This window comes from Acinonyx jubatus, chromosome B2 (genome assembly GCF_027475565.1).
Source record: "Acinonyx jubatus isolate Ajub_Pintada_27869175 chromosome B2, VMU_Ajub_asm_v1.0, whole genome shotgun sequence".
NCBI lineage: Eukaryota > Metazoa > Chordata > Mammalia > Carnivora > Felidae > Acinonyx > Acinonyx jubatus.
Window position 1 is genome coordinate 56,643,575 of NC_069385.1, and position 122,251 is coordinate 56,765,825.

At 35.5% G+C, this 122,251-nt stretch overlaps 1 protein-coding gene across 1 annotated transcript; it reads right to left on the reverse strand.

Moving 5' to 3' along the window:
- Positions 1-3,394: 3,394 nt before the first annotated feature.
- On the reverse strand, positions 3,395-118,642 carry LIN28B (lin-28 homolog B). The gene is made up of 4 exons (XM_027057182.2): positions 118,188-118,642; positions 117,167-117,354; positions 64,714-64,898; positions 3,395-8,317 (listed from the first exon to the last, which is right to left on the reverse strand). Exons 1-4 carry the CDS (start codon positions 118,195-118,197, stop codon positions 7,948-7,950), a joined length of 753 nt encoding a protein of 250 aa, XP_026912983.1. The 5' UTR covers positions 118,198-118,642; the 3' UTR covers positions 3,395-7,947.
- Positions 118,643-122,251: the final 3,609 nt, after the last annotated feature.

Sequence of the window (122,251 nt, forward strand, 5' to 3'; positions counted from 1 at the left end):
CCTTCAAATGTGCACTTGGTATCCTTAAGGGTAAATGACAGATCATGAGAAGATGCTATTAAGGTATGAAGGCAAAGAGCTGCTTTTCCTTGGTATTAGAATCAGTCTATCTTGTCTTTCCGCCTCTGTTTTATTATCAGATTCACTAGGTTTCAAACCCACAATGAGGTGTGAAAGATATCCACCTTCAAGGATAAAAACAAAGAGCAGAAGTCCAACAGGGCCTCTAGCTACCATTTTAGGGAGAAAGTTGGGAGGCAAGGCTGTGTAACATTGTAATAATTTTGTTAAGGAAACAACTTTGTAATAATTTTGTCAACACCTGTAGATTTTCCACATTCATTATTTCTGCTATATTGCCAATTTCCCCATTATAAAATAAGACAATAAACAAAAAAAGCCTATTTTTTAATCTTGAAAAATTCTTTGTTAGATATTTGTTTTTATTTTTGAGAAAGAGAGCACAGGCAGGGGAGGGGCAGAGAGAGAGGAGGCACAGAGGATCTGAAGCGGGCTCCATACTGACAGCAGAGAGCCCAATGTGGGGCTCCAACTCATGAACCACGAGATCACGACCTCAGCCAAAGTGGGACACTCAACCAACCAAGCCACCCAGGCAGGCGCCCCATCTTGAAAAATTCTTAATTTTTACCTTTCCTAGTTGCTGCATTGCATTTATTGTCCTCTTCATTTCCATTTAAAAGAAATGGTATCAACTGTGTTGCTATTTTTTTTAAAGAACACTGTAATTGGGTTTCACCTATATTGCCCCATTACAATTTCTCTGTTCATAAATCTGGATACATTCTATTGACTTGTCTTCAATCGTTTGTCTTGTTGCTTTCAACTTGTTGTTACACCCATCTGTTGAATTCTTATTTTCAGTTACTATAATTTTTGGTTCTAAAATCTGTTTGACTTTTTATCTTCTCTATTTACCAGTTATTTTTAAAGTCCCTGTATATTTGCAGTCGCTGAATTACCTGTGTGTTTTGATGTCTGTTGTTTTCCTGTTTCTAGCCAAATGGTCCTGTTTATTTGCATGCTTCATACTTTTTAATTGAAAGTTAGACTTTCTAGATGAAAATCTGTAGAGGCTCTGGATGCTATCTTCTTCCAACGAGGGTTGTTTTCTTTTGGTAGGTAGGTAATGTACCAACCGTCACCTTGGTGCATGCAGGGTTAATTTTAGGCTTTGTTAGGGCTGGTCTACTTCAATTTTGCCCTTTCCCTAGTGTAGGAACTGTACTCTTAGGACATGACCATTATTCCTAGGGGTTAGCCCTTCTGAAATCCGGACACCAAGTCTAGGTGTTTACCAAAGCCCATTTAACTCTGAGGCTTGAAATTCAATCTCTTTTTCTCTAGCCCTAGTTGGTGAGAACACCTTTAACTTCATTAGCCTCCCAGCCAGGGGCTGGACTAGGGTGAGACAAGGGAGGTGCTTGGGGCTAGGTGCCACTCTATCATAAGCACCTCTTTAAATTTTACTCTGGGCGCCTCTTGCCTCCTCCTAGTTGTGGCCTTGATCTCAGCTGTGGTTTTCTGTGGAGTCTTTTTTACTCAATGACTTGAAAAGACTATAGAAAGATCACTTCTTTGTGATCCCTCCTCTCTGGGATTTGTCTCTCAACGTTCTGTTTTGACAGTCCTGAATTTGTTTCCTCAGCTCAGAAAGACGGCCACTTCCTTTTGGGTTTTTATCATTCTGTGGCACCTCAGGTAGCTGGAGGGGCCCTGGGGGGAAAAGCTGAGGGTAAATGGGGTACTCACCTCCTGTGCTTTTCCTTTCTTTCAAAGTTGGATGTCTGAAAGGTTCCTGGGTGCTTTGGTTGACCTCTAATGCATTCATAAAATTGTTTTGGTTTTTTTGCTTGTTTCTTTTTTTAATAATTTGTCCCACCACATTCATCTCTTTACTGGTTGATTGAACATGAACTGCTTCGTCTTGACTCCAGTCTTCTGTTTATGCTGTTTCTTCTGTGTTGGACTCTCTTCCTTCACCACCCAAACCAGGCCCCTCCTTCTTGCTCCCCCTGGATCTCACTCCCTCAAACTACACATGCAATTAATGATCAGAAGAAGCATTGTTTTAGAACAATTTTTGATATAACACATGTAACGATGTTCATGTGTAAAGTTACACATTAATGATGTAAACGTGTAAAGTTCCTCATCATTTATTTCCTAATTTTATTTTAAAAACCTCTGTATTTTTTATTGGAAAGAAATCAGAAGAAAATTAAGAAAAAATATTCATGGTTATTTCCAGGTGATGGGATTATGTACTATTTTAATTATCTTTCAAGGCTCTCCATATTCTTTATGGTAAAGTACAACTCTACTTTTGTAGCAAAGATTCACTTGTAAATAAGAATTACCCATGAAAGTAAATAATTACCAACGACACATTTATACAATCACTCTCTCATGAACATTCATGATAGAGACCCTCACATCCTGAAATCACTGCTGCACCAACAAGGTGAAATAACACTGCTGAACTGGATATTTAAAAATGGTTAAGATGGGGGGCGCCTGGGTGGCTCAGTCGGTTTAGCGTCTGACTTTGACTCTGGGTAATGATCTCATGGTTTGTGGGTTCAAACCCCGCATCGGGCTCTATGCTGACAGCTCAGAGTCTGGAGCCTGCTTCGGATTCTGTGTCTCCCCCTCTCTCTGCCCCTCTCATGATCCTGCTCTGTCTCTCTCTGTCTCTTGATAATAAATGTTAAAAAAAATGATTAAGATGGTAAATTATGTGTTTTATTACCATAGGGGGCAAAAAAAGAGTCATAGTAGGACCCCCCCCACTTGCCCCCCCCCCCACACACACAAGAAAGAAAAAGTGAAGCATCCAGGTGTAGAACGGAAATGAAAATGAGTTTAATTGTCAGACGGGGTCAATTTATAGAACACAATAGTTTTATCAAATTGTTTTCATAATGTGCCAATACTATATACATAGTTTGATAATCTGCATTCACATTTTAGATACTTGGTCCTGGTATAACCTGGCTTTGATTGTCTTCTTTAAATACTTTAAACTTATTGAGGAAAAATTCTAAGATGGTTTCTCCAAGGGTTTGAGCATTTTTGTTGTTTGGACCACTTTTCACAACCACATGAAGTATGTATCTTGACTCACAAGCCTGCATCACCCATGTTCGCTAACACAGGAGGATTCCTTATGATGACAGGACCTACCTCTCTTCATTCGTTTAGACTGAATTTATTCACCACCTGTATTGTCATAAGTTCCATTTCTATAATCACCGATATCTGAAGATAAGTTAAAGCTATTTATGTTCAGGTTGGTGTAAACACTAGTTAACTGGCCTTTTATCCATTCTTTTAATTGAATGATCATACAAATCATGAAAAATCTCCCAAACTCATCATAAATGCCAATGTTATATGTTTTATTTTTTAATCAAGTAATTTTTAAACCTTAAAATATCCATAATTGACAGAATAAGACATCAGGCATGAAATGAGAATATAAAGTCCGTGGTCTGCAGAAAGGCAAACAGTATTCTAGTCCATCAAGATGATTACATGAGTGAAATGCCATTCCAAACATCTACTCCTTTTTTGTCCTTTAAACACACATAGTTCAAGTGTTTGTTATTTTCACTTGTAAACAACATGAGCCAAAATGGACAATGAGGTAATCTAAATACTACACATGATAAGTTAAAAACACTAGGTAAAACACCATATTAAAGACATACAGAAATCAGTGTTCACTTTGGTCTCTAGGATGGTTAGAGTTGTTAATACCAAAAAGCAACACATACTAATTAAAGCCAGCTTGGTGGTGGGTGCCAGTGGTTGACAGACACTAAGTAATTCAAGAGGTAGTCAACACCATCATTTTCAAGCTGGTGACACTCACAAGTGTTAAGCCACAGATGTATTAAATAGCGTAATAGTTTCTCACAGTACAGTACTTTACCATAACTTCGCAGCTTTGTTCCAAATATAAAATTCAAAAACGATTCATAGGTCAACCTCTCACACTCTAACTGAACATCTATGACACAGATCACACAACCACCACATCTTAAAAGAGGCTGCTGACAGCTAGGTTAAGACAGAACTTGACGCTCTTCACGAGTTGTTCTTTTCTAAAACAAATAAATCTCATTAGGACATCTAGGAAATTAAAGTCAGTTGCACTTGTACATACTTTCCCAAACTGTATAACCAAAGGGGAAATACACATATATATTTTATGATAAACATTTCTTAGAGAAAACAGATAAATTAATTTAAATTAACTTTAAGACTTAATGAGATTTCCCATGTCCTGTATAATTCATCTTACAGTGAATGTTACAAAGTCTATTAACACTTATGGGCTTCTATTCACAAACTAAATACAACTAGCAGTAACTTGGGGCCACACTGGTGCAAAACAAAACTGAGCCAGAATATTTCAAAATATTGGCATTAAAAATCCTATGTTTGTAGATGGAACGATGTTAAATACTTTGATGTTTCTTGATCTTTTTCCCTACATTGCACGCCAGACTTCCAAGTTATAAGCAGGTAAAAATCTTTTAAAATTTTTCAGTTGTAAAAATACATCCAAAGTCTTCCAGTAAAGACTAGAAATGCAAGTATAAAAAGGTTTCTACTATAATCTGCCATGTAGCAATGAATAGCTCCCAGGGCTAAGAGACTGGTAAGTGCATCTTTCTTAGGAATTACAATTGTGTTGACATGGGGGTGAGGTCAAGGGGCAACTAAGTTACAGTCCTCCTGCTCAACCTACTAGTAACCCCTGTAAACTGATGCTTCACACAGACCCTTCTCCTCAGTAGCTAGAAATGGCATTGCACGTTTACTCTATGTTCACTCCTTGGCAAGCCAGTGCTAGTTTGTTATGTGCCTAGGGCAGTAATGCTGAAATAAGCTTCGCCTTAGGGCAGCACAGACACAAAAACGGAGATTGGCATCCTTTACACTTTTGCCCAGCATGAATACACTCATACACCAACCTCTCCTCCTGCTATCCCTTCCCACCCTGACCTCTGGGCAAAACAGCTATGTCCAAGATTGCTTCTATGTTTTCTGTATTTTTGCTTAAGTGGAAGGGTGCCCATAAGTCTTTAAATTAAATACATGATAACTTCAAGGAAATGCCCAGAGACGTTGCTAATAACTAAATGAGATGCTTCATTATTCACAAGTGTTTGTCAGAAACATGTAGTTGTGAATTCTATCTATAACACAGATTAAAAGGTTCTGTACCAGAGAATTATCAGCCACTGTAAGGCTGGAGCAGCATAAAGGTGTGCTATGCATCAACTATGAGGTAGCCTTTTGCTGTAAACAGAGTATTTCACCCATGTGAATGGACACTGTGCTCACATCAGTGATATTCACATATGCAAGGAGTTTGGAATTCTGCTTTAGAGCATGGGAAATAAAAATAGGAAAGCTGATATCTGATATTTGAAAACTTTGATCTATGTCAAACTCAGAGGTAGTTATTACTAGCATCAGTACATAATAATACTTATATAAAGGTCTAAGTTATTTGGTTTGTTTTGAGTAAGCAGGACTGTAGACCATTCTGTAAAGAAACAACAACAACATTATATGGTATGTTCCCTGAGCAAAGTTCTTTGTCCTGAGTATGTTATGTAATAGTGATAATATTTTTATATAAAAAATAAACCCCAGCTTTTAACCATAAGATAGGTTTGGTATGTGCTCTTAGTTCAGTCTGGTAAGATGCTTAAAATGACTTTAAATTGCACCCATAAGGTCCAGTTATAAAATGCTTTTTTTTTCAATCTTGATCTCAGCTCTGAACTTTTTATATGTAAACAGGGAATGTCCAATTCTCAAGTCCATAATTTCCTATTTCTATAAGGTCAAGGAACTTTGGTTTGAATTTTCAAAGTGACTTATCATGTTTTGCATTCTTCCTGTTAACCTGCTTATTATGCCTGCTAAAAATTAAGCAATGCCACTTTGATTTGTCTACATAATTTAAATAAGCTTACAATCCTCACATAAGGCAAGGAAGTACTTCTCTACAGCTATATACCACATTCAATATCGTCAAAGGTAAGCTTTGCATCACAGCACACGGACATATAAACCACGGAGAATCTCACAAACACTGTCATGGAATTCAAGCTGAGCTATAAAGGACCATCAACCCAGCCTGTGGCATTTTCTCCTGATGCTGGCTTGCTGAAGCAGCAGGAAATGCCTACGTCCCCCAGGCCAGGATAGGTTGGGGAGGGGGCAGAGCTGCTCAGCAAAACAGGTCTCAATGGACTCATGCTATTCTCTTTTTTTGATTATCTGAGCTTACACCAACAGGCTCACACAAAACGTTGTTTATTGCCCATGTTAAAGCATTATAATGAATTGGTACCTTCTTGTAGATGTTTCAGAAAGTTAGCCATAACATATAGAACCAGAAGGACACCAACATTTTTTTTTTAATGACTGAAACCTAAAGGGACTGATACTAGGACTGGTCCCCAGCCAGTTTATTAATAACCTAACTGGGGAACAACCTGAGAAGCATCTCTATCCCCATTCCTGAATGTCCGCCCTGAACTCGCCGTGCAGGTGACTCCAGCATGAGCAATGGAGGGAACCTCCGTAAAATCAATGCCACCGTGTGAAAATCCTTGCAGCTCTCCCTAGGAGAGGCTCCGCACTCCGCCCCAGGAACGCCACTCTAGTTGCCTGCCCCCCCACGCTGCTGTAGGGCAACCGTAGTGGGCAATTGTGAACATCCACTTACTTTTCGTTCTCAACCCCAGGATTATATGCTTACCTGTGCTGTCTGGTTTTAGAGACAAGTTAGATAACCTCTCTAGGGGGAATAAAAAAAGCCACCAAAAAAAAAAAAAAAAAAAAAAAAAAAACAAACAAAAAAAAAACACACCAACACCGCACGACTGGAGTTTTCCTCCAAGGTCTTCAGTAGTAAACGAGGAGGCCCCCCTGTTCGACGCGATGGTTCGGACTGACTCTGTCAAGGGAAGCTGCTGTTGCCACAATCCCTTAAAAACTTCACAACATGTGAAAGATGATAATGAGCTGGTATCAAAACATCATGGAAAACAATCAAGTCACTACATTTGTACATTGCCCTCCCCCTTCATTTTTCTTAGTAGGCATCTAATTTACAGTCAAAACACGTGAATTAAAAACATCGCAATATCGGCACAGTCATTACACATTCATTGTCTTTTCTGGAGTTATGGATCCCAGATTCAAAAGAGCTTATGGCAGTCGGAGGCATATGGAGTTAAGGTCCTGCCTTCAAAGGGCGTTGGGGTAGGGGAGACCCTCTATAGACATCAGGAAAGAGAGGCAATCCCATACTTGGGAGAACTGATGACTTAAAACCTTTAGTACCATATGATTGGCAGCTCTGAGATCTGAAGTAGCCTTTGGTTCACACAAAAGGTAACAGTCATGTGTTTATTTTCATGTAATATAAAGGGAGTGGTATTTGAAGAAAAATCTCCAGGGATTATCTCTGAAACCATCTAAAATGCTTCATATGGGTTTGCAATTCTTGGGGATGTCCAATTCTGTGAGGGAGGGTGTGTGCTTGTATCTCTATACACACATATATAAAGACGAACCCGCTTTATATATATATGTCTACATTCCTACAGAAAATCCTCCTACACACACACACATACGGACTCAGGCTCTCTCCCTCTCACACATGCACATATAGATATACATAGTATTTCATTCTCTGAGTCACATAAAACATGACACCCTGCTCAAATGTAATTTGCTTAGAGTGATTTGTCTGTTTAAAAAAATTCACAGTTCCTCAACAGTAGTTAAAAATCCCAAATCAGCTGCTGCTGTGAAATACTGTTCCCCTGTACTTGCATGAGGTAGACTTCCCAACTGGGGAAAGAAATCGGTAACATTTCAGAAGGAGGGTTATGTCTTTTTTCTTTTTTGAACGGAAGGCCCCTTTTTGCTTGGTTCTTCCGGCACTGCAGAGGACTTCGCCAGGGAAGTTTCTTGAGATGACCTGCCTGGCCATTCTGCTATCTCGAACCTCGCCTCCTGAGGAAACGGCGGTGACATGCAGCCATGCCCTCCCCCCAGCTCTCGAGGAAAAGTCGAAGTGCATGGCTGTGATTCTGCTTCCTGTCTTCCCTGAGAACTGGCAGGCGGCTGCGCAACAGTTTTATGTGGGCAGTTGGCCACCATGTGCGCGATGCTCTGACAGTAATGGCACTTCTTTGGCTGAGGAGGTAGACTACATTCCTTAGCATGATGATCAAGGCCGCCACAGTTGTAGCATCTGCAACAAGAACAAGGAAAACGTCTTAGAAGCAGGGAGCACGGGTCATAAAACACATTGTACAGTTTTTAAAAATGCCAAAATACACTATCAATGAGATCAGCCTCTTTTAACATGTCCTTGTTAATGAGTATGGAATGGCTATTTTTAATGCCAGTTGCTTTCAAGACTGTCTTTGGCAAAATGCTCTAACAAAGTTATAAAGCTAATTGTGCTAAGCATAATAGTCAATGAAAAACAAGAGTACTAAAACATGAAAGACTAGTCACACTTCCATACAGAAATGACTTTTTTTTTTTTTTTAGGTTTGAGAGGTCATTTTAAAAGAACAGTTGTAGTCCACTAGAGGGCAGCCAATGGTCAACAAAAAATGACTAGCTAGCTTTAAAAAGAAGTCCATTAAAAAATAAAGCTGTTAACATAATAATATGCACTGCAATGCACTCAGCAATTGAGAAAATTATAGACCAAATTAAATTTTGTTAGTTTAACATTTCTTTGGGTGTTAATTATGTTGACTGTGGAAACCAGCTGAACTGGAAGAATTTTTTCCTTTGTACATATTAAGTAATGTGGTGAAATCTGATATATAAGAAGTCAGATGTCTATGGTGAGTGATATCTAGCAAAGTATGAAGTGATATTAGAGCAATATAGTAAGTATCTGAATCAGAAGAAGCTATAGAAGAAAGCTTCTAAACACTTAGATTGTCTCTCTCTCAAAAATAAATAAACATTAAAAAAAACTAAAAGCTGAACAAGTCAATTATTTGAGAGATATATATTTGCTCAGCTTTCGTCAGATTTTCTTTGAATATTTTACATTCAAAAAATATAAAGAACATAATATTGTACATTTAAAAAGGTTTTTAATCCACTTGTTGAGTATAGAATTTGCTTGTTTTGTCTCCAAATGAAATGTTTTAAGAGCTTTCTATTTTAAATTTATTTTTAAATACATTTATGACCCCATAATTCTTAATATGAAGCACAAACAATAGGTCACAAAATTTTTTAAAGATAGCAAATAAGTGGTAACTGTGAGCATCAACTTAAGACTATACTGACAATAAAATAATTATAATTGATTACATTGTGGGGGGGGAACAAAAGGAAAGCAAGCTTAACAACTTATACTACCATATATTTCAAAGACAAACTAAGCTACTACTAACCTACTGAGCACTAGTATTCTATTTTCTGAGACAAGTCACAGAGGGTGTTTTTTGTTTGGTTAGTTTTTTACCTGGCAAATACTAGGATAACTATGGACTGTTTCTTCAGTTACCAATATTACCTTTCAGATTTTAGAATAATGGATTCACAAGATGGGCTTTTATTCTTTGCAATAATTAACAAGTATTTATCCCAGGGAAAAGGAGTGCATCATATTTTCAAAAATTTAAGGGAAGAACCAAGAAACCACTTTTTCTGATTATTTCTTGTGCAATTATACACCTTAATATAATAAATTAATAAAACAAATATTATGATCCAGATGCAAATTGTTTTAGCCATGTGTTCTAAGAGATAATGGAAAAATTAAAGAATAATAATAATATTACCAATGAATGACTGAAGTTCAGGTCCCCCAAATAACACACTAAAAATGGTATCTTTGAAATATATAACCAGATCACTTATAATAATGTTTTCCCACAGAGTTCTCTTTTCTACAGATAAGTGAATTCTTAAATTAAATTAAATCTGCCCTTCTATTAAATATCGTCTTTTGAATTAAATGCACTTCCTTGAGAATAACATCCACTCAGGAACTCATTGTGGAGAAGGAGAAAATAGGTTAAAGCCTTCAGTAATAGAACATGCTTTCCTGCGGACACATCAATTTCATCAGTCACTGTGGTATGCACTGTGTTATCCAATTCAGGGAACCATTCTGCCCATGCATTTACCAAGAGCTAATGTCAGGATTCCACTTTTACAAATGGGGTCTTCCATCATATTCTGTATGTGCATTGACCATTACCTTCAGGTTTTAAAAGTTATTTTTAAGGATACTATATAATTTGGGTTTCCGTGCATTTTGATCTGCTCAGTTAATTCACTCTCCTAGCTTTTCAGTATGTGCTATCATTAGGCCAGACTGTCTTCTACACTGAAAAGATTTGCATTCAGTGTATATGTGCTTAGTCTTAAAAGGGGAGGAGTGGTATTTATTCTCCTCTTCTATTTAATCATTCAATGTCAATCACTCTTACTAAGAGGGCAGATCACACCCCATTATGAAACCCCGTCCTTCCCAAGGGACTGACACCAAAATGGAAATGTTCAGCTACCTTTTAGCACACAAATGATACCACACCACACTCCCCATACAAGCTCTACATGGTACTTGTCTCCTTTGTTCACTGTCCACACCTCTCCAAATCAGCTTGCTTTTGTTAGTTTGAATGAATTTTACATTTGACGTGAGAATGAAAATGGCATGTGTGCCCTTGTATGGCTACATGCTTAATATAAAGATCTAGATCCACAAGTAAAAGACTATATATGAAGAAAACTATAATCACATTTCATTATACATTCTGATAGCCAACCATAAAAAGTAAAATCATTCATGGTTAAGTATTTTATAAAACTATGAACCAATGGCACACTGGGCATTTTCTCACATATTAAACATAAAGTAAAATAAAAATGTTCAGATTAGTCTTAAAACTTTATCAAGTTCTTATTATAAATACTTTAATTCTACTGAGCTAGCACATTCTACAAATATTACCTCTTACTTAAGATGCTTTTTAAGATGGAAAATAACAATCAAATTGAAGCCAATTTTTTAAAAGACTATCAAAATCAGATTAAAATTTTTAAATGAAACGAGAATGCCAACAATAGATATAGTAGGATAGAAGCACCTACAATGGCAAAATAAATAAAAGGAAATCCTTTAGGGCTTTACAAATATTTTATTACATTATGAAATAAGTAATTAGGTGGATCTTAATAAATTAAGCTCAAAAAACTACATTAGTTAATAAGTTAATCAAAACATATGCAAAGTAGTGAGGATTTCAAAATAAAAATTAGAACTCTGATTCTGAAATCAGAATTTATTTTTTTTAAATGTTTTGCTTATTTTTGAGAGAGTATAAGTGGGGGAGGGGCAGAGAGAGAGGGAGACACAGAATCTGAAGCAGGCTCCAGGCTCTGAGCCGTCAGCACAGAGCCCGATGTGGGGCTTGAACTCATGAACCGCATGATCATGACCTGAGCCGAAGTCAGACATTTAACCAACTGAGCCACCCAGGCGCCCCTGAAATCAGAATTTAGATCTGCTATGACCCTTAGAAAAATTCTCATTTTTGAGATCTAACCACAGAATAAGTTAATTATATTTTCAAATGATAATGGTAACAATGGTTATAGAACAGAATCCGACTGAAAACTAGTAGATTAGAATATAGACATTAATTTTTAAATGATACCTCAATGACTTAGATGAAATAATTCACCAATCGTATGTTCCCCCTGGATCCCAAAAGTGATAAAAAGTTGGGCAGAGGGGTGACACCACACACAGAGAGCCAGCTTTGCCTAAAAGTGTAATTTGAAAAATATAACTTAGGCACTTCTAAGTATTTCAAAGTGCTAATTTAATAAGACTTTATATGGAGGGGTGCCTGGGTGGTTCAGTCGGTTAAGTGTCTGACTCTTGATTTTGGCGCAGGTCATGATCTCATGGTTTGAGATCAAGACCCATCAGGCTCTGTGCTGACAGTGCAAAGCCTGCTTGGGATTCTTGCTCTCCCTCTCTCTCTGCCCCTTCCCTGCTCTCTCCTCCTAAATAAACTAACTAACTAACTAACAGAATTTATATGGAAAAATAAATCTACATTTTGGGGGGTTGGAAGGGGCATTAAAGATAAGGATACAGTGATCTGTAAGCTTCTCAGGAACAAATACTGAACAACAGTAAGTACAGTGGTATCAAGGAGAGAGAATAGAGTGGAAAAAAAAGTGCAAGGTATGGGGCAGGAAGAAGGGTTGAACGCAGAAAAGAGGATATACAAATCCCTGGAAAAGAATTATGTGGAAAACGATCAAAACAATTTCCAAATGGGAGACCAGAGAAGTCACAGGTTAGAAAGAATTCCAGAAACTAACTTGGAGAAAGGATAATTGACTCTTTGAAGAGATTGCTTGTCACTGTTTATCCTGATACAGTCCAACTAAAATCCGAAAATGGTACCAATGACATTCAAATCTACCGTTTTCTATATTAATACGACTGAATACTTGATAGCTAATCCAACTGTGTGCTGACCAACCCAAACACCTGGGATTGCTCAATACCAGTCTGACAGTAGGAGGGAGGTGGATAGGAGAAATGCCATCAAAGAACTCAAGAGAGCTAAAGAAAAGGCATGTAGCTTTTGTTGGAAGCAATCTGCCCACCCTGAGGGGAAGAGACACAGATTTCTTCCAGAAGGCCCAATTTGTTTCGATACAGGCGTCCACACATTCTTAACTTATACTGGGTATAGTTTATTCACTTCACAGGAGCTGCCCCAACATACCAAGAGGAGAGTTAGAAAACTTTGATGAATCACAGAGTCAGAAAGGCCTTTCTATAGAGCACACATTTTCTGACCTCTATTAAAGCGTCTGTTCTTTACATGAATCTCTTTCTTTGTATTTCATTCTTATATCTAGACTGTTAAGACTATAAGCCAATTAAGCAATAAAACATTTTAGTAAGGTTAATTTTTATATATTTTTCTTGAGTACAGTGGGTAAAAACATTGAGATTATAAAAAGTAGTGGTTAGTGGTGATTTGTGATTTTTAAAAAGATTCTTCTGGAACAAATACATATTTAACACCAGAAAAAAAATTATTTGTATCTTCTGAAATACAGAAGCCAGTATCCCCCTAAATTACCTTAATTCATGCTAAAAATAAGCATTTGGTTTTTTTAAAATTTTTAAATCTTTATTTATTTTTGAGAAAGAGAGACAGAGTGCAAGTAAGGGACGGGCAGAGAGAGAGACACACACACAGAATCCGAAGCAGGCTTCAGGCTCCGAGCTGTCAGCACAGAGCCGGATGCGGAGCCCGAACTCACAAACTGTGAGATCATGATCTGAGCCGAAGTCTGGCACTTAACCGACTGAGCCACCCAGGTACCTCTAACTCATGCTAAAAATAAAATGATCTATACAGAGTAGGATTGAACATACTGTTAACAGAATTAAAATAACAATAGAAATAAGAATGAGGTTCAATTCACTAAAATCTTACTATGTTCCAGAGACACTGTGCAACAGGTTTCAAATGTATTATGTAATTTAATCCTCCCCCAAACCCTATGAGGTACTACAACATCTACATTGTATAGATGTGCGCGCGCACACACACACACACACACACAGATTTGAAGTAGATTATTTCTTGAGATTTAGGTTACTGCTCTATCTCTATGATGGGGGGGATATGAACATCCTTCTTTGAATGGTCCCAGGTGGGACATTGAAGGTTGGAGCTAATCCAGTCCAGACTCTTCAATGCCAAGTCAGAACTTCAGGATGACCTGTTATAATCAGAGCTATCAAACCAACTCAATAAAATTCCAGTCAAAATAAAGACCCGACATTTTAGTTATCCCATCAAGTCATATTAAACGTGAATGATTTGTTTAGGCCTTGAAATAAATACTGGAATGAGATTCTATTGGTTGCAGTGAATGTAAATTGAGAGGGCCTCTTTTGGAGAGCAATCTGACTGACAGTACATTTCAAATGTTAATGCGCATACCCTCTCACCCAACAGTGCTAACTCTTTAAAAATTTGCTTACAGAAATATTTTACTGTATTGGAAATATATTGTAGGGTCATCTGGGGGGCTCAGTCTGTTGAGTGTCCAACTTCGGCTCAGGTCATGATCTTGCAGTTCGTGAGTTCGAGTCCCACATTGGGTTTGCTGCTGTCAGCCTGCCAGTGCACAGCCTGCTTTGGATCCTCTGTCCTCCTTTCTTGGCCCCTCCCCCACTTGTGCTGTCTCAAAAATAAATAAACATTACAGAAAAAGAAATGTATTCTAATATAGTGCTGCCCATATAGGTAAAAAATAGAAAAGTTAAATGATAAGAATACTAACAACAATAATAAATGCTTATAGTCAAAACCAGGTAGTCTGCTATGGTCAATGCTCTCTACCACTGAGCTGTAAATATGTGAAAATAAAAAGAAATTAGAAGCCACATACACTGAGAAACACCACAGTTATTAAAAGAAATGAAGTAAAACAATATTATTTTTAACTGAGGTAGATCTGTATGTATTCACATGGAAATATCTCAAGATAAATTAAGTAAAAATAGCACCGCAAGATAACACACAAATATAGTATAATCCTACTTATGCTTCAAAAACACTGTACATGGTTATAAGTAATTGTATGCATTTTTTTAAATGCATGGAAAAACTACTAGAAGGATAAACCATAAATTAACAGGGGTTACATCTGAGGAGAAGACAGGTAATGTGAAGGGGGACTTTCATTTTTATATTAATTTTCATACAGTTTCTTTTTTTTTAAATTTTTTTAAACGTTTATTTATTTTTGAGACAGAGAGAGACAGAGCATGAACAGGGGAGGGGCAGAGAGAGAGGGAGACACAGAATCTGAAACAGGCTCCAGGCTCTGAGCTGTCAGCACAGAGCCCGATGCGGGGCTAGAACTCACGGACTGTGAGATCATGACCTGAGCCGAAGTCAACGCTTAACTGACCAAGCCACCCAGGTGCCCCATACAGTTTCTTTTTTAAACAATAAGAAAGAATTTATATATTATTTGTGTAATTAGAAAAAGAGCAATTATAAACTTCCATCTCCATTTTGTAATTTGACCTTCATTATTAATGCTCATCATCCAACAGTGAACTTGTATGCCAGCAGTCCTAGAACCATCTCAGAAGCTTTTAAAAAATATTTATGCCCAGGCACTACTCCAGACCGATTAAATTATAATATCTGAGGGTGGAGGCCCTGGCCTTGGTACTTTTTGAAATCTTCTCAGGTGATAGACGGCTGAAAGAAAACTGGCTAGTTACACCACCCTAAGGGTCGGTTTTCAGTACTATTTTTAAAAAGCAAAATTTAGTCAGTGTAATTGCCATTCAGTTCTTTCTGGTGCACAGTAAATGGCAGGTGTCTGGATGGCTCTATGTTGCCTGCTTCTAGTGAGAGTAAGTGCGTCTGCTGTGGCACAGAACTAATGGGAATTCAAAACTCTAAAACTTCTGCCAGTGGAGGGGTGCCAGGCTGGCTCAGTTGGAAGAGCATGTCTCCTGATCTCAGGGTTGAGTTTAAGCCCACGTTGGGTGTACAGATTACTACAAAAAATAAACTAAAATAAAAAAACTGCTGGCGGTAGAAATAAATACTCTAGGCATCCTCGGAACCTCAGTTTCCAGAACATTTAACTAAACTGATCTGGGGTCTGCACTGAGTTCAGAGGGTAGTTTTTACTTACCAACGACTGTTCTATCCTCTTTTATCACCTGGTTCTATGATGGGAAATTATCTAGATACCTTGCCTATTTAGTGAGTTCAACTGTTTGTGATACCTATGTAATCATTTTCATAAATTGAAATGAAAAACAAAGAAAGCACTTAAGACTATCTGTTATGTGTAGGAGACAAATATCAGAAAAATAATATTAAAAAGGAAATCCAGACTAAAGAATAGAAGTTTCCAGAATGAAAAGGAGACAAATTTCCCAGGGCAACAAATTAAAAAAATTTCAATTATATCTCAGAGAACTAGGGATAAGATTATGACAATGCTTTATTAAAGAAAATTTCATCAACAGTAATGAAAATTGGATGATCTTTAGTCTCAAGACTAACACTGGAAGCAAGAAGAAAATAAAAACATACCTTCATCATTTGGGAGGCAATCACTTCCAACATAGAAAAAAAAGCAGCACAACTCTGTACTAGATAGTAGTGAAGTGTATGTAAATAGCTGAATGGTAAGATTTATATATTTACATATTTTATGCTGTTTGATGTCTTCCGACTGCTTTTCAGACTGGCTGCCATGTTTGTTAGTTTTGGGACACTCACTCTGATTAATGCCATGGTCTGTTGTCTATATCATAATGCCAGCCAAAAATGCACCAAAGTACCTTGAAAACCAGCTAAAATATAGTAATAGCTCTATTTGCCAACCTTTCATCATCTTATGAAAACGACAAGATGGAAAATGTGGGGGGCAGGTATGTGATGAATGGGTTTCAAGCAAAGTAGGGACAGAACATGTAGCAGTTTTAAGAGAGAGAAGGACATGGAAGGGGAAGGAAATCATAGGAGAAATAGGCACAAAGGAAGCCTTTTTCATGTAAGGGCACTTCAATCAGGTATAATTATAAGCCAGACATTTTGGTATTTCATTCCATTATGTGCAGAAGTACTTGGTAGATTTTGTGGCAATCCCACAGAACAATAATCATTTGTTCAGAGTCTGCTACTTTGTACCATAGCTTGAGAAGGAGCATAATAATGAATTCCAGGTCATATGTTAAATCTGTATTTGAAATACAAACGCTATCTCTCTTGTGGGTAACAAACAACATTTCAGACAGGTAATCTGTTCTGGCTAATGGAAAAGTTGAAAAAACAAGGAGAAAGATGTACTTAAACACAGATAACTTAATGCTTTCCAATTTCTTGGGAGTAAAAGAAGTCTGTTATGAAATAGGACCCAATCCTCACATGCAGTGGACATTCTGCCAACACTGCTTTTATGATCCAACCCAAATAAGGAGAGTGTCCTGCTCAGGACCTCTCTCTATCTCTCTGTCTCTCACAATCTTTCTCTCTCTCGCTCTCTCACACACACACTCACACACTCAGTGCACATGCCACAAGCAGTTCTATAGTGGCAGCGTTGCTAACTCTCCAAACGGCAGGTTAAATTCATCCTTGTTAGAACCAAGGTCAGTTTATCTACCATATTTGGTCACAGTAACCTTTAGGTATGGAGCATGTTTAGGTTACTGCTGGCATCATATATAAAGGAAAAGAAAGACATTCAATATTTAACCAGAAATGGTCAAAACTGGGTGTCTGCTTAGATGGGAGAATCAGGTTATAACATGCAATCTGAAAATGTTGGTTCATTTATCTATTACAGCAGTCTTCCTGAAAAGTTAAAACCCCAGGGCTGCTTGCTTTTCACTAGACCATTTCACATCACTAGCATCAGAGCTGTGACATGTGCTGTAAATAAGCATGGGTTCAGCCTGGACAAATACAATTCCACTACTGTTTTTGTGTCAACTTTTATAAATGTTTTTTTCTTGCACATAGCATGATTTCTTTCTTTGGCTCTGTAAACCAGCCTTATTTTTATGCTGATGTTATTTTACAAGTCATTCTGAAGTGATACCTTTCTCTTTATGTGTATGTTGAATTTTTTTTTTTTTTACTATTAAACATGTTGCCAGAAGTACAAGCAATTCTAAGAGTAGTTTCATCATGATTACTTGATATGGGAAGCAGTAATTTGTTATCTAGACAAATGGATGTAAACGTCAAAACAATACACAAAAGAATTCAAATACACGATAAAAATACCTTAAGGTATATAAACAAAGACTACAAAATAAAAGTGACTAGCTCATGTTTTGTCAAAGTTCTCTCTGTTAAAATATAGAAGGAAGAGACAGCATGAGAAATTTCAAAGGAAAGAGAGATGTACAGAGGTCAAGAATCAATTTCAGTGACATGAGTGATGAACTACACAGGAGAAGGTTAGATAACAGTTTCAGATTTATGCTGGGTGTTTGCAAGCTGGAGGCAATAAGAGGGCTAGATTAGAAAATGCTTAGTTTTAGTCAAGTGAGTTTTTATTATGTAGCCAAATGGGTTATTGAAAGCTTTGAAGTTTCTGAGACTGAGTTACCTTTGGTGCAAGTATCGATGTTTATTTGTTTGTTTGTTTTCGTGCAAGTATCTATGTATTTGAGTTTCTAGGAACATAAGAGAGTTTAAACACTTTCCAATTGTTGTATTAATAAATTAACATTAACAATGAGTTACTGCTATATTACTGAATTAGTAAGAACTACATGTAAACTTCCCATTTTGACAATGTTTATATGGGTACCATTAAACGTACTTATAGAGGGCCTGTTGTTCTAGAGCACGTTGCTTGGTGTGATCTGTCCAAAATGTATCCTCAGGATTAATTCCTGTGCAGGAGGCAAAAGTAGACTGTGCTAAACCATGTCCATCTCTATAACTACTTGGGAATCAAGAGTTAAAACTATTCTGCTGAAATCACCAATGAAAGGCTTCTAATGATCAGTAAGTTTGATCTCCTGTTCCAGCACCAGCTACTGCTGAGGAAAATGATGAGGTACAGATGCAAAGTAGATGCTCTCTGTCCACTTCCCCTCCAGCCCACTTGGTTTTCCTGTGACTATCTACCTTTTATTGCCTTTTGCAAAGAACCAGCAGTTCTTCAAGTGTTCACCATGTAGGTAGGTAGGTGAAAACTGAATAAGGAAAATTGCTACTGTTTAGATAACCTCCAAAAACGGTGATATTACATCCTCTCTGTAGAAGTCTCATCCTGAAAATTAAAACTTAATGTAAAGCCATGTAAGGTATTCTTGGCCTCATGGCGACTTCTTTTTTCCTCCTTACTGGTTGCAGCATTCTTCATGTTACCCAGCTGTTTACATGACTAAAGCTTGATGGTCAAGCTGCTAGGGCATCTATAAGATCTTTTCTCTGGTCACTGATCCCTTAAGGAATCTTGTTTCCCTACGGAACATTTAGAGTCTGTGACCCTGTGAACACATAGCCATGGTTATAAAAAAAATGGCTGTCGGGGTGCCTGGGTGGCTCATTGGGTTAAGCATCTGACTTTGGCTCAGGTCATGATCTCTCAGGTCATGATCTCGAGCCCCGCGCAAAGGGTTGCCTGTTTTCCTCATTTAATTGAATTAAACAAAATCTTTAACCCTTGTTCATTTTATATCTGTATCAGAGTCGTGATATTACCATTTTTGAAAATTATCCTTTAATTCTTATACAGTAAACACACAACCACAGAAGCCACTGGTTGAGATGCAAAGATCATTACGACATCATTTTGACTTTACTCATTAAGCACCTAAGACCTAGAAAAGAGAGAAAATAAATGCACAACTAACTTTAGTCCTCAGGGTTACTGAGTCCATATTAGTTGTTGTGTTTATTTTCATTGATCTTATTTTTCCTATACCTTGAAACATTTTGCTCTTTCATAATTCCAGGAATTTCAACTTCGCTAAAAAGAAGCTTAAAGTAATACAAAAATTTAAATTTTCCCAAAGAATACATATAAATGGGAAACAGGTACCTGAAAAGGTGCTCCACATTGCTAATTATCAGGGAAATCCAAATCAAAACAACAATGAGTTATCACCTCACACCTGTTAGAATGGCTGTACCAAAAAGATAAAGGATAAAGCAAGTATTAGCAAGAATGTGGAGGAAAGGAAATCCTTGTGCACTGCTGGGGGGCGGGGATGTAAACTGGTGCAGCCACTGTGGAGCACGGCATGGATATTCCTCAAAAAAATAAAAAACAGAACTACCGTATGATCCAGTAATTCCACTTCTGGGTATATACCCAATGGAAATGAAATCACTATCTCAAAGAGACATCTGCACCCCCATGTTCACTGAAGATTATTCACAATAGCCAAGACATAGGAATGAACTAAATGTTCACTGGTGGATGGATAAACAAAATGTGGTGTGTGTGTATACACACACACACACACACACACACACACACACACAGAAAGACAAATATTGTATCATCTCACTTATGTGGAATTAAAAAAAAAAGTCAAACTCCTAGAAACAGAGAATAGGAAAGTGGTTGCTGAGGCTGGGGGCAGGGAGAAGTGGGGAAAATGTGGTAAAAGTGTACAAACTTTCAGCTATAAGATGAATAGGGTCCGAGGACCTCATGGATAATATGGTGACTATAGTTGATAACACTGTATTGTATAACTGAAATTTCCTAAGAGAGTAGAACTTAAATGTCCTTGCCAAAAAAAGAAAAAGCAAGATAAATATGTGAGGTGATGAAATGTGGTAGTTAACTGAACAGGTAGAACCCTTCCACAATGCATACGTATATCAAATCATCATGATTTGTAAATATTTTATAATTTTATCTGTTAATTAGACCACAGTAAAGCTGGCAGGTGGGGAGAAAAAATATTTCCCATACAGGCCTTCATGCCACCTTAATGCTTTTTCTCTTATCTCATATTTTATATAATTTTCCCCTCAGCTTGCTGACTTTTCAACTCACTATGGTGGAAAACACTGAAACAAAGGTCAGGAATCTTTGGCTCTTCTTCTTAGCTCTAATTCTAACTAACTTTCTATCTCCCTTGCAAGATGGTGTTAGTATTTGAATTCTCTTGATTCTCTCCCAATTTGAACAAAGATCTTGGAATCTCTCTACCCTATAATGAGCAACTCAGCCTGGTTTTATAACTTTCACCAAGGAATATTCACCAGCCCGGTAGTGAGCAGGCAATGGGAGTCTGAAGAGACCCAAATTTATCTAGAGTTGCTATTGGTAAGGTGGATGCTGGTAAAAGATAGGAGGAGGATGGGGTAACTTAACTTTGCTCATAAAAACATCATTGAAATGAGCTGGTCCAAGCTGGGAGGAGAGGCAACTGAGACCAGAAGGAACTCAGATAATGGGGGGAAAAAAGGGGGGGACAGAGGACTTCTGAAATCCAGACTCAATAGCCCCAATCTTCTCTAATTTCATAAACCTAGTATCAATTAAGCGACATGTTCATCTGGAATCAAGATTATATATATCACCACTTCACTGCCTCAAAACTGTTTGCACAGAACTTAATCAGTTTAACTGATTCTGCACTGCCTCCATAATATTCTATTAATTATGCAACTTAACAATTATCTGATAACTGGGAAATGACCATTTTGAATGTAAGGCTTTCACTGAAAAAATTCTTTAAATAATGTATATAATACATCCAGAAGGATGATAAAATATTGAAATAAATCATCAGTATTTCATCATCTTTCAGCTTTCTTACTGCATTGCCCAAACTCAGAAGACAGAATTTTTGTCGTCTTTTTCTTTTTAACCTTTCACTGAACACCGTTGAGAATTCAGAATTTTTCATCTTCTGTCCATAATAGCAAAGAGAAGAAAATGACAAAAGATGTTTTACAACTGTTAGATGAGTAAGAACACAAATACAAAAAAAAAAAAAAAAAAAACCACCAAAAACCAGACAGCAGTACTCCAGACGAATAATAAAGGTGAAATTAACTATATAAACTAAACCTCAGATTATGAGCTATTATACAAGCTAATACCCTACGTATATTTTCTCAAATTGAAGAAGAGCTGAGTGAACAGTATATTTCCATGGACAACAATAAAATTTGTTGTTCAGTTAGTCATTCTACAGGGAGGAGGGCGTCATCCTGCAAAATTTTTTTGACCAGAAATTTCTGTTAAAAGTATTCTTTCACCTCTTATCAAGTCTGTACTAGGAAATTTACTTGCTATGGTTCATAAGTGGGCAAATGCTGAAGGCACTGACTGAAAGGAGATAAATAGCATAGAAATGAAAAAAGATTGATCATTCTAATCAATATCTAAAATGAAGATGTTTTGCTATTACAGTCTGAAGAAAACGACCATCCTCTCTTCAACAAAACTAGGAGCCAGGAAAGTTTTCAAAGCATTGCATTTTGAGGATATAAGTGCAAGAACCAGAGGTAATATAAAGCTGGAATCTCTTAGAAATACATTTGAAGTCTGGATCAATATTTATAAGATGAGTGTGTTCCAGGCTTATCCATTAGCAATTACTTGTATTAAAAGGAAACTGCCTATTTTGGATATGTATATCTTCACACCAAAAAAAATATGAAATAAAGGATTTTCCTGTAATTTTTAATACTGCTGTTTTTCACAACATCCCTTTACTTTTGTATCTGTAAATTATTTGTAAAATGACTTCAAAATGTGTTTTTAAAAGGGCTTCTTGGACTCAGATGGTAAATGGTAATGACTATTCTTCCTGGTGTGCTGATGTCTAATAACATGTAGAATTTGATAAATGGTGTAAGAGAAAGTGTTATATCTTTTCAAGAGAAGGTATAATCACAGTCTTTGAGAATAGGAATGGTTTTATAAAGAAGATGGCCTGGCTAAACAAGCTAGGTAAAATTTATTGAAAATGAGTAAGGTTTATACAGATGAAAGAAAAACATGCCAGAATATATGTGGCATGAGTAAGAAGACAGAAGTGGATAACTAGAAGATACGTTTAGGAAAGCAAGTTGGGTAACTTGGAAAATAAAATGGAAACCAAGATTATTGAGAATATTAAATATATTTTATAATTTACTATTTTAAAACCCTGTCATCTTATAGGTGAAAAAATTGAGTTTTGAAGTTGATACATACATTGCTCATGACCACAAACCTAATAATGGAGAGCCCAAGATTTCAGCCTACAACTGCAGTGATCCATGATAAATCACTTAATCTCTCTGAGTTTCCTCATCCGTAAATAAGTTTCATCATCCAGGAATCCTTTTTAAAGATGATAATAATTCCCACTTACTTCATGTGATTGCCTCTGGTCTTGAATGAGATAAATATTTTAAGATACTCTGCAAACTACAAAGCTCTATATAAATAGTAGGTACAATCTCTTTCCCTAATCTTGGATATTCTATATCCAAAGCACTTCCACCCCACTCATGGTAAGATAATTAATGGTAAAAGAGCTGAAGTTCTCATGAATGAGGGGGCGGAGGAGGAAGAGCAAAAATAAGTAACAGGAAAAGCTTAAAGTACTTTCTGCTTTCCAAAACGGTAAAGAGAATAAAGTAAACAGCCTAGTAATGGTATTTTGCATATTTATACATGCTCTATAATTAAGTTATATTTAACACTCCTTGTTTCACTGGGATTTTCTTTACCATCTCCTACTCTTGCATTTTGATGAAATACTCGTAAATTCATTTACTTTGTTGCAGATGCCACACATGTTTTCCTGTATGTAGGTCACTTAAAAATGTTCAGTATTTTTCTGCATTATATTTTGGAATCCTTAAAAATCATATCTCAGAATAGCTTTGTTTTAATAATCTCTTATCAGAAAACTTTATAAAAAAAGAAAATTATATAAATATGTTAATCTGTGTATCATACAGTTTCATGTATGGGGAATTTGCTCACTATTCCTATATTTTATAAACTATTCTTTCATCTGGCTTTCAGGATACTCTATTTTGTTGTTTTACCCCCTAGTTTTTTGACATTATTTTCCTATCTTATTCGCAGTAACTTCCTGGATTCACCAAGCTTGTCTACCCTCTTCCCTTTGAAAATCTGATCCATTTCCCTTAACAAATTATTTTCTGAATGCTGATCACTCACAAATTATTCCCACTTGTTGTCTTCCTGTAATCTAAAACTCAACTCATCTCCTCAAGGCCATTTCGACCCTACTTTCTGGTCTCTTCCAATATTGATGGATTTTCCTATAAGTTCGATCATTCATCACTGCATTTATAGTGATTACTATTACATTATTTCACTGGTTCAAAAAAGGGAAAAGGTAGCTCAGTCGGCTCAGTCAGTTAAGCATCAGACTTCAGCTCAGGTCATGATCTCATGGTCCGTGGGTTTGAGCCCCACATCAGGCTCTGTGCTGACTGCCTGAAGCCTGCTTAGAATTCTCTGTCGCCCCCTCTCTGCCCCTCACCGGGGTGTGTGCACGAATGCTCTTTCTCAAAAATAAATAAATAAACAAACATTTTTTAAGGGAAATTATTAAAATCTTCAATGTCTTGGAGTGCCTGGGTGGCTCAGTCAGTTTAGTGGTCAACTCTTGATTTCAGCTCAGGTCATGTTCTCACAGTTGATGGGATGGAGCACCCACATCAGGCTCTGCCCCGACAGCATGGAGCCTGCTTGGGATCCTTTCTCTCCCTCTCGCTCAGCCCCTTCCCTGCTCACACGCGCTCGTGCATACTCTCTCAAAATAAATAAACAAATAAAAATAAATAAAATCTTCACTGTCTTTTTGTCCTTTAAAAGTAAAATGGAAACATAAAGCTTACTCTCTTAAACCCTATGAACAGTTTCCTCAACTTCTTATCCATTTGGAGATAGGCCCCAGGTCTTCGTCTTTATGCCACAACAAACATTGGTCATGCTGATACCTCAGGTATATCCATCAGTGCACTTGGCCTACTCAATCACCAACCAGTGATAACCATATTAGTGTTACCTCAATTAATATAAATGAAAAAAAATTTATAAAATCAGTCACCCTGTATAATTTTTTTAATATTTTTAGAGAGAGGGTGTGCCAGCAGGGGAAAGGGGCAGAGAGAGAGAGGGAGAAAGAATCTTAAGCAGGCTCCACGTTCAGGGCAGAGACCGACACAGGGCTCAAACCCACGGCTCTGTGATCATGACCCGAGCCGAAATCAAGAGTCAGATGCTCAACTGACTGAGCCACCCAGGTGCCCCACGCTGTATTATTATTTTTTTAAATGTGTAATAGAAGAATAAAAGTAGTGAAAAGGGAAACTATTATAGGCTGTTGGAGCCCAAGGGTGAAAAGTAGAGTATTTAGTACCAAAAGGCCAGTATCATTAAAGTGAGAGGTGTTTTGTGATTAATGTAAGAAATAAAAGCATGAATTCTCACGTAACATATTTTTTGTACTGAATATTATTGTCATGGACTCTAGGCAATATTACAGAGTAACAGGCACTCACTGAGCTATCACATAACCCTATGGCAGAAGCCACATCTACTGGGCAAAAATCACCAAAATCAACTCAATTTTCCTTTATCTAGTCATCTTCTGAAAGGTCTTTTTTTACTTTCTGGCTAAGTGTGAGTAATCACTATTTAGGGAGTTTTCAAAGAAGTAGTTAATGGAGAAAACTAAAAGTTAACTATTCTCTGATGTGCATCTTTGGAGACACTAGTCTGGAACTTGGAAGGCACAGATCTGAAAGGCATGACTGAAAGGACAGTTGTTAAAGCCAGGGGCTGAAGGTCAGCCAACACACCGTGAAGAGTGACAGAGGAATGCAGACAAAGTTTTCAGAAATACTTCTACTTAATAACATTCAGGTGGAAGAAACAGTTAGGCATCTAAGAAGGAATGGTCAGAGAGGTAGTAGGAAAGCAAGAAAAGAGGCATTGCCCTAGTTAAAAAAGAAGATGCGGGGCACCTGGGTGGCTCAGTTGGTTGAGCTTCCAGCTCTTGATTTTGTCTCAGATCATGATCTCACAGTTATGACTTTGAGCCCTGTGTTGGCTCTGTACTGACAGTGTGGAGCCTGCTTGGGATTTTCTCTTCCTTTCTCTGCCCCTCCCATGCTCATGTGCTCGCTCTCTCTCTCTCTCTCTCAAGAATACATTTTTTTTGAAAACTTAAAAAAAAAAGATGATGCATTTTGCAGTTTGGTATTGGAGAAAGTGTCTGACAGTGATTAAATAAGATGTATTAAAATAGGTTGATGGATTTAGCAAGCCGGAGGTATTAAGAAGCCTCAGGTAAAACATACATTGCATACAAAAGAATTAAGGAATGTAACTGAACTGCAGTGTCAGTATCAAACTTAACTTCCTCAAAGTCCAACATGCATATCTTAGGAAATAGGTCTTCTGAGGAGTTTCACTTCCTCAGAAAGCCCTTTCCAAAGCTGTACATGTCATATTCTTTTGAAAATCACCAGAGTCCAATAGAAAAGCACTCAAAAGACACAAACAGGAAATTCACAAATATAGAAAGAAAACTGACAAACATTTTCCAATACTCAAAATTAGCAAAAACAAAAAATAAAAATTCAATCATACAAAAGAAAAAAATCAATGAGTTATATGCCTTTCAAAGTAGCATATAAAAATACTCTGACCATACCACTGAAAACAACTAAAAATACTAGATAAAGTATTTTTAAAACATCTTTTGAAATGCATTACTGATCAGGCAACAAAGTAAGGAATGCTTAGAAATAAAAAATGGAGTGAAAGCAGGAAACTAGGGCAGTAAGTGGAGCACTGAAACAGACTCTCACCCTGGAGGCACCAGAGAACACTGTCAACCTTAAGCTTTGACCCTGTAAGGAGGTGGTCAAAGGGAGCACAGGGGTCAGGAAACAAAGTCCAGGACCTGTCTGGACACTGGGAGTCTTATTGGAGGATCTTGTCCCACAGAGCTGGTAACCCCCCCAAATTGCACTCACAGTGTAAAGATAAATGAAAATAAACTTGCCCAGAAGACAGGTATGGCATGGAAACTTTTCTACCCCCAACATGGTGCTGAGAGGAAGAGAAAACAAATCTCCCTTGAGAACTGATAACTATAACCCAGACTGTATATAGTGTCACAGTTCAAGTGGGCATATAGCATACACTGAGAATTTATTATAAAATGGTTCCCAGTTGTAACAGTGCCTCCAGGAACATGAGAAAGCAAACAAAAAAATCTCTAGAAAAAATGCAACTTTTAAGCCAGGAGCAAAAGAATTCTTACATATAAAAGTCCATGAGGGGCGCCTGGGTGGCTCAGTTAATTGAACGACCGACTTCGGCTCAGGTCATGATGTCAGTTTGTGAGTTCGAGCCCCACGTCGGGCTCTGTGCTGACGTCTCGGAGCCTGGAGCCTGCTTCGGATTCTGTGTCTCCCCCTCTCTCTGCCCCTCCCCTGCTCATGCTCTGTCTGTCTGTCTGTCTCTCTCTTTCTCTCTCTCCATAATAAATAAACATTAAAAAAATTTTTAAAAAAGTCCATGAAATATGACTGGTTAAAAAAATTGTAAAAGACAAAAGAGGGGCGCCTGGGTGGCTCAGTCAGTTGAGCATCCAGCTTTGGCACAGGTCATGATCTTGCAGTTTGTGTCTTTGAAACCAGTGTCAGGCTCTGTGCTGACAGCTTGGACTCTGGAGCCTGCTTCAGATTCTGTGTCTCCCTCGCTCTCTGCCCCTCTCCTGCTTGCGCTCTGTCTCTCAAAAATAAGTAAACATTAAAGAAAAAAATTTAAAAAAAAAAAAGACAAAAGAAAATAGGGCACCATGAACTACAGACAGTAGAGTCAGACCCAAAGACTTCAGAAATTGGGTTGATCAGATTCAGACTGTAAAATAAATAAGTTTGATATGTTTAAAGCAATGGTTCTTAACATTCAGGCCACGTCTACATTTTATAATAAATATTTTTAATGTCTTACTTGTATGCTGAAAGAAATTTAAAATAATATAATCTACATATACACACATGAATGCATATATAATATATATTCTTTATAATATATAAAAAAGTAATTTATAGTAAAATAATATTTTATCATATTAATAAATATTTATTATAATATTTATCACTACCATCTACTTGTAATAATATAATACATATTATAATGTATCTAATACATAACATAATAAATATTAATAATTTATTAATATTTTATATCTATTAAAATAACATATTTTAACAAAAAATTCAGAAACCAAACCACACTGGAAGACACTGCTTGCAAATGTCTATAGTAAATAAATTTGGATGTAAGAAAAGCCATTCCATACAAATACATAGAAATAAAAAAGAAGAGGTACAAGGAAATACTAGAATAAAAATTAGTGTGAGTATACCAATATACACTAAGAAAAAGGAAAGGCACCTTAATTAAAGTAGTATAACACGTCAAAACATAAACACTGACCATGTAAAAATGAGAAAATACAACATTCTTCAAATGATCCAGACCTCACTTATAAGTGTAGTGTCTTATTAATTCCCCATGTTGTAACATAGTAGATGGTAGTGATGAAGTACAGTAGAAAACATACCATGTACCTTTTATTTTTACCACAGGCTGAAATATAAATGGAATTATCAAGCATATAAAAAAAGACCATGGAGGGACACCTGGGTGGCTCAGTCAGTTGAGCGTCAACTCTTGGTTTCAGCTCAGGTCATGATTTCACAGCTCATGAGATTGAGCCCCTGTATGCACTGACAGCAAGGAACCTGCTTGGGATTCTCTCTCTGTCCCTCAGTTGCTCATACTCTCTCTCAAAATAAATACATACATACATACATACAAAAAACCTTTGGAGACCATATCTTTTAATAGGTGATGAGAAAAATAGCTGATGAGATTGGAAAACAAAATATAAAAAAGACATTATGAAGCAATCGTTTCTGGAAACAGTATCACAGTAAGGCTGAAAAAACAACTTGTAACCCACAAATAAATAATTTCTACCTGCAAATTTTGTTTTTTTAACAATATTTATTCATTTATTTTCAGAGAGAGCATGAGTGAGGGAGGGGCGGGAGGGGGGGAATCCTAAGCAGGCTCCATGCTCAGCACGGAGCCTCACATGGGGCTCAATCTCATGACTGTGAGAACATGACCTGAGCCAAAATCAAGAGTCAGATGCTTAACTGACTGAGCTACCCAGGTGCCCCTGTGATTTTTCAATGTAGATATTTCACCTCCATATTATATAAAAAAATTAAGAATACATAGGTTTAGTATGCTTCTGACCATGACAGACTTATCATTACTAGACTTGCTCTTCAGTAAGCAACTATTAAACTGGAAAAGATATATGAGGCAATAGGCAGTGGATGGGACAACAGTCAGTGGAAAACTGTGATGTTTTACAGAAGGAAAACATTTAAAGTAAGTGCCATGTCTGACCCACTTTCGGCCTGTGTAGGCTTTCAGGACAAAGGGTCAAGGAGATGGAACCTAAGCACAGCATGGTGGTGTCGGTGAGCCCAAGAGATATAGATCTGAGCTCATGGTTTATGCAGCAGTTGGAATTCATGGCACAGACTTCTAGGCAGAAGAGGGGTATGTAAAAAAGCACCTCCTACTGCTATACACAGAGTGAGACCACAAAGCATAGCAGACAGAGGCTGTTTGTTGTCTACCCAAGGTCACATGGTACTGACAGTTACAGAGTTCTACCCACTAGAGTGGAGAGGCCATGCTGGACTCTAAACCCAGCACCTTGGGCATTCAGTTGAGAACCCAATAAGCTCATGCCCTAGAAATTAAGGACCATGCCCTAGAGGAAGGGCTGAACCTTAAATCAAAATGGATTTACACTAACCTAGAGTAAAAACAAGGCTGGAAGAATAAATATCTACCAGTAATTCAACTGCCTGCCAGATAACACTCAACGCATTGTAAAGTAGATAATAACCCAGACTCCCTACAACTTATCAGCCCCAATACTCTGCATACAGTACAAAAACTTATTACACATGTAAAAAAACAGGAAAACACAACCCACGTTCAAGGAAAAAAGCAGTCTTCAACAGAAAAAACCCTGAAAAGATCCAAATGTTAGAAATAGAAGAGTTCAAAACAGCTATGATAAATATGTTCAACTACATAAAAGAGAAGGACATGATGAATGAAAAATGGGGAATCTTGGCAGGAAAAACTAAACACTATAAAAATAAGCCAACTGAAAATTCTAGAACAGAAAGCTATATCTAAAATGAAAATTGCACTGATTAGATAACAGCATCATGGAAACTGCAGAACAAGAGTCCATAAATTTAAAGACAGATTACAAAAAACATAATTCAAACTGATTACAGACAAAATAAAGGAAAAAATATGAACACAGCCTCTGTGACGGTGGGGTGATAGGAAATGGTGTGTTAAAAATGAATTAGAGTCTCAGAAGGAGAAGAGACGATGGGGTAAAAATATACAACATGGAGCAAAGAAATTAATGACATTTAATGTCTTCTCAGAAATAATGGAGGCCAGGTGATAAATGAACAACATCTTCAAAGTAGTAAAAACAAACAAACAAACAAACAAAAACTAAACAAAAAAAAAAACCCTTTCAATTGAAAATTCTGAACCTATCAAAAATATCCATCAAAAATGTGGGTAAGATAGCAGACTGGTGGTACAGTGGTGATCTCACAGCCGCCTTCCAAAAATGAGGGTGAAATAAAGATATCTGAGAGAACCCGTGGCCAGCAGCCTTCCACAAGAAGAAATGCTATAAAAACAAAATTTCTTCAGGCTCAAGGGAAATGTTACCACACAGAAACTTCCATCTACAAAAAGAAGTAAAGAGGGCTAGAGATGGGTGATATGTACGTCAACATGAAATGCTATTTTCCACTCTTAAATACTTGTAAGATACATATCAAGGTGAAGCAAAATTAATAACACTAACTCATGGGATCTGTAAGTTATGTTGAAATAAATGTACAATGCAATAGTGACAAAAGATGACCCTGGGGTAAATGAAATTATACTTCTGTTAGGTTCTTACATTTTATAGCACATGAAACATCATTAACCAATAAGAAGGCAGAAAACAAAGAATAGAGGGGGGGAAATGAGAAAAACAGAAAACAAATAGCAAAGTGGTAGGCTCTGTATCTAAATGTATCAATAATTAAATACAAATAGACTCAGTTCTCCAATTAAAAAGTAGAGATTGTCAGGTTTGATTAAAAAAAAAAAGATCTAATTATATCCTGACTATAGGAGACACACTATATATAGAGTCATAAATATGTTGGAATTACAAGGAAACATAAAGTATTCCCTGCACACGATAATCATAAGAAAGTTGGTGCTGCTATATTAGTATCAGACAAAAGATACCTCAAGATGAAATATGTATAGAAGAAGCGGGAAATTTGGTAAACATGGAGGGTCAATCCATCAGGAAGCATAATATTCCCACTGTGAATGCAACTTATCTGCTAACCAACAGAGTTTCAGAACAGGAAGCAAATACTGTCAGAACTCAAAGGAAAGAGAGAAACTCACAATTACAGTTGGATTTTAACATCCCTTTCTCAGTAATTGATACAACATGTAGACACACATATCAGTAAACCTATAGAAGATTTCAGCAACACTATTACTAAAAGACATTATAGATGAGTGCACTCAATAGATACAGAATATGCATTGTTTTCAAGTGCACAGTGAACGCTGTCCACAATAGCATAATGGACATAAAAGAAGTCTCCATGAATTTCAAATACTGAAATTCTATAAAATATGTTTTCTGGTTTCAATGTAATTAAATTTAGAAATAAATAAGACATACAGAAAATCCAAAATATTTTAGATATTATATGACACATTTTTAAATAACACAGATCAAAGAAGAAATCATAACAGGAACGAAATTGAAAACAAAATACGTTGAAATTTCTGCAATGCAGTTAAAGCAGCACCCAGAGGGAAGTTTAAGGCTTTAAATGTTTAAATTAGAAAAGTTTAAAAAGTCAATAATCTAAATTTTTACCTTAAGAAGCTTTCTAGAAAAAGAGCAAAATAAACCTAAAGTAAGTCATATGAATTAAATAACTGAGTAGATATCAATGACATAGAAAACAAACAATACAGAAACAACAAAGCCAAAAGTTAATTTAAAAAGATAAATAAAATTAATGAACTCCTAATAAGACTGATCAAGAAACAAATTATCAATATCAGGGATGAAAGAAGGAAAATTACTACGTGTCTTACAGATATTAAAAGGATATAAACTAATATTATAATAATTTTATGCAAAAAACATTTCACAACTTAGATAAAAAAGGACGATTCTTTGAAAAAACACAACATAAGAAAACAAAACCTGAATTGCCTTTTTATTTTTTTAAATGTTTATTTATTTTGAGAGCGAGAGATAGAGAGCAAGTGAGGGAGGGGCAGAGAGAGAGAGAGAGAGAGAGGAAGAGAGAGAATCAATCCCAAGCAGGCTCCTCACTGTCAGCACAGAGCCTCATGCAGGGCTTGAACCCACAAACTGTTAGATCATGACCTAAGCCAAAATCAAGAGTGGGATGCTTAACCGAGTGAGCTACCTAAGCACCCTTGAATTGCCTTCTAAGATGGTTAATGTTATGTGTCAACCTGGCTAGGACATGGTATCCAGTTCTTAGTCAAACAGCAGTCTAGATGTTTCTGTGAAGGCCATTTTTAGATGTGACTAACATTTAGTTCAAGAGACTTTGTGTAAAGCAGATTGCCCTTCATAATGTGGATGGGACTGATCCAATCAGTTGAAGGTCTTAAGGGAAAAAGACTGAGGTTCCTGAGGAAAAGAATTCTGCCTGTAGACTGCCTTTGGATTTAAGCTACAACATCAACTCTTCCCCAAGTCTCCAGCCTCCTGGCCTGTCCTGCAAATCTGAACTTGCCATCTCCACAACAGCACAAGCCAATTACATAATAATATATATAGCACATATGTAGTGTATACACTATAACATAATATACTATACTGTATACAATATGTGCTAGGGTGAGTAGGTGAGGGGCACAGAGAGAGAAAGAATTCTAAGCATGTTCCTTGATGTCTGTGCAGAGCCAGACTCGGGGCTCAATCTCACAAACCATGACATCATGACCTGAGCCAAAATAAAAAACGTAACTGATGAAGCCACCCACGCACCCTTAAATTTTAGTATAGATTACACTGGTTCTGTTTCCCTGGAGATGTCTATAATACCTTTCATCTATTAAAGAAACTGAATTTGTAAAAAAAAAAAAAAAAAAAAAAAAATCACAAAGAAAGCTTCAAGCCCAGTGCTTTCACTGGTAAAATCTATCCAACATTTAAAGAAAAAAAAAAGTTAAACAAATGATACAATCTTACAAAACCTTTGTCAGTATGAAGACAGAAATTATTAATAAGATCTAAATAATCTAATACCAAAACTTGACAAATATAAGAAAATAAAACTATGCACCAGTATCCTGCATGAACACGAACATGCAAATCATTAGTAAAATATTTGCAAAAAGATTCCAGCAATATAAAAAAAGAATTGTGTATTATTACCAACTGGTGTTTATCCCAGAAATACATAATGGTTGGTATTACCACCAGAAAAGTCAATTAATTCACCATATTAATAGAATAAAAGGAGATAAAATCATCTGGTCCTTTCAGTATCTCCAGAGAAAAGCATTTGACAAAATCCAACAGTCATTCATGATTATAAACTCTCAGAAATTAGAAATAGAAGAAAACTTCCTTAACCTGACAAAGGACTACCATCATGAAAATAGTGAAATACTGATTACCTTCCCCTAAAAGCTGTGGAGGCAAGGATATCCACTCTTACCATTTCTAAATAATATGTTACTGAGGTCCCTAGCCAGTGCAGCAGGCCAAAACAATAAAGAAAAGAAAGAAATAAAAGGCATAAAGATGGAAAAGGAGAAGGAAAACTATCTTTATTTTCAAACATGATTGTTAACATGTAAAGTCATAAAGGATCTACAGAAGATAATAGAATTAACAGGTAAATATAGTAGTCAAGAAATCAACTATATTTTATATACTAGCAGCAAACAATCAACAAAATTTTAAAAGATTATATACAGGGGCACCTGGGTGGCTCAGTGGGTTAAGCATCCAACTCTGGATTTCAGTTCAGGTCATGATCTCCCAGTCGTGAGATCGAGCCCTGCAGCCCTGAGATGGGCTTCATGTGAGCCTGCTTAAGATTCTCTCTCTCCCTCTCCATCTGCCCCTCTCCTTCTGCCCCCTTCCCTTGGCCCCTCTCCCACTCTCACATCCTCGGAGCATACTCTCTCTCAAGATCAAGAAAAAAAAAGATTATGTATTATAGCATCCAAATAAATACTCAAGGATACATTTTTAAAAGGTACGGAAGACTTTTTATACTAAAAATGACAAAATATTGCCGAGAAAAAGAAAAAACCTAAATAAATAGTTACATATCAGGTTAACAAATATGAAGACTCAAAATCGTTAAGAAGGAAATTCTCACCAAATTATTCTATAGGTTAAATGCAACCCCAATCAAATTCCCAGTTGACAAGTTCATTTATAATTTATATAAAAATGCAAAGGAACTTGAATATCCAAGGCAATTTTGAATCAGTTGGAGGACTGATATTACACGATTTCAAGACTTAATGTAAAGCTACAGTAGGGTTTTTCAATCTCTGCACTATGACATTTTAGGCTGGATAATTCTTGTAGAGGCTGCCACGTGCATTATAAGATTTTTAGCAATATCTCTAGTCTCTACTTGCTAGATGCTGGTAGCAATACCCCTCCGTCAGTTGTAACAACCAAAGATGTCTTCAGACATTGCCAAATACCCCTATAGTGCAATATCACCCCCAGCTGAGACACAATAAATAAGACAGTGTGGTACTGGTGTTATGAGAGACAAGGTATTTAAATATAAGAGAAAGAATCCATAAACATGCCACCTTATATGGCCAAATGACTTTCAACAAAGATGCCAAGGCAAATTAATGAAACAAAGAAAGACTTCATCAAAAAGGCATTGGAAAAATTAGATAAACTTATGGAGGAAAAATAAACCTCATCCTCTACTTAATACCACATACCAAAATAAATTAATTTATAAGCACAGTTGTAAACATAAAAAGTAAAACTACAGAACTTTTAAAAAATGATACGAGAATCTTCATAACCTTGAAGTAGGCAAACATTTCTTAGAATATACTAAGCACCATCAAAAATTGATAAATTAGACTATACTAAAATTAAAAAGCTTTTTGCTCATCAAAAGACTGGTATGAAGAGGAAAAAGATAAAGCTCAGAGAAAATATTCTCAGTAGGTTATCTGTCAATGAAATTGTATCTAGAATAAAGAATTCTCATAATTCAGTTATAAAACAGCTACTCAATGAAAAAAAAAGATGAAGTAGAAATTAAGATAGTCACAGATAAAAACTGAAAAAAAAGTACATGCATAAATACATATTGTTTGAACTGATTCTACCCAGCCCCTTTATTTCTGTCTTTATTATTTCTCTCTACTAAAGCCCTAATTTGAAAGTTGCCAAAAATAAATAAATAAAATTAAATTAAATTAAAATTAAATAAAATAAAAAATAAAACAGCTACTCAATTTAAAAAACAAACAGGCAAAAGAAGAAATACAAATGGCTTAAAGTGCATGAAAAAATGTTCATTCATTATTATGGGAATGAAAATTAAAACCAAAACGAGATACTACTTGCTATAAAAATAAGTAGGAAGACTAAAAACACTGAAATTTTAAATACTGAAAAGGATGTGGAACAAAATGTACTCATAAACATTTGTTTTAAAACAACTGGTTGTTTCTTACAAAATTTCAAAAACTACTCTAACATTCAGCAATTCCATTTTTATGTAATTACTCAAGAGAAATAAAAATACATGTCCATAAAGACTTTTATAAGAATGTTAATGGCCCCTTAACTCATAACAATACACAGTTAATGAGCCAAATGTCTATCAACAGGTAAAGGAATATATAAATTGTGGTAAATTCATATAAAAACTACATTCTAACTAAAATTAATATGACTTAATAATATACACTACATTAATCTCATAATCAAATGTTTTATAAAACAAGACATAAAACTATATTGCATTATTAATTCAATGTAGGTTAGGTTCAGGCAAAAGTAATCAATGGGGACAGAAATCAAGAGTAGTTACATATAGAAAGCATAGACTTACTGGAAAGAGGAACACAGTACTTCATGGAATGATAAAAATATTCTATATATTGATGGTTGTATTTGTTATATGGATGTATATTTTATCAAAACTCATAAAATTATACATTTCTGATGTGCGTTTCATTATGTAAAAATTACTTCAATTATAAAATAAAAACATGTGAAATGGCAATAATATGAAGTATTTTTAGTAATATGGAGTATTTTAAAACAGGTCTTGCTCATGGTATGTGCTAACTTGACAATATTTGCATGTAAATCTATTGAAAGAAGTCTCAAATCTGCTCTGCAACGTATTTACATATGCCAACTACAAATGCACACTGCTACTGATGTGCTATATTGGTCACTTAAATACTAACAGTGGCATAGCTATTAGTGACATGATTTTCTGAATGGTAAACAATTTTGGGGAAAAAATTTAGTATGTATATTAGAACAGACCAAAAAGTATTTGTACTTAAATGTAAAATAGAATGTAGTTTGATGCTCAGATATTTCTAAACAAGTTTCTCACCAATATGAGTGCTGCCATGAATATTCAAAAGTTAAAATGTAGACAGGACAATGTGTGAGTTTTGTGATACTCTGTCATACACTGAAATTATCTAGCATTCCTACACAACAGTAACTACCCTTTCCTAACACTGATCATCATTTGTAGGGGAGATGACCAAAATCTCCCCCACAAATTTCCAAACACCTTCTTTGTGATGGTACCGTGCTGGTTGAGAAACATTGATTTAAAGAAATAGCAACAAGGGCTTGAAAATATGGTCAGGAGACAAAGACTCTAAGACATCACCAAGCAGATTTTTTAAAAAAAATTAATAAAATACCTAGAATTAGAAGAAATAAATAATTGAAACTAAAAACTCAATAACTTAAAAAGCAGGCCAGAAGTAGCTGAAGAGAACATTAGGTAGGAACTTCTGCTTACAACAGTATGACCAATCAGGCACCTAAAGAACACCAGGTACCTAAAACATACATTTTCACGCATTGCTGGTTGCAAAAAATAAGGGCATTAGCCCCTCAAATAAACCTAGAGGCAAAATTAGAGGAAGGAGCAGTGAACAAGAAGAAACAGGAGAGGCAGGGGTGTCCCAATGGTGAATGACAATATTAGTACTGTAACAAGTGACTAGACTGCGTCATGGTGGCAGCAGCATCTAAACTCACTTCCACATCAAGTCAGAGATCCTTCATATTAGTTACAGGGATCCTTGATGTTAGTGCTATGGAAACCCCCAGTTCCAGGCAATTCCTTCAAAAGGAAAGTTTTCTCAATTTAGAACAGCACTATTTCCATAGCTTATAATCAAATATGTATAAGCTCATAATCAAAGATCACAAGACACTAAGAAATAAACTACCATGAGGTAAGGATCAGCAGAAACAACAAACTATGGATTCAGACTTCCAAAACCTTTATTTGATATTCAAAAAAAAACCATAAAACAGAGACAAAGGTTTTATAGAAATAAAAGATGAAGAAAAAAAATGAATAACCAACAAGAGACCAGCAAAATACTGAGGCACATTTGAAAATATGAAATTCCATATAACTATTAGATATTAAAATGATATTGTTGGGATTTAAAACTCAGTGGAATTACTAAATAGCAACTTAGATACAGCTAAAGGTAGGATTAGTAAACTGGAAAATAAATCTAAAGAAATTACATGAAATAGAATAGACTGATAAGATTAAAAACATGAAAGGTTAAAAAGGTTGCTGTATTACTATACAGCAAGAATGTCCAACATACATCATATACATATATGTATGTGTGGCTGTGAGAGACAGAGAGAGAGAGAGAGAGAGAGAGAGAACCAAAGAGAGACAGAGAAAGAGAGAAACAGAGAGAAAGAGACTAGAGAAAATAAAAGAGAGACATTATTTGAAGAGATGATAGCTGAAAATTTTCCAGAAGGCATAAAAAAACTTGAACATACATATAGAGAGGGGTTATTATATACACCAAGAAGGATAAATAAAAATGGACAAAAAGATTTTCACGGAGCTAGATAGAAAAAATCACTTGAAAAGAAAAAAAGAATTAAACTGATGGCAGACATATTAAACTGCAAACAAGGATCTTAAACTGGAAGCCAAGGATCATAATAATATCTTGAAATACTTAAGAGAAAATATCTGTTAACTAGAAATGCATATCCTATGAAACTAGCTTTTGGGAACAAGAGTAGAGTCAAGAGTTATTCAGATAAAGACAATAGAATTTGTCACAAACACATGTTTTTACAGAAAATTTGAGAAGATATATATTGGGGAAAAAGAAAATGATTGCAGAATGAAGATCAGAGATGGAAGAGTAGTGAATACACAGTCTGGTAAGCATGTAAGCAACAATGATGGATACTACTACTACTACTAATTTATAAAGTTAAGAAGCAAAAACTTTTTGAAGCATAGCCTACACATTTGCATGAGGTTCCTAGGCCTTCCAGTATTCTATGTATTATGGTTTGATGGAAAAGAATCAAAGGCAGAAGTAATACTAAAAATATTTAAGTTATTAATAAAAGGTTTAAAAAGGTTTTTTTTATAAAAGAACTGTACATTTTGGCAAACACATACTTATGCAAACACACATACAGATAGAAAACTACATATGAAAGTTTTCATGTTGGTACTCTGATAAGAGTATGATCTTTTCCCTTTTTCACCTTGTGTATATCTCTAGGTTTTATATAATGTTTATGTATTCCCTGGAAAAGTTTGTTTAAAAAACAAACTGAAAAAGAAGCAAGGGCAAAAGAGTATGTTATAGAATGCCATCCTTCATGTAAAAAGAATATACATTTGTAATCAGCTAGCTGCATACAAACTGGGGGTTAGAGAAAGGAATGTGTTTATAAATAGGAATACACGCTAAATAGGAATATATGCTAACTTAAGATGGCTGGGTATTGTGAGCATATAAAACAGAGCTACTATTTTTTATTTTTTTTAATTTTTTAATGTTTGTTTATTTTTGAGGGGGGGAGGAGAGGCAGAGAGAGAGGGAGACATAGAATCCAAAGCAGGCTTCAGGCTCTGGGATGTCAACAAAGAGCCTAATACAGGGCTTGAACTCACGAACCGTGAGATCATGACCTCAGCTGAAGTCAGAAGCCCAACTGACTGAACCATCCAGGTGCCCTGAGCTACTATTTTTTAAATGAAGTATTATGTATACTACATACATGATTTGAGAAAATTTAAATATTAACACCAAAAATATGAAAGATGAAGGATTTGGAAAAGTCATCTGATCCAGTGACCTTTTAAATGATAATACTTTGTTTTGATTTCAATCTCTCCTTTTCCCCTCAAATTAAGAATAAAAGACTGCATACAATATAAATAAAAATGAATATTAAAGTGACTTTTCTTGCTAAATAAGGAAGTAGTCATCTAATCTTTTTTTTGTTTGTTCAATTTTTTTTTTAATACTTAATTTATTTTTGAGACAGAGAGAGACAGAGCATGAATGGGGGAAGGTCACAGAGAGGGAGACACAGAGTCAGAAGCAGGCTCCAGGCTCCAAGCTGTCAGCACAGAGCCCGACGTGGGGCCTGAACTCAAGGACCGCGAGATCACGACCTGAGCCGAAGTCAGATGCTTAACTGACTGAGCCACCCAGGCGCCCCAGCAGTCATCTAATCTTACTCCCTCGCCTATAAGCACTAGAAACGCCCCTTTATTAAAGTCACCACTCCATCCTGCCAAACCAAATGGCTGCTTTTTTTTATCTGGTCTTCTCAGCAGTGTAGTTGACACAGTTAATCACTCTATCTTTCAGACAAGGCTTTCAAGGAATCACTCTCCTCATTTTCCTCCCTTCTACCCACCCTTTCCTTGCTGTACCTTTTAATCTTCTAAATTTTTCTGTCCTCAAAGTGCTCTCATCTATCCCCATGGCTTTTAATATTGTCAATACATTGATAGCTCCCAAATTTAGATTTCTAGTCCCTACCATTACTTTGAACTTCAAATATCCATTTGGGTACCCAAAAACAAATACGCATTTGACATCTCTGCTCTAGCGACAGCTCAAAAGCAGTATGTCCAAAACAGTGCTCCTGACTCTCCAACTTTGCCTACCCCCAACCTCACCTCAGTAAACTGTACCCAACTGCTCACACCAGAAATTGGGAGTCACCCTAATCCTTTTCCTTCCCTTGGGCTAGAAAGCCAGTCAAACAGAAGTTCTTGTTGGCCCATTCAAATTATGTCTGGAATCAACAACTTCTTCCGAAGTCCACCTCCCTGTCCCAGCCATTATCACCTCTCACCTGTCTGCATTATTGTAACAGCCTCCGAACTGGTCTTTCTGCTTCTGCTCTTTCCTCACCAAGGTGTGTTTTTCAAACTTCATAAAGAACATGGCCTCTATGGCTACATATAATCCAGCCCCTGACAATGTGTCAACCCTCATCTTGCACTTCTCCCATTAGTTGCTTAATTCCATACCTACCAGCCTACAGCCCCTCCAAACAAGCTAAATTCATTACCGCCTTAGAGTCTTTGCATACATAGGTCCATCCTTTTGAATAGAAATCACTTTCTCCAGAACTATACAAGGCTTGCTCTATCTCTTTATTCAGGTCTCTGCTCAGATGGCAACTCCACAGGCATTTCCTGACCACTTGACCTAAGTGGTCCTATAGTTAACCTCTGGCACCTCACCCTGCTATATTTTTCTTCACAGCAGTTACTACTACCTGACTTTACATTATGCATTTATTTGTGTATGTTTGTCTTTCTGCCTCACGCTCTGAAATGTTTGCTCCAGAATGGCAAAATCCTTATAGGTCTCATTTTCTGCTATATGCTCATTGCCTGGAACAGTGTTTGGCACACAGTGGGTAAGCAACAAAAGTTGGTGGAATTAATGATTGTACAGATGAGAAAACTGAGGCACAGGGAAAGATAATTGCCCAAGGTCACAGCTACTCCATTCAAGAAAAATTTACTGAGGACTTATGTACCACACTAGGTGTTTGGAGCTAGATATACAATGATAAATAAGGAAGACCAGATCCTGTCCTCATGGATTTCACATGTCAAGAAAAACCTCAGATCATAGGTCTCATGGCCTACTGTTTTGTTTTGTTTTGTTTTTTTAATACAAATACTTCTTTGAAACTTTAAAAAACTCCTTTGGGAAAACGGAACAGAGCTAGAACACAACATTCCTTAACAATTCAATTACCACTCGGTGTCCTCTGGATACCTATTTCTTTTATTTGTTAATAAATGCACTTTTCCTTTTTTTTAAATTGAGGTATAATTGACATATATAATATTAGCTTCAAGCATACAAAATAATGATTCAATATTTGTGTATATATTGCAAAATGATCACTACAGGTCTAGTTAACATTTGTCACCATACATAGTTACAGAGCTTTTTTCTTGTGCTAAGAACTTTTAAGATTTACTCTCTCAGCAACTTTCCAATACAACTATGCTTGATTTTCTCTTAGGTATATTTACTTAGCCTCAGTGAGCCTCATATACCTTTTACAGCATCATTTGTAAAATAGTCTTAAATATTTTATAGCATGCCTTTAATTTCCTAATAAAATAAAGTGCCAAAATCAACATTTCTTAGGTATTTTGGTGATGTGACTTAAACAAGAAAAAAATTAAGAAAATTAATGAGATCTATAACTGGTCTGACAATATAAAATATAAAGTAATTTTAAAACACTTCAGTTAATATCAATTAAAATTACTAACTATAAAAACGCCATTTCAGAAAACAGAAAAATATACATGTATACACACACATACACATATATATTTTAAAAGTGGCATTAGATTGTACATCATATATTGCTCATTTGACAAAAAAGACATGATCAGGTTTATAGTTCTGAGTTCTGGCCAGCTTTTGCTCAGCACTCCACCAACTGGACTTTCAAAAGCAGCCTGGCCATGCACTACAGAACATCAGACACTTCCTTCCTGAGCCCAAAAATGGGTAGTTTTTTAGCCTTGTCCAAGTGCATGCAGACATAACAGTTTTTTTAATTTTTAAAGAAAATATAATTTTTAAAAAGCACATTTAGAGTTTTTGAGAATTAAATAGGCCCACCGATATAAAATATACACAGAATAGACAAACAGTTCCTTCAGGTATTCCTATAATTCTCAGTCTGTGATGAGATTATTTATTTGCTTTTTCTATTACTACTCTTACGAGTCTAACTTTTAGACTATTCAAAATACATATACCTGTAGCATTATTTTTCCCTTCCTTGACAATACTTTTCTAATATATCATAGATCTAAATTTTGCTTATTACCTACTTATAAGATATTAAATACCAGAGATAAATTCTTTAATAAATAAGGATAGAAACTAAAAACTGTTGTTGTTAAAATAATTTGCAATGACTACATTAATTCAACTCTTAAGAGCATGAAAAAATAGATCATGCTGTATGAAGTAACAGCTTACAAATATGATTAGATTTATGGCTTCATAAATTTCTACCTATAGTACTGTACTCAGATTTATCAACTACATAACTGGGATTACTGTACCATAGGAATTCCATGAATAAAATAACTTGAATTTCTATCAAAATACCAATGAAATTCTTTTGATATTGAAGAGAAGACCTGACAAAGTGAGTTTTAAATTCATCCAGAAAAATAAGTGAGAGTAGCTACAAGAATATTTTAAAATGGTAGTAAAGGGAGATTTGCTTTCTAGGTACAAAAATGTATTACAAACATATAAAAATTAAAACAACTGGTGGAAGAAGAGACAGGACAAACTATGCAAAATTAGAGAGTCCTGAAACATACATACTAGCATTATTATATAGAAGAAATCACTATATAAGAAAAGAGACTTCACAAATCATTGGAAAGAGCTCAAATAAGAGACAGCATATGAGAAAATTCAGAATAAAGCTTCATGTTATAAAAAGTTATAAATTAAATTTCAGATGGATTTAGGAGTTAAAAGAAATAAGCCAGAAAAAAAACCCATATAGATCAATATTTATAAGATCACCAGAAGTGTAAGAAACAAAGGCAGAAACAAAATGAAAGAACTCACCAAATGAAAATAACAATAAAATTGGATATGCCTAAAATTATGATACATGAAGTAAAATTATTTGTAGGTGAAAATACTTTACACCTTGGAAACCATAAATGCATTAAAAATTAAAATTAACAAAAGAAGTTAGGAAGGTGGCTACTTAAAAAACTATATAAAATCAATCCTATTTAAAATAAGATTATAAAAGTAACAGAAATCCCATTTTCAAACACACACACAGATAACATACCTCAGAACAGACTTCCTACATGTATTTAGATTTACTTAACTTTTCTTTGATATCAACAATGTATAGTTTTCATTTTCTCCATTTAGGTAATGTATATCTCTTATTAAGCTTTATCCTTAAGTCCTTTCATTTTTTTGTTCCTTTGGTAAATGAAATGTATTCTTCAGTGAACAGAGGAAGATACAGAGAGATTCTTTCCTTGGCCATCCATCCCTCCATCCTCCTATCTCCCTTAGCAGAAGGGTCATGGTTTGATAAGTTCGTTTACTGCCAGCTCAGAAGAGCAGAAACTATACCTTCCACAGTTCAGAGATTTGCCTCTGCCCAAGAAACTAAAATCCAGGTCTGTATTCTTGCTAAGTGAAGAAAAACCATGATTGGAGAGAAACACACACACACACACCAGTAACTCATAAGGACAATGTAACTTAAGGAAGAAAGATGCACTTTTGGAAATTGTGGCTCCCACTGATACTCTCTGAAGAGAATTTTAACATAAACCAATTAGATTAGAACAGGAAACAAAAAAGCTCTCTGGAACTAAAAACAGGATTTCAAATTTTAAACCTGAATAGAAAAAACAGTGACGGGAGACAGTCACACCTGAGAACTCAATATTCTGGAAGTTCAAGAAGAACAATCTTACGGGGGAGATGGGAGCTGTTGATAGAGGAAACCAAGATCAATTTCGAAGCACACTTGAATAACAGGAGTTCCAGAAGGAGAAAAGGAGGCAAGTAAAGAAGAAACACATAGGGGCACCAGGGTGGCTCAGTCAGTTAAGCATCTGATTTCGGTTCTGGTCCTGATCTCACGGTTTGTGGATTTGAGCCCCATATTGGGCTCTCTGCTGTCAGCACAAAGTCTGTTTTGGATTCTCACTCTCTGTCCCTCCCCCATTCGTGCTCTCTCTCATTCTCTCAAAATAAATAAACTTAAAAAAAAAAGAACCATGTAAACAAGTAATGGAAGATAACGAAATGAATATTTAGTACAGGTGACATTGTGTTTGTAGCAAGACTTTCTCAGTGAAGGAACAAGTTGATTTACATTATGTCCCAAGTTCCTTATGTTGCTGGAAAACAGAGTTTGCATACTGGCTCTTTTGGTGTAGCACTGTTTTATGAACAAAAATGGTCTTTGCCTGACCTCATCCAATCTCTCTTTTTCATAGTAACACCTCGATTTTCTTTCAAAAGTATTCTTTCACCTATTTTTAACCTTTGTCATTTGGATAGGGTTCACCTCACCCCTCAGCTCAGGGGGTGGGCAAATGACTCAAGCCTAGCAAATCAGAGAGTTCCATTCTAGTTTAGATCAATAAAATCAATCCTAAACCTTTGTCAGAATTGCTCGCAATTCTATCCCCCTTGGCACTTGGATTGAGCACTAAAATCTAGATATGTCTGTAACTATTCTAATTCCTGGAATTATAAATTAGTGAGTCAGTAAATTTCCTTTTCTCCTCCTTAAGCCAGTGGTTCTCAAACTTCAGAGTCCAACAAAATTATCTGGTGGGTTTGTACAAAACAAAACAAAACAAAAAAACAAAATTGCTGGGATCCCTATCCTGGGATAAGTCTGGATGAGGCCTAAGAATTTGCATTCTGAACAAGATTCCCTGTGATGCTGACACTGCTCCAGGGACCACGCTGGAGAATAATTGCCTTAAGCCATTATGAGTTGGTTCATATTACTTACACCTGAAAGATTAGTAACCACTATTATCTCCAGTCAGATGAAAAACAATAACCCTTGAAGCAAAGTGAAAATTTAAACTGGAAGTTTAAATTATCTAGAAAAGAATGAAAATAATTAGAAATTTATACCAAAACCTGTGCAACAACACGGTTAAGTTTTTCTTAAAGGAAAAGGTCTAAAACCATTATTTATAAGAACAAAGACTGAAAATAGGCTAAATACTCAACTTTAGAAAACAGAAGCAAATTAACAAAGATAGAAGATTTTATACAGTAAGATCTGAAAGTATAAAAATAGAACAACAAAAGCAGCAGAAAACACAGATATAATAAAAGCTAATTATTTGAAAAGGCTAACCTATGAGAAACATAAATAGGAAGAAAGAGGAAATAAAAATGTAAAATGCTAGGGATTATTAAGGTTCACTTGCATATATGGAAGAAACTAAAAGAATATGAGAATCTTATTGCAACTTTATGGCAATAAATGAGAAACCTAATGAAGTAAGTAATTTCCCAGAAAAATATATCAAATATGACTCAACAGAAAGCAGAAAAACCTAATAGATAAGATAAGGCTCTGGAAATGTACAAAACGACAAGGGCTTAAATGGTCTGTAGCCTAGTTCCAGTATCACTTTGCAAAGCTGTGGGTTCCAAATTATTCTGACCATGCATACTTACCAGTAAAATATTTTTAAACCCTCAGCCTAATATGTTTATTTGCATTTATAAATTTGATGTGCACTAGTGTACATTATAAGACAAAAAGTATAAAGTAAATAAATATAAAAACAAGTTGTGATATTTTTTCCACGTATGAAGAAACTGATCTACTGTCTTATCTACCTTGGAGTCTACACTTTCCACTTTGGAGCTCATTATTTTAATTGTTGTCTTTATTAAATTACTCCACAACATAGAGACAGAAAACTCCCTAATACATAAAGCTAGAATAACCATGTTAATAAAACATGAAGAAGAAAACACATTAAAGAGTCTGGCCAATAAAGCTATGAAACTAGATACATTAGAGCATACCATGACTAAGAAGGGTTTTGCCCACCCCCAGCCATATGAGAATGGCTCAGCTTCATAACATCCACAGATGTAATTCATTTTATCAATAAAATAAAGTCAAAAATACAAGTTATGTCAATAGATGCTGAAAACTTTTGATACAGTCCAGCAGCCATTCGCAAGAAGCAATTAAACATGATGATTATTCACTGAAAAGCAATAGCAAACACACTGAATTTGAAATGTTAAAGTCATTTTCATTAAATTAGAAGACAGGATGCTTTCTGACACCAGCGCTATTCAACATTGTCTAGGAAATTCTAGTCCAATGTCTAAGAGAAGAAAATGAAATAATAGGTATAAATATTTTAGAAGAGTCAAAGCAGTCTATCCCCAATACCCATAACTTTTCTCTATACTAGCAAGAACTAATTAAAACTAGAGGAAAAAAATTCATTAGCACCAAAAATTATAATACTAAAGAATAAACATCAAAAGGAAGGTATGGAATCTTGCTGAAGGACAGAAAATAGCTTGAAAAAAAAAAAAAAAGGTTCAACACAGCTTACACGCTCCTCCAATCCTATTCTCTTCTCTGCCTCCCCAGAGTAAGCACTATTGTGAACAAGGGTTTATCATGTTTTTATATTTTTATCATACATAAAGATCCTTAGATAATATATAATATCACTTGATAGTTTTTAAAATTTTCTTTAACATTTATTCATTTTTGAGAGAAAGAGAAAGAGAGAAAGAGAGAGAGAGAGAGAGAGAGAATGAGCTGGGGGGGGGGGGGCGGGCGAGGGGCAGAGAGAGAGGGAGACACAGAATCCAAAGCAGGCTCCAGGCTTCGAGCTGTCAGCACAGAGCCTGACGCGGGACTCTAACTGATGAACGGTGAGATCATGATTAGACCCTGAAGTTAGACACTCAGCCAACTGAGCCACCTAGGTGCCCCTCACCTGATACTTTTTAAAAATCAGTAAAGATGAAATATTGCATAAATCACTCTGCAACTTGCTTTATTATTCAACAGTATAGTAGGCCTTTTAAAAAGAAAGTTATCCAGATTGATAAAGGTAATTCAAATTTTTTATTTTAACTCAGTACCATCTAATATGCTATAATTTAAACATTCTCTTGTTAATAGACATTTAGATTGTTTCCAGTTTTTTAGCTATTACAAATGATGCTCCAATAAACATTTTTGTAAAATTCTTTGTGTGCATGTGACCATGACCCACACTGAGAAAACATTCTGCATTATGACTCAATACTCACACAAACGTGCACAGTATGACCCAAAAGTTTATGAAACAACAATTACCTTTACTACATGCAATGCACTCTGATTTTTATTCTATAATATTTCATTAAAAATAATAATGCTGGTATAACCCACCAAATTAATAACAAAAACTACTAGTGGGCCCTAACCCACTAGTAAAAACTATTATAGTAATAGTAAAAAACACTATTCTCGGAAATCCACCTAGAAGTGGAATCAAAGGATATAAACAATTTTGATTCTACCAGATATTGCCAGTTTGCTCTCTAAACTGTTGTTATCAATTGGGGCACCTGGGTGGCTTAGTCGATTAAGTGTCTAACTTTGATTCGGGTCATGATCTCGCAGTCTGCAGGCTCAATCTTCACATCGGGCTCTGTGCTGACAGCTCAGAGCCTGGAGCCTGCTTTGGATTCTGTGTCTCCCTCTCTCTCTGCTCCTACCCTGCTCACACTCTTTCTCTAAAAAATAAACAAACATGGGACGCGTGGGTGGCTCAGTTGGTTAAGTGTCCGACTTTGGCTCAGGTCATGATCTCATGGTTTGTGAGTTGGGAGCCCTGCGTCAGGCCCTGTGCTGACAGCTCAGAGCCTGGAGCCTGCTTCGGATTCTGTGTCTCCTTCTCTCTTGGCCCCTCCCCAACTTGTGCTCTGTCTCTCAAAAATAAATGTAATAAAATAAGAATAAAATAAATAAATATTTAAAAAATTTAACGTGTTGTATCAAGTAAGAGTCCTGACCAGTACTGTATAACATTCTTCATAATGTCAGACTTTGAAATTTCTGCTAATTTAGCGGAAGCGAAGAGGTATCCCATTTAAATTAGTAATGCTAAGCATCTTATTGGTCTACTGAATATTTTAGTTTCATAAATTATTGTTTACTTGCTCATTTCCTATTGAGTTTTTACTTCTTTTTTATTTGTAGTCTTTTATATATTTTGGATATTAATTCTTTATCAACTACACGCATTGCAAGTATCTTTCCCCACTCTATATCCATTTTCTAACTTTGTTTATATTGTGGTGCTGGACTATTGTATGTCAATTTGGTCATGGCTCTTTCTCTAGATGGTTCTGGGTTAGAGTTAGCCAAAAAGAGAAACTTGTACAAAATGTGAAAGGCTGAAATGAAACAGAAGCCATTATTCTTGGAGGGTCACTGTGGTTAGACACGGTTAACAGACAGACATAGATCTGCCCAGTGGGTCCCAGCTCATTGTCTCTGGTGTTCTATGCCCAGCTTCTTTCCTGATGTTGGCCCTGTAGGGGCAAGCTGCCTGCCACCATCATCTGTAAACCCAGAGAGGTTCTAACTACAGAGGCAGCAGTTTCCATAGATCTCCTCAGAGGCTCCCTCTTCTCAGGTCCCCTGCAATACCAGATGTGCTTGGCTTTTTGGAATTCCCTACAAGGTCTGATTTGTCGGTCTACTCCAGGGTTTGTGAAGAGTGGTTAGTGACTATGACTATTTCTCTCATCGATGGACTCACTTTTCCCTTCCCTAGCAACTCCCATATTTGTTTAAGATCTAAATCCCCAATTTCCATAAGACTTAGAGTTCTATCTTCCTGAATGAAACCTTTGCCAGGTATAAGTTTTAAATTCTGAAATAGTTAATTTAATCTTCTCTTATGGTCTGTGCTTTCTGTACATTTTTTTTTTTCCAAACCCAAGGTCACAATGATATTCTCCTATATTTCCTTCTAATAAAGTTGTAAAGTTTTATTTTATACTTTTAGGTCTTTAAACATGGTATGAGGTAGGGGTCCATTTTTACTTTTTCTCTATGGACTGATACAATCCCAGCACCATTTCTAATACTTTTATTATTTTCTAAGATCTGAAATGCCATCTCTGCCATATATCAAAGGTCTCTTTGTCTTTCACCGGGCCACTGCTTCACTTAATTACCATATACTTACCTGGTTGTTATATAACAAACATTGATATCTGGTAGAAAGAGCCCTCACACTTTGGTTCTCATCTACAAAACTATGTGGTTATATTGGCCCTATCAACTTCCAAATCAGTTTTTGAATCAAGCTTATTGGAATTCTGAATGGAATTACATTGAATTTGTAGATTACTTTATGGTGAATTACCTTCTTTAAAATGTTGAGCCTTTCCATTCATTAACAAAATACCTTTCTCCATTTATTTGGGTCTGCTTTTACATCTCTCAGTATAAGTTTATCATTTTCTTCATAGAAGTCTGCCATATTGTGTTAGATTTATTCCTTAGTATAGTATAATATGGTTAATGTTCCAGTTGTAAAATAAACCTTTTTTGGAATTATAGGAACTTTCTGGGGTACAGAATTGTTTTTGCATTCTTGATATTCAGTTGTTCTTAGTTCAGTTTTCTTGTACTGAACTTGTAACTAGCAATACTGTCAAATTTGTTTATTCCAACTATTCATTTATTCCAACTATTCCACTAACTTATCTGTAGATAATTATGGATATAAAACCCTACTGTTATATATAACAAAGCATTTCATTTCTTCTTTTTCAATCCTTAGATTTTCAGTTTTGTTTCCTTTTCTTATTGCATTGGTAGTACCTCCAGTACTTTCAATAATAAACCCAAGAGGGGACTCTAAACGGGCTACTAAAACTGAGGGGACTAAAAGCAAATGCTCAAATCAGGGAATATAGTCCTGAGTCAGCCTAATAGGAAAAAGCAGGAAGTGACTTAATAGCAGTTTCATACAATGGTCCTGTTAAAAAACTGCTATCCATATAAGTTTTTATTTGTGACCATGTAGAATGGCTGATTAGGAGGCAGGCCCAGGTTCAAATTTAAAGAGACCAGGTTCAAATTTGGCATTCAGCAATTAGGCTCCTCTGTGACCATATCCTGCTTTCCCAATTCATGAGTAGAGCTAGGAAACAGTTGTCCTTAATATGTGATCCTTGAAAAACTGAGAGTTTTAAAAATAATTATAAAAATTATAAATAATATCTGTAGCCTTCATGGAAGGGCTAAATAAACTTTTTAGCATTTCTAGGGATTCTGAACATTTTCTATCACCTCTAAGAGTCAACAAATAACTCTTTCTTTCCCAAAAGGAAGTAAAACACTTGATTTTGTTCCTTATTAATTCATATGTAAAATAATCATACAATAGACAAGACTAAATTTAAAGAAAAATTTTAGAGGCCAAAATTCTGGGTTATTTGAATTGAGATTTTCTTTTAAGAGAAGATGATCACAAGAGCTTTTTACCTTTACAAAACATTTTCTAAATTTAATATTTATTCTCTGCTTATATCCAAAGGCCTTACACTTTAAAAATCGTCCTTCATCATGTGAAAATGTATCTATTAAAAGTATTACTTTATATAAAACCAATTATGAATCTGATTTTTCTAAATTAGAACCTGACTTACTAAATTACTACTTTTTACTGATAAGTGCAAGCAGATTAAAATGTACATATTATAAATTATTATATAAATAAGGTAATCTTATTTACACCAACAAAAGAAAATCTCATTGGAGTATAACAATTCAAGTTATAACTCTTGATCTGTTTATCTCAACCAAATTTCAAACAATTAAAATTCCAGTATAAATTTGAAAGAACCTTGCATAGGCTCTTCAAACTTAGCAGAACGAAATTTGACTTATACTTCCTTATGAATGGAGAATAAGGAAAAACTAGCTCAACGCTGCTAACAATTTTGTAATTACCTGGATTGTTACTTAGGCTTGAGGCTTAACACTAGTATTTCAAGTAGAGGGATTTAGCAAGTGTAAAGGATGGAAATTTTTTTGTTGATTAGTCTTCATCTTAATTAGTCCTTATCGGGTTCACACAGAAACAGAGTGGACATCATAGCAGATATAAACATGAGGACTTATGTTTTAAGTTTAAAAGTGTTATTCTGAACAATGTCATATGTTCATTAAAAATATACAGTTAGTAGTAAAGGCTAAATTAATTTCCTTTTTTGAAAAGACCTCCAAATTTTGAAATATTAGGCAATTCTTGTAACTCTTTGTATTGAAACCATACTATGAATATTTGATCTCACTTCACCAAGACCACAGTCTAAAGGAGCAAAGTTATATAAAGTTACTTGTTAAACCCACAATTCCTACTTGAAATATTGTTTAAGTTGCTTCTGGAATGAATACCCTTTTCTGCATCATTTACTGTTCATTTTGCTGAAAATAAAACAGCAATCAGAAAATCAACCTAAAATTGTGATTATCTGCCACTTAGATTCTGACCATTCTCATCAGACATCTTGGGAGACCTATGCAGCACCAAATGAAGCTCAGCCCCACACAATGTCTTGTGCAGGGTGATGAGAATGGCATATTGTCTGCCCAGTCTGAACAGAGGTCACAGCAGGGAGAGCATCTGCTAAGATAATGTGAATGAAGGAAACAACTATAATTGCCTCATTAAGAGATCTCTGGCAAAATGATCACAAGAAGAAAGGACTTGAGAAACCAACCTAAAATTAAGTTTACAATAAGAAAATTTGGGGTAGAATAAAAAATGCTAAAGAATTAAGGAAACTCAGGTATTCCATTGGTTTTACCAATGGCAACTTCGATGCAATAGTTCAGTTATTCAGCTCCAGCCCTTGCCAGTCATTAGTAGGAAGCAGAAGATACAAATCCACAGCTGTCCAGGATACAAAAAAATGTGAAATAAAGGATGATGGAGAATTTCTTACAAGGGACCAAAACATAGGAACTAAAATTTAAAGTCTACATTTTGAAATTACAGTGAAACACATACAATTAAAGAAACATTTAAGAGGGAAAAGTGAAATATAAAAGAGCAAAGTCTAAGAAAGACAAAGGAGAAACTGTTTCTGTGTAATCAATTTACTTTCTTCTATTTTCTACCTTTACCTTTTAAAAATAGATTTTTCTTAAAAGTCAATAGTATAAATCACAATTAAATCCTCAGTCACTTTGAAATTATTAGCCAACATAGGTGCACATGTATTTTATTCAACATTGGTGATAAACTAAAATTATTTCAGAGTAAAAACTAAAGTAGATGCTATTACAATTTGAATTTAATTAAGTATCCAAACTGGACAGACACAAGACTAAAATGTATTGAAACTGACAAATTATTTTTGTATTTTCGGATATTTTGAGGTAGGTAAAGCGTGAACTTAATTTGTACTATACAGTTAAATTTATTGTATAAATAGAATCTTCAATTATGGCTATTAAAATTTTCTGATTCCAACAAAAAACAGTAAAATTAGCTTGTTACGCCCATAAGCCAGGCTTAAAATAGCAAACTATTTGATGACTTTGATGTTTTGCACCCAAAATGTGCTGGCTAATTTTTCCATTCCATTTACCATTCCAGTCTTTAAACTGCCTTAATCTCCTGCCCTCAGATGTTGACCTTGTAAGAATAGGGGCCATAGGTCAGAATAGACAGACCTCAAAGGATCTGGACTATCAATTCATGCCTGAGAGATTTCTCTTCCACAATAGGAACCTACTAAACAGCAAATTCCTAAATCTAATCACACAAGTATCAGGGTGAAACAGTTATTTATTGGAATTTGTTGATTTATAGTTTTCAAACATCTCCAGCATCTAAAGGGCATTTTCCTTTTTCTTTTGGGAGCAAATTCTGGGATATAATAAGTATGAAAAAAATCACTGAAGAACTTTTAATGCAAAACAGATACCCTTAATAAAATGGCATCATAAACTTAAGCAGATTTATTATTTTCAGGGATGCTAGGTATGTAGATTTCCAAATGAATAAAAACACAGCACTATAATTCCTAACTATAAAGTACCTGAAAAACTTTAAGTTATACCACAAAGATAATGAGAGGAAGACATTATACTGCTGAGGTGGATGGGGGAAGGGTAGAAGAGGGTTAGTTTTGAGCTCACTTGCTCTAAAGGTGAATGAGGGCATTAAATATTTTTTCTTTTTAATAAACAAATGAAAATATACAGTCCTTCAATGAGAAAAGCCTCAGCAGAGTAAAAAAAAAATCTTATGGTTTCCAAAACCTTTTCTCAAATTTAAGGAATTTAAAACCAAAAAATTCTGGCCCTGTAAAAATAACTTTACTATCATACATTTTCACTTTTATTATTTTTTTAAAGCAAGTTAGCTCTTCCAAGCTGAGAATAAATTAGACATATGTGATGAGTTTCTGTTTATATTCACTTGGTCTTTCTGACCATAAATGGTAAATGCATCATAATGTGCCATTCTAATACTGGACTATAAAGAATGTCAAATTTCATAATCAGTTTTTAAGTCTACATGAAGAGCATCTTAAAAATGATAAGCTAACAAGTCTTTTTAATATGATCAAATGAAAGGAATTTCCCACACTTCCGTGCCAAAAGCAGTAATACTGAACATCATAACAATTAACCTGCTTTCTAAACAAAATATATTAAAACTTCAACTCATGTAGAAAATAAAAAAGCTTAATCAAGTGTCAATGCAGTGATGCATATAAAATATTGCTTGAAGTGGAATGAAAACAATAGAACATTGGCATTATTTTCTGTTATTTTAAAAATTTCAGGTCAACATTGTTGAAAAGAACTGCATTATTATGAACAGCAGTTCTTGGACTGTGTGGCTGGGTCAAAGATGTGGAAGGTTAAGGAGAACAAAGAAAATAGTCACTACCCTAGAAAAACTTAGAATGAAAAAGGAGGTAAAAACAGAAACCATAAACAATAAAAAAATGAAGCTATATGTATACATCCAATATATATATCTACCATGTATGTATAAGCTCTTCAAATGTTTTTAAAACTTAAATGTATTTTTATTCCTTAATTATATAAGTGACTAAGATCATTTCAACTTTATAAAAAGATTTCCAGACCATCTGTTTCAGTCCACATCATTTTTACTAATATTGTAATTTACTAATACACTAATCATTTGTTAATATAAACTGAAATTTTATCACATGAAATATTTAATTGCATATTATAGTTTGACCTGATTATTCCATATAAATACTAAAAACAAACAGTGGTAAATAAAATAATCCTTCTATTATCTTCCCCCACAATTTCATTCTGTTAGAAGTTACTTCTTTTACTTCAAAGTAAATTGTGGTCTTATAAAAAATAAAGAGTTACCAGATTTTGAGAAGAAAAATGGAGTTTTAAAATTTTATATTAACCACCTTCATTTCATTCTAAAGAGAGCTTTTTAGGGGTCATTAAATCTCTCCTCTTTTGATAATATACACTAAAAAATAAACAGCAAAAATAAATCAGAAATTATTTCATGTGAATTTTTTAAAAAACATTTAAATGTGGAGGAGTTAAAATAAGACAAGATAACACACTGCTACTGAACTGAACACTGGTAACTGTATGCTAAATTCAGCAGAATTTTAAGACAGAATGAAAAAAAAATCCCACTTTCTTTTATAAACAGTTTATGTAAAATTAAGACAAAATCCTTAAAATTATTTTATACTTCTTGCCACAAAGACATAAATCCTCACAAATATGGTTCTATCATATATATATATATATATATATATATATATATATATATATATATGTATATGTATAAATTGAACAAATACTTTCTTTTGAGTGATGGAACCCAATTTTGAATTTGTTAAATATATTAAATCCATGTAATAAAAACTTTATATATAGAGTTGTAATTTTTCAACCTGAAAGGACAGAAATTAGATTAAACTTTGTAATTTAATTTAAAAACATTCCAGGAGAAAAAAGACATTTTTCTGAACAGATGGTGTTTGAACAATTCATATTATTCATACACAAAAAATGAGCCTGGGTCTAAACCTCAACCCCATACAAAAATTAATTCTACATAGATTGATATGTAAATATAAAACATTAAACTATATAAAACTACAAGAAAAAAACATGGAGAAAAAAATCTTTGTGACCTAGGATTATGCAATAATTTCTTAAACATAACATCAAATAAACATGACATAAAATAAAAAATTATAACTGTTATTATCAAAATGTAAAACTTTAGCTCTGTGACAGATATTTAAGACATTGGAAAAATAAGCCAAAAACTCAGAAAAAAAAATCTGTGAGTTATATATCTGACAAAGGACTAGTATCCACAATTTATACAAAGAGCTCTCAAAATGCAACAAGAAAAGAATCCAGTAAAAATGGGCAAAAGGTATGAACAGTCACTTCACCAAAGAAGATATAAAGAGACACAAAAATATTTAAAAATGTCAGTATCAGTAGTATTTAGGGAAATGAAAGTTAAAACCATGATAAGATGTTGCTATGCATCTTTTAGAATGGTTAAATTTTTTAATTCTGACAATACTAAATGCTGACAAAGATGTAGAGTAGTTGGAACTCCTATTATTCATATTATCGTTGGTGGGAATTCCAAAGAGTACAACCACTCTGAAAAAAAAAAAATTGGGCAGTTTCTTAGATCAGAGTGTAAATAAATGAAATAGAAACCAAAAAGACAACAGAAAGATCAGTGAAACCAGGAGCCAGTTCTTTGGAAAGATAAAACAGAAAAACCTTTAGCTAGACTTACTATGGAAAAAAGAGAGGGCTCAAATAAACGAAATTACAAATTAAAGAGGAGACATTATAACTGATACTGCAGAAATACAAAGGCTCAAAAAAGACTACTATGAACAATTATACACCAACATATTGGACAACCTAGAAGAAATGGATGAATTCCTAGAAACACACAACCTACCAAGACTGAATTATGAAGAAACAGAAAATCTGAGTACACGAATTACTACTAAAGAGTAACACAAAATCTCCTAACAAATAAAAGTTGAGGACTACATAGTTTCACTGGTAATTGTACCAAACAATTAAAGAAGACTTAATACCAATCCATCTCAAACACTTAAAATACAGAAGAGAAGGAAATACTTCTAAACTCATTTTATCAGGCCAGCATTACCCTGATACTGAAACTAGACAAGAATCCTGTAAGAAAATTATAGGTCAATATCCTTGAGGAACATAAATGCAAAGTCCTCAACAAAATATTAAAAAACTGAATTCAACAATACATTAAAAGGATCATATTCACTTCAACTGGGATTTATTCCAGAATTACAAGGATGTTCAAATCCACAAATCAATAAATATATCACATTAACAAAATGGAGGACAAACATCATATGACCATCTGAATAGATGCAGAAGAAACATGTGACACAATTCAACATCCATTCATAATGTGAACTTTCAATAAAGTGGGTATAGAGGAAACACACCAATATAATAAGGGCCACAAATGACAAACCCACAGCTTAGCATTAATTATAGAATGGTGAAAAGCTGGAAGTTTTTCCTCTGAGATCAGAAATAATACAAGGATGCCCACTCTTGCCACTTTTATTCAACATAGTAATAGAAGCCCTAACCAAAGCAGTTACACAAGAAAAAAAATAACTAAAAGGCTTTCAAATTGGAAAGGAAGAAGTATCTCCATTTGTAGATGACATGATACGCACACACACACACACATACAATTCAGCCTAAAAAGATCCTACCAAAACATAGTTACCACTAATAAATGAATTCAGTAGAGTTGCAAAATACAAAATCAATATACAAATATCAGTTGGGTTCTTATACACTAACAGTAAACTATCAGAAAGAGAAATTAAGAAAACAGTCTCATTTACATTGCATCAAAAAGAATAAAATATTTAGGAGGTGATAATGAAATACCTTAACCAGGAAGGTGAAGGATCTATACACTGAAACTACAAGAAATTAATGGAAAAATGTGAGGAAACACAAATAAATGAAAAGCTTTCTGTGCTCACGGACCAGAAGAACTAATATTGTTAAAACGTTCATACCACTCAAAGTGATCTACAGATTCAGTGGAATCCCTATCAAATTCCAATGGCATTTTTCACTGGCATAGTACATACTAACCTAAAATTTGAATGGAACCACAAAAGACACTGAAGAGCCAAAGCAAAGTGAAGGAATAACAAAGCTGATGGCATCACACTCTCTGATTTCAAACTGTATTAACAAAGAGTAGTAATCAAACAATATGGTACTGGCATCAAAACAGACCCATAGGTCAATGAAACAGAACAGAAAGATCAGAAATCAACCCACATGTACATGGAAAATTATGACAAAGGAGCCAAGAATATATACAATGAGAAAGGACAGTCTCTTCAGTAAATGGTGTTGGGAAAACTGGGCAGTTACATGCAAAAAAAACAAAACTGGACCACTATCTTACACCATATATAAAAACTAACTCAAAATAGATTCAACACTTGAATGGGAGACCTGAAAGCACAAAACTCTTCAAAGAAAACATAAGGTGTGAGCTTCCTGACAGTCTTGGCAATGATTTTTTGGGTTTGACCAAAAGAGCAAAACAAACAAATGAAACTAAATCAAAATAAAACACTTCTACACAGCAAAAGAAACCATTAACAAAATGAAAAGGCAACCTATAGAATGGGAGAAAATATTTGCAAATCATGTATCTGATGAAGGGTTAATATTCAAAGTATATAAAGAACTCATACAACTCATTAGCAAACAAATAGTCTGATTAAAAATAGGCAGAGGAACTGAATAGATATTTTTCCAAAGAAAACTATATGATGGACAACAGGTACATGAAAAGGTGCTCAACATCACTAAACATCAGGGAAATTCAAATCAAAAGCACAGTAAGATATCACTTCACATCTGTTAGAATGGCTATTATAAAAAGACAAGAAATAACACGCATTGGTGAAGATGTAGAGAAAAGGGAATGCTTGTGCACTGTTGACAGAAGGGAAGGGAGACCACATCTACAGCAGACCCTTATCACTGCTGCTCCTTATTTTCACTTGCATTGTGCTGTCCTATATTTATCACAGTTCCTTTTGAACAGCTTTTCAAGTATTTGGGCAGTTTACATTGCTATCTTCTTCCTCCTGGTTCTCTGCACCCAACTGTCCCACTGTTGGTGGGAATGTAAATCATTTCAGGCAAAATGGAAAACAATATGGAGATTTCTCAAAAATTTAAAAATAGAATTACCATATGATCCAGCAATTCTACATCTGGGTATATATCCAAAGGAAATTAAATCATTATCTTGAAGAGATATCTATCCCCCACCATGTACTCTGCAGCATTATTTACAATAAATAGCTGAGACACAGAAACAACCTAAGAATCTACTGACGAATAGATAATGAAACTGTGAGATACACACACACAAATATTAATCAGCCATAAAAAGATGGAAATCCAGTCATTTGGGACAACTTGAATGGATCCTGAAAGCATTTGCTAGGTGAAATAAGTCAGCTAGAGAAAGATAAATACCATATCATCTTACTTATCTTAGAATCTAAAGAAACCAAACATACAGAAACAGAGAGATTGGTGGTTGCCAGAGGTAGGGGTTGGGAGCTGGGGGGAATAAGTTAAAGTGATCAAAAGGTACAGACTTCTAGTTGTAAGACAAATAAGTTCTAAGGTTTCATGTACAGCACATGGTCTAAAGTTAATAACACATATCATGTATTTGAAAGTTGCTAAGAGTAATGTTGAAAATCTTATCACAAGAAAAAAATTCTAATCATGTGAAGTGATGGATATTAATTTAAACTTAGTGTGGTAATCATTTACATATATGAAATCATTATATTGAACACCTTAAGCTAATACAATGTTGTATGTCAATTATATCTCAATCAAACTGGGGGAGGGGAGGTACAATTCCACTTCTATTCATGAAAAGGCAAAACTATAGTGACAGAGAATAGGTCAGTGGTTGCCAAGAGTTTTAGGTGGAGGAGTGACTACAAAAGACACAGTTAAAAAAGACAAAGGGAAATTCTGAGGATGAGGAAATGTTGTGAATCCAGACTATGATGGTAGCTACATGAACACGTGTGAAAATTCACAGAAGTATACATCAAAAGAAAAAAGTTAATTTTACTATATCACAATCTTAAAAATAAAATAAAAACAACTCTTCAACCAAACAAAAAACCCAGAAATATACCAATGCTTACTTTTTAAAATAGAAATTTACTGGGGACACCTGGGTGGCTCTTTAGGTTAAGCGACCGACTTCAGCTCAGGTCATGATCTCATGGTTCATGAGTTTGAGCCCCACATCAGGCTCTGCACTCACAGTGTGGTGACTGCTTGGGATTCTCTCTCTCTCCCTCTCTCTCTGTCCCTCCGGAACTCACGATTTCTCTCTCTCTCAAAATACTTAAAAAAAAAAAAGAAATTAACTGGAATTCTGGCTTTCTAGTACTTTAGGAAACCAAAGCAATTATTTAATACCATTATTTTAAATACTCTGTAGGCTAGGAGTTGAAAGTATTTTATGCCAATAAGTAAGAAATACTCAAAAAATGATAGGATGTGTCAAAAGGACACAGAAACCAGCTGGAAGGGGCTCCTAGTGAGAGAATCTGGGAAATTTGAGCATTAAAATACATAACACAATTTATTGAAAAAAAAAAACCCCAGAAATTCATGATCCATATTGAAATAATAAATGAAAAATGGAAAGTTTGATAAAGAATGGGATATTTACATGGCCTAAAAGTATCTCACCACAAATTGCTGATTAATCACAAAAAGAAAAAGTCTGGGTGGACATCTTAACCATTTCATGTCAGCACCATTTCACACACTGGATTTTTTGAAATACCTCTTTCCCTGACTTCTGAGATAAAACCCTCTCTTGGTTTTCTTCCTATTTCCCTCCTTCTAACTTAGTGCCCTTTGCTATTCCTCCTACAATTCCTGATCCCTAAATGCTGGAGTGCCCTAGGGCTCACTCTGATGGTGATCTCATTCAGTCTTAAGGCTGCAAATATTGTCGATTTGCTGAATATTGCCAAGTTTTTATCTCTAGCCCTGGAACTCCAAACTCCTGCATCTACCTGCTTAATGTATGATTTCCACTTGGATGTCTACAATAAATCTCTAACTAAATATATCTGAGATCATACTTCTGATTTCGTGCTCCTTCCCTAGTCTTCTCCCTCTTGGTAAATAAATGGTCCCTCCATCCTTCTGGTTGCTTAGGCCAAACAAATCTTGGAGTCATCCTGAATGTTTTACTTTGTCTCACGGTCCACAGTGAATCCTGTTGTCTGTCTGTACGTTCACAATGTCAGGGTTTTTGTCCCCACCTCTACTACTACCATCCCAATCTGAACCACCATTATGTCTTTTCTGCATAAATGGAACTGCCTCCTTAGTGATCTCACAGCTTCCATCCTTGCCCCTCCACTTTGTGCTGTCATCACAACTGCCAGAATGACACTTTTAAGGAGATAAATCAGCTCATGTTACTTTTCAACTTGAAGTTTTCCAATGACTTCCCATTTTCCTTCAAATCAAAGTCCTTACAATGGTTGACAGTCTTACAGGAATCTCCTGCTATCTTCCTTCTCTAGTCTTGACCTCTACTACTCTCCCTCTCTTCCTGAGTCCAATCTAGCACATGTGTAAAACATTCCAGAACTATAGTTAAACTTTTTATCTAAAAGACATGATAAGGGGTGCCTGGGTGGCTCAGTTGGTTAAGCATTTGACTTTGGCTTAGGTCATCATCTCACGGTTCATGGGTTCGAGCCCTGTGTCAGGCTCTGTGCTGACAGCTCAGGGTATGGAGCCTGCTTGGGGTTCTGTGTCTCCCTCTCTCTCTGCTCACGCTCTCTCTCTCTCACTCTCAAAAATAAACATTTAAAAAATAAAAAATAAATGTAAAGAAGACATGGAAAAATAAAGGACTTTGTTTTATTTTTCTTTACTTGACGTGTATGTGTGTATATATATATACTATCTCTCTCTTCAGGGGCAGAAAAACTACTTTAACAGGTAAGTGTACCAGTATACACATTTTCATGGACTTTTTTTTATATATATAAAAAATAAGCTCCTAAAAATGCAGATGAAAACTGAATTTATTCTCTTACTGATGGCTTTTCAAACCAGGGTAAAATATGGACACGCAATAATAAGTGCTATTGAGATAACTAGCTATGAACTTGGAGAAAAGGAAAGCTAGATCCTAATAGTCCTCTTCAAAAACAAATCATACACAAAGAGAAGAAATAGTTATATGTAAAAGATAAATTAATAAAAATTATATAAGAAAATATAGATAGAAAAAAGAAAATACAGATAGATATAGTATATTATTAATTCTGTAATTTGTAAAGGCAAATAGCAATCAAGTTGGACAGCATCAAGGGCACAGTGACAGACTTGTCTGTATACAAATCCAAAACTTTAAAACTGTTTTTAGAAGTTACTATAATTAAATCTAAATTATATTTCACAAGCTGAGAAGATATTTATCTGTTTGCAAAAATGGTTAACATCACAAATATACAAAGAGAATGTGAGAAAATTGAAAATACATATTGGTCTCTGCCGCTGGTTCCTAGCAGGAACTCTTAAAATGTTTATCATTTCCTAAGTGAGAAGACCACTAGAATCATCTCTTGTTCTAACATCTCCTTTGTTCTAACATAGGACCATCTCTTATTTTAACAGGAGTCTTTGACCCCTGTTCCTGACACAGGACTCCTAAAACTCATATAATTTCCTTGGGTGACCAGGGTGTATTTTATTCTAATGAGGCAACTCTGGGTGACTTCTGGATGAGAGCTGGTCACCAGAAAGACCAAACCATGATTGGAAGCTTGGATTTTTCAGCCCTGCTCTCCATTCTCTTAAGAAGGGAGAAAGGCTGAAAATGAAGTTAATGATTAATCATGCCTATGTGAGGAATTCTCCATAAAATCCCAGTAGTGAGGAGTTCAGAGAGCTTCCAGATGGACCAACACATTCACAACGGAAGGGTGATGCACCCCAACTCCACCTAGACAGAAGGTCCTGTACTCGGGACCTCCCAGACCTCAATCTATGTTTTCTTCATCTGGCTGTTATTCTGTATCCTTTACCATATCCTTTAATAAACTGGTAAATGTAAGTGTTTCCCTCAGATCTGTGAGCCACTCTAGCAAATTAATCAAACCTGAGGAGGGAGTTGTGAGAACCTCTGATTCATAGCCAAACAGAAGTTGTGGGTAACCTCCAGACCCACTTCTTGGAATGACATCTGAAGTGTGTGGAGGGATACAGTCTTGTGGGACTTAGCCCTTAACCTGGGATCTGACTCTATCTCCTGGTAGATGTGTCAGAATTGAGTTAAACTGTAGGACACCCAGCTGGTGTTGTGGAGAACTGTTTGGTGTGGGGGTAAAATCGCCACACACTTGGTGTCAGAAATGGAATGCCGTGTGAAAGTAAAGGAGACACACAAGAGAAAAACATAGTAGGGAAGACCTGGGTTTTTCATAGTAGGAAAGAAGAAAATTGAGTTCTTTCCTAAAAAGCGAACTTACAAATCAATAAGAGCAAATAAACACCTCAATAGGAACATGAGAAAAGGACACGAAACATATAATTCATAGAAGTAAAAACTGAAAAAATAAAAATATATTTAACCTCTAATATAATCAAAGGATGCAAAGAAAAAAAATGAGCTGTTACCTCTTAACCTAAACCATTGGAGAATATTTTTTAAATGACATCATTCAGGGGCACCTGGCTGGCTCAATTGGTAAGGCATGTGACTCTTTATCTCAGGGTTGGGAGTTTGAGCCCACATTGTGTGTAGTTTACTTCAAAAATAATAAAATCTTAACATAAAATAAAATGACATCATTCAATGAGTAGTCTCATTTTTTTTAATGTTTATTTATTTATTTTGAAAGAGAGAGAGAGCACAAGCGTGGGCAAGTGGTAGAGAAAGGGTGAAAGAGAGAATCCCAAGCAGGCTCTACACTGTCAGTGCAGAGCCTGACACAGGGCTCCATCCCATGAACCATGACCATGACCTGAGCTGATATCAAGAGTCAGACGCATAACTGACTGAGCCACCCAGGCACCCCGGGCAGTCTCATTTTTGAAGGGGTTGTATGTTGGCCCTAATCATTTCTGGAGAGCAACCTGGAAATAGATAATAAAAAAAATCTTTAATGTTTATTTATTTATTTTGAGAGAGAGAGCACACACGAGTGGGGGAGGGAAAGAGAGAGAGTACAAGCAAGAGAGGGAAAGAGAGAATCCCAAACAGGCTCCCTGCTGTCAGCACAGAGCCAACTTGGGACAAATTCTCACAAACCATGAGGTCATGACGTGAGCCGAAATCAAGAGACACTCAACCAACTAAGCCACCCAGGCACCCCTAGATATCAAAAATTTTCAAATGCACTGTTTTTGATCCAATTTTTTCACTATTAGGTATTTATCCTAAGGATATAATCAGACAATTTTTCAAAAATGTACATATAAGGATTCCCACTGTAATGCTACTGATGAGGTCGAAGCATTCAAAACAGCTTAAATTTAACAAATTAGTTTATTAGCCTTGTTTAAACTCTGGTACATTCATTTCTTTTAATTTTTTTAATGTATATTTATTTTTGAGAGACAGAGACAGAGTGCAAGCAGGAGAGGGGCAGACAGAGGAGACATGGAATTGGAAACAGGCTCTGATCTGTCAGCACAGAGTCCAATGTGGGGCTCGAACTCACCTGCTGTGAGATCATGACCTAAGCTGAAGTCAGATGCTTATAAATTCTGGTACATTCAAAAAATAAATAAATTATGGGGCACCTGGGTGGCTCACTTGGTTAAGCATCTGACTTTGGCTAAGGTCATGATCTCACAGTTTGTGGGTTCAAGCCCCGCGTCAGGCTCTGTGCTAACAGCAAGGAGCCTGGAGCCTGCTTCGAATTCTGTGTCCCCCTTTCTCTTTGCCCCTCCCCCACTCCCTCTCTCTCTCTCTCTCTCTCTCTCTCTCTCTCTCTCAAAAATAAACCAACATTAAAAATAAATACATAAATAATAATAAATAAATAAATTCTGGTACATTCACACAGTGGGAATTTATGCAGGTATTTATGACTGATAGGAAATGCTACATGATATAATACTGTTAAGTGATTTAAAAAATGCAAGTTTCAAAAATACTGCATATATATTATGATTCCCACCTCTGGTTAGGATTTCAAATGACTTTTTTCCTGATTTCTTTACAATTTTTTTATATTTTTTATATATGAGTTATCTCTTAAAAACAGATGAAACAATAAATGTATTTTCCTTTGAGAAAACAGGTGAGGTGTTACGATGTACCGAGGGACAACACTATCTGTTGGGAACCTTGACTCCTCCTTTGTGATCTCAGAACAATCTGGTGGAAATAGCGCACACAGAGAGTTCAAACTGCAAGGTAGCCTATATTCCTGATAGAGTTTATTCAACTACACAATAATAGCATTTTATTTACTTTGGTTAGAATATATAAAGCCCAATAACATAGAAAATACAAATAAATTTTCAGAATTTTTTTCCAAATACAATAAACTCATAAACTAACAAAGTAAAATGATTACCTATCTCCCTTTGGTTTTCTTTTTTGTAGTGTCTTCCCTTTGGGTCTTCTTTCGCTTCCTAAACAAGGGCTCCCACCAGGTCCAGTTACCCGTATTGATTCAAGGCCTTTGGAAGATTTTTTAAATGTGAATTCCACTGGTTCTCCTTCTTTTAGGCTTCTAAATCCTTCCATGAATAATTTGCTCTGTAAAGAGCAGGGGAGGGAGACAGAGAGAAAGAGAGATCATGATTATCAATGTTTTATAAATTTTCTCTATGATTTTCAAATTCACAGAGCAAGATATTCACTATTAGCCATTACAAAGTATGAAATCTTTTTTTAAGTTCAATAAAAGTTACACCATTTTAAGGTTTCCTGTTGCAATGCTGGCAATAGGAGATAAACTAAGACCATTTTTTAAGGCAATTTGGTGATACTTACAAAAATTTTAATGTGCATATTCTTTGACCCAGCAATTCCACTTCAAGGACTCTCCTACAGACATACTCACACACAAAGGTTCAAAAACAAAAGAAGAAGACCTATATCAAAATTCACTGCAGCACTGTCTGTTAAAAAAAAATTACAACTACCCTAATGTCCACCAATGGGAAACCAATTTTACAGATTAGAGTGTAGCTATATAATATTATTGAGCCATGAAAAGATCTAAATGTCTCGCCATCTGCAACATGGATGGACCTAGAGGGTATTATCCTAAGTGAAGCAAGTCAGACAGAAAAGACAAAACTGTATAATTTCACTTATACGTGCAGTATAAAAAACCAAACAAATAAAGCAGAAACAGATTCATAAATACATAGAACTGATGGCTGGGGGGAAATGGGTGAAGGGCAGTGAGAAGAACAGGCTTCCAGTTACAAAAGAATACCATAATACCACCTACATAAAGAAGTTTTTAAAACATGCATGTTTATTTATATAGAGAGGAGGTTCTTTTCTTCAGTTCTTTTTTTCGGAAAGTGGGAAAGCTTGTTGGTATACACATTATTGTACGTTTTTGTTTTTTATAATTTGAAAGGAAATAGATTTTTACAGTTTGAAATATAGTGGATTTTTGTGGAGGGGAAAAAGTTTCCCGATTGCAAAAGTGTAACCTTGGTTACAAATATTAATTGGCTTTTGCGATCTCTTTTCATCAAAGTCAATGTGCCAATTCAAAATAACTAAAAATAATTAAATCATTAGTTTTATGTTTTCAAATGCTTTTGTGTGTATTTTATGGGTCTAATTTGGAATATCATGTAGTTTTCAAAGACTTTTATGAATTTGGGGGCAAAAGGAAGCAAAACTAAGTATGATGGGAGCCCTTGGGTCAAGTCCATTTCTTTAAGTAAACAGCTACACAGCTTTGAAAGAGCCATTTCATCTCTTTTCTGTTTATCCGTAAATTTAAGCGATTTGAGTTTCCCCACGTGTATTCTAAGGAACAATGAATGGTTCCAAGAAAGACTCCATGAAAACAGGATTTTGTGGTCAAATAAGTTTGTAAAATGCTCTACCTTGTTTCTCCTTAGATGAATCACATTAGCATATATTAAAGTCTCCGAGATTCCATACCCCTCCTCTCCACTCCCTAAATAAAAATTTTGTTTGACTGTGTTTATTTAACCCAGCAATTTCCTGACTGAATTGATCTCAGAGCCGTTTCTTTATGACTACAGTTGACAAGCACACTTAGGGAAATACCGGACCAGAAAGTCTTTACCCCTCCTGAGTCCATGACTCTAAAGGCAGCTAAATAATTACATACAACCAAACAATTACATGGAACAAATAAAAACAACACTTCAAAATTCAAGGCAAAGGGAGACTATTCATGGTGAAAGTGATAGGACACATGAAAACACGGTTTTTAACCAGTCATCTGATGCTTCAAATTCCTTCATGTGGAAGTCTGCAATTTGGCATCACCTTTATTGCTGTCTGATGTCATGCAGAAGTTAAGGGGGAAAACTCACAACTGCCTACACTCCTTAAAATAACAAAAAAAAATTTACGGTTTTTAAAGCTTTATTTAGTATTTTCAAATCTTCCCTCCCCCCCCCCCAAGCTTTCTCCTCACTAATTATAAATAGTTCTTTTGATTTCATTTCCTTTTTCACTCCCCAGTCAAGAAAGTCCAGATTATCAAATCAGATGAAGTGGAGCATACACAGGTCAACTATAGCAATTAAGAGAATAAAGGGACAGCAGTTTTAACTAGAGCTATCGTATGCTCATGTTTTGTTGATGTAATATAAATTCTATCGCTTATTTCCTCACAGTTCTTAGTATGTGGGTGTATTTCACCTTCTATTATTACAATTTTTGATAGGTATCATTTATAAGTGAATTGTTTCTCCAAATTTACAGTAAAATTCTACTCTAGTAGACCACTAAGTTCTGGCTATTCTTCATGGTATTCTTAAAGAATAACTTTTTAAACTCTATCTTACATTACTCCTTCCTAAAATTAGTATATAAGGCAATTTAGACTCATAATAATAGACAAATAATTGACTATCTCCTACCTGGTTAATTGTAATTGTTTCTTCATTGGCATTTCAGCATCAAGTCTCCTCCTTACTCCATAACATCTTCCATATCTACATATTCTCTCAGAATAAATCTTAGCCTATTAGTCTCAAAATTCTACAATACCTCTCCCAGACTGTAGACTGAGACCATCCATAATCTTACCTCTAGTTATACTATATATTGTATGATTCCAATTATATGACTTTGTATAAAAGTTAAAACTATGGAGATAGTAAAGAGATCAGTGGTTTCCAGGGATTGGGTGGAGCAGAGGGTGAAGAGAGAGAAATAGGTAGAACACATAGGAATTTTAGGGCAGTGAAAATAGTCCACATGACACCATAACAATGGATAGAGGTCATTACACATTTGACCAAACCCACAGAACACCAAGAGCGAACCATAATATAAACATATAGACTTTGGGGTAATTATGATGGATTATCGGTTCATCGATTGCAACAAATATACCACTCTACCAGAGGATGTTAATAATGGGTCTCAACCCCCACCCCAACCCCAGCTCCAAGAGGAGGGAGACAGAATCCAAAGTAGGCTCCAGGCCCTGAGCTCTCAGCACAGAGGCTGACGCGGGGCTCAAACTCATGAACCGCGAGATCACAACCTGAGCCAGAGTCAGACACTTAACTGACTGAGCCACTGATGCACCCCTAGAGATTGAGTTTAATTGCCAATCTTCAATATAAGTTTTGTAAGTCAATGTAGGTTTTGTAATGAAACTTCCATAAAACCCAAAAAGGTGAGGTTTGGAGAGCTTCTAAGTTGGTAAACATGTGGAGATACTGCAGAATCACGTGCCTAGAAGGGCATGGGAGCTCTGTGCCCTTCCCACATATCTTGCCTTATGCATCTCTTCCACCTGGCTATTCCTAGGTTATATCCTTTTATAATAAAGCAGTGACCTAGTAAACAAAATGTTTCTCTGTGTTCTGTATGTAGCTCTAGCAAATTACTCAAACCCATGGAGAAGGTTGTTGGAACCTCGAATCTATAGCCATTAGGTCAGAAGCACATGTGACAAGGTGGGACTTACAAGTAATGTCTGAAGCGGGGTGATGGGGAGCAGTCTTGTACTAAGCCTGTGGGATCTGTACTTAACCTGTAGGATCTGATAATAATTCCAGGCAGATAGTGTCAGAAATGAGTGGAATTGTAGAATACTTAGCTGGTATCGGAGAATTGTTTGGTGGTATGAGAAAAAAATCCACAAATTTGCATTGGAGTCAGTATCCTCTGGACTTTGGTAGAAAGCACAGTACTACAAACTCAGAGACAAAGGATGTTTATTATTCAGAGCAGTAGTAGAAACAGGTAATCAGCATTTTTTGTGCTGGTTCCACAAGCCCTTATTCCCACAGGGTGATAGGAATAAGGTCAAATGAAACCTACACACAGTGTGTTGCATTACAAGAAGGGAACACTGACCTTAGGGAAGCTGAATTTTTCATAATGGGCAGTAAGTATGCTTGCCCTTTACTCTGCAAGGAAACACTATCTCTGTGTTCCAGGGTTGTTTGCTATACAAACATCCTTGAAAAGGTAGCCCAGAACAAAGGAGAGCCATTGCCTCACTCACAAGACATGCAGCAATCTGAGAGAATTAGGGAAAATTGTCTTCCAACAATACTGAGTGAAAGCAGCTTTATACAAAAAGAGTACAGACCGTGTATTCCATTTGTTTGAATTTCTAGAACACACCAATCTAACCTATGGTAGGAAAACATTAGAATAGTTGTTGCGTGGGGGTAGGTGTGTAGACTGAGGCGAGACATGCAGGAATCTTACTGGAATGATAATATTCAAGGTCTTGAGAGTGGTTCAGATTACAAAAGTGGAGACATTGTTAAAGTTACTGAAAGGTGCACTTACAATTTGTGCATTTCATCATCTATCAATTTTACCTCAAAAAAAGATATTGAATTCTAGTTAATGATATGCATGCTGAAGGATTTAAGGAGGGAGTGTATTGATATCTGTAACTTCTTTTGAAATGCATCAAAAGAAATGGATTAATGGATCCACAGAGAGAGAACCGGGCAAAGTAATGTGAAAAAACAAGCATAGGAAAATTATTATACAGTCTAGATATTGAATATAATGGTGTTCACTGTTAAAATTCTATCAACTTCTTTGCATGTTTCAAATTTTTCATTTAAAAATATTGTAAAAATACATCTTTGACAGAGAGACATTATGGGTAAGAGATATCTTGGCATACTTACATTTTTTAAAAAAGTAATAAACAAATTGAAGTTATCATTATTTATAAAAGTATCTATCTAGTAAAGACCAATGTGTATATGGCACTATATTGGACATTACCAACAAATCTCAAAAAATTAAATGTGCTAGTGACTTACAATCAGACATTTTATATTACTTATATAATTGGAAAGGAGGGAAAAGGTGAATGGTGGAGGAGCAGACAGAAAGACAGAGAGTTGAATAAGAAGTAATAAATGAACATGAATGGAATTAAGAAAAATGAATAAAGTTCTTATATTCATCTACAAAGAGAATCTGCAGAATTAATTTCAGACTGTATACCCTGGACTGCTGGGACGATGCTTGAATTAGGCAGCAGGCAGGTGATTTAGAGAACAACATATGGGAGCAGAGATCATGAAACTAAAGCAGCAATTGATATTCAGATCCTGCTCTCCTTTTAAGAGTATTTTCTGAAGAGTTATACTTGATCCTTTCCTCCCAGGCAATTTCTACCTTCTGCTTGGGGCTGATTTAGCTTTGAGAACAGAACGATATTCACTTTTGTTGTAATGATTGGTGATGGGGATAAGTCCAGGGAACATGAACTAATGGGAAGTGTGCCCACTTTCCCTTTTAGAAATGAGCAAAAAATTAGGAACCTCTCATACCGCACATATAATAAAGATTCCAAGCTTATCTTTTTGAGTTTATCCAATGAAAAAAAAAATCACCAAAAACTCAGCTTTCCACAACTAAAGCTGCTTGCCCCCATCTGAAGCCCTACAAAAGAGTGACGTTTAAACTAGATTTTTTTTTACAAATTTAAAGAATTCTGGAGTTCAGAGAAATGCTTCAAGGATTCTGAAATTTATCCAAATTTCTATTTTAAGAATATTTTTAAAGTACCTTAAAATCTGTAATATAAAACACGTATATTATACTGCAAAGTAAGTCAGCAGAAACCCTAACAGGTTACCCTACGTGTGGACGTGCAGGTTTCAGAAATTTCTACAGGTATCTTTCAGTGTGTGTATTAAAATCTGTGCTTTTGATTTACAGTACAATACTACAGTTCTGTATTGCTCTTTCATTAAAGATTCAGGCTTGCTCATGGCCACTTACAAAAAAAAAAAAATCAAACAAGGGCAATTACTACTAGGGCACATGTGACATACACAAATGTGGCAAGACCCAGGCACATAATATAATCATCAGTTCTTTAATAACAAGTGAACACATAATATGCTTTGTTATAATACTTTGAGAATCATTCACTGAATTATCAGTAGATGTATGAAATGAAAACAACTACCTCTAAAGCTAGAGTTTTCCATTCACTTATTTTATTTTTTTAAAATTTTTTCAATGTTTATTTATTTTTGAGAGAGAGACAGAGAGACAGAGCATGAGCAGGTGGGGCAGAGACAGAGAGGGAGATACAGAATTCAAAGCAGGCTCCAGACTCTGAGCTGTCAGCAAAGAGCCCGACATGGGGCTCGAACTCACAGACCACAAGATGATGACCTGAGCCGAAGTCAGTCGCTTAACTGACTGAGCCACCCAGGCGCCCCTAGACTTTTCCATTTCTTGACTAAAAGCGGGACAGTTTAGACAATGTGCTGAGTCATTAAATTCAGGGTAAAACAAGTTCCATTATACTAACAATAATGAATTCTTCACTTGTTTCTACTATGTAGCCCAAAACTTCTGCATAAAATCATCATACAAGAGCAAGCAAATACTATGGCATTACTTCCTGTTGTGGTTGTTTTGAAAATAAAAATGTTTCAGGGGCTCGTGGGTGGCTAGGTCGGCTAAGCGCCTGACTCCTGGTTTTGGCTCAGGTCATGATCCCACAGTTCTGTGAGTTCAAGCCCCCCAGTGGGTTCTGCACTGACAGCGTGGAGCCTGTTTGGGATTTACTCTCTCTCCTTCTCTTTCTGCCCCCCCCCAAAACAAATAAATAAATTAAAAAAAAATGTTTCAAACATTCATGTATTTCAAATAATGAAATTAAGCAAGGTATCTGCATGATTGCTGACATGAGTCAATGTCACTTTCAAATACAAAGAATTAAAATTAAAATTTACTTAGTGGGTAGGAATATAAAATTATATCATTTAAAATTAACCTACTAGGGTTGCCTGGGTGGCTCAGTCAGTGAAGGTCTGAGTTCGACTAAGGTCATGGATCTCGTAGTTCATCAATTCTAGCCCTGCATCCAGCTCTGTGCTCACAGCACAGAGCCTGCTTGGGATTCTCTCTCTCCCTCTCTCCCTGCCACTCCCCCATTTGCTTGTTCTCTCAAAATAAATAAACTCTAAAAAGTTAAATTAAATTAACGTACTAAATTGAATATGAAGGAAAAGAGATATGGATAGAGAAAAAGTTTAGATTTAGCAACACAGTTTTTATAGTGTTATTAGGCTTACAAAATTAATGTCAACAATAAAACTAAAACTAATGAACATAAAGCACAAAATAAAATAAATGAAACTGAATTATTTTATTTTATTTGAGAGACAGAGCACGTGAACGGGAGAGGGGGAGAGAGAGAGAGACAGACACACAGAAAGAGATGGAGAGAGAGAGAGAGAGAGAGAGAGAGAGAGAGAGAGAGTGAGTCAATCCCAAGCGGGCTCCAGGCTAAGTGTGGAACCCAACATGTGGCCCCATCTCACAACCGTGAAATCAAGACCTGAGCCCAAATCAAGAGTTGGCCACTTAACCAACTGAGCCACCCAGGCACCTGTAAGTGTGACTGAAATTTTATCTGACAAAAGGGTACTGACTTTTTGAAGTATTTTTTTAATGACAACATAGAATAACTTTAAAAAACTTTTAAGATATATTTAAAAATATGCATGTTCATTTTCAACCAAGAATACCATTTAAGAGAGCTGAGGTATCTGGCCATCTAAAACCTCCCAATTAGACATTTATAAATTCAAGTATGCAAGTACTTTTTAAATATTGCCAGTGATTCAACACAGAAACAAAAATGTCTTAGAATTCTGTCAAGCTATTGAGCCTTTTTGTAAAAAAGAAACTGCTATGGATAAAACCAGCTCCCATCTTTTATGGAATATTGTTTTTATTTTCACAATGTTTATCGAACATAGCAATTTTCAACAACTTGTGAGGGGTGAGTGGCAGTGTTTAGGTCATACAGCTATAGGTGTTGAAGCTGTAAGGGCACTTAGACATCTCATTCTTGGAAGATACAAATATTATAAAATAGCAAGAGGATAAAGGATTTATAGAACACGCATAAGTAGAATGCCACTGTGGTCACCATTACAGATGCTACAAATATTCTGGTTTCCCTCTCCTCCAAGGCAAATGGTAGGCCTGCACTTTACTCTGCATTTTAAATTAGGCATGGCCACGTGACTTGCTTTGGCAAATGAAAACGTGAGTATCAATGGCATGGACACTTTTTGTAGAAGCTTTTAGAGATAGTACACAATCTGCCCTATTCTCTTTTCCTGCCTCAACAATTCTACAAGCAAGTTTCATAAGGGAACCTCCATTTGTCTGAGTCCTGATATGAGGATCATGAGCAGAAGGCACTGTGGACCACATTGTACATGTAGTCTGAGAGAGAGAAAACTTTCCCTGTGTATGCTGCTGAAAATTTCAGATTGTTTTTGCCAAAACAGAACCTAAAATGTCCTGGGTGGAACAGACAAAAAGAATCTAGAAGTGAGTTGTGGCCATACCCAACACTTAAAATATCTGGCATTTTCTTACAGGTTGGTATGTGGAAGGAAAATTATGCTGGATGGCAAACCCTAGTTAGTAAAACTGTCACATAACAAAACATCTCAGTCTCTCTTAAAAATGGGCAGCCAAAAATCACCAGAAACTTCCACAGTGAAGAAAAGAGCCAAAACAAGCAAACAAAAAAGAGCCTTGAGGAAATAAGATGATGTAGAGAGAAGAAATCATTAGAAACTGCAATTAACATCCTCCGATACATAAAAGATTATACTGCATCCATAAAACCACTTTGGATTCTCCTGAAAACAAGAAAGAGCTCTTCAAAATTGAATACAGTATTAGAAAAAATTCAATAGGAGTGTTAGAAAATTGATTGCAAATTCCAAAAAGAGCACAAAGGTAAAAATGGTAATAATAAAAGTGGAAGGCTTAAAATAAAATACAGCATCCACTAGTAGGAGTTAAAGAAAGAAAGAATTAAGAAAGGAAAAGACTATCTTTATTGAGAACAGTTCCAAGAAGAGGACACAAATTTTCACATTGAAAAGATCAACTCATTTAAAAAATTACTTTAAAAACCATCACACATCACTGTAAAGCCTCAGAACAACTGAAGTTTGGTGGGGGAAAGGGACCTACCTAAAAGCTTCTGAGGAGAAAGAAAAACAGGCGGACTCTTATAAAAAGAAGTAAGAATCAAGACAGAATCTGACTTTTCAACAGGAACAATGAACACTGGAAGATAATAGAAAAAAAATATTTTCAAATCTGATGAAAAAGCATTTCTTTTTTTTTTCAGTTTTTTTTTTTAATATTTATTTTTGAGAGAGAAACAGAGTGTGAGCAGGGCCAGCACAGAGAAAGAGGGAGACACAGAACCCAAAGCAGGCCCCAGGCTCCAACCTGTGAGCACAGAGCCCAACGCGGGGCTCAAACCCACAAACTGGAGATCATGACCTGAGCCGAAGTCGGACACCTGACTGACTGAGCCACCCCGGCGCCCCTGAAAAAGCATTTCTATATGAATTCTATATCTAGCCAAACTATCCCAGAGTCTTGAAAACTTTACCTCCTTAGTACCCCTTTTCTTAAGAAGCATTTATAAGAAGCATTTAAGAAGGTACTCCATCAAAACAGGGAGAACCAAGAAAGATGAAGATATGAGATCCAGAAATAGTAAAGAAGCAAAGAAAATTCCCAAGATGAGAGTAAAGGAATGCATGGGTACAACAGTTCTCCAGCAGGCCTGTACAGAACAACAGAAGTTTACACTAGACCAAGACCATGATAAGCTCTAGGAGAGATCCATCAAGGGGGAAAAAAAAAAGAATTTGGCAGATGTTCTGGGATGTTTGAAGCTACTGAGGAACCTTCCAGTTCTGCTGAAATTCTGGAGACATGTTAATAATATGTACATAGAATATTAAGCAAAAAATAAAGAAATAAAAGGCAATTATCAACTATAAAAGCTGTTTTAAAAAAAAATTAAATCACAATATACTGTCATTCCTCTGTAAACATATATGTAGCTACAATAAAGTACCAAATATTAATTTAACCAAAAATTGTGAACTTTCTTTTTAAGAATAAGGGAAGAGAGAGGGGGAAACAAACCACAAGAGACTCTTGATAGAAAGCAAACTAGAGGTGCCTGGGTGGCTCAGTTGGTTGAGCATCTGACGTCAGCTCAGATCATCATCTCACAGCTCGAAAGTTCGAGCCCCACGTCAGGCTCTGTGCTGACAGCTCAGAGCCTGGAGCCTGCTTCAGATTCTGTGTCTCCCTCTTTGTCTGCCCCTAACCTGTCTCTGTCTCTCTCAAAAATAAACATTAAAAAAAATTAAGTAATAATAAAAAAAAGAAAGCAAACTATGGATTGACGGAGGGAGGTGGGTGGGAGATGGGCTAGATGGGTGATGGGTACTAAGGAGGGCACTTGTAAGAGCACTGGGTGCTGTATGTAAGTGATTGAATCACTTAACTCTACTCCTGAAACCAATATTGTACTGTATGTCAACTAAAATTTAAATTTAAAAAAGGAAGAAAAAAGGAAAGAAGTGATGTAAAAGATACAAATTTTTATTTTATTTTTAGTTTTTAAAGTTTTTTAAATTTTATTTTGAGAGAGAGAGCGAGAGAGAGAGTGAGAATGAGTAAGGGAGGGGCAGAAAGGGAAGGAGAGAGAGAAACCCAAGCAGCCCGACTCGGGGCTTGATTCCAGGAACTGTGAGATCACGATCTGAGCCAAAATCAAGAGTTAGACACCTAACTGACTGAGCCACCCAGGTGCCCTTAAAGTTTTTTATTTTAATTCCGGTTAGTTAACATACAGTGTTATACTGGTTTCAGGGGAATACTATAGTAATTGAAGACTTCCATACATCACCCTGTGCTCATCACAATAGATATACTCCTTAATCCCCATCACCTATTTAACTACCCCCCCCACCAGCCTCCCCCCTGATAATCATCCATTTGTTCTCTATTAGTTAAGAATCTGTTTCTTGGTTTGCCTCTTTCTCTTTTTCCCTTTTCCCATTTGCTTTGTTTAAATTCTACACATGAATGAAATCATACAGTATCTGTCTTTCTGACTGACTTATTTCACTTATCATAATACTCTTGCTCCATCCATGTTGTTGCAAATGGCAAGATTTCATTCTTTTTTACAGCTCAGTAATATTACACTGTATATATAAACCATATCCTCTTTACACATTCATTAGTCGATGGACACTTGGGTTGTTTCCATTGTTTGGCTGTTGTAGATAATATTACTATAAACATCAGGGTACGTGTATGCCTTTGAATTAGTATTTTTGTATTCTTTGGGAAAATACCTAGTAATTTATGAAATGCAGCAGTAAATACTATAAGAAAAAGCTAGACAATTTTATTTTGGATTCCAAATATAAAAAAGAAAGAGATAGCAAGAAAGGGGCACAGGTTTGCTTTTCTCTTTTTCCTTCTAAGCCTTATGGAACTATTCGGGTTTTTTAAACTATTACTTTAATAAAACTAAACTTAAAAAACAGAATCAAAGAGAGAGAGAGAGAGAGAGAGAGAGAGAGAGATCTAAACTCACTATTTCTATTGCCTCCTGATCCGTTTATTCCTTAGTCCTTGGTAAAGTGACCTTCGTACCAAATTTTAAAGAGGTGTTCTAAGATCACCCTTTGACCTTCTTTGGTGCAAATCCAGTGGACTCTTCAATCTTATCATATTTATCAGCTTTATAACACTTGACATTAAACACTCCCACACTGTTCTTGGCAGCTGGGACCCTAAGCCTAATATTCTTCTTTATGCCTCTATTCACTCCCCACTCAGTTACATCCATAAGCTCGTCTTCCTTATTTTTTAAATTATTGATGTTCTGTAATGTCCCATTTTGGCCTTTTGACTGCACCTGTTTTCCCAGGGATATTTTCTACATTCCCTTAGTTTCAACTACTACTTATATAACTTCCCTTATGTTATCTCCAGCCCAGACTTCTCTACTGGGCTCTAGTCTCATATATCTAACTGCATCCTACATATTTTCATATACAACTCTTCTTCATTATGTCTAAAAGCGAACTAAGCCATATCTTCTACTACTAACAGTAAACACATACAGTGCTTACATGCCAGAAGTTATTCTAAGCATTTTACACCCATTAACTCATGTGTAAGTGAAACTAATGAAGTAGGTGAAGGGGGTTAAAGATACCAACTTCTAGTTATTCAATAAATAAGTCACAGAGATGAAAAGTACAGCACAGAGAATATAGTCAATAATATTATAATAATGTTGTATGGTGACTATATTTACCGTGGTGAGCACTGAATTATGTATGGAATTGTCAAAACACAGGGCACCTGGGTGGCTCATTGGGTTAAGCGTCGGACTCTTGATTTTGGCTCAGGTCATGATCCCAGGGTTGTGAGATGGAGCGTTGTGCCAGGCTCTGCACAGAATGTGCAGCCTGCTTGGGATTCTCTCTTTCTCCCTCTCTCTCTGCCCCTCCCCCACTTGTACTTTCTCTCTCTCTCTAAAAATAAGTAAACATTAAAAAAATTGTTGAGGGGCGCCTGGGTGGCTCAGTCGGTTGAGCGTCCGACTTCGGCTCAGGTCATGATCTCTCTCGGTCTGTGAGTTTGAGCCCCGCGTCAGGCTCTGTGCTGACAGCTCGGAGCCTGGAGCCCGCTTCAGATTCTGTGTCTCCCTCTCTCTCTGCCCCTCCCCTGCTCATGCTCTGTCTCTGTCAAAAATAAATAAACATGAAAAAAAATTTTAAAAAAATTGTTGAATCACTATGTTGTACACTTGAAATACAACAATGCATGTCAGCTATACTTCAATAGCAATTTTTTAACGAAGCAAATTAAAAAAATGAAAACACAAGAGACTAAGTAACACACCCATGGCCACAAAGCTAGTAAATGGGAAAGCCAGGACTTAAAACCAGGCAGTTTGGCTTAGGGGTGTAGCCCCTTAAATACAGTATATTATCTCACTAGTCAGTTCTTCCTAATGTATTCCTTACCCAATGAAAAGTCACCATCATCCATCTTCCTCAAACCCACATCAACCAGCAACCAATTAATACTGACTTTACTTCCTTAACACGTATAGAATCTGTTCCCTTCCTTCCATTTTCCTAATACAATTCTTCATCATTTCTCACCCAAACTGGAAAAAAATAGCTTCCTATGGGTCTCTTTGCTTTTAATCAATTCTCCACATTCCCACTAGAGTGAACATCTGAAAGTAGATTTGCTCCTTCTCTCCCCCATATGTTCATATTACCCTTCTCGTAAATACAGGCTTCAAAGTTTCAATGTGATCCCACAGTGCTCAGCATGAAGTTTAAACTCTGAATCCTTCATTTGCTGGCCTTGCCTATATTCCCAGGCTTAATTCTTACCATCCTCTTCTACTCCTTCTCTGTGCTTTAGCTGTAGACCTCAAATACTAGGGGGTCTCTGCGCATACTACTCACCCTAGAACACCCTTCTCTACTCTCTTCTCTACCTTCTCTACCATGGCCAGGTCTCAGTTAAATAATGTCCTTTTCTGTTTTTATGATATGTGGTATATGTCTATAATAAACTTTCCCACCCACGACTGTAATAAGGTGTCTATCCCTCTGAATTGGCTGCAAGCTCTTAAAAGATCATGATAACACATCATTTCATCCATCCAATAGGAAACTGTGGCAGACAGGTTACATAACTCACTCAATGCCACCCAACTAGTGATCGGAGAAATGTTATCTAAATTCAGATCTGTGTGACTCCAAAGCTAATCATGGTTTTTATGCAGAAGGAATGAACATGATGAAAGCAATATTTATGATAGGCTATTACAACTTAAGACCAACAGAATCTTTCTCATATTCCTGGGTAGCGGTTTAGTGATATCTACAGCTAAATGCTCTGTCTTAAAATAATTCTGAATAAGGGCAGGACTCTCTTAGCAGCTTCATCACGCTTTTTTTTTTTCCTTTTCTTTATCTCTTCCATTCAAAACCATAGGTCTTTTATAAAAGTTGCATCTGAGAAAACAAAGTACTCATAATTAACTATTACAACAAGAGACTTTTAAAAATATTTTATTTAAATCTGCAACTTAGAGATGAAGAAATTGAATCCCAAATAAACTTTGGATAATTAAATGCCCAAAGTCTTAAGACCACCAAAGTAAAAATAAACAAATGAGACTACATCAAACTAAAAAGCTTCTGCACAGCAAAAAAAACCACAAGCAAATAAACAACAAACAAAAAGCCATTTCAACAAAATGAAATGGCAATCTACTGAATGGGAGGAAACATTTACAAATCATGTATCTGATAAGGGGCTAATATCCAAAGTATACAAAGAATTCACACAACTCAACTGCAAAAAACAATCTGATTAAAAAATGGACAGAGGACCTGAATAGACATTTTTCCAAGAAGACATACAGATGGCCAACAGATACATGAAAAGATGCTCAACATCACCTATCATCAGGGAAATGCAAATCAATACAACAATGAGGTATCACCTCACATCTGTCCGAATGGCTGTATCAAAAAGATAAGAGATAACAAGTTTTGGTGAGGATGTGGAAAAAAGGGAACCCTTATACACACTGTTAGGGAGAATGTAAATAGGTACAACCACTATGGAAAATAGTATGGAGGTTCCTCAAAAATTTTAAAATACATCTACCATATGATCCAGAAATTCTACTTCTGGGTATTTATCAGAAAAAATGAAAACACTAATCTGAAAATATATACGCACCCTCATGTTTACTGCAACATTATTTACAACAGCCAAGATATGGAAACAAACTAAGAGTTCACTGACAAATGAACGTTTAAAAAAAAATGTGTACACACACAATGGAGTATTACTGAACTATAAAAAGGAATGAAATTTTGCCATTTGCAACAACATGGATGGACCCTGAGGGCATTATGCTAAGTAAAAGAAGTCAGATAATAAAAGACAAATATAATCTCACTTATCTATGGAATCTTAAAAACAAACAAAACTCTAAGCTCACAGATACAGAGAACAGACTAATAGTTCCCAAAGGCAGGGGTAGGGATGGGTGAAATGAAAGAAGGGGATCAAAAGGTATTTCCAGGGGCATCTGGATGGCTCAGTCTGTAGAACACGCAACTCTTGATTTCGGGGTCATGAGTTCAAGCCCCACACTGGGCACAGACCTCACTTAATTAAAAAAAAAAAAGTATTTCCAGTTATAAATTTCCAGTTATAAAATCTGCAGTTGTAAAATATATTTCCAGTTATAAAATAAATAAGTCTGGGAGGGAAAACAGTCTAACAACTAGTTAGTGGCAAAGCTGGGACAAGATCATGTTTCTTATATTGTGAGTGTTCTTTTTCACTACATAATGCTATTTCCCAGAAGCCCAACTTAAAAGTATTTTACAGATTAAGACAGTAAATCTCTATTACTGATTAACCTGAATGAAGCTTTCCTCATAGTAAAGTTAGGTAACTTGCAAATCTACTGTCATTGTAACGTATTGTCAAAGTTGTAAGAACAACCTCTGACCAACTTGAAAAAAAACACAGTTCTTTCTCTTCATTAAACTTACACTTTAAAGGACATGGATAAAACATCAATGACCTCCTCAAAAGACATATACATCTCCTCTAGAGGAGTACAGAACAATAGAATTTTATGCAATGATAGAAATGTTCTACATTTGAACTGTCTACAATGGTAGCTACTAAGTAGCCACACGCAAATAATGAGCACTTACATTACTGTTAGTGCAACTGAAGAACCAAATATTTTATTTAATTTTTATTAATTTAAATTTCAATAGCCACACAGGCTAGTGACTACCATCTTGGATACACAGTCTTAGAGTTATATCATAAAGATCTGAGAAGTACTTTGCAAAGAAGGTGTGGAAATAGATTACATCTCTCTACCGTTCAGTCATATTAATGTAAAATAACTAGCATAGAGTAATGACTCCGACATATCACATTATTTTGAAATGTTTTTTTTAACTCCATGACCACCTTCATCTTCCAATCTATGTATCAGAGAGCAGGATATTATATGCCAGGGGAGAAAACCTTCATGGCTAGTGCAAGATTGGGTAAAGAATGAACGAACCCTTGTCCTCTAAAAAAAAAAATCAGAGAATCTCTTCAAGTGCCCAGCCTGCTCCAATGATCACAGAAGGGCCACAAAGCCCCAGGGGATCTTTCCAGGCATGAAACAAGTTCCACAACTCAGCTCTAATTGTTTTACTGGATAAATCACTGGATACATGTAAGGCAAAGTCCCACCTACACCTATTATTATAAAAAATAATAATTTTTACATTACTACAAATTGTACCAAATAACCAAAAAGAAAAGAAACACATGTAGTTTTAGGAAAGGGTTTCATTAATTTATGACAACATATGGATTTATGTGCTATATATAGATATTCTAATATTTAAATACTTGTCTAAAAAACTGTCTTCCAGTTAGGGATATGGATTATTTTAATATCAAAACTGTGGAAAGGGGATAATTTTATTCATAGGGATATTATAGTATTTCCCTAATTAGGTCATTAGGCCATCATCTTTTAGTAATGCTGTTTTAATTTCTATATTTTCATTAGTATACTTCCTTATACTTATTTTCTCCTGTATTCTCCATCCATTTGTTCAGCATATTTCATTGCCCTTGTTAATAATTCTTCCTTTCTCTTTCATATGTCCCTTTTCTCTTAGAATCCTGAAAAATTTTTTTCTGACACTGATCAAACCTAACCAATATTTTTTGTAAATGAACTATCTGCTGTTGAAAAAAAGCACATATATAGGAATTATTGGTTTCTAAATGCACTCAGTTTCCTCCCAGCTTTTCCACCTACCTCTGTGAAGGCCCACAGGGTCACAGATAAGAGAATATGTGGATAGCTCAACACATCAGTTACTACCATAAATAAGTCAAGCATAAATCTTGCTGACAGTGAGAAGTCTGGACCAGGAAATAATACCAAAAGAAACACCATCCTCAAGTATAAAAACCTGTGATTTGTGTATGTTCCAAGGGCAAATGACTTATATGTTTTCCAGAGGCAGAGTACATAGATACTATACATAATCTTATGTGCGTGGGGCTCAGCTTGCTTAAAAACAAACACAGTAACTCAGGACCAGGGCTACCACAGACAGGTTTCTAAAATGTTTTAATAAGGATGAGCATCTGATCAACTTAGAAGATCCTCTTGTTCCCTGTCTGCATATGATGGTGGCAATGAGTGAAGTAACAGCAAGTCAAAGGCTACTAATAAGATGAGATTAAAAAAAAAAATGGAAATACTAACAAAATGCAAAATATATACAAACATGTCAATATACCTATGTATGTTGTTACATCTACCACTTATAAACTATTTCTGAAATCTATGGGAATTAGTAATATGAGCTAGGGTTTAATAAGATGGAATTCTTTGAAAACAAGAGGTGATACATACATCAAGGTAGACTGAATCAGCAACATGACTTTGGTCACATTATTTAAGCTCTCCGTATATATTAATAATACCTAAATAGGGTTGTTATAATAATCAGATGAGTTAATGTACGTCAACTGCTTAGAACGGCAGTTGGCATGTAGTAAATCTTAGACCACACCAACATTAAAAGGGGACCTTGCATGTAAATGTGATAGCATTTTAAAAGTATTTATGGGGCGCCTGGGTGGCTCAGTTGGTTAAGCGTCTGACTTCAACTCAGGTCATGATCTCACGGTTTGGAGTCTGAGCGCCACATGGGTCTCTGTGCTGGTAGCATAGAGCCTGCTTGGGATTCTCTCTCTCTCTCCCTCTCTCTCTCTTTCCCACTCATGCTTTTTCTCTCTCAAAATAAACTTTAAAAAATAAAATAAAAATATTTATAAGTAGTGACTATTGCTTTTCTCCTACCTCATCACACACAGCACCTGTACATTTTATGAAATACAAATAAGCAAAACAGAGGGTAGATATTGAGCTGTGAGCTGTTTCAGTGGTGTCTCCAGGAGTCAGCACCACGGCAGAAGACATCAAGAAGTACTGGACTGACCCTTTTAGACAGGTGCCTCCCCAACCAGAACCAGACCAGGAACTGCTGGCAGAACTTTGTGGACTTCCACCACTGTGAAAATACAATGGTTGCTAAAGGGGGTGATGTCTCCATGTGTGAATGGTACCACCATGTATGCAAGTCCCTCTGCCCCATATTCTAGGTGTCAGCCTAGGATGACCTCTCAGCAGAAGGCACACTTGCTAGGAAGGTGTGAACTGGCTCTACCCCACCTCTCCTTGTCCTCCACCCTTCTCCCAGGGTACCTGATGATCCCCACCCTGGGATCCTAAATCACAATTTAACTTATAATAACAACTACTTGTTGCAAATATGTTTTAAAAAGAAAATGAGGGACGCTGGGGTGGTTCAGCTGCTTAAGTGTCTGACTCTTGGTTTCGGCTCAGGTTATGATCTCATGGTTTGTGAGACGGAGCCCTGTGTCAGGCTCTGTGCTGACAGTGCAGAGCCTGTTTGGTATTCTCTCTTTCTCCCTCTCTCTCTTTGCCTCTCCCTTGCTCACGTACACTTGCACACACTCTCTCTTTCTCAAAATAAACATTAAAAAAAAAAAAGAAATACAGGAAGTTAAAAAATAAAACAAAGCGGAGGCGCCTGGCTGGCTCAATCCTTTGAGCTGTCGACTCTTGATTTTGGCTCAGGTCAAGATCCCAGGGTTGTGGAATTGAGCCCCAAGTCGGGCTCCACCTTGAGTGGGGGGCCTGCTTCGGAGGAGAACCTGCTTAGGATTCTCTCTCTCTCTTTCTCTCTCTCCCTCTGTCCCTTTCCCCTGCTCCTCATAATCTTGTTCTAAAATAAAAATAAAGAAAAAACAAAACAAAACCGAGGGTAAAAATCACCTGAAAACTATCACTGTTGCTATTTTTTTTTACAATTTTGTTGCAATTATTATCATAAACTTCCATTTTTCTCATATGCATAGATGATGGAGATATAATTTTTCTTAAACATTGGGACCCAACTATACCCCTTATTTTATACTCTACTATTTTTCATTTGGCAAAATAACTGCCATTGCACTGTTTGCCATTGTACTGAACACGTTAAGGCTATGTTTTTAGCAGCCAACTGTACCACCTCCTACCCTTTTCTCCAGGCAAACTCTCATTTGAAACTTCTATATTAAAAAAACGATACAAAGCTGCTCTGGTTGAGCAGAATGGAGCTATGCTCAGCCTCCTCCTCTCCCAGTGGTCCTCAAAGAAATTCCAAGGAAATCAAGGATACTTCTGAATACAGTTTAACAATCTAAGTTTAAAAACATCACTTAAAAAAAACTGGCAACACTACATGGATGTTTATAATTTAACTAATCACTTAATGATAAACATTTAGTTGTTTCCAATTGTTTGGTTTTACAAAAAGTGCTATGATAAAACTCTTTGTGTGTATCCATCTCTATTTACAGGCTTTTGACGTGTATTGCCAAATTATACTGTAGAAACCTGTATCAGTATATATCTCTGCCAGCAGAGACTATTTCTCTGCAACTTCCACATCAGGTATTATTATTAAAATAATATTAATAATAACTTGCTTTAAACTGCTTTAAAGTTCTATTTCTTTAATTTCTGTATTTATACTTTTGTGAATTTCTATGTTCCTGTCCTTTGCCCATTTTCAACAAAGATGCTTGTTTTTCTTACTAATTCACAAGACTTCTTTATGCTGCAAGGACATTAACCTTTTGTCTATGCATTTTAAATAATTTTCTTACTTTGCACTATGCCTTCCAATTCCCTAACAAGTTTTTATAAGTGATTTAAGCCTGATTAATGATACAAATAGTTAATATGAAAAGATCTGTACATATTTAATTTATACATACTATACTCACTTTACTTAAATATCTGAAACTCTGATGTGTAGTAAATAAACTGTACTTCATAAAATTAAAATATACTTGGAATAAAAGATTTCACTCATTAAATAACCATCATTACTTTTATAAGTAATAGGTAATCTATATATAAAATTGACTTTAAGTGTCAACATCAGTAATGATTAATGATATTGGATTCTAAGAGGAAATGAACAAGCAAGAACAAATTAATTTTTTATACATGTAGTTGATACATGACACAGCTGGTGTAAGTCTGGAGAGAAAAAAGCAGTTAAATGTAAATGGTGAAGGTCAAAAATTTTTAAGTCACAAATAATAACTTTATTATTATCTATATTTTAAGTTAATTAAGCTATTATGCTCACAATAAATTTAGAAAAAGTAAAGCATCTCAAGATAAATTATTTGGGTTTTTATATTCATTATTAATTACGTTCCCGGTTAAAATTTAACATCGAAAAATCTACATAAAATGATAAAATGTTGATGAATTTTACATCTTTTTTTTAGCTGCACTTTATGCTTTAAGACTGAAAAGTACTCTTAGGATTTCAATTATATGCTAGTTTAAAGCTCACTGCAATGAACTTCAAGCATTTCTAGGTTTTTTTTCATGGAGTTTTATAACATGAAACATTTCTTAAAATCACAGGCTATGAATTAGTTATATTAATTTTAATATTCTGCTATAGTATGATTTTACTTATATTATAAATTATACCTAAAACTATTCTATATGTGGTTAAACAAATTCAGTGGATAATAAAGATACTTAAATTTTACAGTATAAAAGGTTTAAAAAATCTTTCAACCATCAGGCTTCTCCAATAATAGAACCTTTCTCTTCTTAGTTTATTATGGTGTATAAATAAGACAGTATTTTCAAAAGCATTTAAAGAAGACAACCTTATCAAATAGGCACAAGGGAATAAATTAAGGATGAAAGGATAGTGATCCTTCTGATGCAACACCAGCACTAATGGGGATGCCAGGCATCTTAAACCCAGAAGTATCAGCCTTCTCTAATTCAGACTAATTTTTAGAGGATGTGAAGCCAGCCGTATCCAGATTATAAATTCTGATTTCCGTATGAGCATGAACATCTTACCACTAGCAAATTCTACCCTCATTCTCTTCTTTTTTTTTTCTTAACTCTTCTAAGATTTTCTTTTTAAGTAATCTCTACACCCAACATGGGGCTCAAAATTACAACCCCAAGATCAAGAGTTGCATGCTCCAGTGACTGAGCCAGCCAGGCATGCCTCATTTTCTAGCACTGTCAACACATGTCAAAACTTTCAACCTAAAAATACCTTATCATTTTAACAATCAGGTATATTTTGCAACTTTCAGGATATCTTGTAGAAATAGTGTTGGTGGGCGTTACAAACTTTTGTTATTTTATTATAATACATCATCCAACTGAGAACCTATGCATATAGATATAGTTTGATTTTGTCAGTTTCAGGGATTCAAAATTTTTTATTCTTCTCTTCCTTTACTCCATTTCATCAGTAACAGATGCTTGTTAACTTTTTCTCCCAAATGTCTGTTATTTCCTATATATATTACTGCTTTTCCCTTTCTGAGAAAATGGATGGCCTCAAAGACAACTATTGAAATGATCCTCTTCAAACAAGGTAAAAACACAGAGTAAAGTGTCTGATGGTATATTAAGAAAATATTTTTTTAAGTTCAGAATATAAAAAAAAGTAATTATAACAATGTAAAAAGTATATGGACAAGTACTTTTAAGGAAAATAGTTATTCTGACTTATAGGCAAGTTAAAATGTTCATTAAAAGTATTTTTCGGGGTGTCTGAGTGGCTCAGTCAGTTAAGCATCTGACTCTTGGTTTCGGCTCAGGTCATGATCTCATGGTTTGTGGGTTCCAGCCCCGCATTAGGCTCTGTGCTGACAGTGCAGAGCCTACTTGGGATTCTCTCTCTCCCTCTCCCCCTCCCCTGCTTGAACTCTTTCTCTCTCTCAAAATAAATAAATAATCATTAAAAATAAAATACAATAAAATCATTTTTAGAGAGGTGGCTGGATGGTTCAGGTGGCAGAACACATGAATTTTAATCTTATGGTCAGGAGTTTGAGACCCATGTTAGGTGCTGAGCTTAATTAAAATTTTAAAAAAATTTAAGAATTAAAAAAATCATTTTTAGATATTTAATAATTTTAAAAGGCGATTGTATTGTCTACAAACACTAATTTCATCATACCATAATCTGGGTCAGGAATCTACCTAAACTATATGCAAAGTTGATCATGTAGAAACCATTCACCAGGTTTGTCTCTCCTTGCGTTTCCACCCTTCCCAAGCTCCCTTAATTACTTTCCTTATTGTATCCCAACTACAAACTTATTAGGTCACTTCCTAACAACACCCAACAGTTGTCTCTGCCACGAAGTCTTCGCTGAATTCTCTTACTGCTGTTACAGACTATGAAAAGCGAAAAGTAGCTCCTGACAACCAGGGGTTGGTCCCTCACTATCAGTCAGGTATTGTGTTGCTGGGAGTTGACTTGGCACTCAGAGCTATGCCAGGGTGTTCATAACATAACTTATTTTTGGAACATAAACAATTTCAGAGAACCCAACATCATACAAGGCCACTCTGACTTTATCTGAACAGAGACAAAAACAGCACTGCCCAAACCAAGAAATGGTCAAACACTCCCCTTTTCTGGCTAATACGTCTACTTCCTTACCAATTCTAGTTTTAGCCCCACTATGTTCTTCCTGCCTTCTAGATAAGAATTATTAAGATACCCAATCACAGAATTACTCCTGCTTTTTGATAGCGCAAACCCCTGCTTTTGTGACCTTCCCCAAATCATTTAACATAAACCCAAGTCCTGGAAGTCCTAACACCTTCTCACTGAGATGCTTCAAGGTTCCACATGTGCCATGTCCCCAGTGCCAAAAGTTAATAAACCCAATTTTGTTTGGTTCAGGTATGTTCCTGATGCCATTTTGTACATATGTTTATTATTAATAATACTATTAGCTCTTACAGTGGTTTCATTTTTATTTCAATCTTATTCAAAACACATATCTTTTTTTAAAGGTATATTAATTTATTTTGAGAAAGAGAGAGAGAGACAAAATCCCAAGCAGGCTTGGTGCTACCAGCCCAGAGCCCAACATGGGGCTCAAACCAACAAACCTCGAGATCATGACCTGAGCTGAGATCAAGAGTTAGATGCTGAACCGACCGAGCTACCCAGGCGCCCCTCAAAACACGTATCTAAAAAGTCTCTTTTTATGATCTAACACCAAGCTATTTTCAGCTTAAGCATATACTCCTACAGTTCATATTACATTTCATGCATTTAACTTATGTTAATTAACTTAATAACTTAATGTTAGGAAGTTAATTTTTCCATCACAAGTATATATACATTTACTCCTTAATTTCATAAAAAAGGTAAGTTCCTTAAGAGTACAGTCATTGTGATGAGCATTGAATAATGTATAAGATTTTTGAATCATTTTATTGTACAACTGAAACTAATAAAACACTTTTGTCAAAACTACTTCAATAATAAAAAAATGGTAAGTTCCTTGTGTATCCAAATATTTATATCTTTTTATCTCTATAAAGAAGGCTGCAGATTGTCACTAATTCCTTTTATTTACTAGTATTTTCCAAATTCTGTTCCTGGATCTTTTTCAACACTTATTTCCTTCTTTTTTTAACATTTTTTTAATGTTTTATTTTTATTTTTGAGAGAGAGGGTGAGACGAGAGTGTGAGCAGGGCAGGGGCAGAGACAGAGAGTGAGAGAGACAGAGAATCTGAAGCAGGCTCCAGGCTCTGAGCTGTCAGCACAGAGCCCAACGCAGGGCTCGAACTCACAAACTGTGAGATAATTACCTGAGCCGAAGTCAGAGTCTTAACCAACTGAGCCACCCAGGCACCCTGGTATTTTTTTAATGTTTATTTATTTTGAAAGACAGAGTGCGAGCAGGGGAGGGGCAGAGAAAGAGGGAAACAATCTGAAGCAGGCTCCAGGCTTTGAGCTGTCAGCACAGAGCCCGATGTGGGGCTTGAACCCACGAATCATGAGATCATGACCTGAGCTGAAGTAGGACACTTAACTGACTGAGCCACCCAGGTGCCCCCTTATTTCCTTCTTTATGATGCTCTCCAACCTCACTTTCACAACCACGTACATCTGATGACTTCTATCTAAGTCTATAACTATAATCCAGACTTCTCTTCTAGAACTCACATGAATATCGAACTGGATGGTCACAGGGCCCTCACGTTCCCCCTTTCTAAAACAAAACTCAGTATCTTGCCCCCCAAAACTCAACAGTCCTTCTCTTGCTATAACTTCCATCCTTGTGTCTCTCCCAACCACTCAAGCACCCAGGTTAGAAATCTAGTAGCAATTCACATACTTCCTCCTCTCACCTTCCACAACTAACAGTTTACCAAGTTTTGAACATTTCTGATGTTTTTCTTAACATCTCTCATCTTCCAGTTTATATCTAGTATTATTATCTTAGTGAAGACCCTCCTCACCTCTCCAGAACTGCTGTTCTTTTACCTGTGTCGAATCCATCCTCAATATAACACTGCAGCAGAAACCATCTAGAGTAAAAATCTGCTCAGGTCAGTTCCCTTCTTTAAATCCTTCAATGACTTAAAATCCATTAAAATTCTTCAGTGGCTCCCCATCATCACTAAGTTCAAGGCCAAACCTTCGGCCTCTCCCCCACCTCACCCTTCAGTCATACTCAATGATCTGAAGTGTCTTAAAAAATGCCAGGCTTTGGGTATAATGCTCCCTCTGTTGAGAATCACTTCCTCTAGATGTCTGACAAACACCCTTCTCTCATTAGGCTCAGCTTAATATTCACCTCATATAAAATATTTCTAACACTTTGACAAGTCAAGCATATTCTCCTGATTCCAATGTACAAGCTTTCCTGACAGCATCTACATCATTTTAATATACTTCTGTATTTAATTTTTTTTCTCCTATTCTGAGCTGCAAGGTCCTTGAAGACACAGCCCATAACTTAATACAACTCTGTATCCAAAGTAACTAACACTATGCCTGGCACAAAACAGAACTAACTAAACAAGTTAAATAACTGATTTGCTAATTCACAGCAAAAGAAAAATTTTATTTTGCCACCAATCTTCACCTAAAAGTATGGTTAAAAACAAAAAGTGTTCTATTAAGCACTGGTATAGTTTTTAATGACAAAAACTTCTTTGTAAAATCCTACAAGAAAGAGTAACTTTTCAAACTGATCAGTTTATTGCTTTCAGAATTGCTATTTATGCTAATGCTCACAAGACATAAGATTTAAGATCCTACCTTTTAAATCCTGATATAAACAACTTAAACAATGACTACTTACTAAATAGTAAAAGTAATCTTCATAATGCTAATGTAAACACATAAAATCAGGGACTTAATCTGGAAGAAAATATGTTAAAGCTTTAAAAACAAAACAAAAAAACACGGCTTTATAATCTCAGAGTACATACAAACTGATATAACCAGTGTAGAAAATAACTTAGCATTTCCTAAAGTTGAAAGTACACGTCTTCTGACTCAAAAATTTTATTTCTAGCTTATGTCCTCTAGAAAAACTCTTGCATATGTGTACTTTAAAGTCTTGTAAGAGAAGTCAGTGCAACATTGTTTACAATAGCAAACACATTGAAAAATCACTTGACTGGGGCACCTGGGTGGCTCAGTTCGTTCAACATCCAACTTCAGCTCAGTCATGATCTCTCGGTTTATGAGTTTGAGCCCCACATCAGGCTCTTTGCTGTCAGCCCAGAGTGCACTTCAGATCCTGTTTCCTCTCTCTTTGCCCCTCCCCCGCTCATGCTCTCTCTCAAAAATAAACATTTGAAAAAAAAAGAAAGAAAGAAAAATTAATTAATAATAGAATACAGCATATTCAGGGGTGCCTGGGTGGCTCAGTTGGTTAAGCGTCTGGCTTCAGCTCAGGTCGTTATCTCAGGGTTCATGGGTTAGAGCCCCATGTCAGGCTCTGTGCTGACAGCTCGGAGCCTGGAGCCTCCTTCAGATTCTGTGTCTCTGTCTCTCTCTGCCCCTCCCCGGCTCACACTGTGTCTCTCTCTCTCTCAAAAATAAATAAACATAAAAAAAAAAAAGAATACAGCATACTCATATAATGGAATGTCACACGACATCATTATGGATACATGGATATCCATATATGAATATGGAAATTGCACCTATATACAATAACATAATCTTAAAATATTAACTGCAGAAATCAAGTTTGAAGTAGTAAAAATGGTAATAAACAATGTTTTAATTAATTCCTAACTTACTTTTAATCCATATAAATGGGGAAACTATAGTGTGACTACATTCATTAAAAAGGTAAAATTTTTATATTTTTTTTCAACGTTTATTTATTTTTAGGACAGAGAGAGACAGAGCATGAACGGGGGAGGGGCAGAGAGAGAGGGAGACACAGAATCGGAAACAGGCTCCAGGCTCCGAGCCATCAGCCCAGAGCCTGACGCGGGGCTCAAACTCACAGACCGCGAGATCGTGACCTGGCTGAAGTCGGACGCTTAACTGACTGCGCCCCTAAAATTTTATATTTTTTAAAGTTTATTTTTTTTTTAGTAATTTCTAAACAATGTATGGTTCAAACTCATGATCCTGAGATCAAGAGTTGTACACTCTTCTGACTGAACCAGCCAGGTGACCTCAGGTAAAAATTTCTTAAAGTAAAAATTAAGCTCACAACTACCAAACTGAAATTATTTCTTATAAAATAAAAATGAAGAAACTAAGTTAGCACTGTCCAACAGACCTTCCATGATAATGGAAATGTTCTATATCTATACTGCTCAATTAAGATAGCTTCCAACCACATGTAGCTACTGAGCATTTGCAATATGTCTATTGTAGTAGAGAAATTACATTTTCAATTTTAATTAATTTAAAGAGCTATACTTTATGAGTAGTTACCATACTGGACAGCATAGCACTAAATATTTCTTTGTAGAAACCCAACACAATGCATACTCTAAAACATCTAGTTTTAGCACCTTAATGAGTTGTTGATCTTCTTTGAGTAGAAGTCTATGTTATCTTGTAAAGTTCTTTTCCTTTTCTACTCCCACCATTATATCAACCTCAGATGTTGGGTGGGTAGGTACTTTGGTTATAAAAAAGACCTTTTAAGTACTACCATTGAAACTATACAACTATTAAAAGCATACAATTAAACTTCCCTTCACCCACTAAAAATTCAATTGGAAAGGCTCTGCTATCATAGATGAGAATACGAGCTCTGGCAATTACTAGTTCTGACTTCAGTCAAATTTATTTAACCTTCTGAGCTTCAATCTTCTCATTTTAATTTTTTAAAAATATTTATTTATTTTTGAGAGAGAGTGTGAGAGGGGGAGGCACAGAGAGAGAGGGAGATGCACAATCCGAAGCAGGCTCCAGGCTCTGAGCTGTCAGCACAGAACTGTTAGATGATGACCTGAGCCGAAGTTGGATGCCCAACGACTGAGCCACCCAGATGCCCCCAATCTTGTCATTTTAAAATGAAATAATATCTAATCCAGATGAACATAAAGATGAAGTGAAACAGAATAACAAACTTGTGTTATACAGTATCTGACCCTTATTAGACACTTGCTAAGTGTGACGTGCCTTTCCTGTGCCCTCCCCTTCTTCCACCTAAATAACAGGCCTTTACTCTCTCCAAAACAACCACACTATGTAATTTTGCTCTCACATCTGAATAAAAGGACATTTTCCTCTTTTCATTTTTTTTTCAAAGAGTTGTTCTCTGAATAATTTAGAAAAAACATAGTATCATGTAACCTGAGCATCAGAAAAATATTCTATGCTATAGATTACACCATTATAACCTACAGCAGTTTAACATATTAAAAATATTGTCAATATAATTTATAAATACATGTCAAGTCATAACATACATGTAACACTGTGAAATTAACTCAGCAATGTTTTATAGATCACTACAGTGTAAATATTGGGAGTAGCTAAGAAAGGAAGGTGTTCAGCTTTTTTCTAATCATGATTAAGAAAAAAACAGAAAAAATTAAAACTTACCGTATCAGTAACAAAACTAGTATCATATTTAATAAATTAAGTTTTATAGCACTTAACATCCCATAATGATGTCATTAGTTATGCTTCAAAGGACTTTTTATGGCTATTATTCTATTTAGTGCTAAGCAAAATGTCTGGCACATAGATGTCCAGTAAGTATTAGATGAATGGTTCCATTGAATGGCCATACCATAATTCAACCATAGGCCGATTTTCATACATTTTTGTTCATATTTGCATTATCAAGGACGCAGTCAATTTTGCCATAAATTTTTGTTTAACTGTTTCCTTCATAAGCCAGGTTTTACAATAAAGAATTTTTATTTACTATGAGTTTCAAGCTTTTCCCTCTACCTTGATGAAACTCCCTCTTCTTGAATAAACATTAGTTGGACTGTTCTGGCAGAAGGCTTTACATTTGTACATTTGTATTAGGTATTTCATTTTTAGGTAATGTTTAGGTATCTTTGCACTTATCTTCTTAACCAACATTTAGGTAATGTTCAAAATAAGTTGTCTCTTTAGTTTATTTTACTAATTACTACTTGGATTTAAGAATTAAATACAGGGGCGCCTGGGTGGCTCTGAAGTCGGTTGAGTGACCAACTTCAGCTCAGGTCATGATCTTGCAGTCTGTGGGTTGAAACCCTGCATTGGGCTTGGTGCTGACAGCTCAGAACCTGGAGCCTACTTCTGATTCTGGGTCTCCCTCTCTCTCTGTCCCTCTCCTCCTCATGCTCTGTCTCTTTCTCTCAAAAATAAATGAACGTTAAAAAATTTAAAAATAAAAATAAAGTCCTCAAGACTAACACTAACCTACTATTTCTACAAAACACAAAAGTATCCTAGTGATCACTGGTACTTATTCACTAAATGAAAATTAGTTTCATTTGCATGTTACTACACTACTCAGAGGACAGTGGTGTCCAAACCGATGTGTAGGAACTCAAATGACATTTTATAAAACACTACATTACAGAAATGTAAAAAAATAAGAACAATGGTATTGCTTGTAAGTTGTCTTCCTTAGGGGTTTTTTTATTCAGAGATAGATGACATCCCATTGGGGCACCTGAATGGGTCAGTTGGTTACGTGTCTGACCCTTGATTTCAGCTCAGGTCATGATCTCATGGTTCACGAGATGGAGCCTCACTTCGGGTTCTGCGCTGACAGCAAGAAGCCTGCTTGGGATTCCCTCTCTATGTCCCTTTCTACCCCTCCCCTGTTTGTGCTCTCACCCTCCTCCTCCTCCTCTCTCCTCACACAAAATAAATAAACTTAAAAAAAGAGTCTGTTCTTTAAACAGATAACACAGATGATTAGTAATTACAAATAAATGTCCTTCCGTGGCAAAACGGGCAACACAGCAGTGTGCTGAGGCTGGCTTGTACCAGCCCAAGAGAACAGACTGTTAAATTTGTTAAGAATTCCAGGAGATAGCTGTTAAAAACAGCCATTATTAAATATTAAGTTGTAGGGGCACCTGGGTGGCTCCGTTGGTTGAGTATCTGACTTTGGCTCAGGTGGTGCTCTAACTGTGAGTTCAAGCCCGGTGTTGGGCTTGCTGTTGTCTGTGCAGTGCCCACTTGAGATCCTCCCTCCCCCTCTCTGCCCCTCCCTGCTTGCACACTCTCAAAAATAAACATTAAAAAATTTAAATTGTAAAAATATACAATTATATGAAAATAATAACAAACTGAAAACTCATTACTTCCTAAATATTTTGCCACATTTTATATTACCCTGAGGTTATTTACATTTATTCAATCTGCACAGTGGAATTACTCCATAATGGTGTGTCAGTGTACATTTCTTCCTAACTTCACACTCACTGACATCACACTGATAGCTTGAAACTAGCCACGGTGTAAGTAATTACACCACGGAAATCGGCAAATGCTACAAACCAGAGATTTATTTTTTATTTCATTGACTGTCTAGATACTTAGGAAAGTGATGAAGAAACTGTTAATAAATGCAGATAAAATGTAACAGTGTATTAGGTCTATAGCTGTTTCATTGTAAATATCATAAAAACTGAGGAGCTCTCTTACGGTGTTCAAAAACTGTAATACAATTCAGCAAAGAAGTCGCTTATGATAGTTCTGACATACACCTTTGTCGTTTAACTTGTGTGTTGTTACTCCTTTAACATTCATATAAAAACTACACTTGTTCATCAATTGCAATCAGAGTTTGGCTACACACATAAGAGTTCTGGAAAAATAATCAATAAAAGCATTCTGTGAGAAACAAGTGACTGCATGGAATTTATAATAAAGAACATTGTATATGTGTTATCATTCATAAATTGTTATCTAAATCCTTTATGTTAGTAAAATGCATAACACACACAGGATGATTTTTAGAAAGCTAGTCACTAAACATTTACCAAATCATCCACATTTTTTTAAATGTTTGCTGGTCCACAAATTACCAAAATTACAATCACTGATACAGAAACAGCATTTATACTTTTAAATAATTTTTTTCTCTACTTGTAGAATAAAAGACTACGTCCTCAGTAGGAAGAATTTTAGGTAGTTGTAAGCAGTGAGACATTTTCAAGTTGAGAGCAGGGTAAAAGTGGTGATAATCTAATAACGGTGTTGGTGTGGTCAAAAGAGCAGTACTGTCCGTAAGCTATTCGTTACTGGGCCACAACAAGTATGTAACCTGAGGAAAATATCTGCAGCAGATCAGAAATTAAAAAAAAAAAAAAAAAAAAAAAAGCTTGGAACCACCACTCCAGGCCTTCAACATTTGCCAGGAAATTACACTTGACATTGTCCTGCTGGGTAACTGGGGTAAGCTACCTTCAAGCAAACTCGGCTGCTACTCAAAAACAACAAAAACAAAAAACAAGAAAAAACAAGAAAACAAAAACAAACAAACAACAAAAAACCCCCAGCCACATACCAGAGGCCAGAAGCTATTCCCAGAAGCTGCCCCCTAAAAGGCTACTGTGTATCACTAATTTTTTTCTTTTCCATCTGACACAGAATCTACCCTGGCCAAATTTCAGCTTCCCAATACCACCACAACCACCATTTGCCAATTTTGAGCTATCTTCCGCTTCCTCTAAATTGCCCAGATGCGTGGTTGATGTTTTCTAAATACTTCCCTGATTATAACTCATCTGTTATTTTTTATATGATGATGAACCACAACCACCCACCTCCTGCTTTACTAGATGTCTTGAATATTATTTGTCTTTGGTTTTATAAAATAAAAATACATTACTAAAAATGTTTAGCAGATGTTTAAAAGATCTTTAATCTCTTTTAACATAATGATAAATTATGAGCTAAAGAGTAAAGATGTTAATATTGATCAATACACAGATTGCTGGCCATCAGCCAAGAGTTTCTCAGCGCTCGTCCCCATGGAACCACGTCCCATGAGACTGATGGCATACTACTGTATAATAAGGCATTGAAAATCATATCTTAAATGAAGAAACAGGCTGTATTCGTATAACCAAGAATGTTTCCAACTTACTGAAGGACTTTTTTTTTTCTGTTCAAGGAACACTTACTAATACACCATCGAACAACTTATTTGCAAAATATGCTTTGGGGCATTAGCCATCATTCAATCTCACCACTGAACCTAAGGCCATTCAAATTAACTCCTTCCTATGATAATCCTATTATCTAGTATCCCTATGTGCAAACACCTTCACATAATACCTAAGGGATATTCCAAATACATTTTGTCCACTTTGTTAATTTTCTCTTTAGATCTTATAACCTTATTTTCAGGCTAACTTGGCTGCTCAAACTTGTCCATGACTTGAAGACACATTCTTTTAATTCTGTTTCTTAATATAATAGTACTTGACATGCTTAAAGAAATATCCCTATTAAAAGAGCATTATAGTCACTCCCTGTTTTTTCTGGATTTCGCTGTATTTCATTCTATGATAACATGATTTCCTTTTAAGCATTTTGGAATTGCTTGGCATTGGTTTTTGTAGGAAAGTCAACAAGAGCTAGGAAAGAAATGCACTCATAAGATTTGTAGTTATTGTCTTTTGAATAGGAACCAGCTTTATAAATTAAATTGTGCACATATTGGAATTAGCAGGGATTATTGAGGATATATGAACTATGTGAAATTAGCTCTTCATTGTCCATTACAAATGAGGTAACTGAAAGCCAAGAATTAAGAGTTTATAATAAAAACAAAGTGACAGAGAAAGAAGAGCATATGTAAGCTAGGCAGCAATGGGCAAACGATTGAAATTTCAAGCTCTTTTTCTTTTGTTAAAAGCAGCTTCTCCGGTAAAGAAAAATGGATTAATCAGAGAAACGGACAAGGATCACAGGAACCTGGTCAATTTCTCTTAACAGCCAGCTCCACTTGTTAAAGACTCTGAAGCAGAAAGACACTGATTGTCAATTTCCTACAGAAGCTCTTTACACTGGGAAGAGAGAGTGGGGGTGGAAGTTGAAAAAGAGAAGAAAAAAAAATACACACACATACAGTGGAAAGAGGAGCAAAATGAGTGCAAGATCTTAAAAATAGCAGTGTTTTAGAAAAGATAAAAAATAACACAAAGGAAACAGGCAGAGGTGAGTTTATAGTGTGGAAGGATATGTCTGCATCCTTTGTGATGCTGTATTTTTGCTAGCTAAAATAAGATGTTTCAGAACCTCTTGTGGTGTCCAACCTCAATTCTAATTAGCATTATCTTAAGAATGGGCTAAGCACCCAGGAGATAAGAGAAAATCTGTAACATGGAATATGTAACAGAAAACGATAGCAACAGGTATACCTTTTAATATATGGCAGGACTACAATGAATATCAGATTAGGGATGTCTGTTCGTTGTGGTTGTGTTGAGAAAATGAGTAGGATGGTCAACAGTTTAAGTGGACACGATACAAAAGGTTAGTGCAGTCTTGAGTACAGAGGGGAAATTTCTGTGTAGAGAGAACACACATGGGTGACAACTGGTAAGTACGTGGATGACCAGATACTGAGTCAATCACTCTTGAGAAAACATTTAAAGGGGTTATAAAGGCTGTTTCCTTTCGTATTAAATGAAAATTTTTCCTTTAAGAAAGGTTTTTTATTTTCTATAATGAAAGACAGCACCTAAAGCATACTTGCCACTTAAATTTAGGTCAGCATATGACCTGTGCATAAAAAGGAATATATACATTTGTGCATCTCTGAAACCAATTTGGGAATTTAAGGTTGAGGGGGGCTCCTGGGAACTCCCTGCCATATGAAATTTTTAAACTCAAAGGGCTGTTTCTCCCATTTAACACCTGCATTTTCCCTGCCCAGAATGTTTTTCCTCCTTGCTGTGTGGCCAAACATCTTCCTTTTTGAAAGAAATAAAACTTCACCTTCTCTCAACTGCAAATGGCACAGACAAGACAGTTGATATGCTCTGCTTATACATACAGATTCATCAAAACTTGCATAAATCTATAAATTATAGTAACAATTATTTCATGGCATCTTATTACATTTAATACAACTATAAGTAATTTTAAGTAATATATTTTAGAAGTAAAGATCATCTCTAAATATAGTTAGCAGAACTAAAAATAAAGTTAGCAGGTAAAAAAAAAATATTAATTTGCCTATAAAACTGAAAAACTAGCTGAAGATTTAATGATGACCTAAAATGTTAAACAAAATAAAAACACCTACCAATCCTTTCTATATTTTGCACAAGAAAATAAAAACAAGGGTGCCTGGGTGGCTCAGTCAGTTAAGCATCCAATTTCAGCTCAGGTCATGATCTCATGGTTCATGAGTTCAAGCCCCAGGTCGGGCTCTGTGCTGACAGCTCAGAGCCTGGAGCCTGTTTCAGATTATGTATCTCCCTCTCTCTCTGCCTGTCCCCTGCTTGCGCTCTGCCTCTCTCGCTCGCTCGCTCATAAATAAATATTTTTTTAATGAAGAAAAAAAAGGAAAACATATTAATGTCATTGTTATTGTTTTCCCTAACTTTTCCCAAATGACAAAACTTTCCAAAGGATTTAAATTAAAAAAATTTTTTTAAATCACATATTCAGATTTGTGAAGTTATGAGTGGATTAAAGTAAGAAATAATGTAAGTTGTTAGGTTTACTCTTATTTCCAAAAATTTACACTTCATCAATAAATATTATTTAGAATCTGTCACTCAGATGCATAGTGTTATAGGTTTATACTTTCTTTTCTCAATTTCCAAATTAATTTGTAAATCCCTATTTTTCCTATTATTAGTTTTAAACTCCTCTAATTTATAACTGGCAATAATTTGACAAAGGGAATTGAAAATTATTTTCCCTTTTTGAAAAAAACTTTTAGACAAAGAGCATAAAAAAGTAAATGATTCAAAACTAGAATTTAAGGTACAAAAAGGAGAAAAAAAGAATAAAAAAGAATTAAAGTTAAAAAACTAAAAGTCAAGCAGAAATAAGTGACTTTTATTACTGTCTTTATATTCTTCTTTTTCTAAATTTCCTATACTCAATATGTACTACATCTATAATCAGAACAATGCGATACATTAACATTCTAAAACTTAAAAGGTTAAAATGTTTCAAAATTAGCTTTTAGTCCATTATGTTACTTAAATATGAACTTGGTGGTAATTTCTCATCCCAAACGTCCAGGCTTTCTAAAATAATTTTGGACTATGTTTCTGTTTAAGAAAAGATGGTAAGATATTAATTATGAAGCACTATATATTTGATAAAGCACTTATCAAAGCTGTTAAATTAGAGGTCGTTAAATGGGGTAATTTTGCCCTCCAGGGGCCATGCAGCAATGTTGTACACATTTCTGGTTGTCGCTACTGGGGAAGTGTGCTGCTGGCACCTAGTGGGTTGAGGTCAAGGATATTGCTACCTGTCCTACGGAGCACAGGATAGCCCCTCACAGCAAAGAATTATCTGGCCCAAAAGGTCCAACCTGACCCAATGTGCCGAGGTTGAGAAATTCTGCTATGGATCATTAATCTCTGTATCTCCTCAAAAATACCACTATATGCACCCCAGAGTATAATTTTTAGAATGTTCTAGAATTCAGACTTAGACTCATCTCATTGATTTTCTTTTCTCTTTCCCCCCAAACAAAACACATTCTTTTACTTTTTTCCTTATGTTCCAGTTTTCCTGAAATTGATTTCCAGAGCTAAATATTACCGTCAGATTTTTTAAAAGTTGAAGATGCTGGATTTTGTACCTGATGTGGTTAGTCTGTGTTCCTATTTTTTACAGTGAGATAGAAGATAGAAAAGAGAGGGGGGAGTGGGAGCTGGTGTCAGGGCAGGTATTTTCATTTTGGTTTGCTCACTGCTGTAGCTCACATATGAGGTATTCAATAATTTTGTTGAATAAACTGATGGAGCTAAGTCTTGATTAGACTGCCTACCACTAGATTCCCTTTGAGGACTGATCTACCTGCAGAAGCTCACCAGTGGAAGATCCTAACATCAAGTCATTTCAGACGCCTGCCTTTAATGCCAACGCTTCTTTATCTGATTTGCCTAACGTTCAGGTCCATGTTCTTCTAGGTAGGAACACAAGAGCAGCCTTATCAAGACTCTGATCGAGATCTCAAATATAGATGACAGGAAGTTGTGTGGCATTTTAAGATTATTTTAAAAATTACTGACTGGACATGAAGGATAAAGAAGAATCATGAGTTAGAAATGACACCAAATTCTCATATCTGAGTAACCCAATTTGGTGGAAAGTGGGAGATGGGAAAGGGTGAGAGGCATGTCCTCCACATCGGAACTCAGTACCTATAAAAGGAAATGTAACCGGTGCAAGTTCCACACAAGGGAAAAGAACAGAGGCAGAGAGAAGGTAAGAGTCATAGAAATAAAAGAACAGTAACTCTTTTAATTGTAAAATGTAAGTAACTGCTCCTCTCCTGACTTAAGAAGCCAAGTTAGTTAGGTCTCATCTCTGCTCCTGGACTTGAAACAGTTCAGAGGAGAATGCCAAGTGCTTAGACTGATAAGAGCTACCTTAGAGATGGAGTCTTCTTTCCCAGGGACACAGAAAGATAGAGGTGAACAAAAGATTCAGGGTTTTGATCGGAAGAAAGGAAGGAACTGCTGCTGGCTATGCAACTAACCGTTTCCACAACAAAAACCATAGATCTTTTTCACACAAGCAGATAGCAAGAGAGATTAGCCCCATCCTGCACTTGAGGAACTGAACTTGCATTCATTATACTTTCTATTTCTGTTATTAACTAAGATATAGATAACTATACTTTTCTCCATTAAGTTTCATAGTGTGTGGTTAGTCTCATTTATTTGCTAAGGTTGGGCCCTGCCATCCCTGTATACCAGATATCCTTTTCTGCATTATAGCAGAATATATATATATATATACATATACGTGTGTGTGTATATATATATATATGTGTATATATATATATATATATATATATATATATATATATATATATACATACACACACAATTTTATAAGTTAAAAAAACACACCAACAAATAAAAAGTTAAGAAACAAAGACAAAAAGAGAACAGTCAGGATACCCATTATTCTCCTTTCAGGCATGAGACTAGACACTCAGAATACATTAACTCAGAGCCTTGCAACGCTATAAAATTAGTATTGCTACCTGATTTTTATAGATAGGAAATCTGAGGTAAGGTAATATGACAAAATTCAAACAGCTGGCCAGAACGGGAGCTGGGATTCAAACCCAGGTCTATGCCACTCCAAGGTCTCCACGATTTGCATTTTGTATCATTTCATCTCCCTAATGATATTGCCACTTAAAACATTTATTGAATATCCAAGTCAGTGTTCTCTGGACTTAAGAAGAGAATTAGGTCAGTCCTTCCCCTCCAATAAACTGCACACACTTTATAGACTTAGCAATAAACTATGGTAATAAATATAGCACAGAAGCCACCATCTTTTCTGCTAAAGGCTGGAATGGAGAAACCCAAAAGTGTTCTGCATTTACCATATATAACTCAGCATAGAACCAACATGTAAGTGACATAAAAAGCAAACTGACAATAAATTGAACACTAGGTTTTCTTTCAAATGAGGTGAGCTTGCATATGTCTTTCGGACAATATGAATTCAGCTAGCTCCCTATAAGCCGAACCACTTTTTTTTTTTTTAATAAACCATATCTTCTTATCCAATGGAAGACAGGAGGAAGATGTCCCTAATGTAATGTGTTTTCATTACTCAAGAAATTTTTTTGAGTAATAATTATATGAAAAGCATGCACCTACGTATTGGAGGGAATACAAAATTTGGTAAAACAATTCCACTTAGAACACTTAGAACTTACAATTTAGTAGGAGAATATATAACAGAAGATCATCAGTGCAAGTGACCCCATTATTTATAAAGAGTTTTGGAGTTTATAAGGAACTCAGCAATACTAGCTAGAATAAGGAAAGGCCTCAGGACAGAAGGACCTGAATCTGGGGCTGGAATCTAAAAGACGGTCAGGCTTTCCGAAAGCAAATGCAGGAGGAATTTAGGGAAAAGACAGTATTATCTGTGCAAAGAGGAAAAGATAAAGAAATGCAGGGTATGTTTACAGTGACAGATTCTAACTGGCAAATCAGACAATTTAAATAAGAAGTATGATAAGAAAAATTTGTAAGTAGAATCAATCAGATCATGAAGACCTTGGAGGCCTGGCTAAAAAGTCTAAAGTTTCTTCGGAAAACAAACAGCCAATGAAGCTTCAGAGAATGAGGACTTTAAAGAAATTCACAAACAGCTCTGACCGGGGAAGGACAACTGCCTGATCACACACTGGCTGAGGTCATGATCTCACAGTTCATGAGTTTGAGCTCCACATTGGGCTCTGTGCTGATGGCGTGGAGCCTGCTTTGGATTTTCTCTCTCTCTCTCTCTCTCTCTCTCTCTCTCTCTCTCTCTTTCTCTCTCTCTCTCTCTCTGCCCTCTCCTGCTTGCTCTCTTTCAAAAAATGAATAAACTTAAAAAAAAAAAAGCACATTAATATAAAATTTAAGCAGACACAAAATGTTGTTGGAACCCAGAGATTTAAGAGCACTGCTCTAGGAATCATACTGCTGGTTCAACTGCATGAAATTAGGCTATCTGCCACTCTAAGATCATTTCTTCATCTGTAAAATGAGACAATAGTAACTCTTTTTTCAGAGTCAAAATTTAATGGATACAAAATGCTTAGTACAGTACTTGGCACATGCAAGCACTCTATAAAAGTTACATGATAACTACTGTTACCATTCTGTGCCATTGTTACTGAGGTATGATTACCAGCATTGCTACAGTATTCTTGTGTTGACAGAACAGAAGCCTGGGTTGAGGGGAGCACTGGTGCATACCAGTGGTTTTGGGTGACTGGGACATAGGATCAAATGGTGGCAAATGGTGTAGTGTATCCCCAGGCATACGGTGGTGGGAATTTATCAGTAATATCAAGCAGCTAAAAAACAAAACAAAACAAACATAAATGTCTGTTATCTGGAGAAGGGTGGGACCAATAGAAAGAAATATGTAAGTGCATTCTACCTGTATTTTTAAAGTTATTCTATCCAAAAGATTGCTTAAAGTTACCATTTTTATATTACCTTAAATAACTTGCTATTATATTTTTGTATTTGCACTTTAAGTACACAATATTTAAAATTTTCAAATTATCTTTGGTTCATTCCTTAAAAACTATGTATTATGTAATATTTACTTTTATTGTCTATTGATACAAATTATGAGTTGTTTTTTTTTAAGTACTTATTTATTCCAGCAATGTCTACACCCAATGTGGGGCTCGAACTCATGACCCCGAGATTCAGAGTTGCAGGCTCCTCTGATTGAGTCACCCAGGCCTCCCTAAATTATGACTTCGAAAATCCTCATTAGGCTAATTGTGAGATTCCATTACCATTCTGCTTAAGTTTTTCAAACCAGGGTCAACAAGGAGAAGAGACTTAAATGCATGTGGAGCTAAGTAAGGGATTACCCTGTAAGATGGAGATGTGCTAGCAGAAATACCTATAGTACAATGGAAGAAACTTGGGCCCTTCAGCAATCTTACAGTTTATAGTGTTTACCCCACTGACTGCATTTTTTACTCCCCTTGGGAAAAAAAGAGTTTTGTGAACAACCTAAGGAAATAAATAATTACAACACTTCTAGATCTATCAGTATCAATTTATTTTCACTGTTAGCCTATTTTATGATTCAGTTTGTGGATTCAAAAGTCTTCCTCTAGGCAAAAGTATGTTACACACAAAAAATATTATCTTCAGATGACAAGTGACGTAGAGTAAAACATTTCATGTACACTTTCTTTGGAAATTTAGGAAAATACTACAAATATCATTAACTGTTTAGAAATGTTAATATTGCCTAACCATCCATTGCGTTTGTTTATAACTCATCCTCCTCAGTGTTAGGAAAATTACTGGCAATAGCCACTAGATAAAGTATAAAGGATTTAACCAAGGCTAAGTAAAGACAGAAAAGTGAAGGACTAGGTTACACTTTGCTAATGCCTTAAACAGACAAAGTAGACTTCCTTTTGAGTAACTACAGTAATATCCATCTGTACCAAAACCAAATTTTAAATTGACTTGGAATAAATTTGAAAAACCTCTTATTATCTATAATTAACCTTTTCTCAACCATTCTCCTCTCCAAGGGATGATACTTCTGCTAAAGACAGACACTTTGTGCTGAGTGATTGCTTTTTCCTGGTATCTCTAAGAGCTAGGGCCTCAGGCTTCCTTCCCGAATAGGCGAGAGGAGGGGGAGGGGGGAAAAACAAGGGAAGAAGGAGACTAAAGAGAGTCCACTTAGGGCCTTCATAATTCCTAGTGGCAGATCAAATGATGTGTTAGGGCAGAGAATAATTTGGGAACAACACAGTGCTTTAATAATTTCAGTAATTTCTTTTCTCAATTTATAGCTAAAATTTTTAAAAATAAGTCAAAATAATGAATTCTATTGTACTAAAATCTCACCCTGAAAACATTTTCCTATGTTTTATGAGATTTTCCAAAAATCATTTGGATTCTGTAAATTTGGGTAATTGAATATATATCAAACACTAAATATCACGAGAAATTCTGAATTACTTTTATACAGATTAATGGTTTAATAGTGACCAGATACTTTTAAAAGTGAAGGCAGAAAGGATGGAAAAGTGGTCAATACCTAACAAGACAATTTCCCAAACATTATTTGTTAACATTGAAAAAAATCAAAATGTCTTTCCAAAAATAAATACCCAACACTAAGATAAAGAATATGTACTGAAACAAATGCCCATATTTACTTGGCCCTATGAAGTTTATTTTCAGAGAAAGAAAATCCAGAATCATATAGTCACAGTAACCCACATGAAAACAAGTAACAATACCCCAAATGGCATTAATCCCACAAATGAGCTTTATTTTGAACAAACATGAAGTCACTTAACACCATATAAAATCATTTTAAAAGTTACTTTTCTCTGCACAAGTTAAAAAAAAAAATTACTGGAGAAAAAAACCCAGAAAGTTATAAAGGGAAAATGCTCAACTTTTTGCCTTCTAATACCAAATTTTGTTTGGGGAGGGGGAAGCATGTAAAAAAACACACAAAAAAACCCAGTAGCAATTTTTTAAACATAGGTTTTGTTTATTTTTTATTTTAAACTTACAGTGTCACTAAGACACTAAATGGATTATTTCAACAATAAATATCAATACTAGATTTAAATACTTAATAATAGCCTTGGTGTTTTATGAATAGCTTGCTACCCAAATGTAAATGAGGGACGATCACAGATAGAAAGGCACCCTAAACTTTTCCCCAAAGCAAAATTGTAGTGACAGTTGAAACGTTAAATAAAATGTCAATAAATATTTACATGAATTAATTAGACAGAAACTGAAATATTCAATTGCAAAGCACATGCAAAATAAATCACTTGCTATAAATTTTAATGTCACTAAAGCATGGACCAACACATTAATTACAGACTTCATACCAGATCCCTGTTATTGAAAAGCTGATAACCTACCATTATTAATAGAAACTTAAGAGGATTTTCTATATCTCTACAAATTTTTCATATTTTCAAATCTAATTAACCAAGTCATCCTGGATTGATAACAGAATCATTGGATTAAATATCACTGTCCTTTAAGATCTATGACACTATAAAAATGTAAGAAACAATGCTTTTTTTATGGAAGGACAGCCTGGAACATTTTATTGAAATAAAATATTTTAAATAAAAACGCATCCTAGATTTTAAAATAGTATTCTTCTCAAAAGTCTTTTAAAAGTATTAACGTGCTTAGAAATATGTGCCAAATAACACTATATTTTAAAAATCTTTGAGATGATACTCTTTTAAAACTACCATTGTCTCCAACATTTTACTTATTATTTGGTGGCAGCTATACTATTTACTAAAAGATAATTTAAATATTTAAGTTTAAGGACAAACAAAAATAACTTTAAAGATTAACTATTTAATGTTTCATACTAAATCATAACATCATGACTAAATCACCAAATTAGAACTAAATATCAACATTTATCCTCATATTATCTAACTTCATAGTAAAACATTTGTCTATTGATATGAATAGCCTAAGAGCTCGATAGCATTTTCTCCCAAACAGCCAGCTATACTGCTTATTATTAGCAAGAGATTAATAAGAGGAACAAGAGAAAATATACCCAATTCATTTACATGCAGTCCTATAACACATTTCTTTCTTCTTTTCCTACCAGCAATTTTTCCTTGATAAATCATCCCAAACACCACCCCTGTTTTCTTTACACTGTGAGTTCTGAGGATAAGCTACAATTCAGAAACCCCAAATGATGCCAAAAGATAACAGAAAAATAAGTACACTAAGAAACTACCACAATGTAGATAAAAAGATGAGTATTATTTTAAAAATCTATTTAATATCTTTTTTTGGCTTCCTAAAAAAAACAGCAGCATGAATGTCAAATGAGGTATAGCTGTTCAAAAACAAATATTTTAATGCATAAAACACATGAATTCAATAATATTTCAACAGATATTTCATACAAACATAAAACTTTTGATATCTTATTCATTTTGAGATTCACTTCCATCCTATCTGTAACTAACCAAAAGGGAAGTCACATGACTTACACAATGAAAGAGAAAGAACAGTTTTCTTTCCTTTCCTTTCTACAGGAAGAAACAAAAGCTTGGTATTAGCTATCCAAGGCCAATGGGTGGGGCCTGCAAGCCAAAAAGCTGTAATGGATTGAGGTTAATCTTAATGGGGGCCCACTTTAACCTTCTGAAAGCATCAAAAATGTGAAAATTGCAACCAAAGCTTACAGAAAATAACAGGCACTTAATGTAACTTAGTTTCCACAACTAGAAAATTCTACAGGGACATAATTCAGTTTATAAACAATGTTGCTGCTTTTGTTGGGGTAAAATCACCTAACTGTGATTCCCTACACAGATACACACACCATCCCCCCACTGGCACACAGGCACTTCGCAAGCTTCTTGAATAAATAGGAGTATCCAATGTCCAGGGTGATGGGTGGTCCTGAGGTCCTGAACTAGAGCTGTATACTTTTAAGGGATGCTGAGATAAGAACAAAGTGTTTTGTGTTTGTTTAAACCTGACTCTATATTTAAAGTCTTCACACCATTATTGATAAAGTTAACAAACTTGTACTATAGTTGATTCTAGCAAATTTTAAATGTCAGTATAAATGCTAGAAATTAGGCACATGAAAACAAAATAAATATTTTGGGATTTTTTTATAGATCTGATTGAAATTAACTAATTCAATTTACTTAAAGATAATCACTACATTTCAAAGGCATAAAATCTCAACCTGATGGAATATCATATCATCACACTCATTCCTGACGGCGTGCTTTTACAATATCTTATGAAAGAACATATATTTAAATAACATTATACACACCAAATAAGCTCCAATGCAGTGAAAAACTTCTAAATTAGTGAAATCAACCCACGTAGAGTCACAATCAAGCATCAACTATTATGCCCATTTTTATACTCCAGGCTTTATTATAAGTCTGATAGAAAGAGATTTTTTACAGAGCAGAAAGGCAGGATTTACAAGTGGCCCAAGGAAAAGATAAGCAATGAATAGTTCTGACCCCAGCTTCTCTGGCTTGATCAAGTGGGTCTGCAACCTGAGCCAAAGGGCGCAAATTCCTCACCATTCAAAATCCTTCAATGGCATGGGGGAGGAAACAGTGAAAGGGACAAACGTGCAAGTCCAACTGTCCTTAGATTTAGTATTCAACTAAAAATTTTAATTAGAGAGTTAAATAAATGAACTCAATACTCTGATTAAATTTCTGACTCATAGTTCAACCAGTCCTAAAAAGAGAAGGTTTTTTTTTCACTTGTTAAAGTTGAAAAAAATTTATTCATTTATCTTTGTAAATGTATGGCTTACATAGAACTGTGTTAGGTATGTGTTTCTAATATCATTTAATCTATTTAAGGACGTTGTTGAAGGTGGAATTAGTCTCCAAGTATAAGCGTTTCCATACTATAAGCAAATCGATGTATTATTAAAATCCTACTTTGGAAAAACAGTTGATAGAATTCATTCCAAGCTCCACAATATACCACTGATTCACTAAGTATTTAAAGCAATAGATACAACCTGTGTTGTCAGACTTCTGTTACAGACTGAACTAAGGATAAAGAATTCAACTGAATGAAGAAAATGTTAGGATAACAGAATTTAAGCATATGGTATCTAGGAACATTCTAGCTACTATCATTAATGGCCTACGCAACTGTTTACAAAGCTTAAGGAAATAAACAGTCATGAAGAAATCGTGGCCAGAGTAAAATTAATTTGAATTTTACATACATAGCACAATAAAACTTAACAAAAATCTTAAGGTTATTAGCAAATTACACTTAAAAGACTTTGAAATAAATGACAACTTTGAGATTAACAAAGTAATAAATGAAAGTGGGCTTTTTTTAAAAAAAAAAGTAGACTGTTCTAACAAAAGGGTAAAGCAGCTGGTAAAAGTTAAGTGTATTATTAAAAGCACAATAAAATGATTCTAAGCATTGGTAAAGATAGTTTTTACATATGAAATCTGAAAACTATGTATTTTAAGACCAATGAAAATCGCTGTATTTAGCTCAAAATCTGAAAAGTAACATTTATTGTTTTATCAGAGTTTTCCCCCAAATTAAATGGACAGACATTGTGTAACTAGATTTATAAAAAGAAAGTGAATAGTCCATGGAAAAAAATGATCCACTGCTTTTGTACCTCATATAAAAAGAATGAGAATTGGAAAGATCATATTAAAGATTCTGCAAAGAAGAAAATAAAAAGAATATATAGCAAACTGGAGAGCAGAACTCTTTTCTTTTTTTAAGTTTATTTATTTATTTTGAGAGACAGAGACAGTGTGAGCATGGGAAGGGCAGAGAGAGAGGGAGAGTCAGAGTCCCATGGAAGATCCACACTGTCAGTGCAGAGCCCCAGCGTGGGGCTCCAACTCTAGAAACTGTGAGGTCATGACCTGAACCAAAATCAAAAGTTGGAAGCTTAACTGACAGAGCCACCCAGGTGCCCCTGGAGAGCAGAACTCTCAAATCTATCATCCAAAAGTGCTTTACACCTACTATGTGATCAATAACAAAATAGTTGAATAGATATCGAGCCAGGAACTTTCTAGAGTAACCATTTTCTTACAAGTCCGTACTTTTATACAATAAACCATCTTGTCAATTTACGCCTCTAAGAATGTTTACTCAGTTGAGATATAAATTCATTAAATTTCTGAAAAGAAATATGAGTATCAATAAACCTAATTATGCTCTTTAGGTAAACAATGAGTTTATGCTGCATAAAAAAGTACCATAAGGATAAATGAAATTAAGACTGAAGATCAGTGAAATGCATACTAATTAATCTCAGTTTCACAAACACAGAAACTACTAGTAAAAAGGTAATTTGCATAATTAAGATAAGTTCAGACTGTATTTGATAACTGAATTGTAGCTTAGGTCTAAGGTAACAAAAAGAGCCAGGTGAGTTAACCAGTTACTATGACCTATCAATAATCATATAGAATAACTGAACCTCTTGTCTTCCAGGGTGACTACAAATGGACACAAGGGAACTTTTTGGGGTGATGAAATGACTGTGGTGGTGGTTACATAATTTGTCAAAACTCATCTAACTGTATACTTAAATTTGGTGAATTTTATTCTATATATTATACTTCAATAAGCAGACAAGGCACAAAAATAAAATAAATGACATGAGCTTATTATCTTTCAAAAATTCTGATAATTTTTATGATGAGGGTATAAATAAAAATGCAGTGCTCAAAATAAAGATTAAAACGAAAACCCGGTATTGTTACAATTCTTAAATTATTTTCATGTGTACTACACCTCAATGAACCCTTACCCTAACCCACAAAAATAGGGAGAAAAAATATTATTGAACACATTTCACCCATGGGAACACTGAAGCTCAGAGGAAGTGACTAGTCAGAAGTAAGAAAACCACCAAGTGGCAGAGCCAGATCTAAACCTTCGTTTCTGATGCTTTATCCCTTACTCTACCACACTACCTCTTCTTAGTAATGCTAACTACGTACAACAAACATCACTGAGCCTTTACTCTCTGCCAGGCTCAGTGTTAAATGCTCGACATGTGTAATAACATTTAATCCTCATAATAACCCTATACTAAAGTGGTCACCGTTTTGTCCCCTCCCTTTACAGGACCCTGAGACACTGACAAGGTTACTCACTTTCCCTACAAACAATAAACTGGGATTTCAACAGTGATCTTTTTGACTAGAAGCTCTGCCACTGTATAGTACCTCACAAGGACTAAATAATTAGTATTAGAGCAAAAAGTATTAAATTATTACAGCAGGTCTACTTAAAACAGTATTTTTTCCCTCAACTTACACTGAAGAATACACAACTGGATATATACAACTAAATACTCAGGTAAAATCTCATGATAAAACTATTAAAACAATCTATGTAACCAAGTCATTCCCACATCTCAATTTATATCCTGGTATTTTCAACAATATTACACAATATTTTATGCCATAAAATTATAATAAAATGCTTTGTAGTTCACTGCAACGGAGATTAAGCTATTAACATTATACAACACATTTTGCCCAATTTTAAAGAGAGCACATAAAAGAAGGTACCAATTTAATTTTCTACTATGAATATATGCCACTGAAAATAACCTATCTGTGATTTTGTTGTGACAAGGACTTGTTTACATTTTAGTTTGTTGAACACACTTGCCAGGCAAATTATATGACAGTATCTCTATGCTTCACAACATCCTGAAAAGTCAGGTATTAATTACTCCAATTTGCCACTGATTGTGGAAAGAAAGATAAAACTAAATCTATGAGTCTTATGTTAGACAGCATCTCCAAACAGTCAAATATTTAGATACTGGGCAGGAGGCTGTAATCTTCAGATAATTTTCCAATTTGTTGCTAGATGGAAAGTAAGATTAATCTTGATGTATCAAAATGCAATATAACAAATATTTTTGTTACTCTTTTAATAGAAGTACTCATTAAAAGACAATTTTTAAATGTATCTTACTGATCCGCAATGTATTTTCTTAAATATATTACTGTGTACTTTTCAGTATCAGAAGATGTTATACTCAAATTATTTTAGAGAAAAATGTAAACCATTTATGTTTCTATGGACTGTTTATGTTACAATGCCATAACCTATAATAACTATATACTGAACTATATACTGAATTTCTTGTTACTTAAAATTCAGTGAGAAATATCTCAAGATATAAAGAACTGATAATAAGAAAGTATTTTATTTCACATGTAGTTCCAAATCAAGTCCAAAGAATATCATACCTTAAAGTAATACATTTCCAGTTTAATTAATCAGAAGTATCCTCACTTTATTTGCTTAGGTTATACTTGGATTAGAAATAAAAACACAGCACACCATATTTTTAACTCCAAACTTTTAGGTTAATCACAATACCAAAAGAACTACTCAGTTAAGATAAACAAAAAAAACCATCTGCAGTATCTATGTAATTTCTGAACAGAAAGAATTCTGGCAAATTTAAATAATAAGGGTTCCTTGTTGCCCCAAAACAACAAAATTTACAACAATAAACTCACTTTTTATCTACCATGTTGAATGCAGGCAAAAAAGAAGTTGTTAACTTTTTATGAAAACCAAGCATTCTAAGATCAGTTAAAGGTAGGTTAAAGTTATCATGCCACATACTTGTAAGTTGTTTCTCTCTTACGTATTTGTTTAAAAAACAATCCTTTGATTTATTGCCTTCATTTTTTGTGAAGTCTTTTAAAAAAGAAGAATCAAAAATGAGGAAAATATCTAAGACTTACAACAATGATCTTTATTCATTTTTATTGAAGTATAGTTGATATTCATCAATACTATTTAACACGAAGACTGTCTTAAATGTGCCCAATTCATACTTCATGTTTAAAATGAATTAGAATAAAAGTATCTTTTTAGAAGTAAACAAAAAAGGGTCTTGAAAATGGACCAGCATTTGAAAATCAGAAGTATCCAATATCTGTAAAGACAATAAAAGGCATAAAATTTGGATTTAAATGACTTCAAATATGATTTTATGATTAAATAGCTTTATTTCATTTGGGATTCTTCCAAATTGGTCAACTGGGCAAATCATCTTGAAAACCTGGCAGCATTAGGAACCATTTTCAAATATGAAATTATACATAACTCGCTAACAAATGAGCTCTGTTATATGATATTTTTTTAATTTCCAAGATTTTACTTTGTCTAAATAATTTTTGAAACTGACATTTTCAAGAGTCCCAAGAATAATAATAATCACATCTATTCTACATGTGAAAAATGTTTTCATGCCAAACTACGATAAAAACAAAGATGACTAATAAGTTGGTGATGAAATACTATGAAAAATCCTTAAACATGAACACACTGGAGTAAATGTTTTCATAAATTGTATAATTAATTAATCACTGAGACATGAACTCTATTCTACATCAACTGAACTGCATATATTTCAAATGTTCATATATTTAAAAACTGTTAATCTCCAAATGTTTTTATACCCTATACTATTAATAAAAATGCTTTAAATTTATCTGTTACAGTAATTATTCTTATTTCTTCTGTTTCCATTACTTTGAGATGTTTTCTGAACAAAGTAATAAAAGGAACATAAAATATATAAAATCGCCGTAATATGGACAATTGTGTTTTCCATTAAGATCAAACTACAAACCAGAAATAAAGAGCATATGAAAATATCAACATATTTGAAAGGTAAATTAAGAATTCCAACCAAATTATTAATAAGTACTTAAGCCTATCAAGTAATGGTAGGTGAATTAGTCATTTTGAAATTACTCCCTTTGAGAAGAAATTCTTACATAAGTAGTGAAATAGATGAAATACATTTATGTTAAAAATTCTGTATACCATAATTGATGGCAAAGAATTCCAAATACATAACTAACAAACAAAGAAAATATTATGCAAGTGAGCTGAAGAGAGGGCAGTAAGGAGAACGGCTTCTATCCCTCCCCTGAACAAAATAAAGTTTATCTCACTGAGAGAGAATATTTATTTGGAAATAAGCATCAAAATTTATGTAAAGCAAATGTAAATTATAATAAACATCAACAGGTAGTTACTGGGTAACACTGCCCCTCTCCAAAAGGATCTCATTTTAATTACCATGTGACTTATCTAAAATATTATCAAATATTTAAGTCCTATCAAAGTTTATAACATTTCAAAAAGTTACAAGAGAACTTTCCAAGTAATTTAAACATGTTATCCCACAATCTAACTGTGGATGCAATTTTTTTAACTGTTAATAATAAACTAATAGAAGTTATTAATTATTAACACTTACACACTAACTGTACATTGATGACATCACCTTACTAGTAACCTAGACTTACAAATCTGTATTAACCATGTACGCATATTCTTACTTCAATTGAAAGACTAATCTCTGTGTTTTGCACTGGATTCTAAAGTAAGAAATTCCTACAAATATACCCTAGTTACAAATAAGTCATCGTGAAAACTGTCAAATTTTAAATATTAAATATTTTAAGGAACAACTCGAAAGCAATAAGCTTAAGGAAATTCACAAAATATTTATACATTCTTGTAAGTTTTTACAAATATTATTAAACACTATCAGGTTTCCATATTAATGTGTCAGAATACATATAATTATTACCAATCCATAATCATATGACCATTTAAATCACAATATTAGGAAGTCAAATAAGACTGACATTTTAAACCACCAATGGTCACACACCATCCTCAAACAGCAGAGTCCTCACTGCATTTATCAACAATTAAGGACAGGGAAGGTACATTAGCTAAGTCATATGTTTATTTTTGAGAAGTTGGTGACATTACAGAGACTAGAAGAAAGTTTGACTGTATTCTTGCAAACATACTTTAAGAAGAATTATGTAACTAAGAATGTACAGCTCTATTTTAAAAGTACACATGCATATCTTCATTTCATAGCAACTGAACAATATATATGCATATGTTCTCTTCATTTCATAGCAACTAAATTGTTTTTGATGTGCAGTTCTTTGCAGTCAGGATTTTTTTGCTAGTCCTATTTAATTGTATGTTTTTTATATATTTATTTATTATTGAAGTATCTGTAGTTAATATCTTTTCAAGAGAAAAAAATCCTGGGAGCCTTGGCATAAATTTTTAAATATTATATTAAACTAAAATTATTTTTTTATTTCCCCAAATATATACTATTAAAAATGTTTCATAATACTTAAAAAAATCCAATGACACGTGTACTTCTGAATACTCAAAAAGAAATTGCATGTATTTAAAATAATGATATTGTACAGTTAAACATTTAAAATTCCTAATTCTCTACAATGCTTATTCTTTCATAACAAAATAGCACATAGACATTACAGGGAAAAAATTAATTTGAATGATACATTAATGTGGTATGCTTTCAAAAATTCTCGTACAGTAAAAATGGCAATAAAAGAATGATTTTAAAAGTATTTTAAAAACTGTTGTAAAATGGTCCTGAATTGCAACCTGATTGTGTAAGTGATGCTGGCAATATACCTGCATAGATCATTTATGACCATCTAATTGTTACTTGAAATTGCCTGGCTACAATCTGTAGGATTCTGCCTTTTTCAGAACAATTATTCGTATGATTTATATGCAATTTGTGTAAGTCCCAATAGAAGACAGAAATTCCTCCCAAAGCCTAAAATCAAGAAGAAAAAAATAAAGCAATAATTTTCCCTAGTAAAAAAGTGAAACATATTTCAAAAAATGAATACTGTAGCCATCAAAAAAACTCCCTAAAGTATCACTTTCTAATTTCAAATTTAAAGAATATCACTGCTCTTTTTTTACATCACAAAAATGCTAATACTTAAGTTTTATCAACTTTTTTACATACTTCTTCCCAAGAATGTATCTAGATATATCCTTCTGAAAAATACATTTTATCTCCCCATTTTAATACGTTTTTGAGTAAATACATGACTTGGAACAGAGGATTAAAGCAATTGAATGTTAATAATCTATAGTTGTACTCTAGAAACTGTTTATAATCTATAAATAAAACTTTTCCCGCAATAGGGTATTTTATAATTCAGTGGACATACATATGTTTACCAACATATAATCATTAAATACCTTAAATTTGGATGTCTTGTGGTTCTCAACATTAATATTGGTTAATAAAATGTCTAGCATTTGAAAGTATTAAAAGGAAAACATAGAAAACCAAATTATAACAAGGTGTGATCAAAGAAGAAAAGGGCTATTTTTTTTCATTCATCTATAAAACAAATTTATGAGATCGTAAAGAACAATTTAACAACCTAAAGAAGGTTCAAAGTGGGGAAAGCCAGAGCCTGAGAGAAAATGAATTTGTCAATGATTTCAAGTCATTCAGTCTAGGGAGGGAAAAAGCTGAAAATGTAGGTTCATTTTACAATATAAAGTAGGAGGCATAAAATCCAGTAGCCTGTCTATGGACTACTATTTACATATTTAAACCCTGTTTCAATTCACAGATTATGCTGATCCTTCCACATGTAAACAGCCAATAATGATGGCCAGGCCTTTAGGAAAGGAAAACATACACCACACAGCAAGGTCAGGAAGCTACCAACCACCACAGGACAACAGATCAAAACAGAATGGTTTCATATGTTTCTATTGTTTATATACTTAATTTTAAGATGATATTCCTTGGGGATAAAGGAGGTTGTAAACATTACCAGGAAGGGGCAATACAGTATCAAATAAAATATATAATTTTCATGCAAGTATACTATTTTCTCCATGTATCTGTCAGGCAACCTGTGGTACTGAATGCCATTCATTCAATTTTTAATACTTAAATGTCAAGCCAAAACAAACCTCTTTGGTCTTAAATCCCTTTACTCCTAAGGATTCATTACAGAGAATTAACTTCTTTCAATGCAATAATCAAACCTGCAAATTCTAAATATATTTTTTTTACTATGATGAGATTAAGCAATGGAGAGGAGTAAAAATGGAAGAGGTATTAATTTACTTGTTTCTGGGTAAATTTTTGAAAATGATAAGCAATGACATTCTGTTTGGTATTTAAGCATCTTAAAAAAATTACAACACAATATAAGCAATGGTGGAAATTTACCCAAAGTGGCAGACTAGCACATTTTAGACACACAAGCTAGAGCCACAGCTGGCCACATGCTTTTTTGAGTTCAGTTTCTTAAAGAGACAGTCTCCTTGGACCTATGCCCTAAAAGGGAGCACATTTCTAAATGTCTGACTACCAACCAACCTATCCTTGGGCATTTCATCAAATCCATGGTAGACCAATAGTGTTCTATCTTATTTTACTGTGAAATCAAATTATTTTTATTTAAACCTACAGATGACTACCAGGGAGGCAGAAATATAATAGGGGAAGCTGGTGTGACTACAGGGGTCTAAAAGGTGTCCTACAATAGCAAAAGTTTGTTTGTTTGCTTTTTTAAACTTAAGTGATCTCTGTTTCTTCATTCATTTCCCCATTCATTCACTAGGCACAGACGACGAAGTATATTGTAACCGATAACACCGGAAGCTACACTACAGCAATTTCGCTGTCGAATGAAGAGAACTTGCTAATAAAGTCAACCAGCAGCCAAGCGGTGAAATTTCAAAGATTTCATTTTCTGTTTAGGAAAAGATACCCAGTAAGGGGACCATACACATACCGGATTAACTCCTGACTGCAAGGAAGATTTTGTCTTTCAGCGTATGACCACTGACAAAACTACTGACCAAATCCTGCACATGGTAAAAGGAGAAGAGGGGGAAAAAGTTTGGCTTACTTGGTGCACAAACACATCGACTGGAATATCCAAGGGGCTTCCCTCTCGGTTTATCATGGAGATGAATCCAAATCCCATTCGCACATTGAACCACTTACAGTGGCCAGTTCCGTGCAAAACCTGGGATTCCTCCTCTGCCTGCTCCGGCAGCTTCCCGGGCCCTTCACCACCACCTTTGCCTGCCCCGCCTGAGTAGAACAGGACAAAAAAAAGTCAGTTAGTCTGTATTCCCAAACTGTTCGCTGAAAGAGAAAAAAACTGCTTGGGGGTGGGGGGTGGGGGGTGGGGGAAGGAAACAGAAAGAAACTCCAATAAAGGTTGATTCTTTTCTTCTACAGAAAATATTTAAAATGAAAGGGTTAAAAGGGGAAGCGGGGGAGGAGGGAGCCACACTGCTCTATCGATCACATCAACTTCCACTTTTCTGTACATACGTGTACTTTTTCATTTAACTCCATTTTTTTCGGCCACATATTACGATTACAGCATGCGATACTTTACTTGCATATTGCCGATTTAACACTCGTCCCATTTACAAAAAGAAAATTTCGGCGTAACTATTCTCTCCGGCGGGCACGAGGAGAAAAGAGAAATCGTGAAGATGGTTAGAGCTAGTTAATACACATGCAGCGGCAGTGAATCCAGGGTTATTTGCAATGTGCATTCCCCTCCCCCCAATAACTTTCAATTAAAGTTGGGGTGGAATGGGGGAGGGGGCAGGTGTATAAAAGTTTTCTCGGGCTCACTAACTGAAACTGCGCTTAATCACACTCAAACAATTCAAACAATAGCCCCCTGAAAGCTTTTCAAGTTGTGAATCAGTGTGGGCGGTACAAAACATTTTTGGAGATCTATAACAATAGGTTGCAGAAAGCCCCATTGCGCGATGGGGAGTGGGGGTAATGCCCAGTATTGGGGTAAAAGGGGAAGGGAGGACAGGCAAAGAAGGGTGGGAAAGGGGGAGGGGGGGAGAGAAAGGAAGAGAGAAAATCACAGTAAAACAATAGAAAAGAAAATTAACCTTCGGCCATGTTGCCCCACGGGCCCTCTGCTCCAAACTCGTGAGATGAAAACTTTCCCTTTGGAACGGAGTGATCTTCTGAATCAATCTAACATCTTGATTTTGTGCGATCACAAATTTAGCTCGCATGGTCTAATGTGCTTTCCCTCTTTTGATTTTTTTCTCTTCTCTCTCCAGTTTCTGGCCCCCTGAGCCACGTGACTTTGTCAATTACATGCTTTCTTGCTACTAATTTCACCTCGGATCCTTAAGGGGCTGGCAAGAGGAAGAGATAACCAATCGCCATTTCATCTATGCTGACATCAAAATAATTTATGAATGAACATGAAAAACTCAAACATGTTATCTTAAAGACAATTTGGGACGCTTCTTTGCGATAAATCAGAATGCTGATTTCGTGCTTTTACTTAGACACAATGGAGGGTCCTTGTGAATCGTCGATTTAGAAAAAACGGCACGGTCATATATGTGCACACGCGTGCCTTACACACAAGCCTGTCTAAATAATCTCATTTAGGGGGAAAAAGCCCTCTAAATAAAGCAACCAATGTTACGCTTTTTCTCCCCTAAGAAGTCAGCTGCTCCGTAACAGTCAACCTGCTTGGGGCAAAGAAATTCATATTTAACTCAATTCTGAGAGGAAAATGTGTAATTTACAAAGGACCTAATTAAACCTAATTACATCTCCATGAAACTTGAGATAATAGTAACATACACCTACAATAAGACCAAAGCACACATTTCCCTGATCGTGCCCCGAAATTTTTTTAGATTTAAAATTAGATCTTACTGGAAAAATCGCTAGCACTTTCATGTACTCAATTTATGTTTTGGTTCATCATTTCGGAACATTTTGAACGGGGAATTGTACTTCACAGGTTTCTCCGCCATCTCTTTCCGGGGGAGGAGATGTGATTAATGACTTCCTAAATAACAGCCCAGTTTTCCAGCCTAACATAGAGTGAACCTCAATCAGTGGCGATTGTTCCCCAAGAGCAAGACGACGTAGGGCAGGGAGGGGGAGGGGAGCGCCAGCACAGGCTGCAGCAGAGCCAGAGAAGGGGGGGGGGGGAGAGAAAAAAAGCGGGCACGGGCGGGGGGAGGGGAGAAGAAAGGGGACAAGTGGAGTAGAAAAGGTAAATTCGTATCATATTGATTGGACCCTGACATTTAAAAAGTCCACCGCCAATGGACAGAAGAGTCGAAGAAGCGAAAATTTAATAACGGATTAGGCTCCTTCCATCCCTTCTCTGGCTGGCCCCAGTTTCAAAACGCTTACCCTTTACCTTTCAAATTGATTCAAACGATTGTTGATGACTGGACGCTGACGCCAATATCACCGCCCTCATCGAATACTACAGTAAATATTATAGATCCACTAGAAATGCCTTACTTCCTTTAAAATACAAAACATACCCCGTCTCTGAAACATTAAAATGCACCACCACTCTTTCCCCCACCCCCCCCCCCCCCATTTTCTTAAACAAGCAGTTTACGGAGAAACTGTACAGATACCACTTCCCTTCGGCAAAGCTACCGGGTTGACCCTCCCCCACCTTACCCGCAATCCCCCTCCCCGATCTCCGAACATGCCCTCACTCCTCTAACTCTAATACTGTTTCACACAAACTAAAATGTAGGGATTCTGAATCTAAAAGCTTTGAAAATCCACAGAATGCACCTATTTTTACACCTCCTCCCCATAGTAAACAACTAAATATAAATTATAATTAGTGCAGAACAAATAAACGGGTGTGTGTAAATATGTTCTTTTCAGCTGTTTGTGGTAAAAGGCATCAATCAAGATTGATCAACTTGGAAAGATTTTTCGTGTTTATTTCTTTTGTTGTTTCTCAGGAAAGGAGGCAAAGCTTTCTCATTTTATTTACTTTGGGGAGAATAACCACCTTCCAGTTGGTTGGGGAAGAAAGCAAAAGTGTAAAAATCCAAATGATTTTGCAAGAGTAACAAAAGCTCCAAGCTCTCAAAAAAAATCATTTGCTAACAAAACATTTTTAGGCACTATTTTAATAGTAGAAATCAACTGATTACACTGACCTATAATGAAGTAACTTTAATGATGGCATTTCAGGGGAAACATTTCACATAATAGGAAATAGAAAAAATTTAAAATAAGTTTTATATATTTTGAACAAAATAAGTTTTGTTATATTCTGAACAAAAGAATTACTTTTAAAAATCAACATCTGGTAACAAAAATAATCTAAAAAAGTACTCATGTAAATTGAAGGGAGGTGCTATTATTTATATGAAAGTAATTATAAAATTCACAGAGCAGTATAGTTTGGTTTTGTCACCAACACACATTTATGGTAAACAGTATTTTATCTGTTGTTTATTTTTAATTAGAAAATAGTTTAATTAGAAAATCAGAAACAACATATAGGTGGATTCTGAGTTCTTGTTCATGCTTAAATTTGATGTAACTCAAAACTATCAATATATAAATATATACTAAAAGTGTGAAATACCATAACTGAACTACACTGAATGGTATGGTTATGAGATTCACAGTCTTGCCTGATTGGCGGCCTCCAGTATTAGTGGAATTAAGGTAGGGTTCACTGGACTGGTCACTGGTGTCAGAGGTTATCGACTCATTCATTTCCTGAGAGGGACATCAGCCTTTCAAGTTGTGTAGAAGGCTTTTTCCAACTGGGAACTCAGAGAAATCCTCTAACATTCATTCACAAGGAATTTAAGTCAAATACATTTACATACCTGGGGGAGGGAGGTGGGTAGAAAAGACAAGAGGAAGAGAAGGGAGAGGAGGGGAGGAAATTGACAAGGGAGACACAGTCACACACAGAAAAATACTACTATTTTGGGGATATGGCACTGTCATTTCAATAGATTCGTCTTTTCTGCCCACCCCCCCCCAATCTTTTGAGCCTAAGATCCTTTTTATAAAACTGACCATAATCTCTTTAAACTCTTAGAGTGCTTCTTTCACATAAAATAGTCCTATGAATCTCCTAGAATGCTTTCCAATTTGTCACCTTCCTGAAGTCTTCTGGTTTTAATTTTTTTCTCATTTCCTACTTGTTTTTAGTGCCAGAAAGACCTGTGCTTGACTCAAAACGCATGTTTTATATTTGTGAAAGCCAAATGTTTAGTAGTTTGATTTACCATAGTTCTTTCAAAATGTTTTAAGAATGAGTTCAGGTACCTACAAAGAATCATCAACGCACTGGGGAGAAAAATTAAGCAATTAGCCTATCACATGCCCGTTGGTCATGACAATCGAAGATTTCTTCGTTTAAAAAACACAGTACACATTTCATCGACCGTTTTCTTTTCCTTTCTTTTCTTTTTTCTTTTACCTCTAAGAGTACAATGCAAGGAGCCCAAAGTGGTGCCTGAGCCAACGTCGTTGTCAACTATAAGCAATGAGTGACTTCAGTGACTTCTATTACAGCAGAAACAATGCTTTGTTTGGTTCTTCTTAAAACTAGGAGGAGGGGCAGTGGCACTGCGGTGAGCTACTCCACCCGCGCTCTCCTCCAGGCAAATGGGGCTGGGGTCTGCAGCCCCTGTGCCGCCTTCGCCTTCGCAGCCGAGCGCCTTCCCGCCCAGCTAGCCTCCCAGGGTCGCCAAGACCCCCAGGCCAGCGGATCCGCCCTTTCCCTCCACCTCCCGCCCCAGCAACTTCCTCTCCCCTTACCCTCCCTCCCCAGTCACCTTTCCCTTATTCATCACATCACCACCCCCTCTCTAGAAGTCAAACCTTCCAAAGGAGGCTGGTGATTTCTCATTAGTGAGGGGCGTTTAGGTTTGTCCTTTCGCCCCAAGAACACCAAACAAAAGAAGCCCTTGCCTTCACTATTTTGAAGGCAACACCTGGCACAATCCACTACTTTTACTGCATTTCCAGATGTATAAAATTTATAACTTGGTCCCTTATCTGTGACAGGTCAGATTCTCCCCTAAGAGAAGTGAGGTCAAGGGGGAGAGGGAACCAGGCCCCCAGGGACTGACCACCACCGTCACCCTCACTCCCCCAACAGGCCAAACCTAAAATGGAGTTGTCTTCAGACAGACCC

Coding starts and splice junctions, on each gene's coding strand:
- LIN28B (XM_027057182.2), bottom strand. Junction 64,899..117,166: donor TCGATGTGTTTGTGCACCAA/GTAAGCCAAACT, acceptor TGCTCTTTACAG/AGCAAATTATTCATGGAAGG. Junction 8,318..64,713: donor AGAAAACCAAAGGGAGATAG/GTAATCATTTTA, acceptor TTCTTGTTGCAG/ATGCTACAACTGTGGCGGCC.